The sequence below is a fragment of the Trichosurus vulpecula genome, chromosome 7, assembly GCF_011100635.1.
Source record: "Trichosurus vulpecula isolate mTriVul1 chromosome 7, mTriVul1.pri, whole genome shotgun sequence".
NCBI classification, from domain to species: domain Eukaryota; kingdom Metazoa; phylum Chordata; class Mammalia; order Diprotodontia; family Phalangeridae; genus Trichosurus; species Trichosurus vulpecula.
Window position 1 is genome coordinate 116,234,374 of NC_050579.1, and position 144,179 is coordinate 116,378,552.

The window sequence follows — 144,179 nt, forward strand, 5'->3', positions numbered from 1 at the left end:
AAAAATGTTTTGCATGACTTCATGTGTATAATCTACATCCAATTGCTTGCCTTCTCAAGAAGGGATGAAGAGAAGAATGAATCCAGAACTCAAAATTTAAAAAAATGAATGCTAAATTTTTTTACATGTAATTGAGAAATATAAAATAAAAGGAAAAATAACTAGCATTTAAAAATAAACATCAAATTAGGGAAATAAGTAATTAATGCACAGAAGATAACTGGAGGAAGGCCTGAACAAAAAAGATGGCTTTGAAACTTACATATTGAATTTATTATATACTTAAAAGGAAAAGCAAGCTGTATATAATAGAGATTGACAGTTTCACGTACAAACTTCTTTTTCTGTTCTACTTTGTATATGGAAGTGATCATTTTGTTTGGTGTTTATTGAGTTCAGAATAAAAAAAAATACAAAATTAAAAAAAAGAATTTGCCTTGCTGGAAAACAAAACAAAACAACGCGCTGATTTTTTTATGTATTTGTGTGTTACTGTTGAAGGTTATGGCTTGATCTGGTCACGCTAAAAGGTTCACAAAATCAAACTACTATGAAGGGGGCTGTGTGTGCAGAAATCATCCTAGCTCTTGCTTTTCTATAGCCCTGCCAGTTAAGAATGGTTTTTACATTTTAAAATAAAGTTTTATTACATTTTTAAATTAAAAAATAAAGCCTGCTTGGCTTCCTGTCCATACAAAAACAGTCCACCAGCTTCTGCTTGAAGTGGAATGAGGTGAAGAACTTGCTTGAAACTTGAGTTAAGGAAAAATGCCTTCTGGAACAGTGAAAAGATCAGTGAAATTTTACCACCATGGTGAAGTCCTAGCTCTACCACTAATTACCTTGAACAATCACTTACACTCTGAATCACAGTTTCCTCAATTAAAAAGCAGGGTTTTTTTTGGGGGGGGGATCTACACATATGACTTATTTTGGGTCCTATGATCTAATAAGTGTAAGAAGTTCCCTGTTAGGAAATTCTCCCTACCAGTGAGGATCAGTCAATCACTAAACATTTATTTTTGTGCCCATGATGTACCAGTCACTGTTCTAAGCATTAGGATACAAAGGAAGCCAGAAGACAGTCTCTGTTCTCAAGGAACTCACAGTCTAATGGGGAGATAACATGCAAACAATTACATACAATCAAACTATTGTCAGAATAAACTGGAAATAATCAACAGAATCCTAGAATTACGGGAGATTGGGAAAGGCTTCCTGTATGTGGAAGGTGGGATTTTAGCAGGGACATGAAGAAAGCCAGGAAAGTCAAAAGTCGGAGACAAGGTGGGAGAGCATTCTAGGCATGGGGGACAGCTAGTGAAAATGCCTAAAGTTGGGAGATGGAGTCTTGAGGAACAGTAAGGAAGCCTGTGTCAATGGATTGCAGAGTATGTGGAGGCCAATAACGTTTAGGGATACTATAAAGTTGTGTGGGCATGGGGCAACAGGAGTTAGTGGGAGGGGAACAGGTTATGAAGGGTTTTGAAAGCCAAACAAGGAAAATGATAGGGAACCACTAGAGTTTATTGAGTAGGGAGGGTGACATGATCAGACCTGTGCTTTAGGAAGATCACTTTGACAGTTGAGTGAAGGGAATGCTAGAATGAGGAGAGATTTGTGGCTGGCAGACGAACTGGAAGATTATTATGATAGTCTAGGCTGAGGGTTTGTGCCAGGGGATTGACAGGAACTGTTCCCCAATTTATAGTAGTATAGGATTGCCTGGGATGCTGAGAAGTTAAGTGATTTGCCCGCAGGATGGAATTTTGCTGATTCTTGAAGAAGGGTAATTGTTTATTTTTAAAAGCCTTGACATCTTAAAATAGGTAAAGCATATTCTTCTCATGTGGAAGAAATAGTTCCATAGCTAAGGTCTTTAAAAGAAGCAAGAAATAAGAGGCTGAGAGAAGTTTCTAATCAGGTACCTAGTGCAGCCATGCCTAGTAGCAGCCAACAAAAACTACATCCGAGGAGTACCACCCAGTGAACACAACACTTCCTCTTTGGTGAAGGTATCGCAGGTTGCAGACGCGTGGAGGCGGCAGACCCTGCCTCTCCTCCTCCTGACTCACCGCTGTTCGCTCTCACCGAGGAATAAGTCGGTCAGGAAGCCGCTCCATTGTCATGGCATTCAAAGACACCGGCAAGACCCTTGTGGAGCCCGAAGTGGCCATTCACCGGATCCGTATCACCCTCACCAGCCGCAATGTGAAATCACTCGAGAAAGTGTGTGCTGACCTAATTAGAGGAGCCAAAGAAAAGAACTTGAAAGTGAAGGGACCTGTTCGAATGCCCACCAAGACACTTCGGATCACAACTAGAAAAACTCCTTGCGGTGAAGGTTCAAAGACTTGGGATCGGTTCCAGATGAGAATCCACAAACGCCTTATTGATTTGCCCAGTCCTTCTGAAATTGTTAAACAGATCACATCTATCAGCATTGAACCAGGTGTAGAAGTTGAAGTCGCCATTGCAGATGCCTAACCAATCATCTCTTTTAATAAATTGATTGCAACTATTAAAAAAAAAAGGAGCAATTTCTCATGAAGACAAAGCATCCAGCAGGAATAGTGTGATGACATCATGGGAAGATATCAATGGTCCTGGGTCAGTGGAGTTCTACTTTACCCCTACACATTTGTGTGCCTCTCCATGAGTATTTCCAGTGGATGTCCACTCTTCTCATTGATGGTATGTATCCTAGGTTTGTGTGGGTGAGTGGGTGGGAGATATTTTATGTTTTGCTACTTTTCCTTCATGCTTTTTTCCTAAATGTTCTTGTTTTGAACAAACAATGTCCTCTGGCTGACTAATAAAGGTACATATACTTTGGTGGGAGCCTATGAGATGTGACTTTAAATGAATGAAACCCTTAAACTTTTATAGAGAAACCACTCTATGATTTAAGGAAGTGTTTCTAGGTGATTTTTTGTTTTTTAAAAATAGATGTAATTTTTCTTTTAAATGTGTACTTTAAAAAATTCTCTGTATTATTAAACGTGTTTATTTTTCATGTCTTGTAGCCAAAGCTTTCACAATCAGAGTGCATTGCTGAACTTATAAAAGAATGGAAATGCATTATTTGTTTGACAAATTCCAATTTTACAAAACTTTTTAGGAATTTGTTTAATATTATATATTATGTATAACACTGAAGTCAAGACTGGTTCATTAAGAAAGTCATCACGCGCAGGCAGATTTCAGAAAAACCGAAAGATTTATATGAACTGATGCTGAGTGAAGTTGAGCAGAACTAGGTGTACATTGTACACAGTAACAACAACATTGAGTGATGAGTAACTATGATTGACTTAGCTCTTCTCAGCAACACAATGATCCAAAACAATTTCAAAAGACTCATGATGGAAAATGCTATCAATATCCTGAGAAAGAACTATGGAATCTGAATGTAGATTGAAGCATACTCTTTTCACTTTTTTCATTTTTTTTCTTTCTCATGGTTTTCCCTTTTGTTCTGATTCTTCTTTCACAACATGACTAACGTGGAAATATGTTTAACATGATTGTGCATATATAGTTTATATCAGACTGCTTGCTGTCTTGGGGAGGAGGAAGGGAAGGAGAAAAAGTTGGAACTCAAAATCTTACAAAAAAATGTTGAAAAAATCTTTACATATAATTGGAAAAAAATAAAATACTATTAAATGTAAAAAAAGTCATCATATTTGCATTTTGCAGAGGCACCTTCTGTAGGGTACCAGAGCTACTGGCTAAATCCAATGAAAACAACCTGTATTTTCCTTCATTAGAAGTTCCAGTGCTAGGTAGATACAGCCTTAGTCTTTCTTTTATAGAGTGACTCCTTCCAAAATAATTCTGCTACTTAGCTATAAGATTTTATTTTTGCTGTTACTGGTAAATCAACCAACATTCACTTAAAAATAAACTAATTACACCAAGAGCCATTATTCAATAGATAAGTAGTCAAAGGAGTGAACAGTTTCAAAAAAGGAATTAGAAATTGTCAATGACCATATGAAAATCTATTCCAAAACTCTAATAGTAAGAGAAATGTATATTAAAACAACTCCATGCTCTCAATTGTGTCCCCAGGATAGGAAAATCACTCAGCAAAGACACAGGAATTTCTAAATTGAAAGGGGGCTACTGAGTAGCTCCAGTAATAGGATTGCCTTTTGGTTATCTCCATAGACAAGATTTCCAAAATCTGACCTGCTAGCATAGGTTTTGCCAGCATCTCAGGTAGAACAAATATTCCCTTCTACCCCAGCAGTTGGAATACCAGCAAGGGATGAAAACCACGACATGGGGAATAAAATATCCAGATTTGCTCTCCATTATTTCTTTGAGTTTTTTAGACTGTTCAGGTCTTTTGAGAAAGGGGTTGCTTTTCTAGCAAGCCCAAGTGGGTTTCTCTTGTGGGGATATTCAAACCCTTTGGGTAATACCATAAGGCTAGGTATCTGTAAGGTCTCTGGGGTTACATTGAAGACACTGATGAACTGGAGATTGTCCAGAGGAAGGCAACTAGAATTATGATTGGCTTTTAGTTCGTAACATATGATTAATCTATCAACATTATTAAGTATCTAGTCCGTGCCAGGCACTGTGCTAAAAAGAGGCAAAAGGCAGTCCCTGCATTCAAGGAATTTATAATCTAATAATTGGATGAAAGAACTAAAGATATTTAGCCAGGAGAAAAAAGCGAGTGGTAGCTATCTTCAAAGATTTCCAAGTCTGTCACATGGAAGAGGGTTTAAAAATGTTTTATTTGGCCCCAAAGGGGTAAATTAGGAACAATGTTTGGAAGCTGGGAAAAGGTACATTTAATTTTGCTGCGAAGAAAAACGTGCTAATCATTAGAGCCATTCTAAAGTGAAATAGTCTTTTTCCTAGAAGTAGTGGGTTTCCTCTCATAGGAAGTCTTCAGGCAAAGATTGGATATCCATTTGTTGGGTGTATTGTGGAGTGCATTATTTTTCAGGTACTGGTTGTACTAGATGGTTAACTTTAAAATGATTCTGGGAATATTTAACATTCAAGTGAAAATTTTAAAAATCAGTTTTATCTTAAATCTTTCTGCTTAAAATTCTGACACTGGGAGTCAAAGTTTTGTTCAACTTCATTTTGTGTTAAGTGGAACATGAATGACCATGAGACTTTAAAACATATGAAATGTAGGTCTGACTATCTTTTAAAACATGTTGAGATTCAGAAAATGTGGAAAGCAGATTTATCTACTAAATTAAACTGCACAGTGGAAAACTGGCAACACATGAGTTCTGGCATTGTATTTTGTCCCTGGTCCAGATATCATACTTTATTATACAATGTATATTCTAAAGCCTGGTAAAACTAACATGTCTGTATTTCATTACTCAATGGGACTGGTCCTATGAAAAACAATTGCATGGTTTAATGTACTTCTTTTCCAAATGCAAATTGGCTAGTTGTTTATAATTTTACAGTTTTTGGATTCAGGGTTTTGGCTTTCATCTTTGTGTGTTCGGCTGCACACATTTGATAGGCCTCTGGTGTGGGCAAAAAAATCAGGTGGATGTCTTGCTAACCAGCATGCTGTGGGCAGCATATGCCAACTTTTCTCATGGTCCGTGAAGATCTAATCAAGATTTCTTACTTCACACCTCTGGTAGTTCCTGAGAACAGATATATATTCTCTCACTTCTTCCTCCTTTGGGATTTTAAGGAAAGACAAATTTGTTTTCTCAATAACTCACCAAATAATAGACAAAAAACCCAACAATACAATAAGAAGAAATAGTTTTCGCAGGATGAGCTTTTTTAGCCTTCAAACCTCGCACACACACACACACACACACACACACACACACACACACACACCCCAGACACTCAATAAATGTGATATTTCCATTTAACAGTTAGGAAAACTGAGACACAAATTAAATGATTTAATCATGATCATAGACTTAGTTTTGGGATCCTGAGTGGATCCTGGGAACTATAAACTGTTTATGTATTACCTTACTACTGGGTCACTCCAACACCCAGCATGGGGAATTGCTCTCCCTCTTTGGCACTAATATCTTTATGGGACACACCTGCCTAGCTTTTTCCAATGGAATTCTTGCATATTGCCCTGGAATGATATTTGAAAATTGCACGATTCTGTTAGAAATTTATGAAATAATAACTTTGATTACAAGGATTAAAATCGCTCTTGCCTTGGCTCTTACACTCACATGAGTGGGGCTCTAAGTGTGAGCGCAATCCAAATGGGGAAGTAGCTTAAGCCAGAAAAAATAAGAATGACTGAAAAAGAAAGGGGAAAAAAAGAAAGAGAGAAAAGAACTGTCATTTGTATTCAGAAATATACTTGTGGTTGCTTTACTGGGAAATCTCCTGGAACATTTGGAATTAGTATGAAGAGAAAGCATTTCCATTTTCCAAAGCTCCGCTCCACATTAGCTAAGGTTGGTGTCTTTCTTACTGAATGAGTGTGATCAGATACTGGGCACTATTGGCTATTGGGCATTTAGGTGGTGCATTGGATAGAGCACTGAGCCTGGAATCAAGAAGACATGAGTTCAAATGTGTCCTCAGACACTTACTAGCTGTGTGACCCTGGGGCCAGTCACTTAACCCTGTTTGCCTCAATTTCCTCATTTGTAAAATGAGGAGGAAATGGCAAACCACTCTTGTATCTTTGCCAAGAAAACCCCAAATGCAATCACAAAGAGTCAGACATGATTGAAGTGACTGGACAACAATTGGATATTGGGAAGAGCCCTGGATTTGGAGTCAGAAAACCTGAGTTTGAGTCTTAAGTTTTTCACTTAAGCTTGTGCAACTTTCTGTGAGCCCCAATGTATTAAATGAGAGAATTGAACTTCATGATTTCCCAGGTTTATTCTAACCTGACATGCAATGAACATTGTAAAGTATGATGTGAACTGGGGTGCCAAGGATAGGAGAAATACCTTTCAGTCAGTCAGTCAATAAACATTCATTAAATGCCACTATGTGCCAGGGTAAAGTGTTCAGGACACAAAGAAAGGCAAAAGACGATCTCTGCCTTCAAGGAGATCTAATAGGGAAAACATTACTCCCAAAGAAGTTGAAGGAGGAAGGGGAAAGGTAAAGGGGGAATGATAAAGTCCAGGTGATGGGGTGCTTGGGTGCTTGTGCTTGGACCCCAATTCCAAGATCACATTTCTCCTCAAAACACTATCCCTGACAGTTTTCTCCCCAGCCCAAGGACACTATGCCTAGCAATAACTCATGAGTGGGCCCCAGTAAGACAAACTACCTCTCCCCTGCAATTACTCATAAGGCAGGTCCCCAGTAAAATAAACTGTCTTTCTCTATCACAAAAACAAGCTGTTATGATAGTCAGGGAAGGACTTTTTCACTGTTTTCTCTTTTGGAATGCTGAGGTAATCAAGTACCTTTGATGAGTTTTGCCTTTCAAATGTAATGGCAAGCAAAGCGTATTTTTTGTTGTCTTTGTTTTGCAGTGCTTCTCAGCACTAAGGAATCTTTGACTGAATCGGGGATCTTTGATGAACTGCTTATGTCAAGGGAAAGCCTAGTTCACATGGGTTTTAGTCACATGGTTGTGATGCCCTTTGACCCTGAAGAAGTGTATATAAACTCCGAGGTTAGCGTTTTGCCTTTGGGGGCGCATTCTTGAAAGAGTGTTGGTGATGAGTTTGGGTAGCTGTTGAAGCAGCCCCCATGGCTTTGAAAAACCCAGATGCTGGTGCTTCTTTGGCAACTATGTATTGTGATTTGCGCTGTTTATATTGTCTCTGTTTGTCATTTCTGTTTGTATTTGCTCTGAAGTTCAGGGTGCTAACTTTTCCCCCTGAACTAAGTGAATGATATATGTGTGTTTAATTAAACTGAGATTGTAAACCCCTTACAGTTGTTTTCCTTAGAAAAGAAGATCAAAGAACCTGTGCTGGCAGCCCTCCTGTGTCCTGGTGTTGTTGTTGGTCTTTCGACCCCACAACAGTTGCTAGCAACATTATTGTTACACAAGCTGACCTCTGAAGAAATTCTCTTGCCAAAACAAGACCATCTTGTAACCACAGAATTATCACATATTGATTTCCAAAGTTATCATATTCAATCCAGAGGTCAAGCTGTATATATAGATGTCAACTCTCAAGGCCATCTCAGTACAGATGTGACAGACCAAAAGTACACCATTGAGAAACCCCTTCCCCTGGTTTCCAATAGTGAATGATCTCAGTGACCAGGGTTGTAAGTTATCACCTAATTAGCATATCTACCAGATAATCCACTACTTTTTCCTCTATAAACTTGAGCATCATTCCTGTTAAGTTACAAGTTTGTTAGGAAATGCAAGTTTCCTAAGGAGTTCTACCAGCTATATTGGTGTTACAATAAACCTTTGCATTAAAGAATGCTTGAGTCCATGAATTCATTCCAGATGACCCTCTCCTATACTTCAGTCCTTGAGAGGTCCCTGAAACTTCCCTCAAACCTCGTCATAGGGGAGTGCAGGTAGGTGAGAAATGATGAGATGGATGCCATATGCACCCTTCTCAAATAGAGGATCTGGTAATAGCTCTCCATATCAACCCTATCCTGTCAGGGGGGCTCTGAAATGATGCCCCTAAAGCACTTAGGTCAATACCTTGTATATAGTAAGCAATTTATACACATGAAAAGAAATGTTGCTGTTCGGTTGTTTTTGTCATGTCTGACTCTTTGCGACCCTATTTGGGGTTTTCTTTGCAAAGATACTGGATTGGTTTGCCATTTCCTTCTCTAGCTCATTTTACAGATGAGGAAACTGAGACAAACAGGGTTAAATACTTACCCAGGGTTATACAATTAGTAAGTATCTGAGGTCACATTTGAACTTAAGAAGATGAATCTTCCTGACTGCAGGCCTGGCAGCTGTAATATCAATTATGTTGGGTGTCTTAGATTGAGTCTTATTAGGTGCTAAACCCCAGGCCCAAACCCCTATATACTAGGGGCTAAGCCTATGTGGGCATGAAGCCCTCAGGGTCCTAAGGGGAGTTGCTAAGACCAGAGTCAATAGTAGGAGCCTGAGTTCTGGTTGCTCAGATGATGTTTGCTGGTGCCTAAAGAGTGTATACAAAGGGAGAGCAGAGCTATTTGGGGAGGGCTCTCACTCTTGAAGGTGTGCTGATGTGGAGACTCTGGGCAGCTGTAGTTAAGAGCCCTCCAGCTTATAAAACTGGACATTTGGACTTTGTTAAACCCTGTTAACTATGCATTGAGATTTCAATCAGACAAGGTCTGTCTGTCGATGTTTGTAATTTGTTTGTATTTGCTCTGAAGTTCAGGGTGCTGGCTTTATCCCCTGAACTAAGTAAATGATATTTGTATGCTGGATTAAAGTAAGATTGTTAACCCCTTAACTGTTGCTTTCCTTAGTAAAGCAGATCAAAAGAACCTGGGCTTGCAGCGTTCTGTGTGTTAGTTGTTGGTGGGTCTCACACTCCTTTAGCAGCCGCTAGCAGATTGTTGCAACAGCAGTCTATCCACTGTACCACCTAGCTGCCCATGAGAAGCAACACGATGCTGTGAATAGATCAATCTGTAAACAGAGGCCCTGGGTTAAAATCAGCGCTCTTAGGATTTGGTGCCTGTGTGATTTTGGGCAACAATACAAGCTAACATTGATATAGCACTTTTGTCCTTAGAACAACCCTATGACTCAGGTACTGCAGCTAAAGAAACAGGCCTACATGGTAAGTGGCGGTCCCACAACTAGGAATGCTGGAATCAAGATTCAAACTCAGGTCTCTCCTGATTCCAAAACTAGTATACTTTCGATATATTCTGCTTCCTCTCAGTGATGGGGTGTGAAGGGAGGTGGGGATTCAGGGACTGCTCCCCCCCCAAAGACTGGAGTACAGGAGAGGGTCATCTGGAATGAATTCATGGACTCAAGCATTCTTCAAGTCAAGGTGGCAAAGATTTATTGTAATGCCAATATAGCTGGTAGAGCTCCTTAGGAAACTTGCATTCCTTAAAAAATTCGCAACTTAATAGGAATGATGCTAAAGCTTATATAGGAAAAGTAGTGGATTATCAGGCAGGTATGCTAATTAGGTGATAACTTGCACCTGTGGTTATAGGAGTCATTCACTACTGGAAACCAGGGGAAGGGATTTCTCAGGGATGTACTTTTGGTCTGTTACATCTGTAGCAAAATAGCTTTGAGAGTTGACATCTATATATAGCTTGTCCTCTAGATTGATAACTTTGGAAATCAATGCATGATAATTCTGTGCTTACAAGATAGTCTTGTTTTTGCAAGAGAATTTCTTGAGAGGTCAGCTTGTTCTTGTGTTGAGGAAAGATAGTTTATTTTACTGGGGACCTGCCTTATGAGTAATTGTGGGGGAAGTGTAGTTTGTCTTACTGGGGCCCACTCATGAGTTATTGCTAGGCATAGTGTCCTTGGGCTGGGGAGAAAACTGTCAGGGATAGTGTTTTGAGGAGAAATGTGATTTTTAAATTGGGGTCCAAGCACAAGCACCCAAGTGCCCCATCATCACTAATATTATCTTGTTCAACCTGTATCATGTGAATTGTGATTTTAAAAGCTTCAGTAGAGCTGGTGAAACTGGTATGGATTAGAAACATTATTGAAATTTAGGGGTACTCAGACCCCAAAATAGTGACATGTGGGTCCTGCCCAAATGAATTCAACCCAAGCCTTCTTTCAGTTAAAGATAAGGTTTATTAGAACACCATTTTAGGAGGGCATGATTCTAAAAATCCACCATATTGTTCAGGCTTAAGGAATCTGAGCATTGGTGACCCTTGTATTGACAAGCAGGCTAGATTGAATCTGAGCACTTTAAACGAGGCCAGGATGGATTTTATATACAGAAAGACTGTTGGAGGGATCTAGGAGAGGCCAAGTAGTTTGGAGTGACTGGGAGGTAACAGAGAAGGGCAGGGAACAGGGGGAACCTGGAACATGTGGCCAAGGGGGGCTGCAATCTAGATAGGATCAAGGGTGGGAAGTAGCCAGGGGTGATGGAGGTAACAGAGAATGGAGAACTGGGAACAGAGAACAGGAAGATTGAGTATAGACCACAATGAAAGGCCAGTTGAGAGGATTACTGGAATGGGTAGATACCTCATGCTAATGCCAGAGACTTGACTACATGGGAAAGTTCAAGGAGAGTTGGGTGTGGGGTTCCAGAACTTGTACCTTATCATCCCCACCTCAAACAAATGGGAACCAAATTCTTTTAGGGTAAAGGGCAAAGGTCTTAGCTTGGGCTCATACCCCATCAACATGGCTACCATTTCAGTACACTATAGACACTACAATGAAGTGTAATAGGAGTTGGAGAACTGAGAAAGTATTCTGGGTTTTGTAGTTCAGAGGGACAAGCATTCAGTCAGTAAATCAGTCAGCGTGCACTGTGCTAAAAATGGGGACATGAGGGAAGGCGAAAACAACCCATTTCCTTGTATTCCTGAGAGTTATTTGGATTATTGAGATGTTTGAGCCAGAAAGAAAAATTTGAGTCATGCACAATAGTTTTAAAAGTGATACACACAGACTTCAAGGGAGGAAGGCTGTTTCAGGAACAAGATACTTCATCTCTCTTTTCTGAACATTTTCTCTGGCTGCTCCCCATTCATGGAAGGCTGTCCCTCCTCAACTCTGCCTACTGACTCACTGGCCTTCTTTAGATCCCAACTAAAATCTCATCTTTTACAGGAAGGCTTTCTCAACTCCTTGTTAATCCTAGCACCTTCCCTTTGTTAATCATTTCCTAGTTATCCTGTATGTAGTTTAATTATATTTATTTGTTTGACTGTCATCTCCTCTATTAGATTGTGAGTTCCTTGAAGGCAGAGACTGTCTCTTGCTTCTTTTTGTATCTCCAGCACTTAGCATAGTGCCTGGTACATAGAAGACGCTTAATAGATTTTTATTGATGGCTTGAAATGTGCCGGAAAAAAGTGAGCGAAACCCGGATATAAATTTAGATGTGGATTTATTGAAGTACGCGATTGTTCGGAGTAATTACTCAAATCCAACAGCCCCGAGCTGGGGAAGAGAAAGAGTATTTAAAGGGAAAGAACAAAATTAGATTTCCGTGGAGATGGGGACACAAACAGTGGGACAAGCTGAGGCAGGATTATTTCCTTGGAGAAGGGAACACAAACAGCAGGGTCCGTGGAGATGGGAGTACAAACAGTGGGGTGAGCTGGGGCAAGAAGGAGAAACTGGAGCGGGGTGGGGGGGGGCAGGGCAGAACAAAATAAATGAGTGATTTGCATATAGTTATAAAACTGGTATCAGATGGAAGATTAGAATCCAAATCTCTCCTGTTTTCAATTTGAGTTCTCTTTCTGGACAACACTGCAAACTTTAGGAGAGGCTGGAGTACCAGGGGATCTTTCCAAGTAGCATAGCGGTCCCAAGGCAGTAGGGAAAAGATAGAATTGATAAATAGTTTTGGTATGTATATTCAAATAGCTGGAGAGAATGCAGGTAGAAGTGTTTGTATTTTTTGTGGGTTGGGAGGTGGCAATTCATTAAAAGAAAGTCACCTTGTTTTTTCAGCTTGCAAACTTTACACATGCAGAGAATTATTCGAACCTAATGTTTGGAGAGTAAGACTGAGTTTTGCCAGGTTATGATGTAATATAGTAGGATTTTGGTATTTGCAAGGCATCATTTATTACAAATTCAGTATTTGTTCTATCACATTGCATGAACAGTATAGAGTGTGAAGGAAAATCCAAACAGTAATCCAACAGTCATTGTTCAACACTGTCTGATGACTTGTGACACCATTCGTGAAACCCATTTGGGATTTTCTTGGCAAAGATAATGGAGTGGTTTGCCCTTTCCTTCTCCACCTCATTTTGAAGATGAAGAAACTGAGGCAGAGTTAAGTGACTTGCCCAGGGTTAGATAGCTAATAAGTGTCTGAGACAAGATTTGAACTCAGAAAGGTGAGCCTTTCTGATTCCAGGCCCAACATTCTATTCACCGTGCCACCCACCTGCCCCAAATTAAAAATAGATCTAGAATAAATATAGCAGATGAGACTAGGTCAAATGTTTTAAGGTATTTGGAATAAAAACAGTGTTTTAAGGCTGATAAATCATATTTCAGATTTTGTATTCCTGAGTTATGGGAAGAGCTTTCAAATAATTTTTCCCTTAATAGACGCAAGATGATTACCAACAATCTATCAGCATGCATTTATTGAGCACTTTGTATGTGTCGGGGATCATGGAAGATGCATAGAAGTGGGATATACTTGAAGACCATATAATCCCCAGAATGCAGGTAGGATGTAAGAGCTAGAAAGGACATTAGTGATCATATCAGGTTTTTGACTTTATGTTCCAGAACCTACAATATTACCTGGCATATAAGAGATGCTTTAAAAATGCTTCTTTGATTGATCAAGCTTTTGCAACACCTTTATTTTATAGAAATTCCAGAGATATGGTCACTTGCTCATAGTTAAAGAGTCAGTTTGTGGCAGACTTGGATCTACCCAGTTTCCCTGACTTATCCAATACTCTTCCAACCTTAGCAGTGAACTCCAAATTCCAAAACTCCAGAGCAATGAAAAGACCGTGTCAACGTATGATGGATTCATAAGAAGTATGAGGAAAAGGCTGATTTACTCAACTTCCTCCTTCAGAGTTAAGCTGATGTAAGGGCAGGCAAAGTGGGAATTTTTGCTGTTTTTTCTTTTGGAGTTAAGTTTCTGTAACACATTAAGTACTTAATGTAAGATTAATTTAATTAATTAACCATTAATCCAATTAAGTGATGGCCTCCAAGCTTCCAGCACTAAGCCAATCAACTGCCTTTGATTGAGTCTTGCCTTTGATTGAACCAAGAGTCTTTGATTGGAAACACTGATTGAACCAAGAGTCTTTGATTGGAAGCAGTATATATTGGATTGCTTGGAGGGAGAGTGGGATGAAGAGAGAAGCAGACCTGAGAGAGAGAAGCAAGGCTGAGTGGGCTAGGGGAACTTGAAAGAATGTTTGTGATGCTGGCACTCTGTCTATTGGTCTGTTTTAATTTCTCAGACATAAGTCCTGTCTTAGTCTGTGTTAATTTCTCAGACAGAAGACCTGTCTTTTGGTCTTTATGAGTGAATTGAGATAATGGTGCTGGTAATGTGTGTAAATATTGTTGTAGCCTTTGTTCTCCTAGAAACAGAAGCTGCGGGCAAGAGCCCCTGGAACCTGCTGTCAGGCAAGAGAAAGAAAAGCTTGGAGTGGAGCAGTGTCCCTGAGCTGCAGGAGCAGAAAGCTGCCTGCCTGTGAACCCAGGCAAGAGCTGGGAGTGGTTGGCCCATGGAGGAAGAGCCATGGGACTTGGAAGGCAAGCTTGGGTCAAGATGAAAGAGAACCTTACTTGGACACTCTGTATTTATTGAGGAGATTGTAACTTATTATGACCTAGGGGTGGGTGGTGTTTGTATTTTCTGCTACCCCTAAGGATGATATGTTGTGCTAGTGAAGACCCTGGCCTGGGACCTCCTGCTTGTGTAAACAGGTATTTTGGGAATGCAATGATATACACCGTGTGAATATTCTGATATTTGTTTAAGATACACTGAATGATATGTTTTGTTTATGACTATATGGCTGCCTTAGTATTAAGTTGTTATGTTACGTTGACGTGAATGTCCTGCTTCAGTTTCCTGAATAAGGTTTTGTTCTGAATAAATAGAGAGCTCATTATACTATGCGATTAGACCCTTAAAGCTATTCACAGCAGCAGCTCTCAGGTATGCTGCCATGATTTGCATTATAGCTGAATAATCATGACAAGAAAAACCAAGAAATCTAAGAATTTTCTTCAGGTAGAGTCCTAAGGTCTGATTTTTAAATGACATAATGAAAATATGCTTTGATTTCTGCTTGATTCCTCCCCACTAACAATCCTCACAGTGCCAAGGAAACAGATTCCTGGCTTGGTAGACAGAAGCTAGTTTGCTGGCAGGTTCTTAATCTCCTGTTTGTTTCAAGAAATTTACTTAATGTTTAGCGTATTGATAAAAAAAATTTGAGGATATTTGTTCATTAAACAGGATGAATGACAGGATTAAGCTGTGAAAGCTTAGAGTGAAGTGTCTGGCTCTGAAGGAGAAATTCAAAAACTTTGTGCTTACTTTTACAAACAATCCACAAGGTGTAGAAGGAACTCTGATTATGGCAACCTTTGTAAGGCTAATATTCCTTCTCATGGAGCATATTGGTAGAATATAAAATACTCAAACTGAAAACAATATACAGTATTCCTTTACAGAAGGAGATAGAAGTTTATTTTGGTAAAATTTCTTTTAAAAAAATTGTGTTGCAAAGGAAGCTCAGATTTAAAGTGATGAACTTCTTGAAAGTGTTACTTTGCTAATAATTATTTCAGGCAGAAATACCTGTAAGGTGAACTGGCTTATGATTCTTAAGTTACAATTTTATACACTATCTGATAAAACTGAGGTCCATTTGTAGTAGAACAATGATATGATTATGCTAGTGAAGATTAAAAACTTGTGGTCCTCAAATTAAGCACTTTCCCCCCAAATGTGGAGAGGTAAAGGATTTGAAGAAACAGCACAGAATGTCTAGTCACGAAATTATAGAGGAAATAGCACCAAACTGTCCTGGTTAAATATACACTTTGTCCTATGGTACTTAGTGCACCTCGGGGTCCAATTCTATTGGTTAATCTCCACCTTTTTACAGATAAGGAAATGGGTTTAGGGCGTTGAACTGAGTTACCCAAGGTCATTTAGCATCTCATGGCAGAAATCCAGGTCTCCTGTCTGCAGTCCAGGGCTTAATTGTTTACATAGCACTGCCTCTCATCTTGTAGTGCCACATTTTTTCAGTCCTGATCCTAGTATTTGTGCGGAAGAGAACCAAACACTTTAGAGGCAGCCAGTGGTGAAGTGAATAGAAGGCTACGCCTCTAGTCAGGAAGACCTGAGTTCAAGTCAGTAATCTCAAAGTTGTTACTTTTCCACTTCAGGAGGGAAAAAAAAAGTTATCGTAGTCACACCTTTCTGAACACATTATAGAAATTGATTTCAGCTTCCATTTTGATCTAAGAAGCTGCTCCCCACCCTCCCTCCATTTCTTTCCAATAGTGGCTGGCTTGGGGGAATTCTGAGGTTGTTTATAAACATTTGAAGGTTCTGTTAGAGAAAGGTGACTTTATTTAAAACATCCAAATGGATCTGTGAGCTCATTGACTTGAGAGTTCCCTCCAATGATGCAGAGGGTCATCCACCCATGCTTACTCATCTTTGGAAATTCTTGTTGACGTTCTCCTATAAGTTTGCCACAGAGAAGTTGACTCAATGGCTAGAGGCCTTCCTTGCTTTCCCCTGACATTGCAAGGGTACAAGTGGAGCATTCTGCCTGTCTCCCTTTCACCTCTTGTCCTTGTCCCAAGATCAGCCTCTCTTCTCTGCTCTCTCTATCAAATAATACCTTTATGAAATTTTTTACTTTTGCTCTTAGAATTTTCTCATTGGTTCTATGTTGCAGCTTGCTCATACCCACCATTGCCCTCTGTGGCATATTCACTTTTATTTAGTAGCTGCTGCTTTCTATATCTTGCTGTCATCTAGCAATACCCACAGGGTGTTACTGAAAACATGGGACTTCATTTTCATGGAAAGTTTGGAATTGGTGAAGGAGCTTTGCATTTTCCACAAAACAATCCAGCTCCTCCCGTTTAACTCTGGACAACTCACTATCCCTCTGTATTGCCTATCACAGCGCACACACGCTCTATATAGATATATAACAAATACACACATATGCATATACATATACACTATTTAGCGTGCGTGTGTGTATGTCTATAGGGTGCCCATCCAAATACATGTTAAACACTTTTACCGTGGGACTGGAGCAAGAGGCATTCCTCATCCAACTATTTTCTTAGAAAGAAACCAGCAGTTCTTATATGTTATTAAGACATGGGTGTTCATTGCCCACTCTATGGACTTCAATAAATAACCGTGTATTCTGTCTACTAAGTCAAGCAAGAAATATTTATTGAGCACCTATGTGGCTATTACAGTCTTTGCAGAAGTCAGAAAAGGCCTTAGTTACCCAGTGTCTAAGAACTCAGTTACCAACCATGATTGTGCAGTGGTCTCTGGGCAATTTTAACACCTGCACTTTCATTTCAACGCTTTTGAGTGGAAACATTTCTGAAATCACTACAACTTCCTGTGAATAAGTAGAGCGTACAAACACAATTAACTCTTATTTGATAACCCAGGATCATCAGTGTGAATTACTGTAATGTGCTAAAGATATAGATGGCGTACACCACAGGGTGTTCACTTCACAAAATGATAGAACTTGAGAGTTGGGTCCAATCCATGCCTGAAAGATATCCCTATTACATAACATATAATTACCCACACATTAAGGGCCTATTGCATTTAGAACACTATATTGGGCACTGGATGAAAATAAACTCTTTACACACAAATGAAAAAAATTTTTAAATGATTAAATTCAGTTTTGAATAATGGTTGATTGAAGCTGCCCCCTAAGTTTTCTTGCCCTACATAAAGTGGAGTGGTTGGGCTGATTTAGGGGGTTATTTTACAAGGAAAAACATGTATAAAACATTTAGCTTATTGGATAAAGCCTAACGGGAAGTTAAAATGTGATTGGATTAAAGTGAACTGAAGAGCAAAGCTCTGTGCCTGCCGGGGGGAAAGAGTATCACCTCTGAGAATGTTCAGTCCTCAATTGTAATAAAGTGATTGTGCTATCTTTTCAAGGTTGGGAGGAAAGTACATTGTAACCTGTGAAGCAATATATGAATATGAGCCATCTTTGACTGACTTATTTATTACTCAAATATCTCAATGGATTTGTGACTTGATAAATTTGGAAATTCCTTCTAACAGTGTAGCTAGTAACCTATCCATGCCAGCACATCCTGTGTCATTCCTGTCCAAATCTTTCTGTAAGTTTCCCACAGGGGCCCCCCCCCCCAATATGCTGGAGACCTTCCTTATTTATTCCTTGATATTAATTTAATTAACAGGTATCTCAGTATGTAGGGGTTTGGCAGTATTCCTATAAGTTGTGCTCTGAAAATTCCTAAGTTGCCTTCAGTTTATTTGGTATATTTTGTATATACATATGCATAGTCACCTTTGATGGGCTCTGGCATGACGTAGGCCGGGCTAGCTTTTCCTGAGGCCTATGTAGGTTAAGCTATTTATTTTCTATAAGGGGTAATAAAACTTTCTTTGTGACTTGATTAGGAAGACTGGCTAAAGTTGTTGACACAGCTTCCTGTTCACCTGAGTATAAAAAGCCATGAGGAGCTCCAGCTCTCTAAGGCTTCTGAATGACAAACAGTATGGCCAATGCTGGAAAGGTACATGTGGCTGAATTAATAAGGAGTCCTCGTTGATTATCCTTCCTTTGGTTTGGTTATCCTAACCAAACTTTTGTTAATTGTTTAGATAGAAGTGTCTCATTTTATTCTAAAATCAGATGTAAATATGGGGGGATCATTCTGAATCAGGTCTGGCCACCATGTCAAAGCAGCACCATCCTTTTAGTTACCCAGGTTCACAACACCGGGAAGCAACAGATCTGAGTTCAAATCCCAGGACTGCCACTTAACTGTGTGACCATGACCACTTTACTTTTGTTTCCTCATCTGTAAAATGAGCAGGGTTGGCCTGGATGATTATCTAAGTTCTTTTCCGACTTAAAATCTATGACTATGGAGTGATCTTCAACTTTTTCCATATTCTCTATAGCTGATCAAAATAGCTCTCAAATTAATTCGATTCTTTCATTCATAGGTTTACCAGGATAGTTCAGGTCCTCATTATCTGTCTACTTGTCTTGAGTCTCTCCTCTAGCCAATCTATCTTCCACACAGTTTCAGAGAGTCTATCCTATGGCATAGGCAAGTTTGACCATGTCACTGCTCACTCAATCTGCTCTGGTGACTTCCTTTTGCCCCTAATGTCAGATGCAAAATGCTGTTTGGCATTTAAAGCCCTTGAAAGTCTGGCTCCATTTTACCTTTTCAGAGTTATTATAGGTTATTATGCATTATTCCCCTCTAAGGATTCTATGACCTTGCCAAATTGGTCTCTTTGCTATTTCTTATATATAACACTCCCATCTCTCATCTCTGTGCCTTTGATTAGGTGAGCTAACAGGTCTGGCACCTCGCTCAGCTCCACTTAGAATCCTTAGCTTTCTTATAAGCTTAGCTCAGGAACTGCCTCCTCACAAAGCCTTTGATTCCTTCCCTAATTTGACATACGTGTGTGTATAAACATACACACACATATACATATACATATTTTTGTTATATGTATCTGTTGTTCCCTCCAAAAGAACATTAGCTCCTTGAGGGTAAGGACTGCTATTTTTGCCTTAGTATTTTAAATATTTTAAACATAGCAGCTATTTAATAAATGTTTGATTGATGTACTACTTCTAACAATGCAGTTAGCAACTCATCCATGTTTGCCTATCTGATGTGACTCTTGTGCATGCCCTCCTATAAATCCATGACAGGAGTGTTGGAGCCTTTTTTTAAAATTCTGTACACATTGCACGGATACCAGTGGGCCATGTAAGCTATCCATTGGTTTTCTCTTGTTCTGTGTGACCAATTCATCTTTTTTTTTTCTGGTCATATTTTTCATTGATGACACCCTTTATACTCCTGTGTAAGTCATTGCAATGTGTTACAGCCTAATGGCTATCATATGCCTCTACAGTGTCCTTTGAATGATCTTTAACTTCAATCATTTGTAGACTGTGTTCCATGACTTATAACCATGTAATAGTGACATTGAAAATATGGATCCTTGTTTCAGGGAGAAATGTGGTAATGCTAGAGAACTACAATTTCCTAAAGGCATTCTTGCCAGATAGTCTCCTCGTGTTCAGTTTCAGGCCCAGTTTATTGTCTATTTTCTATGTCTGTCCAAGACAAATGTACTGACAGAAGTGTTTTATGGGTTGTCTGTGTATACACTTATCAGTCTAGGCAATAGGCATTTTAAAAAATTCTTTGATATTTCAGGGTATTAAATAAAAATACACATGATCTTATTTAAGCCTGAAAAATCCAGTTGTCTTGAAACACAGATAGAGATGGGGAATACTGGGTGAAAATAACAAGTTTTCTATTACACCTCAGAACAGTTTACTCTTAAGGTACAAATATTGCTACACAGACAAACCCTCTTGGATTACAGAAAGCTACCCAAACAAAAATGGGTGTTAAGTTTAAAAAAAAAAAAGATTTACTCATAAAAAACTGTTTGGCAGAACTTGAAATCTGAATAGGACCTATTAAGTATACCAACTAACTTGGAGATACTGTTTAATAAATTTGTTTACTTTATAAACCAATCATATACCATGTTTGTCAACTAAAAATATGTTCTCTTAAACATGTCTATTGCAATATGTGGTATAAAACAGACATTGGGCTCATTTAATAAGTTATGATAGTTAAAAGAATCTTTTTTTTGTTTTTATTTCTTACATAATATGGATGCAGGTATAACACAGTGACACCATAATCCCCAAGAATAAAGCTTACACACTAAACAGTTCCAAACTCCAAGATCATAGTTATAAAATCTACAGGCTCCACTAGTAGTAGTTCAGTATCTTAATTCAAAGGGCCAAATTCTCAGACATTAGTACTAATGCCTTTTCATTCTGTGGAAAATATAAAATTAAATTGCTTATTGAAAGTAAATCAAACTAATATGCTCCAAAAATCAATGTATAAAACCAAGCAGTTTTGAAGCCCGCATTATTTAAACATTATTCACCGAGCACTTATTGTACTTGAGGCCTTACCTTCTTACTCTATTTCCTGTCAAGTAAATTTACTGTCTTTAATCTAGTAGAATTTAATGTGAACATAAACTGAGTTTTCAAAATGCTCTTTCCTTGATTATCACCAAGAAATTCATGAGGTGAAATTAAATATGATCTCTGATCCATAATGTTTTTTGGAATACTTTAAATTCAAATTCAGATTAATACAGTAAAACAGCATTATGGCTGCCTACAGTCTGTAGATGCTTTTCTTTTCCTTAATAATATATGTAAATTGAATTACTAAAGTTGTCCAATATAAACAGATTTTATTGAAATTTCTGTTTTCAACAGTTCCTTGTGCATTTTCAGTATCTTGCTAACATCAGCCCACTGGACCCAAACATGACTGGTTCCATGAAGTGGGAAATAAAGCTGGCTGAGGCTGCTGATGAAGGCTACAGCAGGAAACGGATACATAAACACAGGTTTTATTGTCATGTTCAATGGAACTGGAATCTTTCTTATTATTGTTTTCCTGGTGGGCTGAAGATGGAGTAATGGAGTGTTAGTTCTTTAGGCCAAAAATACATGAATGTTCTGGACAAAGGCTTCATTCTCTGCCTGTAGTTAGCAACTTGAGGGCTTTCTGTAGATTCTGCACAGCAGTGCTGACATCTTCATATTGCAAAGCACTGCCTGCATACTTGCAGTATTTCTGAGCTCTGGCAAAGTCCTCTGGTGTTAGACGGACATCCCCTGCAAGGAAAGAGCAATCAAAGAACTGAAAATCAATGAAAAGTGAATGTAAGCTACCCAGTTTGGTTAAATCAATGTTTACTTTGGGTATTTAATGGAGGTATTTAACTTTCAGGTTATTATATTTTCACTTCTATTTTAATGGAGTATGGCTTCTTTTGGGATACTTGACAGAAATTAAAAAAATAAAAGTGCATATGCTTTCATTGTATGATACAAATGCAGAATAAAATTTCCCTTTCAGAAACAAGAAAAAAACTTTTTATACTTCAAGCAAGTTAACTGCAAGAGTGTTACATCCTGGATGAAACCAGGACAGTGGCTTCTGTGTTTATGCTGGAATCAGTGAAGTCTTTTCATGGAATAATACACACAGACTAAAGCTTCAGCCCCCATTTGAACTAGAATACAATTTTATCACTCCAGACAAAAATAAAGGAATGTACTTCATATTAAAGTTTACACTTTTAAAAGAAGTGGCATTTTTCTCTATAAGAATTATGCCACTGCTTTTTTAGGGGCAGGGATTCTACATTTCATTTTCTTGAACTCTTTTGAAAAAACAAAGATTACCAAAGTTTACTCATATTTTTTTAAAATCAAAGAATGATCACCCTACATTTATTTTTATTAATCTGTACATTTTTTTAAATTACAAAGGTGGGAACTAATAGAGATCTATGAAGCATGAGCTCCTGCCATTTCCAAAGTCTTATCTAACTGTTGTAACTTATGTGGCTAAATTTTGTGCCACTCTGAAAAAAAAGATTACCTTCAGTGGAAAGTATGATGAGAAATGGGTTTTTCTTTTCATGTATTTAAGGTCTCTACATAACAACAGGGCAACAGATGTTCACAGCTCTAAAATCCCTATATATCAACACAACAGATGATAATCTGTTTAGGGGAGCCTTTTTCATTCCTTGGAAGAATTTGCTATAATTCAATTAGATTAAAAAAAATAGACCAGATTGGTAGGCTAAGGATAAAGCTAATTTTATAACTATATTAAATTGCAACCAAACAAGTTTTTTTTAAAAATAAAAGTAGTGGAATTTTATGACAAATTATAAGTCTTTCTGAAATTATTTAGTGCTAAGTAGAACTATATTTAATTTTTAAAAATTTAATTTTTAATTTAAATTTTAATTAATTTTCTTGATTAATACTGATATCAAAACGTGATGGGGAGAAAGGTTTGTTTAAATTGGACAAATGTTAAATTGAAATAATTCTGAGGTACTACCTTATGCCTATTAGATTGGCTAATAGGAAAGGAAAAGGAGAATGACAAATGCTGAAAGGGATGTGGGGAAAATGAAATATTAATGCACTGTTGGTGGAGTTGTGAACTGATTCCACCATTCCACAGAACAATTTGGAACTATGACCAAAAGGTGATAAAACTGTACATATCCTTTGACGTAGCAGTGCTACTACTAGGTCTGTATCCAAGGCAAGATAAAAAACAAAGTGAAAAGGACTTATACGTATGGAAATATTTATAGCAGCTCTTTCCTGGTAGCAGGGAGTTGGAAACTGGGAGGATGCCCATCAAATGGAGAGTGGCTGAACAAATTGTGCTATGTGATTGTGATGGAATACTATTGTGCAATAAGAAATGATAAGCAGGATGCTCTCAGAAAAACCTGGAAAGACTTACATGAGCTGATGCAAAGTGAAATGTACTGTGTATAAAGTAACAGAAATATTGGAAGATGATCAGCTATGGATGACTTAGCTATTCTCAGCAATACAATGATCCAAGACAACTCTGAAGGATTTATGATGAAAAATTCTATCCATCCCCAGACAAAGAACTGATTATATCTGAATACAGTTTGAAGTGTACTTTTTTAAACTTTATTTTTCTTGAGTTTTTTTTGGTTTATGCCTTCTTTCACAACCTGATATGGAAATATGTTTTGCATGATTACACACGTATAACCTATATCAAATTGCTTGCCTTCTCAATGAGGGGGTTGGGGAGGGAGGAAGGGAGAGAATTTAGAACTCAAAGTTTTAAAAATGAATGTTAAAAATTGTTTTTATATGTCACTGGGGGAAATAAAATATTAAATAAAATACAGATTTTAATTACTTTCAATTCTATTTATGAGAATTTCATATCTGCCTGGGAATTACTGTGGAATGAAATTTAAAAAAAACAAAACTGTCACTGATTAATTTACCCCTTCGAAACAGGTGATTAATGTTTATTTCCTTGAGGATTTATGAAAATACTAATAAGAACAAGGGATCAGAGGGCTGTTTGTTGAGTAAGTTAATGACTCTTGATTAATGGCATGACTCTACAGCCAAAAGAGATGCTGTGGCAATTATATGCTTCATATCAACCAAGTAGATAGCAAATCCAGATATTCAGAACTTAAATTAAGCAGATAATCATCCTAATTAAGATTTTCTAAATCTTCAACTAGGATATATTATTTAAAAGAAGTTAAGATACATCATTAGAATAAATTATCAATAAAAGGAAAAGATTTTAAAAAATATACTCAAATGTAGATGGTCTATATTCATCATTACTGATTTGACTTACAGTGAATATACAGAAAAAACAAAACATTTGAACATTGTTACTGTACTGCAAAAACAAACAGTCAAGCAACACAAATTAATAAATAATTATATGCTAAATGAAAGCATATTCTATACCTTCTGTTAATACATTAAAAATAGGTATTTTTTCCTCTATTAAACCTGAAAAAATTAGTACACTGAGCTCAGAAAAGCATGTTTCAGCCTGGGATTAAAAAAATAATACATTATCATAGAAAAAGAACATTATATGTATATACGTATATGTATCATACACACGTAAAGCACAAGAAAGAAGGAAAGAAGGAAGGAAGGATGGAAGGAAGGAAAGAGAGGGAGGAAAAAAAGGAATGAAGGAAGGAAAGAGGGAAGAAGTATAAAGGAAGAAATAAAGATAAAAAGAAAGGAAAAAAGAAAGAAATTAAGAAAGAAAACTCACTCAAATACAAAGCAGTTTCTATTAAAAAAAAAAAAAGGTCAGTGGCTCTGCAATCAGGAGACCTGGGTTCAAATTCCAACTCTGACACTGACTACTTGTATGACTTCAGGAAAGTCCTTCCCAACCCCAAGTTTCCTCAACTGCAAAATGAGGTGGTTGTACTAGATGGCTTCTGAAGTACCTTTCAGTTGTAAATCTATCACCTTAGAGGGTATAATGTTACCAAACTGGGTGAAAATAAAACCTAACCTAAATACTGCTTCATTTTGTGCTTAATATTTTTAATGCCAAGAGAAACTAGTAAGCTATTCTTTAGAAAATAGTCAAGGCATTTGTCCAGAATTTAGCTGATTTACTGGAAGGAGGCCTAAAGTGAAGAATCTAATCTTATTTTTACAGTACCAGCCTTAGTACTTTTTTCTAGCATTGTGCTATTTTTAATATTATGATATAAATATAGGAGCACAGTGGCAAAAACTCTTTTTACTCTTTTAGTTCATAAATTAAACATGTCTACTAATGACAAAACTGCTAACAAAGTGGGCTCTGCATTTTATCAGAAATGGTAAATTATAAAGACATCAACTACATAATAGTCATAGAAAAACTAAAATTATTATTCATGGAAGCTTAATAAATCCAGTTGGTAGCTTTAGTTTTACTCTACTAATTATAAAACTAAAGAAACAGAAAAACCATTAAGTAAAATAGTTACACTATCTTAATGTGGAAACCACTAGAAAAATAGTAAATCAAATTTAAATTTCTAATTCAATTTTTTCCGTTGCTCTTAAGTTGGCATTTAAGAATAAATTATAGAAAAGGTTAGTTTCTTGGAAAAAGTCCTCATATCTCAAATATATACAGAACTGAGTCAAATTTATAAAAATATGAGTTATTCCCCATTTGATAAATGGTCAAAGGATATGAATTGACAATTTTGGGAAGAAACCAAAACTATATATAGTCATATGAAAAAATGGTCTAAGTCATTTTGATTAGAAGAATGCAAATTACAAACTGAGGTACCATCTCATACCTATCAGATTGGCTAAAATGACAGAAGGGAAAAAAAATAACAAATATTGGAAGGGATGTGGAAAAATTGGGACATTAATACACTGTTAGTGCAATCGTAAACTGACCCAATTACTTTGGAGAAAAATCAGGTATTATGCCCGAAGAGCTGTGTATACCCTTTGACCCAGCAATACCATTGTTAGGTCTGTTTCCCACAGTGATCACGGGAAAAAGAAAAGAACCTCTACGTTCTAAAATATTCATGGTATCTCATGTAGAGGCAAAGAACTGGAAAGTTAGGAGATGCTCATCAACTGGGGAATGGCTGAACAACTTGTGGTATATGATTATGACAGAATAATACTGCCCAGTTAGAAATGACAAGGAGGTTGTTTTTAGAAAAACAAAGAAAGGGTCGCATGAAATAATGAAGAGTGAAACAAGCAGAAGCAAGAGAACGCTGTATACAGTAAGAGCAATGATGTTTGAAGAGTAACTGTGAATGAATAAGCTACTGAGTAATATGAATATTCAAATTAACTACAAAGGACTTATGAAGAAGATATTATCTACTTCCACAGAAAGAACTGGAAGTATGTATCGTATGGTTTTATATACATCTGTGTCAAATGTTTGCCTTGTCTAGTGCAGGGTTGGGAGGAAGAAAGGGAGATAATTTGGAACTCAAAAATGTAACAAAAAAATTAAAATAAATGTATTTTTAAAAGATGAACAATGAAAGAACCAAGCACAGGTTAAAAGGATCTTCAAATATGGCTGGCTACTGTAAAAGAAAAAAGAAAGATTTAGAAAATATTAATGAAAATGCTTTCATTAATAGAAAAGACACCTCCTCAGCTCCCCCCACCTCCCCTCTGACCTCCTACTTTACAGCTCCCTTTTGTGTATAATATTCCTCCATTAGAACGTAAGCTTCAGGAACTGTTTTTCTTTTTTTCTTAGCACAAAGTCTGGCACACAGTAAATGCTTTACACACACTTTTTTGCCTTGCCATATTAGATAGAATAAGACTAAATCCCCTTTCCACAGGACAGACCTTCAAAAAATTTCAACACAACTAATATGGCTCTTTGAAATCTTTGTATTTTAAGGCTAAATATCCTCATTTCTTTCAACAGATCCTCATATGGCAAGGACTCAAGGCCCTTCACTATCCTAGTCATTACTCTCTGGAAACTCTCCAGGTTATCCATGGCCTCCTTAAATTGTGGCACCTAGAACTGAACATAAGGCTTTGGGTGGGGTCTGACTAGTTTACAGGATCACAGATTTAGAGACAGAAGGGTCTTTGGAGGTCACAGATTGAAATGCCTTCATATTATAAGTGAGGAAATTGAGGCTCAGAGAGGTTGAAAGACTTTTGCAAGCTCATAAAGGCCAAGCCCAGGTCTTCAAGGTACAGTGGAGAGAGCACTGGCTCTGGAGTCTGATGACTTAGGATCCACAGCTAAATCTTGTTGTTTACTTCTATAAGACCTTGGGTAAGTCATTTACCTTCCCTCTTGCATAGATGCCCCCCTCTCTACTCAAACAGCCATCAAACAAGTTGAGGTCATCAATACTTCTTAAGTCTGGACTACTGAACAAATCTACCTCATCTGCCTACTTCACCTTGTCCTACTCTTTCGGCTGCCATACAAAGCATTGATCTGACCAGGTCATCCTCCACTAAATAAATTCCAAAGTCTCTCTATTTCCATTAGGATCAAAGCTGAGCTCCTGGGAGGCATTTACAATTTTCTTCCTACATCTCCAGCTTTACACGGGACTTCTCTCCATACACTCTACAGTCCAGCTACGCTGCCCTACTGTAATGACAATTTTGATCTGAAGATCTTTCCTACCCATTAATAGGCTATGTGACCTGCTTACATCACAGGAAGCCTAAGTCACATGTGGTGGGAGGAGCTTCCTGACAGGAAACAACTATCTGAAGAACATCACTTGGATGTCCTGTGATAACTTTAGACTCAATGTATCTAAAAAGGAATTCACAATTTTTAACACAACTAGGTGATGCTGCAGATAAAGCACTAGACTTTGAGTGAGTCAGACTTGAGTTCACATGTGGCTCAAGAGACTCAATAGCTGTGTGACATGGGGCAAGTCACTTAACCTCTGTGCCTCTTTCCTTATCTGCAAAAATGGGGATGATAATAGTACCTGTGCCAGAGTTCTTGTGAAGGTCAAATGAGATAATATTTGTAAAGCATGTAACAGTGCCTGGCACATAGTAGGCACTTAATGTTTGTTCCCTCCCAAAATTCCTTATTTTTGTCCTCAGTGCATGTTCTCTGACTACTTCATAAAAATTTTATTAAATTTCTTTGTTGAGTCTACCACCTTCTTTGTGTAGGCTGTCCCTTACACCTGTCAAGACTTTTTCCATACTGCCTGCTAAAATTTTCCTCCTTTAGACTGAACTTAGCTGTTACCTTCCACATTAAGCCTTTTCCAACATCCATAGCTCCAAGTAATCTCTACCACTTTAAATTTCTCACAACACTTGATTTCTTTTGCTCTTATTACAGTATGTCTTATACTACATAGGTGCAAATCTTTAGAATATCCAGAAGAAGATAATGATTGACAGTGTTAAATGCTGCAGAGAGGTTAAGGAGGAATAGAAATAAGAAAAAGCCATTAGATTTGGCAATTAAGAGGGAAGTAATAATTTTGGAGAAGGCAGTTTTCAGTTTAATGATAAGATTGGAAGCCAGATTGCAGAAGGTTTTAAAGTAATAGGAAAGGACGTGAAGGCACTGATAGCAGATGGTTTTCTCAAAGAGTTTAGCTGTGAAGGGAAGGGCATGTCATAGGATGATAACTAGTGAGGATTGTTGGATCAAGTGAAGATTCTTTACGGACAAGACAGATATTTGAACACTTGTAGTTAGTAGAGAAAGAACCAGTAGACAGTATGAAAGTAAAGTGAGTGGGAAAATAGAGCGGGCAATTTGCTAGAGAAGGTGAGAAGGGTTGGGATCAAAGGCACATGAGTTAAGGGTCTTATATAAGAAGGTGGGACCAGAGAGTGTTTAAGTAGAGAAAATAAAGATCTAGAGGATTTCCTGAGAAGGGAGGAGAGTGACTCAATCAGGGAGGAATAGAATGTTTGCCCGGCTGTAGTGAGGGCCCTGCTGAGATTATGTAACAAATTTATAATGAGTCTAGTCAGCATGGTTTTGTGATTTCCTCATGCTCCATTCAGCAACATGAGAAGAGAAGCCACAGAGGTGGACGGTGGGGGTAATGCAGGGGTGAAGTTTGGCAAGACATAATCAGAAGTAGGACAAGCGAACAAGAGAACTGAGGATGGAGGATAGTTTAGAGTTGAACTGGCTCACCAAGGGGTGAACATGACAAAGGGAGAAGAGTACAGACAATGCAAGGGTCTGGCAGTGAACTGAGGAATGCAGGAATCAAGGTCATGACAAGAATGAAGGAAAGGATTGGTCTGGAATCAGAAGGCATAAAGATGGAACAATAAAAGATTATGATTAGGTATGGCGTTTTGGAGTCCATGGACATGGTAATGATACAGCTGTGGATGATCATTTATTGTACGCCATGCGTTTGACGACATTATCTCATTTTATCCTGACAACAACCTTAGGAGGTAGGTCCTATTATTATTATTACTCCCATTTTATAACTGAAGAAACTGAGGGAGACAGAGGTTAAGTGACGTGCTCAAGGTCACACAGCTAGCAGATGTTTGAGGCCAGATCTGAAGTCAGGTAATCTTGACTCTAGGCCCAGTGTTCTATCCACTGTGCCACCTGCTGGCATGGTCAAGGGAATGATCATCTCTGTACAGAAGAATGGAGCAATAAGTTATTAGAACTAAATACACTGAGGATCTTAGAAGCAGCAGTATTTGATGGAGTATTAAAATGTATGTTGAGGTCTAATATGTAAGCAGGAGCTAGAGAAGAAAGAAAGTCCATGAGCCAGGCACTGATTTCATTGATGAAAGAAGGCGGTATGGGAGCTCTTTCAGGTGTCTAGGGTTTCAAGACTGTCTTGTGTAAGGCTGTGTGAGGTGGAAAATGGGAAAGGTCTTGTCCCACAGGGCAGCCCTGAGCTAGAGATGCTCTTGGTGCAGGGCCCTACTTGGGTGGGAAGCAGAGAAAGTCTGGAAAGCAGCTCTGGCTCAGGGTTCTAAATAGTTTTTCACTTTGTCTCTCTGGCATCTTGCACAAGGATAGGACTTAGTCAATATTTATCGATTTGTAGTGAATAAACAGATGCTGCCTGGGAAAATACAAGATTATTATAGTTTTTCTAAGGTGACATCATGGTTTAGAGGTATCACTTATGCAGGAGAAATTAATCCTTATTCCCTTCATTCAGGCCTATATTTGGCCCCACTTCTGTAGCCCTCACCCAAGAAAAAAACAAAGGAAAAAACCAAAAAAACCCTGTGATGTGACATGGCAACTAACTGCTTCTGCAGCTCTTGCTTCCCCAGAAGTTATAGCTAATGAAGATGTTGAAAAGAAGGTTCTTGCCACCAAAGTCTTGACTTTGTCAAATGGTTCAATATTAGGAATGTATATGGGTTTTATCAGTGGAAATGAAATTAAAGAAGACACATTCCTCTGCTTTACTGCTGAACTGTAAGAATGATGGAACCTTTCCATCTGCCTTGCAGCTAAAACTTCTTATATGTGTTGCCCTCACTATTAGAATGTGAGCCTCTTGAAAGCACAGACTGTCACTGCTTTTCAATTTGTATTCCCAGTGCTTAACACACAGTAAGCCCTTAATAAATGCTTTTTTTAAATTAATTGATATACTTAGGTCTAAAAAACAAAATAAATTCCCCTGATGAGCAAAACATATAGTGGTTTTAATGCAGTATAATCTTAGTTTAATAGTGTGATGTGGGAACTGAAGGTTATTTGATAATAGAGTACAATGATATAAGTCTAATGTCTGGTGTGAGAAAAATAAAAGTTCTATTGTACTTTTCCTTGGTTAGACTACATTTGTAATAACATGGCTAGTCTTAGCAGTCACTTCACAGAACAGATAATGACAATCTGGAAAACGTCAATAGCAATGTCAATGGTAAGGCAGTGGTTTTCAAGCTTTTTAGTCTCAGGAACCCTTTATACTCTTAAAAATTATTAAGGACCCTCAAAGAGTTTTTATTTATAAGCCTAATGCCAAATGCACACTTATCCAAAAGACTATTTTGCAGAGAACTTGAACACAAATTCAGCTTTCATAGGGTGGTCAGAAGAAGTGGTATAAGGACACTCTCAAGGTATCTCTGAAGAATTTTAGTATTGACTGTGAGACATGGGAAATGCTGGCATAGGACTGCTCAGCATGGGCACATTTGCCCTTATCAAAGAAGGTATTATATTCCATGAGCAAAGCAGAATCACAGAAGCACAAAGGAAAGGTGAACTGCAGAAATTCAGAGCCACCTCCATCCTAAATATCCTAAAAGACCACTTGTGCCTGATCTGTGGAGCACCTTCCAATCTCATACTGGACTGATCAGCCATAGCCAAACACATTGTTTCCTGACCCCAACACTGTGATGTAATTACTCTTCTTTGAAAATGAAGGAACAAACAACAACAATATGGGTTATATCTAACACTATTTATCACATTAGAAATTAAAACATCTTTGTATTATTATGAAAACAGTTTTGACTTTGAGGATTCTCTGAAAGGGTCTCAGTGGTCTATAGTGTAAAGCACACTATGAGAACCCCTGTGATAAGGGGTCTATAAACCATTTCATATGAAGATTAGCTGAAGAAATGGGATAGTTAAGTCTAGAGTAAACTACTGGGATAGCATACTAGACATCTCGAATATTTAACAGTGTGCCACAAGTATGACTTGTTCTGAAGGGCAGACCTAGAATCAATAATGGTGTGGAAATTACAGGGATGTATATTTTAAATCAATATAATGAAAGTCTTCTTAGTAATTCTTTTATTGTTGCAGTTTTTCAATTGTTTCAGTTATGCCCTACTCTTCATGAACCCATTTGGAGTCTGCTTGGCAAAGATACTGGAGTGATTCGCCATTTCTTTCTCCAGCTCATTCTATAGATGAGAAAATTGAAACAAGCAGGGGTAAGTGACTTGCCCAGGGTCACATAGCTATTAAGTGTTTGAGGTAAAGTTTGAACTCAGGCCTTCCTGACTCCAGGCCTGGCACTCTATCCACTGTGCCAACCTAGTTGCCCCAAATATATTCATTACAACTATCTAAGGATGGAATTCATTTCTTGGGGGGTGAGCAGTGTTTTCTTCAAGAAGGAGCTGAATAATAATTTGATTGCTGGGATACTGTTCAGGAGGTTCATGCTTTTGGACAGAGGTCACATCATATGATCTCTAAGGTCCTTTCCAACTCTTACATTTTATGACTTTTATAACTACAGAAGGGGATCAAGTGAACTAGGCCTAACAGTAGTATGGAAACAAAAAGTCCCTAAACAGACCAATGTAATGAAGACATACTTTCTTCCCTAACCTGTCTTAATTCCTGTGCCTTCCCTCTGTTAATTATTTCCAATTTATCCTACATACAGTTTGCTTTGCATATATTTGTTTGCATGTAGTCTCCCCCATTAAGCTGTAAGGTCCTCAAGGGCAAGGACTATCTTTTGTTTCTTTTTGTAACCCTGTGCTTTGCACAGTGCCTGGTATATAATAGGTCCTTGTGAAATGTTTACTGATTAATTAATGTTTTCTCATACAACCTTAGGCTACTTGTCAATACCCAGTTTTCTCTTTTTTTTTTCTTCCCCTCCCCTACCCCTTTCAGGTTCAATTGCCACTCAACTCTCAGTTTTTTGCTTCCTTCCCTTCTCAGATTCTGATAAAACCTGGAAAGCCAGAATAAACACACTGGAACTGTAGCGCACATCAGCTAACATTATGGTTGCTACCAGGAATCTACATTGCCAGGAGGACTTTATCTCTTATCAGGAACAAAGAATGCATAGTGCTATCTATACTCTGGGGATTAAGTAACGGAATCAATTCTAAATAAACCTGTCCAGATGTCACAACGAACCAAGTGAATGAGTTCCCACAGACTTAATGAGAATGTATAGGGTGTGTGTGTGTGTGTGTGTATGATGGTTTGGATAGTTTTAAGTAACCACATATTGATGTGAGATGGCATTAAGTAGAATGTAAGAATAAAGTCATAGTTATTATTTGTTACCTTTTAAAAAGATCATAAAGAAGCACTAAAGATCCTTCTTAATTTAGGTTCCACCTAAGAGGTGAAGAAAATTATTTAAGCTACACATGGATATGCCTGTAATTCTTGCTACTGGGGAGACTGAGGCTGGTGGATGACCCAAGCTCAGGGGTTCTGACCAGCAATGTGCTAATAAGTTAACTGGGTGTTTTCTCTAAGTCTAGTACCAATATGGTAAGTCTAACAACGATACGGCAAGCCCTGGAGAGTGAGGGCCACCAGGCTACCAAACGAGGAGCAAACAAGCCCAGGTTGCAACTTTCACACTCCCATGATCATCAGTGAGATCAGAGTGGCCAATGTATTTCTAGCATGGATTAGATATGGAGACTCAGTATCAAAAATAAATGAATAAACTTCATCTGGCAAAGTAAGTGATGACCAATATTTTGCTAAGTTCTTTACAAAACACTTTTTGATACTAAAGAAAATATACTTGAAAAAAATCAACTGATAATCTTCACATAACTTTGTAACTTTCAAGAAAAATTATTGTGAATAACAATGAATGTGTCCAAAGTTCATTCTTTTCAATTAACTCTGTGAATCTAATTTAGTTCGTAATAGGAAAAAGTTGTTTCCCCGTCTTGGATTTCTGCCAAATAGGCTGAATTGACTAGACAATTTCACTGTATTTCCTGTGTGAATGGGGAAAAAATGTAAGTAACAGACATGGTCATTATCCAATTAAATAGTTTAATGTAAACAAAGAGCTTCTTAGTTAATTTCTATATCTAGATGATATAATAATGTCTACTATATATAACATTCCTGGACTTTATCAGAGTCTCATCATTTTGCAAGGTCACATCAACCCTGAAACTCACCCCTTCTCAGTATCTTTCACCCCTTTGTTCCTTCCTCTTGGATCCTCCAGTTAAGGAGGGTCCTCAGGGCAGCCAATGCATTATTTCTTATCCAGCAGTACTGCTTTCCTCCCCTCCCCTTTTCATCTTTTTAGGTGTTGTCTTCCCCATCAGACTGTGAGCTATTTAAAGACAGGGACTGTCTTTTGCCTTTCTTTGTATCCCCAGCACTCAGCATAGTGCCTACAACATAGTAAAGGATTAATAAAAGCTTACTGATTATTGATTAATAACTTCACAATTTCAATTTCACTTGAAACAATATTTTAAAATACAGAATGCTGGTTGACCAGGAATATAAACTTCCATAACAGTTAAAGTTATCTACATATACTCTATTATTGCCTTGTTTTATACAAATAAGAACCATAGAATTTGAGGAAAATTAGTCACTGTGGATTTTCCCAATTTATAAATGACATATATACTTATATATTAATAATATGGCTGGAGCTCTTACTGTCACTGCAACCAATATGAAAAAAAAATCTGGATGATATATAGGACCTAGAACATTAGAATCTATAGAATCTGGAGAATTTTTTCACTTATTTTATTGCCTGAGACTCTACCAAGTGAGATTCATCTTAGTAAGCAATCTTGTTCTTGACATTTTTTTTGTATCATGGACAACCTTTGGCACTTTGGCCTATGAAACCCTTTTCGGGATAATGACTTGTCTACATTCACAATGAAAGGAAATGCTAAATTTCAGTGAGAGGTCATAATAAAGAGGCCATACACCCCCACCCAAGTTCACAGACCCCTTAACATCTATGCCTAGACACTTAATTAAGAACACTTGCGCTAGAAGAATCTGCAGACTAAAAACTGGTTCAGCTCGTTTTCTCTCACTAACACTTTTATACTAATAGAATAGGAATTTTGACTGGAGGAGAAAGAAAATAATTTTTGGAGTATTCAATACTTTGGGGACTAGGGTAGGCCTCATTAGACATTAGGAACCTGGAAAGAAGGTTGAGAAGTACAGAAAAAGATACAGAAAGCCATCCAAGACAGTTATCTATTAAAAAAGAATGCCTTGTCCAAGAACAGGAAAGAAACTGTCTACTTCTCTTCAGTATTTCCTGCTTTCAGAATCTACAACTCAAGATAATACTATTAGTGCTATAATTCAGGGCCTTAATGAGTTAAGCAAGGTTTTATGGGATAGCTTGGAAACCTAAACACAATATATAATGTTTCTATATGGAAATGATTTGGGAGTTTCTAACTTATAGGCATACTTTAGGGACACAATGTATTTTGTAAATTTGTAACTGTCTATACAATTTATTCCAATCTTCATTGCTTACTTATATTATTTCTATAACACAGCTTATATATAAAAATGTATTATATATTATATAATATATAATTACATAATATGTATATGTAATATATACAAATATGTAATATATATATATATATATACACACACACACTCACACTACATATATGTTATATGAAATGATGATCTAGAGATTTAGATCAAAAGGGAAGGAACTCTGATTATCACTGATTTCCATGTTACAATCAGGAAGTTATTATAGCCCAGTGTTCCACTGTTCTTTTCCATGAAAAATGAAACATTTAAGTGTTAATGACTCCTTTAATTGCTAAAGCTTACTTAAACTCAAAAATTAATTAGCTATTTATCAACTGAAGCTTAATTATGCTTAAGTAGACATTAGCCTGGTTACCATTTGTACTGAATAAATGAAGAACACACGATACTGTCTTCTTTGGGCTTTCATTTCCCTACCTAGTCACAAGACTCAGTGAAACAAAATTCCTATTAAAGCAACCTTTTATCCCATTGTTCTCCATTTGTTATATTACAGAATCTCAGAGAGAGAAGGCATGCATCCCTGACATCCACTTCTGCATGGAAACCTTCCAAAAGGAACCTATTAGAAGGCTGGGGAGAGGAGGGAGGAGAAGGAAGAGCTGAGATCTTGAGAGTTGAGAGGCGGAAATGGCTGTGATTTTAAAACAAAACGGTATGAATAATAAACTTTTTCTCCCCTAAGAACTCACCATTACTGGACACAGTCCATTCTACCCTTGGACAGTTTTTATTATTTTAAAGTAATCCCCTAGTTAGTAGCTTCTTTGCAAGTTCCTGCTCCTTACTCTGCCCACTGAGACTAAATAGAGCAAGTTAATTCTCTATTCCACATGGCATCACTTAAAATATTTGAAGACAGCCATCACGTACCACCTGAGTCTTCTTTTCTTCAAGTTAAACACACACTGTCTTCTCTACCTACAGTATGATTCTTATCATCCTGGTTCTTCTCCTTTCATTAGTATTAAGCAAGGTATAAAACAAGATGTAAGCTTGCCAAAGGTGTTTGCTACTGTCATGGAGGATGTCTTGTGGAATAGAGGAGATGACTGTCTGTAGATGGTAGTGTCCTCCAAATTCTTCTCCTTTTAAATGATATTTTCTTTTTCTGGATTTAGGTCCATAAATTCAATTTCAATTACAATTCAACTAGCTGCATTCCTTGGATTTGATACCACCCCTGTCACACTCCCAGGAAAAGCTCATTGCCAGGCAACCTATCATCCTGGAGATTATAGCAGCTTTGGTACTCCTATTTCATCAGTAGTCTCTGTCCCTCTGACTGGAGAGCAAAGCAAAAAGCCTCCATTTAAAGAAGACCAACAGCCTGACCATTTCTCACCAACTGCACCCCTTGTATTCAACTCCACTGTTACCATGCCCCCTTTCCACCTCCTCCTTTTCTGATGCCTTCTGTATGTTGTAAGCTCCCTGAGTATAGGGACTGTCTTCCTTTTTTTTACTTGTATCCCCAGCACTTACCATAATGTCTAGCACATAGTAGACACTTAATAAATGTTTACTGAATTGATGATATTTTGGTTTTTGTAAATATTACAAGGCCTCCTTCATTGAGATCCCTAATTATTTTTTAAAAAAGATTAGCCTAACAGTTCATGTAGGAAAAACTAAATGGATGAAAATGCCCATTGGACAGAGTATGATAGGCAAGTGGTTGGCCATTGAAGTGGGCCTAGATTTGTATAAAAGGAAGACAGTGAGCTAGATGGCACCTGAGAAACTGTACAGTGTTTTAAAAAATCCAAAACTGCCCCCCAGTGCAAACTCCCATCTTTTTCATAGGTGCAAATCTTGGAATACCACAGTCTCTAAAGAATCAAAGTCACAGGTGACCCAAAGTACATTGGAAAGCTATATAAACATGCTGCATTTTAAAAATCAAAATTGTAAGAAAATGGCACAAAGGCTATCACTGAGGAAATATATGATCAGAAAAGAAGATGTATCTCCTGTGATGAGAATAAGATGATATTAGATGAACAGATCAAGTATATCATTGGTATTTACAAAATATAAAAAGGACCTAGAGTGGGGTCTCTAGCCCTTTGGGTGAATCTTGAGGGGAAGAACAGAAGACAAGAACAAAAATCCCAAAGAAAGATAAGTCATGTATGGGTTATAACATGCAATAATGGAGGCATTCTTCATTTATTATTATCTTTAAAAATAAAGTGGAAAACAATATAAAAACCTCATAAAACACACCCAAATCAAATAAATAAAGGCTTACCTATGGACATAGTACTGAAAAGGGCTGGATCAACAACAGGAATATTCTGCGTTGTGGGCTGTATGGTACTACCTGTTACACCTGCAAATCAGTAAAGTAGAAATAGGTATGAAAGCATCAAACCTTTAATTATAAACTCACAAAACATGCAAGGAATCATACAGAAGTTTTACTACATTACCTAACTATATTCACTGACTTTAACAGATTTTGATTTGCTATATCTGATCATGAAAAATAAATAAAAATAAAAAATAAAAAAATAAACTTTGAGAATTTATATGTATTTTTTGGTAGAAAGCTCCAGATTGTGTATTTTTTTTTTGGTCATACACATTTACTTATTTCAAACTGCTTTTGAATTATAACTGTTGACAGAGAAATGTAGATTAAAAAAAAGCCCTCTTAACTACCACTTTGCATTTTGTGAATAAGTTGTTGAGGAAGAGGGTGGGGAGAAACAACATAAGCAAAGTAAAGATAGTGGGACACCTATGTTGAAGTCTTGAAGCAAAAGAAGGGAGCAGAGGGAATAAGTCTGGATTGTTTAGGTGGGGTCAGAAGTTGGAGGGCAGAAGTTGCTGGGCAGAAGAGTTTGTGAGTTATGATATGATACGTGGATTCTTAAAGACAACAATAACAAACCTGATACAAGCTTTTAATCTATAAGAGGACAATAATAGTATCTGTAATTAAAAAAGACAGCACTAATTACAGAAAAGTCATCTCAGTTACTTGTATTTGAATTTATCACTAACATCTTCTATCATAAATAATTATAGGACTAGAAGCAATTTGTTTCAAAAGAGAAACAAAATGTCTTTTACATTTGTTATAGTTACTGCTTTGAGTGCAAAAGGAAAAAACTTCACTTGTTTAAATAGTCTATCTTTTCTCCTTGTCCCCCTCCCTCTTGCCACCCCCACCCCCACCGCCGTCAACTTTTGGTGGTGGAAGTAGAAACTGTATATTAGTACGTACTATTCTTTTCAGATATCTTAAGGATTTCCCTTTGATAAAAGTGCATCCTGAACTTTTATATGGAAGAAAGTAAATCATTCTTAAAATGAGAAAGAGGGGAAACATCTGTTACATTTATAAATTTAAAAAAGTTTCATATTTGTATCAAGCAATGACCAGTGGTTCTTTACTACCTTAAATATAACTGTGAAAAGTTGAAAGGTAAGAGACAAGATTAGAATCTGAACAGAATTTAAAATCATCAACTCTTTAGGGCAAAATTATATTTTCAAAATTGTAGGTTTAAATTTATAACAAAGTTTAGTCCTTAAGTTATCAAAAAGAGGGTTGGCGCAAGATTAAAGCTTTGCTCCCAAAATTTTAAAAGAAAGTACCGATATAACTTTTCTTTTCTGAATAACTGAGTATACAAAGAGGGGAAGAAAAGGTCCGTATCACTGAAAACTGTCTATGAGTACTCAAATGAACTGATTCCTAAGGATCAGTTCTTAGCATGTATTATATTTTTCTGAGACAAAGGCATTTTGATTAAGATACCTGCACTGACACTTCTGGGAATATTTAACTCCCACTCTCAAGTAATAGAATAAGTTACCACGGTAAGGAAAAGAAAAAATAAACAATAAAAACCCTACCCTAGGCACACTTTAAGTTTGCCCAATAATACCACTCTGAGATTTTTTTTTTGGCAACTTTTTCTTCTCTTAGGTTACTCAAAATATCAACCACATACTCAACTGAAACTGCTCTCCTCATGTCCTCGGTTGCCAAACTGAATGATCTTTTCTCAGTTCTAATTCTTGTTGACCTCTGCAGCATCTGACGTTGTTGATCACCTCTCCTTCTGGGTACTCTCACCTTTCGGGGCTTCTGAGATACTAATTCCCTTATATGTCTGACTGACCTTTAGTTTCCTTTCCTTGTTTTTCATCTATATCATGATCACTAACCATGGTGTCCTGTAAACGGGTCTATCTTGGGCTCTCTTCTTTTTTTGCTCTATACTATTTCATTTGGTGATCTCAAAAGCTCTTGTGGGTTCCATTATCATCTCTATGTAGATGATTCCCAGATTTATATTTCTACTGCGTGCCACACACTATGCTATTCCTGGGGATACAAAGAAAATAATGAACCAACTTCTGAACCCAAGGAGTTTACCTTCCATCAATCTAGAAAGGCCTTGAAAATTTTGCCAAGTACCTTATAATATATTACCCTATCTAATCCAGATGATCACACTCTGTGATTTCATTGGTATAGGGAGCTCCATGTGAATTCCCTCCATACCATAACTAGTGCTTTCTCTGTAATTTATAGTCAGAGTTGCTTAGGGTACTGACAGGTTAATTGATTTGTTGAGGGTTACAAAGCCAGTATTTGTCAGAGATGGGACCTGAACCCAGGTCTTCCTGATTCTGAGGCCAGCTCTCTAGCCACTATACTGCCTTTTAAAGAAAAAAAAAAAAAAGGGGACAGGATTTTGGGAAGATGGACGAATAGGTGAGAAAATTCCAAGCTCTCAAGATATTCCCCCACAAAAGAGATAAAATAGTGCCTCAGGGCATGAGCAGAAAAAAATAAAGAGTAGGGGCAGAACATGGGTCCTCCTGGGATAACTGGATAGGATCTCAAGAAAAATCCCAGGACAAAGTTTAGTCCCTGTGAAGAGTAAACACCTCTAGGGGCTAGGACCAACAAATGGCAAGCCCTGGGGTTAGCTGGTTTGGGAGGCTGCCTCAGCCCCAGCCACAGTAACTTTTACATTTCAGGACAGTGAGGGGAGTTGGGCATCTGAACTGGGGAAGACTGTAAACCTCTACTGACAAGAAACGCCAGACCCAGCTGCGCTGTGTAGATGTAGCCTGGGGCTAGGAGGAACCAGCACAAGCCTGGTGAGTGCAGAAGCAGTGGGGCACTGGCCATGGGCACTTACAGGACGCTGGAAGTCTTGGTTTCCATTTCTAGGCCAGAGGGAAGAACTGAAGGAGGATCTGAGGTCAGAGGCACCATTGCCCATACCCCAGTGCTAGAGGTGATTACAAAAACTAAGCTACTACAAATAAAAACACCACTACCACATAGGCAAAGGAGAAAGCAGTCAACCATAGTTACTATGGCAATAAAAAAGCCAAGGGTTTGTCTTCAGAGGAGGATACTGAAGCAAAGAATCCCTCTTCTACCCCAAAGAGTAACATCAAATGGTCACCTGCCCAAAAAGAATTCATAGAAGAACTTTAAAAATCAAATGAGAAAGACTGAGGAAACTGAAAAAAAAACAGTCCAAGAAAAATGAGAAGATTATGAAAAGAAAGTCAACCAATTAGAAAAGGAGATCCAGAATCTTGAGGAAGAAAACAACTCCCTAAAAATCAGAACTGGGCAAGGAGAAGCCAGAGAAGTTACAAGAGATCAAGAAATAATTAAAGAAAAATGAAAAGAATGAAAAAATAGAAGAGAATTTTGTTGGGAAAGTTATTCTTGACTTTAACCCTGTGGAATATCACACTCCAAACTCTATGTTCTTTTATGATGGTGGCTTCTAAATCATGTGTGATTCTGACTGTTGCTCTTTGGTACTTGAATTCTTTCCTTCTGGCTGCCTGCAGTATTTTTTTTTTTCATTGATTACAAAGTTCTGGGTTTTGGCCATGATGATCCTGGGAGTATTCATTTTGGGGTTTCTTTCAGGAGCATATTTTTCATTTTTTTGATACACATTTTGCCCTCTGGTTCTAAGAGATCCGGACAGTTTTATTTTATGATTAATTGAAATGTGATTTTGAACCTTTTTTATTTTTTTTGGTCATAGTGTTCAGGTAGCCTTATCATTATTAAATTTCTTTCTCTTCAATCTGCTTCTCTGGCTAGTTATTTTTGCTACAAGATCCCTTATGTTTTTATTTTTTTCCCCATCTTTCAATTATATTTCTTGTTTTTTTCAGAGTGACTGGCCTCTATTTGCAGGGAGTTTGTTGCCTGGGCAAGGTTTTGTACCTCTTGTGCCAAGATGATAATTCCTTTTCCAATTCTTTCTTTCACAGCTCTGATTTCTTTTCAATTTTTTTCCTCTAGAGCTCTCACTTCATTTATTAAAAAAAAATTTTTTTAACTCTTACTTTATTTATTCTAGGAATACTAGTTGAGTTTGTACCTAAGCTGGATTTTTCCTTGAGGATTTGCTTGTAAATGTTTTGACCTCATTCTCTTCTCCTGGGTTGTGTCTTGAAAGTCTCTGTCACTAGGGGAAGGTAGGAGGCTCAGTGGATAGAGCACCAGCTTGGGAATCAGGAGGATGTGAGTTCAAATCTGGCCTTAGACACCTGACACTCACCAGCTGTGCAATCACTTAACCCTGACTGCCTCAGGGGAAGAAAGTAAATCTCTGTTACCACAATAGTTTTTATGATGGGAGTCTTTCTTTTCTTTCTTTCCTTTTTTTTTTTTGCTCATTCTTCCAACATACTTCCTGACTCCAGGCTCAAATTAGGGCCAGGCTCTGTGTACTTTTGGAGGTAACATCTGGGCTGGTCCTGCCATTGCTTTCTTGAGGTATTGAGTATTGTATTATCCCCAGATGTCAGGAATAGGGAACGAGCAAGCTTTCAGTGCTCCAATGTGGTCTTATCCAAGACAAAGTCTGATTGCTACCCTCCTTTTCTGAGCTCTAAAGTTCCTGACCTGGGTTTGGGTCTGAGCAACACTCGACTGTTACTAAATTCATCTTCTCTTGGGTAGCTGGAAAGCTCTACTGGTTCAGAGGGACAGAACTGTAAGTTTCTCTTTGGTTTGTCCTGGTTATTCATCTGCAGGTTTCAGACTTGGCTAGAATAGGCACTGAGAATATACTCCTTGGCTCCTGGGATCTGAGCCAGCCTGTGCTGCACGCTGCTGACATCACTCTTCTCTCAGTACACTGTCTAGTGCTTGCAATTGCTCCTCGCCCTGGCATGCCACTCCTGGGTGCAGGTCCCTTCCTCAGTCTGCCTTAGAACTGTGACACTGGATGGGGCAGTAGATAACAAAGTGTCTGGATGGCATTTCCTTTTGCCCTGATGCACAGCCTGATGCTGACCAACGCTAGAAAAATGGCTCACTGTGTTTTTTTCCCTTGGATTTCCTAGACAGATTTCAGTTTGGCACATTTTCTTTTTTATTTTTAAAAATTAATTAATTAATTAATTAATTATTATTTTTTAAAATATATTTAGTTTTCAGCATTGATTTTCACAAGAGTTTGAATTACAAATTTTCTCCCCATTTCTACCCACCCCCCCCACTCCAAGATGGCGTATATTCTGGTTGCCATGTTCCCCAGTCAGCCCTCCCTTCTGTCACCCCACTACCCTCCCATCCCCTTTTCCCTTCCTTTCTTGTAGGGCAAGATAAATTTCTATGCCCCTTTGCATGTGTATCTTATTTTCTAGTTGCATGCAAAAACTTTTTTTGTTCCTTTTTGTTTTTGAACTTCTGTTTTTAAAACTTTGAGTTCCAAATTCTCTGCCCTCTTCCCTTCCCACCCAACCTCCCTAAGAAGTCAAGCAATTCAACACAGGCCACATGTGTATCATTATGTATAACCCTTCCACAATACTCATGTTGTGAAAGACTCACTATATTTTGCTCCTTCCTAACCTATCCCCCTTTATTGAATTTTGTCCCTTGACCCTGTCCCCTTTTGAAAGTGTTTGTTTTTGATTACCTCCATCCCCATCTGCCCTCCCTTCTATCATCCCCTCTTTTTTTTTCTTCTTCCTCCTTTTTTCCTGTGGGGTAAGATACCCAATTGAGTATGTATGGTATTCCCTCCTCAGGTCAAATCTGATGAGAGCAAGATTTTCAACTCACCCAGTGCCCTCTTTCTCTCTCTCTCTCTATATATATGCATACATATATACATACATACACACTCACATATACATATATATAAACATATATATATATATATACATAAACATACACACACACACACACACACACACACACATATATATATACATGTATATGCCTATTTCCTTCAGGTACCCTAATACTGAGGTCTCACGAATCATACACATCAACTTTCCATGTAGGAATGTAAACAAAACAGTTCAACTTTAGTAAGTCCCTTGCAATTTCTTTTTCTTGTTCTTTTTCTTGATTAGCTTTTCATTCTTCTCTTGATTCTTGTGTTTGAAAGTCAATTTTTCTATTCAGCTCTGGTCTTTTCACTGAGAAAACTTGAAAGTCCTCTATTTTATTGAAAATCCATATTTTTCCTTGGAGGATGATACTCAGTTTTGCTGGGTAGGTGATTCTTGGTTCTAATCCTAGCTCCATTGACCTCCAGAATATCGTATTCCAAGCCCTTCGATCTCTTAATGTAGAAGCTGCTAGATCTTGGGCTGTTCTGATTGTGTTTCCACAATACTCAAATTGTTTCTTTCTGGATGCTTGTAGTATTTTCTCCTTGATCTGGGAGCTCTGGAATTTGGCGACAATATTCCTAGGAGATTTCTTTTTGGGATCTATTTGAGGAGGCGATTGGTGGATTCTTTTAATTTCTATTTTGGCCTGTGGCTCTAGAATATCAGGGCAGTTCTCCTTGATAATTTCTTGAAAGATGAGATCGAGGCTCTTTTTTTGAGCATGGCTTTCAGGTAGTCCAATAATTTTTAAATTATCTCTCCTGGATCTATTTTCCAGGTCAGTGGTTTTTCCAATGAGATATTTTACATTGTCTTCCATCTTTTCATTCCTTTGGTTCTGTTTGATAATATCTGGATTTCTCATAAAGTCACTAGCTTCTACTTGCTCCAATCTAATTTTTGCTTTTGACTGCCGCTTTCCTCAGTTAACCCTCCCTCTTTATTCCCCTCCCTTATCTTACCGTTACCCACTTGCTACTTCTCCTCTTCCTTCTGCCCTCCCCCCTCCCTTTTTCCCCCCTTTCCCTCCCACTTCCCGTAGGACAAGTTAGATTTCTAAACTTATCAGAGTATGTTATTCCCTTCTTGAACTAGATCAGATGACAGTAAAGCTCAAATACTGCTCTTCTCCCTCCCTTCTTTCCCTCTACTATAATATGTTTTTTTGCCACTTCCTTTGGTGTTATTTACCCTTTTCTACAACCTTCTTACCACTTCCCTCATAGCCCTCCCTTTATATCTCTTATTTATATTTTATATCTTTACATCAGTTAATTTATACAGGCATTCACAACCTATGTATATCCCTTTCATTTGTCACAATAGTTGTACCATTCACAAGAATGACTTATATATGTATATGTATATATATATACATAAAAAACATACATAAGATGATATAATCCCACATAAAGATGTAAACAACCTAAGCTTATTGGTTAATGAAGTTTGTGGGGTTTTTCCCCCGGTTACCTTTTTATGTCTCTCTTGAGGTTTGTATTTGGAGATCAAATTTCCCATTGAGTTCTGGCCTTTTCATCAGGAAGGTCTGGAATTCCCTTATTTCATTGAATGTCCATCGCCTTGCCTGGAAAATTATGCTTAGTTTTGCTGGGTAGTTGATCCTTGGTTGTAGTCCCAGCTCCTTTGCCCTTCGGAATATCATATTCCAATTTCTCCTGTCTTTTAATGTGGAAGCTGAGAGATCCTGCGTGATCCTGACTGTAGTTCCACGATATTTGAATTGCTTCTTTTTGGCTGCTTGCGGTATTTTCTCCTTAAGTTTATAGCTCTGAAATTTGGCTATAATATTTCTTGGTGTTTTCAGTTTGGGATCTCTTTCAGGGGGTGATCGGTGAATTCTTTCAATGACTATTTTGCCCTCTGGTTCTAGGACCTCTGGGCAGTTGTCTTTGATAATTTCTTCGAAGATACTGTCAAGGCTCCTTTTTTCATCGTGGATTTCCGGTAGACCAATAACTCTCAAATTGTCTCTCCTGGATCTATTTTCCAGGTCAGTTGTTTTGCCAATCAGATATTTCACATTTTTTTCTATTTTTTCATTCTTTACATTTTGTTTTATTACTTCTTGATGCCTCATAGATTCATTAGCTTCCACTTGCTCAAGTCTAATTTTAAATGAGTTAGTGTTTACATTTTGCTTTTGAGCCTCCATTTTCAATTGGTTGATTTCACCTCTCAGGGTGTCCTTTTCTCTCTCTAGATTCTGAATCTCCATAGCCATTTCGCCAATCTTATTCTTTAGGGACTTGATTTCGTCAGTGGATTTTTTCTCCCTTTTTTCCATTTTTTCCATATTTTCTTTTAGCTCCCTAATTTGGTTTTTAAAATCCTCTTTTAGCTCTTCCAGCAGTGCTTTTTGGGCTGGAGACCAGATCATATTAGCTTTTGAGGTATCTGATGTATCTACCGTGTCATTGCTATCTTCTTCTACCTCGATATTTTGATCCTGCCTGTCTCCATAAAAAGAATCTATTGTCCTCGGTTTTTTTGTGTTCTTCTTCATGTTGGATTGCCTTTTGCTGGCGTTAGAACGAATTTCTATCTGTGAGTCTCAGGGCTTTCTGTCCCAGCTTTCTTATTCTGGGGGTTGTGAGTCTAAAATTATAACCTTCAGTTTCCTGAGGTGTGGGGGAGGGGTCTGGCTCCCTGGCGTCTCACTCCCTGTGGGTGCTCTCCAGCCCTTGCTTTTCAGCAATGGTCTCAGCTGATTGTTGTTTGAGCTAATGACTGGCGCTTCCCCTGGGGGAGCAAGGTTACGTCTGGGCTCCTGGCTTGGCCCCCTGCCGACTCTTCCCCTCTGGGACTAATGAGCTTCTAGTATTTGTCCTGTGAAGCCCCACTACTCTCTCCTCTGTTTCAGTTCTCTTTTTTTTTTTTCCCGAGGAATTCTCTGGGTGAGGGGGGGAGGGGTTAGAGCCGCTTACCTAGCCATTGAGTCTTCCGGAAGTTCAAGAGGCCGAGATCCTGAGTTTTGCAAGCGTCAGGAGTGGGTGTTTTCGCGGCTGGTGGCGTTGCGCTGCCTCTCGTCGCTCCCAGAGACTGCCGTCCTGTGTTGGGAGGCCTGGGGATCTCCCGGGCGCCCAGCTTTCTCCCAGCCCGTCTCCCACGTGGATTTCCCGGCCGGCCGCTTCCGCCTTGGTCTGGAGCAGCCCCGCACCGAGCACTCTCCGCGCCTGCAGGTTCGTTCCTCTGGCCTTTTCAGACTCTCCCGGCTCGGAAATTTGCCCCACGCAGACTGCTCGCGGTTTCTGACTCTCTCAAATCTGCTCAAATTCACTTTTTTATGGGAATCTGACAGACCTTGTGAGAGAGCTCCGGTAAGAGGCTGCCTTCATGCAGCCATCTTGGCTCCGCCCCCTCCAATCTAATTTTTAAGGCAGTATTTCCTTCAGTGGTCTTTTGGACCTCCTTTTCCATTTGGGTAATTCTGCCTTTCAAGGCATTCTTCTCCTCATTGGCTTTTTGGAGCTCTTTTGCCATTTGAGGTAGTCTATTTTTTAAGGCGTTGTTTTCTTCAGTGTATTTTTCAGTATTTTTTTGGTTCTCCTTTAGCAAGTCATTGACTTGTTTTTCATGGTTTTCTCGCATCCTTCTCATTTCTCTTCCCAATTTTTCCTCTACTTCTCTAACTTGCTTTTCCAAATCCTTTTTGAGCTCTTCCATGGCTTGAGACTAGTTCATGTTTTTCTTGGAGGCTTTTGTTGTAGGTTCTTTGACTCTGTTGACTTCTTCTGGCTGTATGTTTTGGTCTTCTTTGTCACCAAACAAAGATTCCAGAGTCTGAGACTGAATCTGGGTACGTTTTCGTTGCCTGGCCATGTTCCCAGCCAACTAACTTGACCCTTGAGTTTTTCAGTGGGGTATGACTGCTTGTAGAGTTAAGAGAACTATGTTCCAAGCTTGGGCGGATGTGCCAGCTCTGCCACACAGCACTCCTCCTTTCCCAAGAACCCCCAACCCGGACTGGACTTAGATCTTTAGCAGGCTGTTCACTCCTGCTCAGATCCGCCACTTAACTCCTCCCACCAGGTGGGCCTGGGGCCAGAAGCAACTGCAGCTGTAGTTCTGTAGCTGTCCCACCTCTCCAGCCCCTGGGGCAGTAGCCAAACCTCGAACTCCTTCCACTCCGGCAGCTTTTCCCACTAACCTTCTTGTTGTCTTTGGTGTTTGTGGGTTGAGAAGTCTGGTAACTGCTGCAGCTCACTGATTCAGGGTGCTAGGGCACGCTCCGCTTGGCTCCTGGTCTGGTTGGTCCACGCCGCCCATGCTGGGCTCTGCTCCGCTCCCAGCTCCGTGCGGGATAAACCTTACCCAGAGACCATCCAGGCTGTCCTGGGCTAGCGCCCTGCTTCCCTCTGCTATTTTGTGGGTTCTGCAGTTCTAGAATTGGTTCAGAGCCATTTTTTATAGGTTTTTGGAGGGACTCGGTGGGGAGCTCACGCTAGTCCCTGCTTTACAGCTGCCATCTTGGCCTTGGCACATTTTCTAGATTTCTTTGAAGGAGTTTTTATTGGGGAAAAGGGAGGGAAATCAAAGAGATGGAGGATGGAGCTCACTATATTTCATCCTAATCCTCCACTAGCTCACACAAGTATAAGTACTTACTATGTCTTAGGCATGGTGTTCAGAACAGGGAATACAAACATAAACTGAAATAAAGACAGTGGGGTGTGGGTGAGGGAGGGGAAGTGCCAGGGACTAGGAACTGGGAGTGCAGTCTGGAGAGAAATGAAAACGTGGATGGCTTGGGTCTCTTTCTTAAAATTAAAGTTTTGAGAAGAACTTGTCAAATAATGGGAGAAGCCACAGGATGTGGCTGAAGCCCAAGTCCAGAGGTACAGTGAACTTCTAGGATGAATGAGTTTCTGGAGCATTGCAGAGAAAGATCATGAGAGTCAGGAGCATAGCCTAGAGATGATTTTCTGCAGACAATAAATTCCAGCAAACTCAATAAATGCCAGCAAATTTATTACATTTCCCCCCAAACTCTATCCTCTTCCACATATCCTGCTACTGTGCAAAGCTCTTACATTCGCAACCTCTGTGTCTCTCCCAATTCCTCAATTGCACTCATCTCAAGAAGTGCATTGCTACAGTGTGGGCTCAGTTGAGATTATTTAACATAAACTTGTAGTGGACCTAATCTGCACAGTATTGTGATTTTCTCTGGCTTCTTTAAGCAGCCCATAACTAGTAGTACTTACAGGCAGCAGACAGTGGGAGTAATATGAAACTGGAGGTTGTTAGGGCAAGATCAGTGACAGGATAAAGGGGCAAGGAACTCTTGAGAACAATGTAGAGTTGAACAGATTCACCAAGGGAACAAGATGAGGATGGGAGGACAGTGTAGCTGGTGCAGGGGTGATGGCTTGGGAAAGAACTGAAGGGTCAAGGGATTAGAAGTCACAGTAAAAACAAAGAACAGGGTTTAAGGGTTATGAGGCAGAGGGACAGGGGAGAGGTGTTATACCAATAGATTGTGACGAAATAAAGGAATTTCTGAGTTCATGAAGATGAAAGCAGTGTTTTTGTAGGTGATCTATCTATTGCTGCTACTGACTCCCACTTCTCTCTTCAACTACCAAATTCTAAGAAAACTTTATCAGTCACCACACCATTAAACATCTGCCTTTTTTTTTTTTTGACAAAGATTAGAAAGGAAACTACTGTGTAGCCAAGTCTTTAACGATGCAGCTGTATAACAAATTTTTGGTAGGTATAAGTAAGGGGTAAAATAAAAAACAAAATTGTTTTAAGACTGAGTTCATTCCCCATCCTTCTATCTCTAACTATACTTCCTGTCTGAAGCTCCTGATCTTCATTTAATCAAGAAGTCCTCAAATTGTATTTAATATTGAGCAACTTCACTTGAGACTAATTTTACTTGTACTGCTTTTTTTTAGTCTATCAATGTCTCTAATAACTCTTAAATTTTTTGTGATTTATGGGTATTTTATAATTAGGACACATGTGGACTCCTGTTTTTATAAGAATCTAATATTATTTAATTTATAAATATCCTTAGTACCATTTTTAATAACCCTATTTTCAACTTATTCTGAATTAATATAGTCTTTTAATCTCATTAGTAAACCAAAAATTTTATTATAAATTTTCCTCAGGCTTACTCTCTAACTTGTTTCTCTAAAACATTCTGGATCACCAAAGAGCCATATAGTCTGTTTCTATTAAATACATTTGCTATAAATCCAAATCCAGCACCAAGAAAGGTAAAATATGTATCCAAGCATAATAAGAGAAGAAATTATTACATTAAATGTGTTTATATTTTTTCTTAATGTTATATTACATTATTATTAAAATATACAAAGAAAACTCATGAAATAAAATGACTAATATTATGAAGGAAAACTAAACCCACTAAGGGAATAGTAAATTTATATACTGAAAGAAAATGAAAAACTTAGACTATCAAAAGTCTCCAAAACAAAATCTAACAACGAAAGCTGGCACTCAGACATGTATACATATTTGTTACTCAAACACATACAAATTAGAGTGAATATGTGCTAAATGATAATCAATGTGCAAAAAGACAAATTAGATGTAACAGAAGTAAGTAAAGAGCAGAAATTGTGACATCTTTAATGGGAGAATAAAAAAATCCCTATATGCCTTCATCTATCCTTTGCTTTCATTTTTGAAGAAGTGGTTTTTCTCCTTCCCAAACCTAAATTTCCAACTTGTTCTCCTGATCCCATCCACAGCTAATTTCTCTTATTGTCAATTTTTTCCTTTCTACTACTAGCTTGTTCCTAGCTGCCTAAAGTCCTTTTTCAATATCTATCATTGGGTGGTCCTATCAGACACCTCTCATTCTTTATAGCCAAGTGTCCCTCAAAACTTCATCTCCACCCTCTTCTTTCTCTGAAATAATCTCTCTTGATGATTTTATCAGCCTCTACAGGTTCAATTTCCACCCCTATGCAGATGACACACAAATCTATACATCTATTCACAATTTCTCTCCTAAATTCTAGTCCTGCATAAATGCACATGTTAAATGTCACCACCTTGATGATCTAATGGTATTGCAAACTCAACAGGTCTATAACAGAATATACCACTCTTTCCGCCTAAACTAATCCAACCTGCAAATTTCCTTATTTCTTCTGAGGACACTAACATACTTCTAGTCACTTTAGCATGAAATTTCAATGTCATTAATGATTTTTCCTATTCCCTTGTGTAAGGGCAAGCAAAGTGGAACTTTTTACTGTTTTTTTCTTTTGGAGTGCTTCTCAGCACTAAGGCAATCAAGTGCCTTTGATTGAGTCTTGCCTTTGTTTGTAGGAAGGCCCATAGCCTTTTGCTAATTAGGTCATGAGAGGTATGAAGCCTTGAGGCCCTGAAAAAGGGTATATATACCCAGAGGATAGCCAATCAACTCAGATTCGAGAATTGAGAACTCTCAGAACTGCTAGAGGAGAGGTTTTGCTTTGGTGGCTCACTCATGGGAAGAGTGTTCATGTGGCAACTCTGGGTAGCCATTAAGGAGCCTCCCAGATGTTGGTGCGTCTCTCTCTGGTAACTATGTATGTATAGCTTTGGTCAGACAGCTAGAAGCCTGTCTGTTGATTTGTGTTATTTGCTCTGTTTATATTTCCTCTGTTTGTAATTTCTGTTTGTATTTGCTCTGAAGTTGAGGGTGCTGACTTTTTCCCCTGAATTAAGTGAATGACATATGTATGTTTAATTAAAGTGAAACTGTATATCCTTTAAAGTTGCTTTCCTTAGAAAAGCAGATCAAACAACCTGTGCTAGTAGCCCTCCTGTGTGCTGGTATTATTGGCCTTACATAGCCACAGCAGCAGCAAGTAGCACTGTTATTACACCTTGTTCCTCATGTCTTATCAGTTTGCCAAATCTTGTTGATTGTGACTTTATAATATATCTTTCATCCATTTCCCTCTTTCCATTCACACATCCTTTATCACCTCTTTGGATTACTGTAACTGTCTCCTAATTGGTTTTCATGCTTCTGGTTTTTTCCTTCTTCAATCCACTCTCCACACAGCTGCCAAAATAATCTTTGTAAGGCACAGACTTGACCCTGTTGTCTCCTTCCCCTAACCCCTGAACAAAAAGAAATTGTAGTGACTCTTCATTGTCTCTATTAGGATAAATGATAAAATCTAGCTTCTATCAACCAGTTATTTCTTGAATCCAAATCCAGTGTTTTTCTACTCATTTTAGCATATTGCTTCTCTATAGGAAGGACTGGAGATGACAACACTGGGGCTCAGAAGGAATTGAGCACCTTGAAGTATGACAGAAGAACAGATCAGGGCTTATCCCTCTCCTCCTTCTCTCCCAGTAACAAATCCTCTATCCTAGGGCAAGGAAAAGATCTAATGGTGGTAGTGTGATAGCTCCAGGTAACAAATGGTAGAGGGGAATAAATAAGGTCAAGAGGGAAATTGATTACTATGATCAAGGATCTATAAAAATTCAGAATACCTAACAGTACATTCATCATACTGAAACTATAATGAACACAATTCAATCTTTCAGATGGTAATTTAGGATCTTCCTGTTCCTTGTGATCATTACTATTTTCAATGATAACTGTATTCTTATAAAATTAGGAATGCTAGGTATCAGAGTTCATGATAAATATTTTCAGAAATTTAAATTTCATACCTGTGCTATGAGGAACTTCTGCTGGTGTATTAGCTGGAGCATGAGCACCTGGAGGAATGTGTATTCCTGTATAGCTGCTTGATGGCATGTTGCTTGGGTCATAGGCTGAAGATGACCGCTGGGGTGGGTGAGTCGGTAGAGGAGAAGTCCCAGCTTCTTCATCTTCTTCTGTTACAAAATATATAGGTAAACAGGGTGAAATTTTAAAGATAGTAATAAAAAAGCACACTTTACTACATAAGTCAATTGCTTACTTACAATCTATAAATAGTTATATTTAATGATGCCAGTATGGTGCATCAGCTACAAACTCCTCCATGCAGTAAAGAGCTGCATAAAGAGACTGTTAGAATCTTGAGGAAACCTGAAATGCAGATAAGACAGGCCAGGTGTCCAGCACGGCACAAAGTAGCCCTGGGGCTACGGCAGAAAGGTTCTGAGAAGAGTCCAGTGAGGAACTCCTAGAACCCCACAGGGAGAAACACTGTAGGTAAATGGAGGAGGTAGTAGATAAATGCTTTGGGAATAGTGGGGGAAGCAGGGAAAAATAGTCTAAGAACCCCATGGCAAGAGAAAGGGAAGAAGACTGGTACGGGAATAAGTTAAACTTAAAAAGAGGGGATGGGGAGAAATAAGGAGGAGGAATGGGGTTAAAGAAGTAGGGCAGGATAGGTAAAGGAGAAGTCTTAAGCAAAACAAACTCCAATGTTTGTGGGTATAATTAAAGGGTGAACTAAAAGGAAGAAAGAGGTAAAACACAGATAGGGAAAGAAAAAAGAAAAGGGAGAAAGGGAGAAACAGGTTGTTTCATTTACAGATTACAAGTGTTAGTGTAGGCATGCTCCCTATCTTTTACCGTTGTCTTTTTATTTATAAAAGTAGGGGGTGGAAAGGCTGAGCAAAAGGAGGAGAAAGTATAGAGGGAAATTAGCAATTAACAATCAAAACTGTGAACCTGATGAATGGGATGATTTTACCCATAAAAAGAAAGAAGATAGAAGAATGAATTACAAAGGAGAATGCATTATTGTTTACAAGATACACACTTTAAACAGTCTTTGCATGAAGTTTATCTAATACAAGTCTCAAATACAAGATATATAATGCAGTGATTCAAATTTATTAGACTAATAGCCATTCCCCAGTAGAGAAAAAAGGTAAAAGGATATGAACAGCAATTTTCAAAGCAAGGAATCAAAGTTATCAACAATTACATGAAAAAATGCCACAAATGACTAATAATCAGAGAAAAGAGAATTAAGGCAACTCTGAGGCTCTACCTCACATTAATCAGAATGGCACTGGCAAAGATGACAAAAGAAGAAAATGACAAAAGGTTAGAGGGGTTGTGGGAAAACAAGTACCTTAGTGTGTGCAGTTGGTGGAACTGTGATGTGGTATAGTCATTCTGGAAAGCAATTCAGAATTACGTCCCCAAATTTACTAAAATGTGCATACTCTCTGACCCAGTGATAGGAAGGCCTGAGTTCAAATCTGCCCTCAGATACTAGATATGTGGCTATGTGACCCTAGGCAAGTCACCTCCCTTGATTTACTATTCTATTGCATCTAATAATAATCAGATACAATTTATTTCCTTCATATTATTATGTAGGTTAAAATGAGTTTGCAAACAGATTTTTCTAATAGGGTTCATCTAGTTATTTTTAATAGGATAGAAGTCTATGAAGTCCACCAACATCTATTTTAGCACCAACCTGATTTTCTACACTGAGTTACATCCCCCTCGCTCTCCTCAACCTCTGTCCCTACCATGTACTCTTGATTTCTGCTATATAAATATCAGGTATTTATTATTGCTATTATTATTACTATTATTGCTATTACCTGGTGTTCCTAGCACACAACAGGATTTTGCATAGGCTTTCACTCATAGCAGAAGTCCCCAGTTACCTTCAATTTTTGGCTCAAGAGCTATTTTCTCACTAATCTTTTCCTGATACCCTTAGTTGTTGTTGGTGTTCTCTTTCCCACGCCAAAATTACCTTGTCCCGACTTTGTTATATATTTTGTATTTACCTAGCTATGTAAACGTAAATATTTACCCCGAGAAAGCTCCATAAAGGTAAGGGTAGTTAATTTCATTTTTGTCTTTGCTTCTCCAGTACTTGGCATATAAATATATGCTTCATAAATGTTAGCTGAATTGAGTTGAACTGGACTATCAACTCTACATTGGTATTTATTTAGGTGACTTGTGGTGAGGAGTATTTGGCCAGCAGCACTTTGGATAAACGTGCAATTAGACACTAATAATTTTCTGAATGGCAGAATAAATTCAGGTAGTAACATTTAGATTTTTCTCAGAACATTTCCTTATACCAACCAAATAAACAAGCTTCCAAAAAGTCTATTATTCTTAAGAAATACACTATACCACCTTTTGTTCTTAAAAACAGATGAACTGTATATGGCATTCTATTTTCTACACAATGTATCAAATATCCAAGTCCGGAACAATATGTTATTAGAATGTGATTTAACATAAAACAATTCCTAATCCTCAGTAATGAACACAAATACAATGATAGTGGGTAGGTTATTCATTATGTTATTACTAGCTTTAAAATGTTAAACTATGGAAAAGGATTACTTTTTTTATTTGCTCAGTTCACCTGTTACTATATCAGAAAAACAAATCAAATGGTGATATGGAAACACATTTTCCAACAAGTTGCTAGTCTAGAGATCATTTTTGAACACTCAGTCATTTCAGCAGAGATATTTAAAACTTAAATCTTGTTAAAACTCAAATCATGAGTACTTCTTAGGGATAGGTTATGGACGAAAATACTTTAATCCTTTAATACATGATCACTCTCTGACTCACATTTCAAGTACAATGAAACCTTAATCTCAGGACCTAGAAATCTAGCATTTAGTAAGGTGAGAAGTCCTGGAGAGGTATTCTATAACTTAGATTCTTAGAAAGTTGCTGAGAGGTTAATTACCTCTCCAGGGTTACAAAGCCATTAGATAGATACCTTAAGGAGGCCTTAAAACTAGCCAGAGGCTTGAAGGTTAGACTCTCTACCCACTTACATTATGAGGCTTCTTAAAGAGTTATTTATGCCTGCAAGTTACAAAATCTTAACCTGATCTGAATGAAGTTACAGTGGTAATAAATGCGCTAAAGGTTCAGACACTGGCAATTTATCTATGAAGGACAACGTGGTGATCAAAACATAAGTATTTTCTACTAGAAAACAGTTCTAGCGCCTAAAACAAAGGATGTGCTTAGCTGTTAAAACTTTCGTTGAATTGAAAACAAATTTAAAACAAGTCAATTAAAAAAAAGGCACTTGTCTTTCAAAAATGTTTTGAATGCAGTTCACACCTCTTGCAATATGCTAATTTTTGTAATACAAATTATAGAAGACTACTGAGTTGAAAATAAAAGTGAAAAAAAACCCAAATCAATTAATTTCGACTAAGAATACAACTACAAAATTTACAATATAGAAAAGCAATGTTATTAGTGATGAACATATTCTGAAGAATTCTATAGAGTCAAAACCTTAAATACTGTACTGTACCTGTGATAGTTGGAGAGATGTCTTTAATTAGGTATAACTAACTAGAGGGAGTAAAAAGAAATACTACTCTGATTATTACTATTTAAGGACTCTCTTAAATGTGACTATTAGACTAAAAAGGATAGGTCTAAGTATGATAAAAGGATAGCTGCTTATATTAATGGCTGTAGTTTGATGTGACCACAATGCCAATGTGAAAAACCACAAATTACAGATACAAATTTAAAAATCAAGCTAATTTCCTATGTTCACATCTTTTGGTAACTCAAACTAACTGGTATATAATTTCCAAAATATATATGTAGTATGTTTGGGTGATCTTCATAGTTTTAAAATCTATTTTAAGCACCAAAATGGAGCTATAAAAATAATTTTTTTTTAAAAAAATACCATATTTTTAAATTTTTTTGAAAAACTAAGAACTAAATTTAGTATGTACACACACACACCCCCCCCCACACACACACACCCCCACACACCCACGCCCAATAACTGATATGTAAAGTTTGACTGTATGGTTCTAGGTAATGGTTATCAGATTAAAGGAATCAAACCTTTAAAACAGTCGCATATTTATACATTCTTAAGCATTAGGCAATTAATTTGCACTTCATTTACTGCCTTGAGAAACCACATTGTTCATGTCTTAAAAATCTAACAATATTTTTCTATTAGTATAATTCTAAGTTTGAATTATAAAATGTTAACCAAAGTTCTTTTATCAAATTGTACTAACATAATCTCACTAGATGAAGTATATCATTTTAGCATCCTGAAGATTTATAAGATCACAATGAGATTCATGGTGAGAACTACACCCTACTAAAATAATATCAGAGGTAGAACAAAATTTTGAAATGGAAGGGCATAAAGTGCTGGAAAACTTGTCAGTTTGTAATGTAACACAGGGCTAGTTTCATCCCATTTACAAATGGACTTTTCCCCCTTTGTTAGTGAAGGAATAAAATGAATAAGCAGAAAGGAATGGAGAAAAGCCCAGCAGTGTATTTTTAAACAATGTTTCCTTTCTTTCAAAGATGCAGAGTAGGAATAGTGATGAGTTCTTTTTCTAGAGTCTTCTGCAATCAAAGTATTTGAATATGACCTTTGGCTCCAAAAGACTCTAAAATGTTATGGCATGTATGCCACATCTGGCATGATGGTAGCAACCATTTACAGACAATATTTCATATTTTAACTGCTCAAATATAAAAAGTACTTTATACTTGTTAATAAAGTTGCATCTAAAAGAAAAAACTTAACTATATTGTGACAAATTGAGGCACTAATATTAGGTCTCATAAATTTAATTTATAAAACTTATTCTTTAATTCCTAGTAAATTATTTTAATAACAACTTGGGGAAAGTTCTTAATATTTTCCATGGATGGTAGACCAACATATGCTATCAAAGCTAAGAGTAGGATAGGGGCTAGATCTGTAATTCCACTGCTATGGAGAACTTCCTCTACTAATGCAGGTCTCTGTGACTATTTGTGTTAGGCAGCTGCCTAGAGGACTGAGGTCAAGTGACTTGTACAGGGTTACACTGCAAGCATATGTCAGAGCTGAGATTTAAACCCAGATCTTGCTAGCTTCAAGGCCAGCTCTCTTATCTACTAGCCTATGGTTACTTTATAAAATCCTAATGTCAACACATACTTTTCTATTTAGTTTAGCAATTTGCTGACTCAGGAAAGTTACATAAGGATATACTTTCACATCCTGTGCCCAATTAGCACTTCATCATTTTTCAAATACCATGCCAACCTAGCTATAAAGCACTACTGGAGACTACGTATTAAACAGCTGTTGTATAATGTTAATGCAAAGTTGTAATGTGGACTGGGAGAAAAACAAGTAGGCGGGTTATAGATTAAGAGATTTAACTGATCTATTTTAAAACAAACATTTATAAACGGAACAATTGATAACCAAAGTCTGGAGGGTGGCCATAGGCCTAGGCCAATCAGGGCCATGACAGCTGAGTAGTCCGAAGAGGCAGGAATGCAGTGAACTATACAATTCATACATGCAGCAGAAATCATCTGGTCTAACCTGACACTTGAATAAGAAACTTCTAGAACACACCTGACAAACGTCCATCTAGCTTTTGGCTCTAAGACCTCCACTGAGGGCTCCATTCCCACTACAGGTGGCTTATTTGTTTTACTCATGGATAGCACTAATTGAGAGGAACATTTTTCCTTACATAGAGGCTAAATTCATCTCTTTGCAACTTTTATCCATTACTTCTAAGTCTGCCCTCAGGGGCCAGTGGGTAATTGTACAGTGGAAAGAATATTGGATATGGAGTCAGGGGACTTCGGTTCACATCTCAGAACTGTCACTTTAGTACTGGTGTGACCCTGGGAAACCTATACGGGCCTCAGTTTCCTTGTTTGTAAAATAAGAAGGTTGTACTAGATGAGTTCTAAGGTCTCAACTTGAAATCTATAAACATCCCTTCTTTTATGTATTTGAAGATGACTTCTGTGCCAACCTGAAGCCTATTAATGCCCAGTTCTTTCAGCTAATCTTCATACAGCATAATCTCCAAGTCCTAAACCTAACCCTAGATGCACTCTAACCCTAAAAGGGCTTGCACCTGGGTGGTAGCAGTATCAGAAGAGAAAAGGGGGTATATGTGAGAGAGATTACAATGGCAAAATAGAGAGCGCTTGGCAACAGATTGGATGCAGGGGATAAGATAGAGTGGGGAGTTGAGGATGATGCCTAAGTTTTGATCCTGGGTGATGGGAGAATGGTGATACCCTCAGGTAAGAAGAGGGAGGTTAGGAAGAAGGCAGAGTTTAGGGGGAAAGATAATGAGTTCAGTTTTGGACATTTTGAGTTTTAGATGTCTACTGGAGATGTGAGAATGAAGGTCAGGGGAAACGTAAGAACTAGATAAGTAGATGTGAAAATCATCGACATAAAGATGATAATTAAAACCACAGGAACTGATAAGATCACCAACTGAAATAGTATAGTAAGAGAAGAGAGAGGGACCAGGACAGGGACACCTAAGATTAGAGTGCATGACCTAGAAGAAAATTTAGCAAAGGAAACTGAGGAGTGATCGATAGGTAGCAGGGGAACCAGGAGAGAGCAGTGTCACAAAATCCTGAAAAGAAGAGAATATCAAGAAGTGGGTGACTAACATTATCAAAGGCTGCAGAAAGGCCATTAAGGACGACGATTGAGAAAAGTGTATTAATTTGGCAATCAAGAGATCACTGTTAACTTTGGAGAGCCGTTTTGGTTAAATGATGAGGTGAGAAGTGTGTGTGTGGGGTGACGGGACAGGAGTGGAGCAGGGAAGAATCCCATATATTTATACTTTATACTATACATATATTTATACTCTAGTTTAAGAATACGGTAACTTAGTCTGATACTGGACTACCTGGTCTGTATTACAGGGCTGTTTTTTTTTAAACAAGTATAGGAATCAGGGACTGTACAAAACTAATAGATTATTTTAGACACAACAGTCAGAAAACAAAATCCTTACTATTTAATTAAAGTGTATATGACTATGCAAATTGATTTATATACGTAATGGTTTTGATAACCTTAAGTACTTTGATTCAGATAATCTTCTATAAAACTTGAGGTGTTTTAAATATTTTTGATTCTTATTATCTTCTACAGAACTTTAAAAATTATGCATTAGAAAATGAATTAATTTCCAAAGAAGTAAACAGTTATTTGGAATTATGCTAAGAAAATAACTTAAACATCCATGTTCTCTGACTTAGAGATCCCACTGCTAGGCTTATAACCTAAGGAAACTGAAGCAAGAAAGGCTCACTACATGCCAGAAAAGGCTTATGGCAATACTTAACAGTATCAATGGAAAGTACAACAAAACCAACCTGAATACTGTGTTATGATGCTTAATCTTGGCATCAAAAAAGTGATGAGAAAATGCATTTCATCCCTCTTTGCAGAGGTCAGAGACTATTGATGTAGAAATTGCTTATACTCTCAGACTCGGTTAATGTGTTAGTTCTTCATCTAAATGAAATCATGGGTCCAGTCCCCGATTCCTATATTTGCTTCTTAAGAAACAAAAGGAACAACCCTATAATCCTATAATAGATTGTTCGCTATTACTGACTTCCTTACACTATCCTTGACTACTCCCTTTTCCTTATCCCAAATATCCAGTTACTAAATTATACAGTTTCTACATCCACAACATCTCTCACATCTCTTTCCTTCTCACTAGCCAGTCACTGCATCAATTCAAGCCTTGCCCCATTATTCAGTCTCTGCCTCAAATTTTTACCCATTATAATTCCTCGTCCAAAGAGCTGCCCAAGTAATTTTCCTAAAGCACAGATATCATTCCCCTACTCAACAAAACTCCAGTGACTCCCTATTCTTTCATATAAACTTCTATTTGACTTCTAAAGCTCTTCATAACCTGGTCCCAACCTATATTTCTAGACTCATTAAACATTTCCTTTTCACATTTTATGGGCTAATCACACTACCCTCTCATTTTCCATACGGCACACTCTACTTTTTCACTAGCTATTCCCCTGTCTCCTATTTGCCTCACAGAATCTCTATCTTCAGGATGCAACTCAAGCACCAACTTCTACACAAAGACTTTGGGTAGCTAAGCCTCTCCCTTCCCTAACTAGCTTTTAATTATTTTGTATATACTTACATATGTACATGTTGTCACCCCAGGAGAATGTAAGCATCCTGAGAACAAGAATTGTTTCCTTTTTTTGTCTTTATTTTCTAAGTGCCTGCATAGTGACTGGCACTTAATAAATCCTTGTTGATTGATGTAGACTATATTTCTTTTCTCTTGAGTTATCAGTCTGATTTTATTTAGTCACAGCCTCTGTACTGTTTTGCTGTTGCTAAGGTTCCTTGTATCCTTGTCTCTTTCTCCAGAGGTTCATGATTTCTACCACCTATACCTTTCTGTTGTGCCTTCTGGCTCTTATGAAGGATGCAAAATTAGGCTGGACTCTCAAACTCTAAATAAAATAAAACTTGAATAATATGAATTTTGTCGAATCACTTTACTTAGAACAAATTAATACACACCATTACTTTCTTCATCCATTCCAACAGGTCCAGCTTGTGGAGTTTCCCCATTTTTTAGACAGTTATGAATATAGGTTGCCTTCCATCTGGCATATTTTCTGTGTTTCATGTTCTGAAAAAATATAAAATTTTGGGTTATCACTATATTTATTTTAACAATATAGTTAGGGAAGGAAATTAATTTGCTATGCTGAAAATATTTAACATCCCAATTAAGGTATTGTTGAGTCCAACAGAAGTTCCCCAAACAGAGAATGTATGGTTTTGAGTTGAAAGGGTATGATAAACGTTTCCAGATGAAGTAATTCTTCTACAGGGCTGAAGGACAAGTATGCCAATTCTGAAGGTTTTATATCATCCTCAACCTATATCCTCCCTATTATGACAGTTCCTTTCCTCAAGGTGAGTCTATTCCAGGAACATTCACATACCCAGTTGGGTACAAATGACATTCCCGGCAGAGGAAGAAGAGAACTGGGTTAAATGAATAACAAGGTCATAAGAATGGACTCAGAATCAATGGACTTAAATATTGTTTCATTCAAACAACTCCCACCCCAATACAGAAAAAAAAAAAAAAAACTTAGCTCTCTCTAAATCTCTCTAGATAATGGAAAGAAGCGAAAAGGGATTGCCTAGGCTTTGGACCTATTTTCAGGCAAACCTCTAGGCTCTACCACTAAGCTGAATGATACTGAGTAAGTCATTTCACTTCTCTGAGGCCTCAGTTTTCTCGTTTCTATGGGTTTCACTGTAGCTCTAAAAAGATACAACTACCAAATGAGAAATATATTTGTTTCCAATTATAAGAGGCCTAAAACCTCTCTTAGAACATGTGAGCTAGTTTTCATTTCAAATTTTTAGCTGAATTTGAGCACTAAATCTTTATTATCTGAAACAAGTCTCAAGGAGCTTTAAAATTAGCAATTCATACAAAGAACATAAGATCTTAAATTCATTGGCCATTTTCCCCTTCATCATAAAGTAAATCAGTATGAAAAATGCGTTTGTAGGCAAAAACCAAAGTAATTCCTTTACCATTTGCGGGAACATAATGTTTAAGGATACTGATCCAGATACAGGACGTCATATGAGATAGCATCCTTTCTCTTACGGGCTTCTGTCTTCTTTTTCTTTAAACTTTAATATTTTATTTTTTTCCCAATTACATGTAAAAACAAATTTAACATTCTTTTTTCAAATTTTGAGGTCCAAAGTAACTCTCTGCCTCTCCCCCTCCCATGAGAAGGCAATTTGACATAGGTTAGACACGTGTAGTCATGCAAAACACATTTTTATGTAAGTCATACTGTGAAAGAAAACACAGATAAAAAACAAACAAGAAAAATAAAGAAAGTAAAGAAAAAGTATCTTTGATCCACAGTCAGGCTCAACCAGTTCTTTCTCTGGAGGTGGACACCACCTTTCATCATAAGTCCTTCAGAACAGTCTTGGATCATTGTACTGTTGAGAACTGCTAAGTTGTTCACAGTAGATCAGAGTATGTTGCTGTTACTGTGTACAATGTTCTCCTGGTTCTGCTCATTTCACTTTGTATCAAATCATGTAAGTTTTCCCAGATATTTTGAGAGCATCCTGCTTGTCATTTCTTGTAATACAATAGTATTCCATCACAATCATAATCAAAACTTATTTAGCCATTCCCTAATTGATAGACATCCCCTCAATTTCCAATTTTTTGCCACAACAAAAAGGGTTGCTATAAATATTTTTGTACATATAGGTCCTTTTTTTAAAAAAATCTCTTTGGGATAAAGATCTAGTAGTGGCACCAACTGGTCAAAGGGTATGCATGGTTTTATAGCCTTTTGGGCATAGTTCCAAATTGCTCTCCAGAATGGTTGAATCTGTATACAACTTCACCAACAGTGCATCAGTGCTTTAATTTTCCCATATCCCCTACAAAGTATTTTCTTTTTCTGTTACATTAGCCAATCTGATAGGTGTGCGGCGGTAGCAAAGAGTTATTTTAATTTGCATTTCTCTAATCAAAAATGATTTAGAGGGGCTGCTAGGTGGTGCAGTGAACAGAGCACCAGTCCTGGAGTCAGAAGGACCTGAGTTCAAATCCAGCCGGAGACACTTGACACTTACTACCTGTATGACCTTGGGCAAGTCACTTACCCCCAATTGCCTTGCCTTCCCCCCATCCCCCAAAAAAGTGATTTAGAGCATTTTTTCATATGACTATAGATAGCTTTGATTAATTTGTCTGAAAACTGCCTTTTCATATCCTTTGACCATTTTATCAACTGAGGAATGGCTCTTATTTCTATAAATTTGACTTGTTTTCTATATATTTGTGAAATAAAGTCTTTATCAGAGAAATGCTGTAAATTTTTTTCATAGTAATGATTTCCAACTATGTATTTCCCTCCATTCTATTTTCCCTGTTTATTCTACTCTCTCCCTTCACCTTTTCCATTCTCTACAACATTTTGCTTCTGATTTGTACCTCCCCCAATTTGCCCTCACTTCTATAGGCCCCTTCCCTTCCCTTCCTACTTTCCTTTATGGTAAGATAGATTTCTACATCCAACTGAATGGGTATGTCATTCTTTCCTTGAGCCACTTCTGATGAGAGGAAAGGTTCATGCACTCCTCTCCTCCCTTTCCACTTCATCCCCTCTACTGTAAAATCTCTTTCAGACTTTTTATGTCATATAACTTACCCCATTCTACCTCTCCCTTTCCCCTTCCCCCAGTGCATTCTTCTTTCGCACCTCTAAATTTTATTTTTTTAGATAATCATGCCCTCATATTCAACTCACACATGTGCTTTCTACGTATACTCCTAACTGCCCTAATAATGAGAATGTTTTCCCATGTAGGAATGTATTGAATCCCTTATGATTTCTCTTTCCTGTTTACCTTTTTATGCTTCTTTTGAGTCTTGTATTTGAAAATCAAATTTTCTATTCAGCTCTGGTCTTTTCATCAGAAATGCTTGAAAGTCCTCTATTTTGTTAAATGTCCATTTTTCTCCCTGAAGGATTTTATTCTGTTTTGCTGGGTAGGTGATTCTTGGTTGTAATCTTAGCTCCTTTACCCTCCAGAATACCATAATCCAAGCCCTCTGATCCTTTAATATAAACACTGCTAAATCTTGTGTTAACCTAATTGTGGCTCTAACCTAACTGGGAGCTCTGGAATTTAGCTTTAATATTGCTGGGAATTTTCTCTTTGGCATCTCTTTCAAGAAGTGATTGGTGGAGTCTTTCAATTTCTATTTTACCCTTTGGTTCTAGAGTCAAGGCTGTTTTCCTTGAGAATTTCTCAAAAGTTGATATCTAGGCTTTATTTTTTTTTGATCGTGGTTTTCAGGTAGTTCAATAATTCTCAAATTATCTTCCTAGTTCTTTATTCCAGATCAGCTGTGTTTCCAATGAGATAGTTCACATTTTCCTCTATTTTTTCATTCTCTTGATTTTGTTTGTTTCTTGATGTTTCATTGTCATTAGCTTCTACTTGCCCAATTCTAATTTTTAGGGAGTCATTTTCTCTAGTGAGCTTTTATATCTCCTTTTCTTTTTGCCTACTCTTCTTTTTAAGTAGTTCTTCTCTTTGGTAGATTTTTGTACCTCTTTTTCCATTTGGCCAATTCTGATTTTTAAGGAGTTCTATTTGGTGAATTCTTATATACCTTGGTTCCATTTGGCCAATTCTGCTTTTCAAGGCATTGCTCTCTTCCTTGGATTTTTGTGCCTCTTTTACATTTGGCCTATTCTGTTTTTTAAAGTGCTGTTTTCTTCAGTATTTTTAGTGTGCTTCCTTTACCAAGGTGCTGACTCTTTTTCATGATTTTCTTGCATCACTCTCATTCTTGTCCCAATGATTCCTCTACCTCTCACTTGATGATTAAAATCCTATTTGAGCTCTTACATGGTCTGGGGCCAATTCATATTTTTTTGAGGCTTTGGATATAGGAGTGTCAAGTTATAATTAGGAGACACCCTGTTTTCAAGAGTTAAGGCCCAGTAAGTAAGCTATGCATTGAGCTTGGCATAACAACAATCGCGAGCTTGTACCTGCCAATAATCCCCCGTCTTTTTAACCACCAAGTAAACCAAACCAGGTGCCCTGCTGCTGCTCCTGGCCACACTAAACCTGGTTCTGTGCCCTACTGAACAACCACAAGGCTCAACCACCCTAATGACTTTGAGACTGTTTATGCAAGACCCAAGAATGCCTGTGTTGTGGTCCAGCCATTTGTGGTTTTCATGCTTAAAAATCCTATCTTGGAAGGAGGACTTTGCTTACAAGCTGTTTCCATCACCTTGAAATCAAACTTCTGTTTGATTCCTAACTCTCCTGTTTGTAGCCTGTTCTGTTTGGTTCTGGCCATGCACAGATCAGAGGCCGGTTCAGTCTGGTTGACATAGTCTTCTGAGTTTGTATTACTGATCTTCCCTGTCACCACAATAACTTTCTATAGTCTTTTTCTGCTGTTTGTTAACTTTCTAGCCTCTTTCTTGATTTTTAATTCTGCTAAAGTGGGGCTCTGCTTTCAGAGTGCAGGGGGCAACTGTCCCAAGCTTCAAGCTTCTGGTTTTTTGTGGCAGCTGTTTTCAGAGGTAAGTCTGGGCACCTCTAAGTTTTTGGTTCTTCCAAGGTGATAGTGATCTAGGGAGAGGTGTTTATTACTCTCTTGTAATGTGCACTGGTTTCTGAGCAACCACAAGGATTCTTTTCCACCCTGGGACTGTGATCAGGGTACCCACTTCCCTGTGGCTACAAGTTCTGGTGTGTTAGAACTCCTCCTTGCACTGGGACTGAGACCCAGGACTGTGACCCCAATCCAAGTATGGGCAATGCAATAGAGTCCTGCCCCCAGTGCCAGGAAACAGACCCATGTAATTGCCTTCTGACCAGTTGTCCTATCCCTTTACTGTGTCTGGGCTAAGAGGTCTGAAAGTAGCCACTGATGCTGCTGATTCAGTCACTCCCAAGCCCTACTCTTGGTTTGCTGCGGCCCAGTCTGTGCTTTTTCCTGCCTTTTTCCCCTAGACTTTTCCTGCTGACTTTCTAAGTTGCCTTGGGCTGGAAAATTGTTTCAATTTGTCCTTTTATGCGTCCTGCTGCTCTAGAATTTGTCCTGAGGGATTATTTAAAGCTATTTGCAGGGAGAGCTCAGGAGAATCCTTGTCTTTTCTCTGCCATCTTAGGTCCCCATGATGGACTTATTTCTTGGCCTGACACTTTCAACACAGCTTGGTTTCCTTGCTCTTCAAAATATTGTGACAAAATTTATAAAATTCTTAATCAGTTTTCTGCAAAAAGCATTTATTTGATTCTTACTCTGTGTAAGACACTATGCCAGCCATAAAAAATACAGAAACAAAAATGAAATAATCCTGCCCCTGAGGACCTTACATTCCACTGGAGAAGGTAGTAGAGATACAAGAGAACCTATTTAATAAGTGCTATACAATAAAAAAAAAACTTTAATAAAGGAGTACTAACAAGTGGAAGGATGAAGCAAGACTTCACAAGATGAGGTGGCACTTGCACAGTCTTGAAAGAAGTCAAGGATTCTCCAAAGCAGAGATGAGCAGAATGTCTTCCAGGCATGGGGGAGAACAGTGCAAAGGCACATAAATGGAATGTCCAGGCTGGAAAACTGTAGGAAGTAGTCAAGTCTAGTTGAATTATTCAGTATGTAAATGGGAATAATAGGAAATAAAACACCTGAAAGACAGGTAGGAGTCTTTCATCTTGTGAGTAGCAGAATCACTTTAGTTCCCTGAGCAAGGGAGTAAGGCATGGCCAGTTTGGGGTGTTAGGAGTTTTGTTTTGGTAGCTGTGTGGCAGATGGATTGAGAGGAGGCAGACCAGAAACAAGAAGACCTAAAAGACGGTTATAAAAATAGTTTATTTGAGTGAGAGGGGACAAAGGCTTGAACTAGGGTGGCAACTGTGCAAGTAGAGAGAAAGGGAAGTGGGAGATGTGGAGGGAGACTAAACAAAGCTTGGGGATAAAGTGTGTGAGGGAGAAGGATGAGTCAAGGACAATAAAGATTACAAACCTAAATGACTTGGAGGACGATGGTGCCCTCAAAGTAAATAGAGAAGTTTAAATAAGGGAAAGGTTAGGGGAGGTATTTGGTTGTTTTAGAAATGTTGAGTTTAAAGTGCCTTTGAGAAAACTTATCTAAGATAAGAGGTCCAGGAAGCAGTTGATCTGGGTCTTGAATTCAGGAGATATTGAGAGTTACACACACACACATACACACACACACGCATTTTATTTTAGTATCCCAGGAGAAATTTTCAATTAAGAAAAAAGGGATGGAAAGGTAAGGACAAGCAGAAGTAATAATCCTCAAATACTGGTTTCTATGTTTGAACACTGAATTTGAGCGTGTCTTAAAAACAAATAGTAATTTAAAATTCTAATTACTGATAAATTGTATTTTATATGGAAAATGGCTTACAAGCATTAAAAATGTCAAGCCCCAGAGAGGGAAAACAGAACTACTCCTTGTCCTTTACTTTTTACATAAAAGACTACCTTTTGGAAAAGAAAACAACCAGGACAGAGTTTCTCTTGGAATTCTGATTCAATAAACCAAATATTTATATAATACCCATTATGTGAGACACTGTAGGGGATATAATAGTAAATATAAAACATGGTCCATGTCCTCAAACAACTTAAATAGTTTTGTGGTGAAAAAACTTAAAACACAAAGATTGCTCTGCCCATTGCTTGACTGATAAAGAAAACCATTTAATACACTGGTGCAGTGGAAATGCTGGATTTAGAATCAAAAGACATGAATTCTAATCTTTGTTCTGCCATTTGCTACCTGAGTAACCTTGGTTAAATCACCTAACCTCTAAATCTATGATACTGATAATCTAATGGTGATAACAAAAGTGTTAAATGCCGGCCAAGAGGGTGGCTGGAAAGCAGAACTGGCATGAGCTCCCCACCAGGTCACTCCAAAAACCTATAAAAAATGGCTCTGAAGAAATTCTAGAAATGCAGAACCCACAAAATGCCAGAGGGAAGCAGGGATCCAGCCCAGGACAGCCTGGATGGTCACTGGGGGAGGTCTATCATACACAGAGCTGGGAGCGGAGGGGAACAGAGCCCAGTGTGGGCAGTGGCAGGACCAACGAGACCAGGAGCCAGGCAGAGCAAGCCCTAGTGCCCTGAATCAGTGAGCTGTGGCAGTTACCAGACTTCTCAACCCACAAACAGCAAAGACAACAGAGAAGGTTAGTGGGAAAAGCTGCGGGGGAACAGAGTGAAATGAGTTCACAGTCCGGCCACCGCCCTGGGGGCAGCAGGGGAGGGTGGAGGGATAGGGGGGTAGTGCAGCTACAGAACTACAGTTGCAGTTGCTTCCTGCCCCAGGCACACCTAGTGGGGGGAATTAAGTGGCGGATCAGAGCAGGAGTGAAGAGCCTGCTTAAGATCTGAGTCCAGTCCAGGTTGGTGGTTTTTAGGGAGGAGGAGTGCTGGTGTGGCAGAGGTGGCTGTACAGAAATAGCTCTGAAAACAACAGCACATCCCCTCAAGTTTGGAACAAAGTACTTTCTACAAGCAGTCATACCCCGACAAAAATCTCAAGGGTCAAGTAAGTTGGCTGGGAACATGGCCAGGCAGTGAAAACGCACTCAGATTCAGTCTCAGACTTTGGAATGTTTCTTTGGTGACAAAGAAGACCAAAACATACAGCCAGAAGAAGTCAACAGAGTCAAAGAACCTACAACAAAAGCCTCCAAGAAAAACAGGAACTGGTCCCAGGCCATGGAAGAGATCAAAAAGGATTTGGAAAAACAATTTAGAGAAGTAGAGGAAAAATTGGGAAGAGAAATGAGAGTGATGTGAGAAAACCATGAAAAACAAGTCAATGACTTGCTAAAGGAGACCCAAAAAAATACTGAAGAAAACAACACCTTAAAAAATAGACTAACTCAAATGGCAAAAGAGCTCCCCAAAGCCAATGAGGAGAAGAATGCCTTGAAAGGCAGTATTACCCAAATGGAAAAGGAGGTCCAAAAGACCACTGAAGAAAATATTATCTTAAAAATTAGATTGGAGCAAGTGGAAGCTAGTGACTTGATGAGAAATCAAGATATTATAAAACAGAACCAAAGGAATGAAAAAATGGAAGACAATGTGAAATATCTCACTGGAAAAACCACTGACCTGGAGAAGTGATCCAGGAGAAATAATTTAAAAATGATTGGACTACTTGAATACCACGATCAAAAAAAGAGCCTAGATATCATCTTTCAAGAAATTATCAAGGAGAACTGCCCTGATATTCTAGAGCCAGAGGGCAAAATGGAAATTGAAAGAATCCACCGATTGCCTCCTCAAAAAGATCCCCAAAAGAAAACTCCTAGGAATGTTGTTGCCAAATTCCAGAGCTCCCAGATCAAAGAGAAAATATTGCAAGCAGCCAAAAAGAAACAATTTGAGTACTGTAGAAACACAAGCAGAATAACACAAGATCTACCAGCTTCTACATTAAGGGATCAAAAGGCTTGGAATATGATATTCCAGAAATCAATGGAGCTAGGATTAGAACCAAGAATCACCTACCCAGAAAAACTGAGTATCATGCTCCAAGGCAAAATATGGACTTTCAATAAAATAGAGGACTTTCAAGCTTTCTCAGTGAAAAGATCAGAGCTGAATAGAAAATGTGACTTTCAAACACAAGAATCAAGAGAAGCATGAAAACGTAAACAAGAAAGAGAAATCACAAGGGACTTACTGAAGTTGAACTGTTTTAACATTCCTACATGGAAAGATGATGTGTTATTAGGATAGCTGAAAGGAATATATATATGTATGTATATATGTATATATATACATATATGTGTGTGTGTGTATACATATACATATATATATATAGAGAGAGACAGACAGAGGGCACAGGGTGAGTTGAATATAAAGGGATGATATCTAAAAAAATAAAATCAAATTAAGGGATGAGAGAGGAATATATTGAGAGAGGGAGAAAGGGAGAGATAGAATGGGGTAAACTATCTTGCATAAAAGTGGCAAGAAAAAAGCAGTTCTGTTGGAAGGGAAGAGGGGGCAAGTGAGGGTGAATTAGTGAATCTTGCTCTTATTGGAATTGACCTGAGGAAGGAATACCATACACACTCAATTGGGTATCTTACCCCACAGGAAAGGAGGAGGAAGAAGATAAAAAAGGGGGGACGAGAAAAGGGAGGGCAGATAGGGGGAGGAGGTAATCAAAAACACTTTCAAAAAGGGACAGGGTCAAGGGAGAAAATTCAATAAAGGGGGATAGGTTAGGAAGGAGCAAAATATAGTTAATCTTTCACAACTTGAGTATTGTGGAAGGGTTTTACATAATGATACGCATGTGGCCTATGTTGAATTGCTTGCCTTCTTAGGAAGGGTGGATGGAGAGGGAAGAGGGGAGAGAATTTGGAACTCCAAGCTTTAAAAACAGATGTTCAAAAACAACAACAAAAAAGTTTTTGCATGCAACTAGGAAATAAGATACATAGGCAATGGGGCATAAAAATCTATCTTGCCCTACAAGAAAGGAAAGAAAAAGGGGATGGGAGGGCAGCGGGATGACAGAAGGGAGGGATGACTGCGGAATGGGGCAACCAGAATATATGCCATCTTGGAGTAGGCAGGAGGGTAGAAATGGGGAGAAAATTTGTAATTCAAACTCTTGTGAAAATCAATGCTGAAAACTAAATATATTAAATAAATTAAATAAATAAATTTTTAAAAAAGTGTTAAATGCCAAAGGGGTCCAAAAAGATACCAGTTTTGCTGGGGAAGGCTTTATAGAAGATGTAACTATAAGAATCAGTTGAAGGTAGTGGGGGAAAAGAAAAATTCAAGAGTGGAGGGGATAATGATAATTGTCTTCAAGCATTTAAAAGACTACCTTATGGAAGAGGGGTTAAACTTGTTCTGCTTGGCCTCATAGTAATGATGAGTGGAAACTAGAGATCAATTTTTCAGTCAGATACAATGAAATAGTTCCTGTCCAAACTGGAATGACGCTACCTTAGTAGAAAAGTGAGTTGTCCAATGCTAGAGGTCTTCAAGTAGAGGCTGAATGATCCCTGTTGGGGATGCTGTAGAGGGTACTTTTCCTTAAGAATGGGTGAAAGCACATGATCTCTTAAATTCCCCCAAATTACATGTGCTAGTTCACTTAATTTCTGGGTCTATTAGCAACATTCTGAGAAAGATCCTCTTAATTAGTTAATAGAAAAATCACTAACTCTTCTTGGTTTTCTACAGTTCAGGGGACACTGGGAAGTAAAGAAACTATTTACAATTCTACTATCTACAAATAAAGAAGTATCAAGACATCTTCTGTGATGAAGGAGTAAAAGATAACTAAAGAAATGTTAAGGTTAGCAGAATTAAGATTAGGAGCGTTCATCATGCAAATATTTGGCTCTAGTCACTAAGTGACAGATCTTATGATTTAGAGCAAGAAGAGATCCTAGAGATCTTCTAGTCTGGTAGTTCTCAAGGTTTTTAGTTTCAGACTCCTTTACCCCAACTCTTAAAAATTATTGAGGATCCCAAGAGCTTAGGTTTTGGGGGAGGTAAATCTATTGAAATTTATCATATTAGGAATTAAAAATCTTAGTATTAATATGAAAATAGTTTTGACCTCAAAGACTCCCCACTAAGAGAATCTTGGATTGCCTGGAACATACTTGGAGAACTGCTATTCTAGTCCAATCCCTTAATTTTTATGAATCCAAAAACTAGTCTGAGAGAGATTAAATAATATGGCCAAAGTAGCATGGAGTATAACTACCTCGAAGGGCTTCAAACCTCAATCTCTGACTCCACATCTAGAGCTCATTTCATTTTAGTACACCATGATGACTCATACTATTTCTTAACGTGGTAGTGACTACTTTACACAACATACAATGTGCATGCAATCTATCTTTACAACCCTAATTCCCAAGCCAAACTAGACTAATAGGCATTTGTTAAATAAATACTGCATTTTCCCATTTCTATATCTGTCTACAGCTTTTCTTATACTTTAATGCCGTACTCTCCATCTTTATCCACTAAAATTTTATCTTAATGTATCTTTTAAGACCAGATACAAATGTCACCTCTTCCATGAAACATTTCCTACTTTTTCCTATAAAGCTTAACATGATTCCTCCTTTGTCAGACCCCTCTAAAGGGAATTTAACTGAATTTTGCTCTGTATTATAGCTACAAGGCAGATATAGTTTCTCCTTTGCTTGAGGGCAGAAATTGTGTTATTCATTTTTGCATTTTTCACAGTACTTTGGTGCTTCAGACAGTGGGAACACTCTAGATATTTGTTAAATGAATAAATGGACAACTTCTGGATGGCTTAAATTTAAAAAAAAAAAGGAATTTTGGATAAAGAATAATTTCTTGAGGATTACACAATATAATTAGAGTTACTGAGAGAACATACCATTTTTTTCTCTTAAAACATCTGAAAACAGATTTTCCTGCTTGGGATAATCCTATCTCTAGGCTGAAGAGGAAGAATAGAAACAATGACTTCTTAAAGTTCCTTCCAATTTTATGATTCTATGCTGCCCCCTCTAGGGATGAATTTACAAATAAAAGTATTTTTAGTTACTTCATAAAAATAAGTAGTTAATAAGAACTATAATGTTTTAACACTAAATTTGCTACAATTTTATTAAATATACTTTGACATTTTAAAAAATGGGATCAGTTAAAATATTAATAATTTTCTTAACTTTAAAATTATAATCCTATTATCCCTCAGGCAATTCTAATTCCTGCCAGGAATCTACTGCTTTGCTATCTAATTCTATCTCCAAAGTAAAAAGATGTGAAATATGAGAAAAAGTGGTAAGTGGAAATTTTCAAGACATCAATATTTTTGAAACCCTTACCTTCCTTTGGATGATTTGACATCCTTTCTGGGAAACAGGAACTACAAAAATTGCTTCAATTCTTACTCATGGCCTTTAAGTTCCTGTTTTCACAGAAATGATTATTGGATAATTGAAAATAACTGACATTTGTTCCTGAAAAGCATGGCTACTAAAAGTCATCAGTGAAAATTAAGAAGCTATAAGTAGTTCTCCCCCACACCCACTGTCAAAAAAGCTTTTTTGCTGCCCATAAAGGAAAAGTATTACTGCAGCAATAAGTCAGAGAATAAGATTTTTTGCTAAAGAATATGGGTTACTAATAAACCTGGGAAGCAGTATAATCTAGTGCAAAGAGGACTAGGCTTGACGCCAGGACACTTAGGCCTTAGTTTCTGCTCTATCATTATTAATAAACTATGACCTACAGCAAATAATTGAAAACTCCAGGTTGCTCAGTGTTGCTATGTGTAAAATGAGAATTAATAATATATGAACTATCTACATCACAGATATGAGTTGAAATAATATAATAATTGAACAGAATCCTGAAAAAGTAATCCTCAATCAATCAAGAATTTCTAGTGCTTACATGTGCTAAGCATTGTTCCAAGAAAAAGAAAAACCAAAAACAGTTCCTGCCCTCAAGTTTACATTCTAATTTACATTACTATATAAATGACGTATTACTATACTGAAGATTCGGAAACTGAAGTGCTTGTTTATTAATCAGCATTTTAATAAATTATTTAGGGTACTTATAGTAGTCAAAATTTAGGTAGTTTTCAGGTCTTGTTTTCCTATCTAAAAAGAGCCCTATTTTACCACAGCTTATTTTTGGAAGAGAGAATCAAAGAACAACAGCCTAAGATTAGGAGCAAATCACTTCAGTTTTCTTGATTTCAGTTTCTATGTCTTTAAAATAAGAGTATTAGATTACATTATCTCTTCCAGCTCTAACAGTCAATGAGTGAATTCTAAGAACTCTGTAAAACATGCTATTCTTTTCTCAGTTTTAGGAATGATTAGTACTTAACTGGTGCCTATAAAAGTTAAGAAAAAATGAAGAAAGGTTAAACATGAAAGAGAATTTGTGGTAACTCAGGGTTCAAACAATTTTTGATCTCTATGGAAGGAAGGCAGGATATTCCTGGCTCAACTTAATCTCACATAGGCCGTGGGGCAAGTCCCAAGACGTGATCTGGATACCTAAGGTATACAATATTGCTTCTAAGACTGTTCTGTGCCAACAAACTAAAAGGCTTTGTGGAAATATGGAAGTTACTATATTAAAGTCTACGTCTCTGTGTACTTTAATAGTTGTGTCACTGTTCATATACTCTTCCCTCTTCTGTCTGTGAGACTGTCACACAGCTAGGTAGCACATTGGACAGAATCCTGGGCCTGGAGCTGGGAAGACCTGAGTTCAAATTTGGCCTCAAAAGCTATCAACTATGTGATTCCAGCTTGCTTAACTCATTTGCCTCAGTTTCTCCATCTGTAAAATGTGGATGATAAGAGCACCTATTTTCCAGGGTTGTTGTGAAGATGAAATGAGATAATACTTGTAAAATGTTTTGCAAACCCTAAAGTGCTACAGTGTTAGCTATTATCACTATTATTAAGAGTGTTATTGTCACATACCTGACAACATGACTCTAAATGTCAATTATCATCATTACTACAACCACATAGTTAGTGCTTTGGTCAACCTAGGCTACTTCTCCAAACTTGGCACTCCACTTTCCTTTTTCTGTGCCCTTTTACAGTTCATGCCCAGGATTCTCTACCTTCCCCTACCTAACTTTTAAAATCCCTGTCTTCTTTCAAGCTTTCATTCAAGTACCACTACCTGCACAAAGTCTTTTTTTATTTCTGCCCCCTAATCATGGGGTCAGTGCTTTCATCCTTCTCATATTACTCTTAGTCAATCCAAGTAATCAATCAACAAGCACGAATTAAGAATTTACTATATGTCGGGTATTGTGCCAATGGCTAGGGATATAAAGATAAAACAAACAAAAAAACAGTTTTGGCCCCTAAGGAACTTCCACTCTATTTTAGGGGAACAATAGATGTACCTAAGTCTTTACAAAATGTATAAACATATACAAGGTAAATATAGGGTACTTTGGGGAGGGAGTAGACACCAGCAGCTGGGGGGAGGAGATCAGGAAAAATCTGATCGTTTGAGGTGAGCTTTGAAGGAAGCTAGGGATTCTAAGGGGTACAGATGAGGAGAGAGTACACTCCAGCATGGAAATGAAGACTGGAACTGGACTGTTTTGTGTGAAGCAAAGAAGATGACCAATTTAGCTGGAAAGTAAAGTATGGGAAGGGGAATAATATATAATAAGGCTGGAAAGGTTGGTGGGAACCAAGTTGTTTAGGGCTTTAAATGCCCCAGGTATTTAGTGAATAGGAGTGAGATGAAGCCAGAGGTATACTTAAGGAAAAACATTTGGCAGTGAAGGACAACCAATTAGGAAGTACTGCAGTAGCCTAAGCAAGAACAGATGAGGTCCTGGACTAGGGTTGTGGCTATATGAAGAAAGAGGAGGAGTCAGATGTGAGAGATTTTGTGGAGGAAGACTCTACAAGACTTGATAAGTAATATTTTGGGTGCTCTCCTAGTATAAGGAATATATGGTATTTTTTCTTTGAACAGGCTAAGGTTACATGGCAAATATCAACATCTCTTACAGATTTAGTAGAATATAATCAAGAACCATTAAGATGAGCAATAATAAAGCCAAGATGGTTGCCCAAAGTGGAGGCAATCTATTTCCCATATACCTACTCCAACAAAACCTTTAGAGTCTCACCGCACAGAATAAAAGTGAAGAAATAACATTAAGAGCCTTATACTACCCCCAGAACTGTACGCAGACCAGTCAGCAGCCTGAGGGCAATAGAAAAGGGGGATGGCAGCAAAGTCAGTGCCAGTGAAGGGTAGTCTCCCAGAACAGCCAGAGGCAAGCTAGAGAAACTTGCAGCCTGCAAGGATTCGTGTATCAAAGCAAGAGTGGAAGACTTCCCCAAAAATACTTTAGGGTGGACAGAAAGCTTCAGGGTGGGGATCCTGAAAGCCCAAAGGAGAGGTAATAGTGCAGATAAGAGACCAATGTAGTTGGGCAGCATTCAGACAGGACACCCTAGGTTCATGGGCAGAAGTCCCTAATACTATCCTGAGATGCCGGAGCTACTAACATCTGAAGATCTAAATCCCAGGAGGAACTAACCTCATAAGTGTGAGGTCCTTGAGTAAGATCAAGCAGGGCAGACCATCCCCCACCCAAAAAAAAATAGCCGGGGGCAAAGCCTGCCTCTGGAACAAAGTCCCATTTCAGGAACTAAAGCTATGCAGAGATGAGTAAAAGAAAACACTAACAAGTATAAAAAATTATTGTAGATCATACAGTGATCCAAGACAATTTTGAAGGATTTATGATGAAAAACACTATCTACTTCCAGAAAAAGGACTGATGGAGCCAGAACGCAGATCAAAGCAATTTTTTTTTTACTTTTTTTTTGTTTTGTTTCGCAACATGACTAATATGTAAATGTGTTTTGCATGACTCCACATATATAACTTATATAAAATTGCTTACCTTCTCAATGAGGGGAGGAAAAGGAGAAGAAAAAGAGACAATTTGGAACTCGAAATTTAAAAAAAAGAATGCTAAAAATTGTTTTTAAATGTAATTGGGAAAAAAAGAAAATATTTTAACAATTATTGTAAATCTAGATACCTGAAAAAAAGGGAGAGTAATTCTGTAACAACTACAAACAGATACTTAAAAGGGAAAAAAAACTGTAGGTTTCTCAAAAGGATTACCTGAATACTTAGAAAAAATTAAGCAAGACATTAAAAAAAATTAATAAAAACATCAGAGGAAGGAATGGAAAGAGAATAATAAAGAGATCAAAAGAGAAAGTAGCAAACTTTATCCAAGTAAGGCACTCTCTGAAAACCAGAAGGGACCAAACAGAAATCTATGACACATAGATGTGACAGCAAAAAATATCAGAACAAAATCAAAAGAACGAAAAATAAAATAGAAAAAATATGATATGTAAAAAACTCACAGGTCAAGGAGGGTTAATTTAAGAAACTTTAAAACTCTATGAATACTAAGATTTTTAAAAGCCTGGATACTATACTTCGAGAAGTTATAAATAACTGTTAGAACCAGAGGGAAAAGTAAACATAAAAAAAATTCACAATCACCTTCTAGAATAAACTCCAAAAAGGAAATATCCCAGAAAATACACTGCCAAAATCCTAAGTTCCCAAGTCAAAGGAAAAAAATATACCTCAACCATCCAAAAAGAGGGCAGTTTCAGTACCAAGGAACTATAGCCAGGATTACACCAGATTTGGTAGCTTCTACCATAAATAAGAGGAAATCTTGGAATACAATTTAAAAAAAAATTATTTGTTGTTGTTTTTTTTTTAATTTGGAATACAATGTTTCAAAAGACATAGGCTTATGACCAAGACTAGCTTACCCTGGAAAATGATTACCTTCTTATGGTAAAGAAGGGACTTAATTGAAGAGTACTTTCATGAATTTCTGGTGAAAAAAAAAATCAGGGCTGAAACAATGTTTAAAAACAAACACAGGAGTCTAGAGAAACCCAGAAAGGTATATTTATTTGATCTCTGATGATATAGTCTTAACATTCTAAATGGAGAGAAGAAACAAGTGACCCTTCAGAACCTTAAAAACATTAAGGGAATTAAATAAGAAAAACAAAGGTCTAGGGGCCCAATTGATTCTTTTCTGAGGGTTTGAAGTAGGAAAAGAAAAGAGGGGTAAAAGGAATGCTGCAGCATAGAAAGGAGGAAAAATAGGGGTAGAACTTGTTTCTCATAACTGGTGTACTTGAGAAGAATAAACAAAAATGGAGGGAAAGGAAAAAGGCATCAGATAAACCTCACTATTATTTGAAATGGACAAAAGAGAGTTGAATACACATAGACACAACCAGTTTGGTGTAGAAATACATCAAACTTAGGGAAATGTGAAGGGGATGATGATGATGGATAACATATAGGACAGAACAGTTATAGGCAGAACAAACTTCTTGATCCTGGAGGAGGGATCAAAGGCAAAAAAGAAAAAAAAAAACACTGGAATCTAAGAAGGTGCCTTAAATTGCCTCACAGACAACTGGGGAATAGTTAAACAAATTTCGGCATATGAATGAAAAAGAACTGTACAATAAGAAATGATGAAAAATATGATTTCAAAGAATACTGGGTAGTAGGAATTAATGGAGAATTAAGCAAACAGAACCAGGAGAATAATTTACAAAAAGGATAGGAACAATGTAAGGAAAAACAACCCTGAAAGACTTAATATATTTAATGGCCAATCATTTCTCCGAAGAATCTGTGATGTAGAATATTACATGTGTTACTAAGATTTCTTTCCTTCCTTCCTTTCCTCCCTTCCCCCTCCTAAATAGTAGAGGAGGTGGTAGACCAGCAATAGCGATCCCTCTACTTGCCAAGTGTAATTGGAACAATTTTTTAAAATGCACAAAAGAGAACAAAAATAAATTCAAAAGGAAGCACAGAAAGGATAGAAAGTTCTGAAAGTCACATGTAGAATTTGTTATACATTTTTTAAGAAGAAAGGTTCATTAGGAGCTCTGAGAACTAATATAATTAAGTTAGAGGGTCAGTGCCAATGTTTAAAGCAGGAGCTAGAGAGTTGGGGAATATCAAAAAAGGTCTGGCCTGCTAAGTACTCTAAAACAACTGAAGAGTAAGAAAAGATAGGTATTATTTAATTTGGTACATCTATGAGTAATAAGATGAAACTGAAGCAGAAAATTCAGGCAATTTACCAAACCAAACTTTCTGAGTAAATGCAATCTATAAAACTGCAGAAGTTATGAAAGAAGTTCTGTTTAAACTACCTTGGACATCTTCACCATCTACAGAAAGGTGAAAAGCTAAAAATTTCTGAAATATCAATCAACAGTTTTTGAGCACTTATACACTCAACTTTGTGCTAGGGGTTTATGAATACAGAGAAGCAGTATCAAGTATTATCACTGCCCTCAAGGAGTTAGTGGTATGACTCAATGGCTCATTATAATCTAGATCCCCAAACACAAACAATTAAGAACTTTGCAAGCCCACAGAGATTTAGTGTTAGACTTTATGGATAGGTCCCCAAGTACATAGGAATCCAAGGATGGGAAATGTTATTACAGGCTGGAAGACTCACCAGAGGTGGTAGGACTTGAGATGAGTATTGAAGAAAGACTTGTATTTATAAAGTCTTGAAGAAGGGAGTACATACTTTAGGGGAAAGCAAAAGCAAAGACATGTTGATGGGAAGGAACGCAGCATGTATATGGATCAGAAAAGACCACCTAAAAGAAGTATATGGTAGGCATTTATGGTGAAGGAAATCAGAAGAAATAAGGCTGGATAAACAGGGAATCCTGAGATAAAGGTGCTAGTGGTATCGAGGATGGAAAGCAGGGATAAAACTGAGATATTTCAAAAGAAACAAACGAAAAGGTTTGGTGACAGACTGCATAAAAAGAACAGAAGAATGAGAAATGTCAAAGATTTTTGAAGTTTCTTTCCTGGGAGACTAGAAGAATGCCTGTATAACTGATAGAACTAGAGAAATCAGAAAGGAGAGGCAACTGAAGGGGATTGGGAGCAAAAAGGGAAAGATAATAAAGTCAGCTTTTAACATTTAATTTTAGGTGATATCCTGTAGGCAACCAAAAACTGGGATTTAAGAAGTTTCTGTTGAAAACAGAATGGGACATTTTTAGTATAGAGGTAATATAATCCATTACAGAAGATAGATTCTCATTCTGGTAAAAGTTTGATTTTATTAACTTGGACCAATTCCTGCATGAAATTGTTAATAACATATTCTCTAAGACTTTAGGTCAATATACAACACAAATTACAGGAATTCTGGAGCTCACGATCTTTAGCATGCCATATATGCTTTCATCTAGATAATATAAACATTCAACAACATGGGACTAAGGTTGAAGCCAAGCCAAGGTAGGAAATATTTTCAAGAATGCCTTTCATTGGAAAGGTGAAAAGTGTGGGTGTTAAATATTGCATATGTTTTTAGATGAAATTGATATGTGGGTTTTGCTTAATGTTTTTTCCCCTTTGGTGCAAAGGAAGGCTCACTGAGGAGAGAAGAAGAAAGGAGTAGTTTTATAACAATCATATACACTGATTAATAATAATTCAGATAGTGGGAATAAGTAGATCTTCAGAACTTGGGTTATATGATGAGAGAGGGGGAAGGGGACAGAGGTTCAGGAAATGACTATGACAGAAATGAATTCAGGACTTCTGTCTTTTCATGGGAGTGATTATGTTAGCCTAATGTATGAGGTATGGATCAAAGTATATACAATATTAAGTAAAACTTATGCTGCCCATAGATAGTTAAAAAAAAAAAGCATCTCTACTTCTTGACTTTTGCTGCTGTTAATGTTAAAAATTTTTTTTTGTTAATTTCCAGATTCCTAAGTCATTCTGCCCAGCTGATGGTGCTAGATATCGACTACCACATAATCAAGGCACCATATTCCAAAAGACTATCATGAGCTAATCAATAAATTTTAGGTAATAACTATAGCATAAGGGAAAAAATTCATATCTGAAAAAGTCTTACATTTAATAGTAAAAATGTTAAATTTTAAAATTAGCATAAGTGATGAGAAACATGAATCATCTATAATGATTTTTTTCTCAGATTTAGGATACTATTTTAGCATTGTTCTTATACACAGAAACAGGAACATGAATAGCATTAATAACTTTTAAAAGAAGTTTCAGTCCTAAGAAACAGAGACACAAAGAGCTATGGTGTAGCCAGGATGCAAAAGATGAAGAAAACAGTGCCCTGGCACTCTCTCTCAATGACCCAATACGGAGCACTGCAACTGGTCTGGAACTACAAATACAGAAGAGTATGGAAAATCTGCATACCTGAAATCTCTTTTCCAAGCATTCCCACTCCTGTCTCTGCCCCTGCTAGTAGTTCCAAAGTACAGGATGGGGCTGGATTAGAAATGGGAAGGGAGAGGAGGGAATGAGTCAATCTAGTCTTTTCAATGCTCTGAAGTGATCAGATTTTATCCATGGATTTCAAAGTACTTAATTCTTTTGACAGCCTTGTGAGACAGGATGTCATTTGTTTGTTTGTAACACATCCTGTAGTTATAGCATAGCATTCCTAGCAAATCAAAACTTCAAGCTATTTCTGTATTAGTGTCACTGAAAACAAGGAAACCTTAATCCTCCTGTGGAAGGGGCAGATGCCAGCTGATGCTTAACTTTCTGGTTTATGTGTCTATATCAATATCGATATATATCTATATATACATATACATGTATATGTAAAAGCTGTAAAAATAAACAAAGTGCAGATTTCTGACACACTGATCTGCCTTCTAGCTGGCTCAATTTGATTACAGAAAAATTCATAGAACCCTAGAGGTAAAAAGGATATTGGAAATCATTTAATTCAACTCACTCATACGACAAAAAAGGAGACTGCGTCTCAGAGAGGTTAAATAACTCGGCTAAGGTCATGTGGATAGCTAAAATGGCAGAGCCTGGACAGGAATCTAGGCTGCCCAACTTCCAGTCCTGTGTTCTTTCCATTATACAACAATGGTCCACTAGAGCTATTCAGATTTTGTTCTATTATTTTTGACAACCCAGATATGTCAGTAATATCTATGCTTTTTCTACAAACTATATATGAATAACTGAATGAATAAGGCATTTATTCAGCTCTTATTACGTGAAAAGTGCTATGCTAAGCATTGTTGTGTATATGTATATGTGTACATATTTCTAAAGCCCAGACCAGTACTTTCATCAGTGATCCTATGATCAAAACATGATTATCCATTGCTTGATGTAAAATGACATGTTACCTATAACTTAGGAGTCACAGAATTGTCTAGGGCATTGTCTTGTCCATGGCTGCACAGTTCTCCCTGGTTGCAAGGCTGGCCCTCTATGCACTATACAATACTGCCCCTCAGAACTCAAGAGATCGAATATAAAAACATCTTGGAAATGATGGAATACACACCAAGCCCCACAAACAAAATGTATGCAAAAAAAAAAAAATCATCCTAATTTGTCTGAAAAACAACTTTTATAACACACAGGCAGTAACATCAGTGTTTCCTATTACTTGCTGAGTGCTTCAGCTGTGTAAATAAAGCAATAAATTAAAACAACTATACTTTATGGCTCCAACTGCATTGCATTAGTAGTTAAAAATGAATGGATGGAAATTAAATGTATAAGGAAGAAGGCCAGAAAAAAACAGTAATTCACATATCAAATTGTGATACTGATCACACAGATCAAGTAAGGTACTTCTAAAATGAATTCAGTGGGAATTTATGTTTTATTAATATTATTATGACAGTCATCTTTGAAAAGTGGCAGAAGCAGGAGAGTTAATAGTGTTATAGGGACAGAATTCTGCTCTGGGAGTCAAGAAGCCTGAGTTCTAGTACTAGCTAGCTGTGTGAACTTAAGGAAATCACTTCACTTCTTGGGGTCTCAACATTCTCTTCAGTTCGATGAAAGGGCTGCATTAGACAAGAAGATTTCTTCTAGTTCTAACATGCTGTATTCTCAAACATCTACTTACAGACAGACCATGACCCTTTTACACCCAACTATGGGTACTTCCAGAATTACAAAAACTGAGTTAAAAGGGATCTCAAGAGGTCATTAACTGTAACACATACTTGAAAAAGAATCCCCTCTACAATATATCCAACCTGTGAGTGAATGGCTGCAAGGACCCTCCTGAACATCCCACTGCTTGGGACCAAGTCACTCCTTCTCTTGCCTTGCTGTAGGTGCTGTCTTGAACACTTGTTTAGTCCCAACATGAGTCCTGCTTCTCACCTTTCCAGGGTCACTGTGGAGAGTAGTGTATGTCTGTCTGTGATAACAGGTTGAACAGCAGAGATGTGGATGTGGAAGAGAAAAAGGGGAAGGGGAAGCTTCGAGATAGCTGCTTCTTCCACCTAATTACTGTGAATGTCTTGGCAGGGACCCCATTCTACTGTCTCTTCCCTTCACCTATATACAGAGCTTCTGTCTTTTGCCTCACTCTAGGGTCAAAACCTTAGCACCTGTAATAAAATGTCCAGAGTATTTTTCTTCTTCAACATGTAAAGTTATTTTAAAAAGTGTCTGGGTTAGATTGTGAAACGCAGATTTATATTTATATATGCAAAGGCCCACCAATGTTATTCCTTTTGCTTGTATTTTTCCCTACAAGTTATTAGTAGAAAAAAAGAGGGCATGGTAACTGGGATAACTAAATTCCTAATCATTTAAAATTTTCCAAGTTTCCTCTCAGTTATTATTTTTATCTTTTCTGATTCCATACTGTTAGCATGGAAACTTCAAAGAAGTCATATGCTTATTTCTGGGATAAAAGAGAAGGTGGGAAGCAGTTAGACCAAATCCTCTTCCAAAGTAGTCTAGTAAAAGAGAAAGTTGTTGGAGCTACCAAATGTTAGCAATTGAAAGGTAACATGAGGGTCAGTCCTGGGGGCCCTTAAAACATAAACAAACAGATCTCGGGTTTGTGGACCCAGGATGTAAAACTGTTACTGAGGTTTGGATAAGCGGGAGACACCAGCCTCACTTCTCTGTAGTCTTGAGCCCATATATCCTACCTTTAACAAAATGGCTCAACAAAAACAACACTGTTTGCTTGTTTGGGGGAAATCACAAAACGTGTCTAAACAACTGATTTACAAATGACCTTCTGGAATACAACCTATTCATAAGGTAGGTCCTGCCTACCTACTAATAGTTCTGTGTGTGTCTTTCTTTGGATTTATTTCTTCCTCCCTCTGCGGTGAATGCAAAAGCATGTACCTTATTGCAACGGCTGAAATAGAACATCTTAAAATAGCTGACTTAATACTTTCAGACATAAGCGAAAATTGGGACTAATGCACTTCAAGAAAGAAAGCCTTCCCCTCCAAAAAGCATACAACTTAAGAATATGGTAATTACTTAATGCTATGTAGTGAATGGTATCTATAGTTACTGTCAATTATCTAATTGTTTAACTATTCAATATAATGAAATATTAAACTACGAATAAAGTACAACATGAATAAATAAAAATAGATATGACTGATAAAAAAACCCACCACTGACAAACATCTAGTTTTTAAAAAGCATTCAAAAACAATGTACACTCACTTCATCAGTGAGTTCTCCAAATACTGTTAAGACATCTATCAGAAGACTTGCAGTATAGAAGGACTTGATCATGTTTCTGCAAGAGAAAAACATTTGTTCTGTTTTTAGCTGGGTATAGTAAATGCAGAGTTAAAAACATACATTAGGAAAGCAAAAATTAAAAAAAAAAATAAATCTAAGAAGCAATTCAAAATTACATATAATTATATTTTAGGGGTGAGGGAATCAATCTGGGGAATATATAGCAACTTTTTATAATCTGGGACTCAAGGGACAACATACTTTTATAGATAACCTTATTATAACAAACATTCTGTTAGTTATGTTTGTAGAATGCAACCTGCGGCAATAAGGTATCTCAGCAAAAAACATTTAATCATTTGGAATACTTTTCTGAGGGATTTTTCTAACATAATTCATCAACAATCTTTATAAAAGTAAAAAAAACCAGAGATTTTTATTATGGAAAAATTACTAATTACAGGATGATCTGTGAACAAAAGGCTATAGCGACATAGCCCCAACAAGAACCACCATTATATATTTTTTTCAGATGATTTTGTAGCTAGGTGGTACAGTGGATATAAAGCTAGACCTGGAGTCTAAAAGACCTGAGTTTAAATCCTGCTACAGATACTTACTAGCTATGTGACCCTTGGCAAGCCATTTAACTTCTGTCTGTCTCACTTACCCCATCTGTAAAACAGGAATAGAAGAGCACCTACCTCCCAGAGCTGATGTGAGGATAAAATGAGATAATATTTGTAAAGCACTTTGCAAACCACAAAGTACTATACAAGTGTTCTTACTTTAAGGTCCATATACAATTTGCTGCAAAAAATGTTAAATCTTAAAAATTAGGAAAATAGTTAGTTGGGAACTAAAAATAAAATTAATTAAATGTATGGGAGATATACTTGCCTTTAAAAAGTAAAAAATTAAGTCTCCAAATAAAATACAAACTAGTAAAACCATGTTTTCTTATTTTTTGCTTACTTGTGAAATCTCCCAGCACGATCTTCATTGTCCGCATAAAGGAACATTTTCAAAGCATAACTCTCCACATGGGCACAACCAACTATTTCTTGAGTAATAGCTTCGTTGTCACCCAATTGTTTTTTAAGCTGAAATGAAATCAGAAATATTTCTTTTTGGGGGTCCCTTAAAGTGACTGCTTTAGTGATTAGATCTAAAAATAAATATGGAAAGAAAAATATTTGCATATATAGCACCCAGCAGTTACTTTAAAACAGTACTGGATTATCAAACAATGTATTAAGTAGTGTCTAAAATAGATATATTATTTTTTCCAAGAATAACAAATTCATTTAAACATTTTAACTTTTTTCCCCTATAAAAAAGCTTTTAATTTTGGTGATAAAGTAAATAGAGGCATATCATTGATATACAAAAGAATTTTCATTAAATATTACTGGTATATAATACAAAAAGACTGTTTCTTAAATTAACCAGAAAAGAACAAAACTTAGAATCTTAAATAGACAACATTTTTAGTTTATGCAATATATACATTAAGTAACTGTAGTTTTGTGCATCTATTCATTTTCCCCATGTAAAGTACTTTGTGCGGTGCTTTATAAAAACATCAACAATTTAATGAAAAAGGTGCCCCTATTTTGACTATTTTAAAAAAGCAATCTAAAGATTTAAAAGCATAAATGATCTGAGTACTATGCTGATTTAAGGGCTTCTTTTCAAAGATGTTAAGAGTATAAAAAGCTTCAGGTTTCCTAATAAAGTCAGCAAAGCAAATGATACAGTTACGGTTAAACAGGTGGATTTATAGCTCCTAAATAGCGGGTTTGGATTTAAGGAAATCTAGGGTTTTTGGTAGAACAAAAACAAAAATAACCACAAGACACTAGCTTACAGTTTCTATACTGCCAAAAGATTTTTCAAGGAAGCTTTGAATTCTAGACTGCTGTTTTTTTAGAGGGAGTATGCAGTACTGTAAGCTAGTCATCTATATAACATAGAAAGCCTGGCAGAAACATAAGTACCCTGAATCTCATCAAGAATATAGCAAACTTAAAGTTTTAATATAATGTAAACAAGCATTATAACATAAATTGGCCTTTACTTTGTCAAAAGAATAAACTTTCCCTATTTGCTCATTATCTAGCTGTCTTTAAATTGACATTTCATTTTCTCTTCAGTTTTACAAATTAAAAAACAAAATTCTCTCCCCCCACCCCCTATGGACCTGTCAACAAACACAAAGATTCCAATGTAAAAAGAAAAACAAAATTGTAGAAGATATGGTGAACTTGTGAGAGACTTTAAAATATCTAATATGCAAATGTACAATTTAACAAAGTAGACAAAATTGCCCCATTTGTTTGTTTCCCCTGCTTCTGTAGTCCTTGTTTTCTTCTACCAATTAAAATAAATTTACAGTAGCAAGGCACTTTATCATGGAGAAAGGAGCTGGCAGGTGCCAGGCAGGTCAAATGACCAACATAGCCTCAACCAGCTTAGCACTTCCACTAAGACCTCAGTGGAGATACCCCAGGACCCTATACTCAAGAGCCCTAGAAACAGTATTATGTCCTAGACTACTCATCTGTTTCCAGTCTAGGCCCCACTGAGAGGAGACCTTGTGGAGAATGGGTCAGGATCTATGCTAAATGCTGGGGCCTGCAAAAATGAAAAATGACACAGCCCTTAACCTTTAAGTACTATTAATTACTTTATTTTGCATATTCTGGGTCTGTACAACCTGTTACACCATCAGCCAGTAACAACTAGATCAAAAATTTAAAACTGGAGAGAAAGTAATTTTTAAAACTATATTTCACCTTAATTTAGGATGATAAAAGTATAAGTTTTTCAAAACGGATCAAGTTATTCTAAAGTAATATCTTAGACTACCTTACATGTGTAAAAAAAAAACTTGAAAAAATGAGAACTTAATTTACAAAGAAAATACCATATGAGATAATCTACTTTCAAAAATATATAAAAGAGAACGCTTTCAAATATTCTAGAGCAAGGTAATGGACTGTATCATTTGTCATCTTTGTACTTCCTAGCACGTAGTATAGTGCCTGGTACAGAGAAATTACTCAACAAATGTCTGTTGATTCAATTTATTTTTTCAATACTTTAAAAGGTCCTGGTGGAGCCAAGATGGCGGCTGGAAAGCAGGGACTTCCAGGAGCTCCCTGCCAGGGCCCTCCAAAAACCTATAAAAAATGGCTCTGAACAAATTCTAGAACTACACAATCCACAAAATAGCAGAGGGAAGCAGGGATCCAGCCCAGGACAGCCTGGATGGTTGCTGGATGAGGTCTATCATACACAGAGCGGAAGAGGGTGGAGCTCAGCGTGGGCGGCAGCAGGACCAACCACACCAGGAGCCAGGCGGAAGAGGCCCTAGCGCCCTAAATCAGTGAGCTGTGGCAGTTACCAGACTTCTTAACCCACAAACACCAAAGACAACAGAGAAGGTTAGTGGGAAAAGCTGCAGGGGGCAGAGTTCCCGGTTTGGCCACTGCCCCAGGGGCAGCGGGGGTGGGGCAGCTACAGAACTACAGCTGCAGTTGCTTCTGGCCCCAGGCCCACCTGGTGGGAGGAATTAAGTGGCAGATCAGAGCAGGAGTACAGAGCCTGCTGAAGATTTGCATCAGGTCTGGGTTGGCTGTTCTTGGGGAAGGAGGAGTGCTGGTGTGGCAGAGCTGGCTATACAGAAATAGCTTTGAAATCAACGGTGCATCCCCTCAAGCTTGGAACAAAGCACTCTTTGCTCTACAAGTAGTCATACCCCAACAAAAAAAATTAAGGGTCAAGAAGTTGGCTGGGAACATGGCCAGGTAGTGAAAACGCACTCAGATTCAGTGTCAGACTTTGGAATGTTTCTTTGGTGACAAAGAAGATCAAAACATATAGCCAGAAGAAGTCAACAAATTTAAAGAGCCTACATCAAAAGACTCGAAGAAAAACATGAACTCAGACCATAGAAGAGCTCAAAAAGGAGTTGGAAAAGCAAGTTAGAGAAGTAGAGGAAAAATGGGGACAAGAAATGAGAAGGATGCGAGAAAACCATGAAAAACAAGTCAATGACTTGCTAAAGGAGATGCAAAAAAATACTGAAAAATACACTGAAGAAAACAACACCTTAATAGACTAACTCAAATGGCAAAAGAGCTCCAAAAAGCCAATGGGGAGAAGAATGTTTTGAAAGGCAGAATTACCCAAATGGAAAAGGAGGTCCAAAAGACCACTGAAGAAAATACTACCTGAAAAATGAGATTGGAGCAAGTGGAAGCTAGTGACTTTATGAGAAATCAAGATATTATAAAACAGAACCAAAAGAATGAAAAATGGAAGACAATGTGAAATATCTCATTGGAAAAACCAATGACCTGGAAAACAGATCAAGGAGAGATAAATTAAAAATTATTGGACTACCTGAAAGCCATGATCAAAAAAAAGAGCCTAGACATCATCTTTCAAGAAATTATCAAGGAGAACTGCCCTGATATTCTAGAGTCACAGGGCAAAATAGAAATTGAAAGAATCCACAGATCGCCTCCTCAAAAAGATCCCCAAAGAAAACTCCTAGGAATATTGTTGCCAAATTCCAAAGCTCCCAGATCAAGGAGAAAATACTGCAAGCAGCCAGAAAGAAACAAATTGAGTATAGTGGAAAAACAATCAGGATAACACAGGATCTATCAGCTTCCACATTAAGGGACCAAAGGGCTTGGAATACAATATTCCGGAGGTCAATGGAGCTAGGATTAAAACCAAGAATCACCTACCCAGCAAAACTGAGTATCATGCTCCAAGGCAAAATATGGACTTTCAATAAAATAGAGGACTTTCAAGCTTTCTCAGTGAAAAGACCAGAGTTGAATAGAAAATTTGACTTTTAAACACAAGAGTCAAGAGAAGCATGAAAAGGTAAACAAGAAAGAGAAATCATAAGGGACTTACTAAAGTTGAACTGTTTTGTTTACATTCATACATGGAAAGATGATGTGTGTGATTCATGAGACCTCAGTATCATAGTAGCTGAAAGGAATATGCATATATATGTGTATGCATATATATACGTATGTGTGTGTCTATGTATGTATATAGGTAAGTGTATGTGTTTGTGTATATGTGTGTGTGTGTGTGTGTGTGTGTGTGTGTGTGTATATAGAGACAGAGGGCCCAGGGTGAGTTGAATATGAAGGGATGATATCGAAAAAAGAAATCAAATTAAGGGATAAGAGAAGAATATATTGAGAGAGGGAGAAAGGGAGAGATAGAATGGGGTAAATTATCTCACATAAAAGTGGCAAGAAAAAGCAGTTCTTTTGGAAGGGAAGATGGGGCAGGTGAGGAGGAATGAGTGAATCTTGCTCTCATCGGACTGGACCTGAGGCAGGAATACCATATACACTCAATTGGGTATCTTACCCCACAGGAAAGAAGGAGGAAGAAGATAAAAAAGGGGGGATGAGAGAAGGGAGGGCAGGCAGAGGGGAGGAGGCAATAAAAAGCAAACACTTTTGAAAAGGGGCAGGGTCTAGGGAGAAAATTGGATAAAGGGGGATAGGTTAGGAAGGAGCAAAACATAGTTCATCTTTCACAACATGAGTATTGTGGAAGAGTTTTACATAATGATACACATGTGGCCTGTGTTGAATTGCTTGCCTTCTTTGGGAGGGTGGGTGGGGAGGGAAGAGGAGAGAGAATTTGGAACTCAAAGTTTTAAAAACAGACGTTCAAAAACAACAACAAAAAAAGTTTTTGCATGCAACTAGGAAATAAGATACACAGGCAATGGGGCATAAAAATCTATCTTGCCCTACAAGAGAAGGGAAAACAGGAGGGGAGTGGGTGACAGATGAGAGGGTTGACTGGGGAACGGGGCAACCAGAATATACACCATCTTGGAGTGGGGGGGAGGGTAGAAATGGGGAGAAAATTTGTAATTCAAACTCTTGTGAAAATCAATGCTGAAAACTAAATATATTAAATAAATTAAATTAAAAAAAAAAGATCCTGTTCATTGGCGTGGGTATGCTTAGAACGTGATGGATCGGGGCAATGATGTCTTGTTCCTATCTGGTTTTATACAACAGCATATTTTCCTAAGAGCGCAATATTTTAAAATGTATGCTTTTCCAATAATACTATTATGTACTGGAACTGTTGACTACAGTGAGGCAAATGAAACATGACAACTAACTAAAATTCCAAGATTTTATTCTAACATTTTGAAACATTAATTATGAAATGAATTACTAATTTGTTACTTACAGCTTCCAGCTGATCCATAAGCTTTGATAAAAATTTTCGGCATTCAGGAGTCTTACTGTCAATTTTCATTCCAGTTTGCATTGCATATAAACGACCTTTAAAGGAAAGTAAAAATAACATAAGCAATAGCTAAGCAAATCAAAACAACAGGGCAAAAATGTTCTAAATAATAGCTCAATTTATCTATTTCACTGAGTTTGAAATAAATTGCAAAAATTTTTGCATGATAATTCAAATTTGAATAGAATTAAGAACTAAAACCAATATTTTGATTCACTATGGATTTAAGTAGGAACTTATCAAGTAAGTCAAACAACAAACACTTATTAAGTACCTACTATGTACCAGAAGCTGAGGATACAAAGACAAAGAATGAAATAATTCCTATTAACAAGGAGCTTAAGTTCTAAATGGGGAGACAAGTATCTATATATATCTATACAGTTTAAGTAAATAAAAATATTACCCAAAGAACCTGTGAAAACCAACATATCATTAACAGAAACATGTTTTGCACATGTGCTATACATATGGCAGTATGCCAAATAATGAGACTACAAAGGGATAAAAGATACAGTCATTGCTGCCAAGGGATTTCGGTCTAGAAAGATATAGTAGTAAATACAGAAGGAAAATGGGTAAGAATACTGCAGTAAGTACTTCATGAGTTCAGGCAAGTCAAGGTTTGGGAGGAAGGGCAGGGCCATGTGATACAATTCAACTGAGCACACATTTGCTTAGTATCTTCTATGCAAAAGGCATTGTGGATACAAAGACAAAAATGAAAATGGCCCTTACTCTGAGGAACTTGTATTGTACTGAAAATTCAACATGTACAGAGATAAATAAATTCAAGGTTATTTCAGGAGGAACAGAGAACTATTAATAACTGGAGATAAGATGGGAGATTTCACATAGAAATGGCAAAGGTTTATAAGCAACAGCATTAGTCCATCTTGGCAGAAGCACAGGGAGTGGGTACACAGCAGGCAAAAAGGCTATACAAAACTGTGGAAGTAAATGTGAGGTCGAGGAATTTTCATTTATTCATTCAATATTAGGGAGCTACTGAAAATTTTTAAACAAAGGAATAAACAACAAAAACTATGTTTCAGGATGATTAATCTGTCAGAAGCACAAAGGATGGATCGGGAAAAATAAAGAGATTGGAGGTAGTGAAATAAGTTAGGAGGTGCTTGTGAGCTGTCAAGGGCCTGGAGAAGTCTCACAGATATAGAAACAGAAGGCTAAGTTTATAATGAACTTTTTTTTGAAAAGATCCAATGGAGATGTCTTTAGTAGCAATATTAGGAATAACAGTACTTTTGAATTTCAGGAAAGAAAAGTTATTCTAGTTAAGGAAAGTGTGAGCAAATGAGTTGCTGATATCTAACTTAACTGAGAAGCTCAAGCATCACTGGCACTTGGAAAAAGTCAGCTAAAAACTTGTATTTAAAACCATCTAATTACTTACGGTGAGTGATTAGATATTTTTATATCTACATGTATTTTATATTTACAGAATGCCTCAAGCAACTGCCAAAAGTTCAAGTCTACTACTGTGTCTCTCATAGGCAAAAACAAACAAACTAAACAAAAAACTGCTCCAGTTAGGTATCCTCAAGTTAAAACAGTATCTGAGAATCACTTATTGTGTGATTTTATATTTGCTATGGGTTTAAAGACCAATCAAGCAGGGGGAACTGCAACAAGGGCAGGAAAAGTTACATAGTGGCTATGGCCTTAACTCTATCAATCAGTATTAAAGATTTTAATACAGTAAAATCTGAGAATAACTGAGCAAATCACTGAAAAAATGGAACTATAGATTACTTCTAAAGAACTGATTTTTTTTTCCAAGTATATATGTGCCAAGAACTGATAGCTTATACTTACTTCCAAGAAGGGTCTTTCAGGATACCTTTTATGGACAGATCAGCATTTGTGAGAGTATATTTTTGTATGTATCAAATATACTGCTAAAAATATTTTAAGAGTGCCTGAAAACTTACTTTCTTAAATATTTCTTCTGAAACTTCAAAAACATTTTTAATTTCTTAAACTCCAACACCTAAATTCCAAACTAGCCCTGTTTAAATGATTACAAATTATGTCTGCAGGACCTGAATTAGGGAGGTTTTCCTGCAAGTCAGAATAACATGGAATCATCTAGTCTACCTGCAGCTCAAATGATCAAAGAACTGAGACTCAAACACATAAAGTGAATTATTCAAGGTCATAAAGTAATCATGTGAGTTAAATTTAGGTCTTTAAACTCATATTCAGAGTTTCTTCTTTTACAGAAAAAATCAACCACTAATTTATTAAGGTAAATATTACTGAAAAACTCATAAAAGGCATTTTGTTTTACAATAGTGTAAAAGGTTTATATAATTTGAAATATACACTGCTAAGACTTAAAAGAAGAAGCAATTTATATACAAAATTTCACGAGAAAGTTCATGCAGAAGTTAAGACAGACAACTGGTATCTGGACAAATTACACTGTCTACAATACCAACAATAATGACATAACTTGGCAAATATTTTTAAAAGTATCCAGAAATCAATATTATTTGTAATCCTAAACCAATTTTATTTTTATGAAAATTAATTGCTTCTATAATGCCATGAGATAACCTAACTTTAAGAAGGCATATTAGAGATCTGTTAGTTTAAACCTCTCAATATTTTTTTTGAGGATATATTTGAGATCTGGGTTAAAGTGAGGTACTCAGAGTCAGGTAACTAACTAGTTGCACTCAGTATTAGAACCAGTTCTGCTCCTGGATGTTTCCAATGCAATGGCAGAACTAGTACAGCTATTTACTTTCAACTTCCATTTATTTTAAATCTAAAATTCATTATTAGACAGTTAAATGTTACATTAAATAAGCACACTTATTTTTCTAACTCAATTATGGGAATATTAATATTACGAATGTTCAATTGTGCAAACCAATGTTTGATTACTGGAGTTGCTATACCTTTAAAACATGTATTTTATGTCCTTTGTAAACCTTTTGGAAATTGACAGAGATGACATTTTAAGATAAACAGATAATTTTAACTCACAAAAGTTTCATAACTTTTACTACTGTTTATAGAGTAACAGTGAGTGACTAGCCTGACAACATACTTTTGTTTTTGAAGACACTAAGTCCATAAAAGTAATGTTAAGATTTTAAACCAAGATGAAACACTGAGGGTATCTTCAGTAAGCTAAAAGGTATCTAAACCAACTCTTTCATTTTCCAGATGAGGCAGATAAAGCTCAGCTCAGGGAGGTTAAGTGATTTGTCCAAACACTGGGACAACAGAGTACAGGGATTTGAATACACATCTAATATGCATGGAAAATCATGTGTGATATAGATAGCTGGTGAAAGGAATTTTGTTCTATTTGAAGGAAATGCTTCTTAAAAAGTCAAACGGTGGGATCATGCATTCTCTGCACCTAGATTATTTTCCTAAAGGTGGCTGCAGAGATGGGGAACTAGCTATCTCTCATAACTCTGTTGGTGTGGTGTGCGTGTGTGTGCCACACACCTTAATCACAATGAGGGCAAGCATTTTGAAGGAATAGTCACAGCTGACAGAATAACCCTATGAGGTAGGTGTGGTAGTTATCTTTACGGTAGTTATCAAAATGTCTATTTAAGTTGTAATAACATCAAAAGTTTTAAAATTAAAAATATTTTAATTACAAACTTGAAAAAGATCAGTATTTCAAAACAACAAAAAAGGACTCACATTTAGAATACCAAAATCTAGGTTAATTTTTATTGGTCTAAAAATTTGGTGATTCTTTACATTCTCTGCCACCTTTTTTGGCCACTCTTCCACCAATAATTCACCACAGAAACAGAAGGGTAGTACTCTTCTCTGTTTCAAATAATACAGAAGAAAAAAAAAACTAAAAGAAGAATAGAGCAAATACTTGACCTTATCTAATAAAGAGCACATAATACATTATATAAGGAAAACTGAAAGAGGATAACTTGATCAAGAATCTTCAAAGGAAACCAAAAGTCATTTCCCTGCAATAAGTGGCCAAAGGATATTAAGAAGTACTCAAAAGAATAATAAATTATTAACAAACATGAAAGAAGTCTCCAAATCCCCAGGGCTAGAGGTGATTATAAAAATCAAGTTATTACCACAAAAAAAAATGCACAGGCAAAGGAGAAAGAATCCAACCATAGAAACCTATTACGGGAATAGAGATGACCGGAGTTCATCTTCAGAGGAGGATACTGCAGTAAAGGAAACCCCAAAGAGCAACATCAAAGGGTCACTTGCCCAAAAAGAATTTATAGAAGCTCTTAAAAAAGATTTTAAAAATCAAATGACAGAGATGGAGGAAAAACAAAAACAAAATCCAAGAAAAACAAGAAGGTTATGAAAGGAAAATCAACCAATTAGAAAAGGAGATCCAGAATCTCAAGGAGGAACATGACACCTTGAAAATTGGAATTGGGCAAAGTGAAGCCAGTGAAATTATAAGAGATCAAGAAATAATTAAACAAAACACGAATAATGAAAAAATAGAGAAAGTAAAATATCTTATAAGAAAAACACAACAGATTTGGAGAATAGATCAAGAAGAGAAAATAAAAAAATAATGGAGTAACTGAAAGTTATGATCAAAAAAAGAATCTTGATAAAATAATACAAGAAATAATTAAAGAAAATTGTCCTGAAGCATTAGAACAAGGCAGGGAAGTAGAAACAGAAAAAAATCCATCAAACACCACTTAAAAAAGATCCTTTAAATATGATGGTGCCACAATTAGAATTACACAAGATCTAGCAGCAGAGACATTAAAGGGCTGCAGGTCTTGGAACACAATATATCAAAGAGCAAAAGACCTGGGGCTTCAGCTGAAAATATCATACCCTTCAAATTTAAGTATTATCTTGAATGAAAAAAAAAAGGACATTTGACAAACCCTCAGACTTTCAAGACTTTTGTTAAAAAAACAAAAAAAACCTCACCTTAACGACACACAAAAAGCAAGAGAATCATAAGGTACATACCAAAGACGACTATAAGGGATTCATAAGGACAGACCATTTAACTTTTATATAACATAAAATGTAAAATGTATGTCTAAGATTTTTATTAATAATTGTCAAACACATAAGAGGGGGATAAACCTATGATATGAATATAAAAAGTAAAACCATTTAGAAACAGCTAAAAAGAGTAACTATTTTATATAAAAGAGGTGTAAGAGGAAGAAAGGATACAGAGGATTTAGATGGGGGAGGAGGGCTGGTAGTTCTGGTAACCTACTTTCATCAGGAATGGGTTTAAGAGGGAACAATACATACTCTAAATTTAGAAGAACTAAAATGGTAAGGGTATAGTGAGGTGGGAAAGGACAAGGGAGGGATTTTTTTTAGAGGGGAGAATGAGGGAATAGGTAAAAGGGAGTATAGAAGGGTGTTTAGATTTATGGGAATGGGAGGATAGGGGAAGGATCCTCGGAGTGGGGTAGGAAAGTAACAGGAGGGCAAGGTAAGTCAGGCAAGTAAAGCAGAGGAATCAGGAGGGACAGGAAACGAGATAAGCACAAATATAAAAACAAAGATTAGGAATAGAGGAGTAGAATGTGTTTGGGAAAGTATATGTTTATATACGTATGTATATATGGATATATCTGTAGTTATAGAGAAACATACCTAAACTTTATTGTAGTCTTAGGGTGTGAGGTGGGGGGAGGAGAAAAAAGAACAAAGTAAAAAAGTGCACAGCAGAGAACAAAAGAAAACTCACAAGGAAGCAAAGATGGACAATTCTCAAAACAACAAGTATTATTTATTATATAGGCTTTCCTGAAATGAAAATCTATTATTATATATTTTGAATCCTCTTACATTCTGCTATGCACATGACATGCTTTTTCTTTCTTTGTATTTAAGTTTCAATATTTACATTTATGATGTTTTGTTTCCTTTCTCTATTCTGTATTTGTGTTCTGGCCCTTGAGTCTAAAATAAAATTAAATTAAAAAAAAGAAGTCTCTAAATCACTAATAATAATGGAAAAGAAAATGAAGTATAATGAATACTAACTTAAAAATGATTGGACTACCTGAAAGCCATGATCAAAAAAAGGGCCTAGATATCATCTTTCAAGAAATTGTCAAGGAAAAGGGCCGTGATATTCTACAGCCAGGGGGTAAAATAGAAATTGAAAGAATCCACCAATCGCCTCCTCAAATAGAGCCCAAAAAGAAAACTCCTACGAATATTGTTGCCAAATTCCAGAGCTCCGAGATCAAGGAGAAAACACTGCCGCAGCCAGAAAGAAACAATCTGAGTATTGTGGAAACACAATCAGGATAACACAGGATCTAGCAGTTTCTACATTAAGGGAACAAAGGGCTTGGAATACGATATTCCGGAGGTCAATGGAGCTAGGATTAAAACCAAGAATCACCTACCCAGCAAAACTGAGTATCATGCTCCAAGGCAAAATATGGACTTCCAATAAAATAGAGGACTTTCAAGCCTTCTCAGTGAAAAGACCAGAGCTGAATAGAAAATTTGACTTTCAAACACAAGAATCAAGGAGAAGCGCGAAAAGGTAATCAAGAAAGAGAAATTATAAGGGACCTACTAAAGTTGAACTGTTTAGTCTATATTCCTACATGGAAAGACTATGTGTATAATTCAGGAGACCTCAGTATTAGGGTAGCTGAAGGGAATATATATACGTGTGTGTGTGTGTCTGTGTGTGTGTGTGTGTGTGTGTATAAAATGTGTATAGACAGAGGGCACAGTGTGAGTTGAATATGAAGGGATGATATCTAACAAAAATAAAATCAAATTAAGGGGTGAGAGAGGAATATATTGAGAAAGAGAGAAAGGGAGAGATAGAATGGAGTAAATTATCTTGCATAAAAGTGGCAACAAAAAGCAGTTTTGTTGGGAGGGAAGAGGGAGCAAGTGAGTGGGAATGAGTGAATCTTGCTCTTAATGGAATTCACCTGAGGAGGGAATAACATACACACTCAATTAGGTATCTTACCCCACAGGAAAGAAGGAGGAAGGAGATTAAAAAAGGGGGGGAGGATAGAAGGGAGGGCAGATAAGGGAAGGAGGTAATCAAAAGCAAACACTTTTGAAAAGGGACAGGGTCAAGGGAGAAAATTGGATAAAGTGGGATAGGACAGGAAGGAGCAAAATATAGTTAGTCTTTCACAACATGACTATTGTGGAAGGGTTTTGTATAATGTGATACACATGTGGTCTATGTTGAATTGCTTGCCTTCTTAAGGAGGGTGGGTGGGAGGGAAGAGGGGAGAGAATTTGAAACTCAGTTTTAAAAGCAGATGTTCCAAAAAAAAGTTTTTGCATGCAACTAGGTAGTAAGATATACAGGCAATGAGGCATAAAAATCTATCTTGCCCTACAACAAAGTAAGGGAAAAGGGGATGGGGGGGAGCGGGGTGATAGAAGGGAGGATTGACTAGGGAAAGGGACAATCAGAATACATGACATCTTGGAGGGGGGTGAGGGTAGAAACGGGGATAAATTTTGTAATTCGAACTCTTGTGAAAATTAATGCTGAAAACTAAAAATATTAAATAATGATTTTAAAAAAGAAATTGAAAGAATTAAGATTTTAAAAGGCTTATTTATGGATAGCTATGGCTTTACTATATTATATTTTATTTGAATATATTTACAACAGAAAGGATAAAACACTTTGGTATAATAGTATTAGTGCTCAGCAGTAGGGCTATTGTTTTATAACAAGTATCCTCTTTACAAAAAAAAAAAATTTCTTTGTATCCAAAGAGAGCAGAAAAATAGAAGGAATCTTCTCCAGGATAAGATTTTAAAATTTAAAAGTAGTTTTCATATTCCTTAACACCTTTAGTAGAGAGAAAAAAATTCATTTACCTTTTCCAACATATGTTACATAAAGCATAAGGAAACTTTTTATCTGCTCTAGAAACAATGTAAAATAACTGAAAAAAAATCCATCTACTATATTTCTATGCTAATTTAAAATTATGAAGCAAGAAGGAAACCTTTTTAGTACAGACCTGTGTTATAGAGAAGCAATTTATGTTAGCAAAAGAAACACAATTAAAATGAAGATCCAAAATGAACATTTAAGTACACAGTAAATTAATTACTAAAACAGGGTAAATATACTTGTGGCTAGATATCATTTAGGAAAACGTATTTTACTTACTGAATTTCACCAAGTAAAAGTGTTTGCTTTTATGAATAAATATTATTTGATGTTGAATTATGAAGCATATTTGAAAAGGGATTAAATACTTTCCTATTCAATTTCAATTAGATGTGAGGCTGTTGTTATAAAAACATTTAATAATCTGAAAAATATGTTCAATTTCAAGCACCATAAAACAAAGTTACCTTTATAATGAAGCAATAGTTTACTCACCATTATGAAAAATATTGAGGAATAAAATAATATCAAAATACCAAAAAGGCTGATTGAAGTATAGAGTCCAATAGGACCAAAAGTTATATTGAAACTAACCTAATAGATATCTTTCACTTGTGTCACAAAAAGAAAAAGTAGATTTCTAAAATCCAGATTTTTTAAATTTAAAAACTAGACTTTAAAAATATAGACTGGGGGGCGGAGCCAAGATGGCAACTGGAAGGCAGGGACTAGCATGAGCTCCCTGCCAAGTCCCTCCAAAAACCTATAAAAAATGGCTCTGGACCAATTCTAGAACTGCAGAATCCACAAAATAGCAGAGGGAAGCAGGGCTCCAGCCCAGGACATCCTGGATGGTTGCTGGGTGAGGCTTTTGTGCACAGACTGGGAGCAGAGCAGAGCGGACCCAGTGTGGGCCACGTGGACCAACCAGACCAGGAGCCGGGCAGAGCGGACCCTAGCGCCCTGAATCAGTGAGCTGTGGCAGTTGCCAGATTTCTCAACCCACAAACACCAAAGACAACAGAGAAGAATTGCAGAATCCACAAAATAGCAGAGGGAAGCAGGACTCCAGCCCAGGACAGCCTGGATGGTCTCTGGATAAGGTCTATCCCCCATGGAGCTGGGAGCTGAGCAGAGTGGAGCAGAGCCCAGAGTGGCCAGTGCAGACCAACCAGACCAGGAGCTGGGTGGAGCATGCCCTAGCGCCTTGCATCAGTGAGCTGCATCAGTTACCAGACTTCTCAACCCACAAACACCAAAGACAACAGAGAAGGTTAGTGGGAAAAGCTGCTGGGGACAGGGGGATAGAGTTTGCGGTTCAGTCACCACCCCGGAGGCAGCGGAGGTGGGGCAGCTACAGAACTAAAGCTGCAGTTGCTTCTGGCCCCAGGCCCACCTGGTGGGAGGAATTAGGTGGCAGATCAGAGCAGGAGTGCACAGCCTGTTGAAGATCTAAGTCCAGTCCGGGTTGGCTATTCTTGGGGAAGGAGGAGTGCTAGTGTGGCAGAGCTGGCTGTAATAGCTCTGAAATCAACAGCGCATCGGGCCAAGCTTGGAACATAGTACTCTTCACTCTATAAGCAGTCATACCCCGCTGAAAAACTCAAGGGTCAAGTTAGTTGGCTGGGAACATGACCAGGCAGCAAAAACGCACCCAGATTCAGTCTCAGGCTTTGGAATCTTTCTTTGGTGACAAAGAAGACCAAAACATACAGCCAGAAGAAGTCAACAAAGTCAAAGAGCCTACAACAAAAGCTTCCAAGAAAAACATGAACTGGTCTCAGGCCATGGAAGAGCTCCAAAAGGATTTGGAAAAGCAAGTTAGAGAAGTAGAGGAAAAATTGGGAAGAGAAATGAGAAGGATGAGAGAAAACCATGAAAAACAAGTCAATGACTTGCTAAAGGAGACCCAAAAAAATACTGAAAAATACAGTGAAGAAAACAACCCCTTAAAAAATAGACTAACTCAAATGGCAAAAGAGCTCCAAAAAGCCAATGAGGAGAAGAATGCCTTGAAAGGCAGAATTAGCCAAATGGAAAAGGAGGTCCAAAAGACCACTGAAGAAAATACTACCTGAAAAATGAGATTGGAGCAAGTGGAAGCTAGTGACTTTATGAGAAATCAAGATATTATCAAACAGAACCAAAGGAATGAAAAAAATGGCAGACAATGTGAAATATCTCATTGGAAAAACCACTGACCTAGAAAATAGATCCAGAAGAGATAATTTAAAAATTATTGGACTACCTGAAAGCCATGATCAAAAAAAGAGCCTAGACATCATCTTTCAAGAAATTATCAAGGAGAACTGCCCTGATATTCTAGAGTCACAGGGCAAAACAGAAATTGAAAGAATCCACCGATCGCCTCCTCAAATAGATCCCAAAAAGAAATCTCCTAGGAATATTGTCGCCAAATTCCAGAGCTCCCAGATCAAGGAGAAAATACTGCAAGCACCCAGAAAGAAACAATTTGAGTATTGTGGAAACTCAATCAGAATAACACAAGATCTAGCAGCTTCTACATTAAGAGATCGAAGGGCTTGGAATACGATATTCCGGAGGTCAATAGAGCTAGGATTAAAACCAAGAATCGCCTACCCAGCAAAACTGAGTATCATGCTCCAAGGCAAAATATGGACTTTCAATAAAATAGAGGACTTTCAAGCTTTCTCAGTGAAAAGACCAGAGTTGAATAGAAAATTTGACTTTCAAACACAAGAATCAAGAGAAGCATGAAAAGGTAATCAAGAAAAAGAACAAGAAGAAAAAATCACAAGGGACTTACTAAAGTTGAACTGTTTTGTCTACATTCCTATGTGGAAAGATGATGTGTTTGCTTCATGAGACCTCAGTATTAGGGTAGATGAAGGGAATATGCATATATACGTGTGTGTATATATATATATATATATATATATGTATATGTGTATGTACATATGTATATATGTATGTGTGTGTGTGTGTGTGTGTATATATATATATATATATATATATATATATTGAGAGAGAGAGAGAGAGAGAGAGAGAGAGAGAGAGAGAGAGAGAGAGAGAAAGAGGGCACAGGGTGAGTTGAAGATGAAGGGATGATATCTAAAAGAAATAAAATCAAATTAAGGGATGAGAGAGGAATATATTGAGAGAGCGAGAAAGGGAGAGATAGAATGGGGTAAATTATCTCACATAAAAGTGGCAAGAAAAAGAAGTTCTGTAGGAAGAGAAGAGAAGGCAGGTGAGGGGGGAATGAGTGAATTTTGCTCTCATCAGATTTGACCTGAGGAGAGAATACCATACACACTCAATTGGGTATCTTACCCCACAGGAAAGAAGGAGGAAGAAGATAAAGAAGGGGGGATGATAGAAGGGAGGGCAGATGGGGGAGGAGGTAATCAAAAACAAACACTTTCGAAACGGGACAGGGTCAAGGGAGAAAACTGGATAAAGCGGGATAGGTTAGGAAGGAGTAAAATATAGTTAGTTTTTCACAACATGAGTATTGTGGAAGGGTTATACATTGTGATACGCATGTGGCCTATGTTGAATTGCTTGCCTTCTTGGGCAGGGTGGGTGTGGAGGGAAGAGGGGAGAGAATTTGGAACTCAAAGTTTTAAAAACAGATGTTCAAAAACAAAAAAAAAGTTTTTGCATGCAACTAGAAAATAAGATACACAGGTAATGGGGCGCAGAAATTTATCTTGCACTACAAGAAAGGAAGGGGAATGGGGTGACAGAAGGGAGAGCTGACTGGGGAACAGGGCAACCAGAATATACGCCATCTTGGAGTGGGGGGGAGGGTAGAAATGGGGAGAAAATTTGTAATTCCAATTCTTGTGAAAATCAATGCTGAAAACTAAATATATTAAATAAATTAAATTTAATGGTTAAAAATTATATAGACTGGTTATTTTATATTTAAGCTATGTTAAAAGTAATGCTAACACCACCGAGTAGGAGTTATCATCAAAATATCTTTGAAATCATATACCAAGTAACCTTTTGAAAAAAGTGGAGATCAAAGCTCTCTGGGGTGAATTTTAACTTACAATAGTTATTTATCACTGTCTCCATACTCCTCTTGTTCTTTAACCTACCCCCAAAAGAAAGAATTGCTTTTTAGGACACCTTGCTGGCTTCCTATTCCAAAATTGTTCCTCTTCAGCAAGTTCAATGCTACCCATCCTAATGTCCCATTACAAACCTACCACGCCCTTTCACTTTGGCCCTCCCATTCTATCATATCATCATCATCATCATCAAACTTAACTTTGATTTTATCTCTTATGCTCCTTTCATCTTCTGGTACCAATACCTGGTTCCCACCAGAGGATGCTATATCTTGGTATTCCTTCCAGTATTGTTGTAGCTTCTCTCATATCCTTCATTCCCCTTCCCCTTGAATATGTTTTCCTTTGCTAATTCCAGAATTTCCTAGCTGTCATTCATCAACCTCTCCTTAATAGGGATTTATTATTCCATTTATTACCCAAATGAAGTCCTGGTGGCTGTTTTCTATTGACCTCCAGGACTTTCTCCCTGTTCTCAAGAGTTTAATGGCTGGTTCATGGTCTTTCCTCTAATACCTGCCTTTTATCTTAGGGGACATCAACATATGTTCCCTCAAACACTTTAACTTCCTATTTCCACAATCTTTACAACTCTTGTGACCTGGTCTTCCACTCTACCTCTGCTACACATAGGGACTGCCATAACTTTGATATTACTACTATCTCCAAATTTTTCACATAATCTCTTATTATTCTATTTTCCCCTAAGCCTATATATTTCAAAATCATGCCCACCATGAACTCCAATCCATCTACCCCTCAATACTTGGCTCTTTCTTTCATTATATTTGTCCAGACAGGAAAAAGGCCACCGTGGGTTTCACAACTATTATAGTTTTGCTTCCTATTTCTCTTCGCTGTTCAATTAGCTTTTCCTTTAAGTACTTAGATGCTATTCCATTCAGTGAGTGTGTGTGTGTGTGTGTGTGTGTGTGTGTGAGAGAGAGAGAGAGAGAGAGAGAGAAAGTGTGTGTGCGTGCGTGTATGTTCATTATTTCTGGTGCTTTTAAGCATAATAGTTAACCTTTTAAGCTCTTTTTACTATGTCTATTGTTACTGTCACTCTTCCTTCTATGAGTTATCAAAACCACAAATTCTCTTTTAGCCCTCCTTTTAACCTCATAAATCTTTGTTTCAAATGTGTAACTTATAAACAATATATTGTTATATTCTGCTTTCTATTCCATTCTACTTTGTGGGTGAGTTCATCCCATTTGCATTCAGAGTTATGACTGTTGACCATGTATTTCTCTTCATCATATCATCTTATATTTTTGCTTCTCTTTGTCTGGCCTCCTTCTTTACAAGAAGTTGGTGAAGAGAAGAAGGAATGTGATCAATATTAGTGATCAATAATTGAAGCAATCTGTTTCTTCCACATTGTCTCTCTCTGTTTCCAGTACTCAATCACATGTTCTTAACCAATCTTAATGTATATTACAATATTTAATATATGTAAATATATACTTTTTAATCAGCAAAAATTTACCTTCTTCCCCTTTAGCACTCAAATTTTCCCCATTGAGAACTAAAGAAAAACAAGTCAGTTACACATATGCATAGTCAATAAAAACAAATTTCCACATAGGCCATAGTCAGAAAATATTTGTCTCATTCTGTACTCTTGAGTCCTTCACTTCTCTATCAGGAGGTGGGTAGCATGGATCATTATCAGTCCTCTGGAATTGTGGCTGGTTAGTATGCTGACAAAAGTTTCTTATTCTTTCAAAATTGTTTGCCTTTATCATATTGCTGTCTTATGAATTGTTCTCCTGGTTCTGTTCATTTCTCTCTGCATCAGTTTAGATTCAAGTCTTTCAAAGTTTCTTTGAAATCATCCTCTTCATCATTTCTTCCAGCATAAAAGTATTCCATCACATTATTGTTCATGTATTCTCCAATTTATGGGCATTTCCTCGGATTATCATTCTTTACCACCTTACAAAAGCTATACTTATTTTTGTACAACTTTAGAATTTATTTTGTTTAGGACTAATCCTTCCCTTAATTTGCCCTCCTCTTCTACCCTTTGTCTCCTCTTTCCTTGTTGAATGAAATATATTTCTGTAACCAACTCCATATATGAATGTATGTGTGTATTCTTCTTTCCTTTAACCAGTTCAGATGAGAGTGAGGTTAAGTGTCAGCTACTCCTCTCTCTTTTTTTTCTATAAATGTCTATTGTATACTGTTAACTATATGAGATAATTTTCCTAACCTTCCTTTCTCTCTTCTCTCTTTCCATTCTAAGATCAATATATAACACAACCATTCCTATACCTTGTCTAATTAGACTTCCTCTATGAACCCTGATAATAGATCTCAAAGTAAACACGTATCAATACCCTAGTTGAATCTGTGTCCAAGTTGTGTTTTTTCTCTGAGGCATTACTTGTAAATGTTTTGGAGTCATCATTTTCTTCCACAACTGTATCTTATGCATCCCGGCCACCATAACAGCTCATTATGTTTTTTTTTCCCCCTTTGCCCATTCTTCCAGCCTACTTCCAGGCATCAGACTTAATGTTAGGGATGGGCTCTGCCACATTTTTGGTATGGAGGAGGGGGAGATCTGGGCTGGTCCTGCTGCTGCTTTCTTGGAGAAACTGAATGATGTATCTAAAGGATAGACTGGGAACTGCAAGCTTTTGGTGCTCCTAAAGTGTAGAAAAGTGTGGAAAAGAATCCAGGGAAAAGTATGATTGTTGTTTCCTTGGTATAAGCTCTCTCTGTAAGTTTGTGACTTTGGTTTTGGTCAGGGCAAGAAAAGAATGCTTCTGGACTCAGCACCCACCAACCAGCTAGTTAGTTCTGCTTATTTGGCATGACAGAACTGTAGGCTCCACTTTGGTCTGGGATTCTTGCCCTCTGAAGGATGGGATAGAAGCTAGAAAAGACATCTCATTCTGCACCAAACCACTTTCTGCTTGTTCATGGACTCCCTTTCTCAGCCTGGACAGGGCTTTACTACCTGGGAATGCCACCTTCCTGGTTACAGGTTCTCTTCTTAATCCAACCTGGATCTGTCACCCAGAACTTGGTAGTGGGTGCCAAACCTGCAGTTAGTTAGCACCTGTCTGCATTTCAGTGCCCTGAGATGGGTCTGGCTCTGGGATGTCTTCTTGCCCTGGTGCACAGGCCTTCTGAAGGCACTGGAGTACTCATGAGAAATGTGTTACTCTCCTGACCCAGTATCCCAGTATCAGCCAACCTGTCTCCTTATCCCAACCTGGGCCAAAGGACTCACTGTGACTTTTTCTGGATTTCCCTATTAGGACATGACTTGGTGAATTTTCTAGATTTGTTTAGAGGAGTTCTGTAGATGGGAACTCACCTCACTGCTTCCCTCTACTCTGTCATCTTGACTTTTTAAAAATCATTCATTCATAAATCAGCCTCTAAAGTGAAGTCTGTTCTACTTGTGATTCTACCCTCCCTCTTAAATTCTTTGTCCCTTCCCATTGTCCTTGTCTATTTCCCTGTTAGGTTTAATGTGTTTATACATTAAACAGTGCGTGTGTGTGTGTGTGTGTGTGTGTGTTCAACCTTTGTCTGGTTCAGGTAAGAATGAGGTCCAGATATTGCCTGCTCTTCTACTCCTTGCTTCATCTTTATTTACTCTTCTTCCCACAAATTATGAGAAATATTAAGTTCAATCCCCTTGTTCTTTTCTTCCCTGGTTTATTCCTTTTACTCTCTCATTTTTCTTTCTTAAGAACACCAAAACAGAACAAAACCAACTCTCCCTCCCATCAGTCTCTTATTTAATTCCCTGTAACCCTGGAAGATAATGAGATTATAAATGGAAATTTGTCTCTACTACCCCATTAGCATTCAAATATTTCATCATCATTTGGCCCCTTCCATTTGCTCACATTTATTGACCTCTCAAGGTTCCTCTTCATTCTTCAGTTTGCATTTTAAGTTTCTACTCATTTCTGATCTTACTGATCAATACTGCTAATATCCTCTATTTCATTAAATGTCAATCATAAGTTACAGTATTATTAACTGAAAACCCTCATCTGTTGCCTTTTCTCTCCTTTATATATGTTGCTGCCATGTTGTACATGAGCCTGACTCCATGATATTTGATTGATGATTCCTTCATATTTGAATTCTCTTTCTAGATGCTTGCAGTAGTTTTTCTTTTACCAACAAGCCCTGAAATTTGGCTAAAATATTTCTGGGGTTTTCATTCAGGAGGTGAAAAATAAAACAAGAAAAAAAGATGAGGAAAGAGATAGAGAGATCATGTGTCATAGAGCTAGTTAGTGATGACCATGTGCAAACTACAAAGCTTTTAAAGCCCTTTATGATCTGGTTCTAGCCTACCTTTCTAGGCTTACCAAAAACTCTTTCAAGCACTTAAAAGTACTCTCTCCAAAGTTCCTAAGGATCTCTTAGTTGTCAAATTCAATGGCCTTTGCTCAATCCTCATTCTCCTTAACCTCTCTGTGATTTCTGATCATTCTTATCTCCTTGATAATTAGTCTCTTCTCCCTAGGTTTTTGGGACACATCTCTCCTGGTTTTCTTCCTATCTATCTGACAGCTCCTCAGTATCCTTTGCTGTATCCTCAACTAGAATATGCCCTCTTATATTATGTGTCTCTTGGGTTTTCTTCTAGAACCTCTTCTCTTCTCCTTCTATACTGCCTCACTAGGTGATCTCATCACCTCCTGTGTATTTACCTATTCTCTACTGATGATTCTCAAATTTACCTTTCCTGCCCCAACCTCTCTGATTTCCAATCTTACATCTCCAACTGCTTTTCAGAGGTCTTAAACTGGATGTCCAGTTGACATCTTAAGCTCAATATATCCAAAATAGAACTCATTATCTTCCCCCTTAAGCCCTCCCCTGCTTCCTCCCTTCCTACTTATGGTAGAGGGTATCACTACCTCCTAGTCCCTAAGCCTCACAACAAAGGAGTCATCTTTGCTCACATTGTTCCCCATGTCTGAAATGTATTCAGAGCCTTGGCTCAGAATGTCCCCCATCCCTGGAACATACACAGTCCTCATATCTGCCCAGTATAATAGCTTAACTTTCTTTAAAGTTCAGTTTAAGTGTCACTTCCTATAGGAAATCTCTTCTCATCTCTCCCCTACCCCAGCTGCTCATGCTTGCCCCTGAAACACTTACATTGTAACATTTATACAGATAACTAAATATAAAATACCTATAAAATAATATTAGAAGGAAGACAGTACTAACAGTTAGGGAGGAGATCCAGAAAGGCCTCATGTGCTGCAGGTTTCACCTGAGCTACAAAATATAAGTGAGGCAAAGAAGCAACATCTGGAATGTTTCATAAAGCAGGATCAGGCAGTTTGACTGGAATATAGAGTTCTTGAATAGGATAATATGAAACAAGACTGGAAAGGTAACTGGGCTTTAAGTGCCTGGCTGAGAGTTTTGTAGAAATAAACCTAAGAGGGAGTTTAAAAAAAAATTATCTTCAGTTTTTCATCTCTCCATGATATAGCAAAAAAAAAAAATTCTGATTCCTTTCGTTAATTCCTTAGAATTCTTTGTGAATGGCTTTTTCAAATGTTTGTTGTTGTTCAGACATTTCATTTGTGCGACTCTTTGTGATCCTATTTGGGGTTTTCTTGGCAAAGACATTTATAAATGAGGAAACTGAGGCAGAGTTAAGTGACTTGCCCAGGGTCACATAACTATGTCAGTGTCTGAGTCCAGATGTGAACTCAGGAAGATGAATCTTCCTGACTGTAGGCCTGGCACTCTATCCACTGTATCACCCTTATGCTGTCTTTCTAAGTCGGAACAGTAGTTTCTTCTAGTTCAGCTTTCCTAATCTTCTGAATAATTGTGCCACCCCACTAAATGGGAGGTGTAATAGGACATATTGTCTCATCCATCAAAACCCTTAATCGGTTCTCCTGATCCTCTGACAGGATTCTTTGTAGAGGAAGATGGATCCTTGGCTATTTGCTCTCAGAGCACTATGTGAATCAGTTCTGCAGACAGAATACTGTAATAGTTTGTCAACTTACCAGACTGACTTGTTTTCCGACTGGGGAACACTACAGATTTTCCCTTAGACGTGCAATATATGGAATAAAGTTTTTATTAATTTAATTTGTCTGGTAACATAAAATCTATAATGACATCAACAAAATAAAAGGGTGAGATAAGTACAAAGAAAGCATCTGTACAGGTGAGTGTGGCTAGTGTTAACTAGGGAATGGACAGATTCAGGTTTATGTCCTTCCTTTTATCATGTTAGGAGATCATCAGGATATACTATACTCAACCACTCTCCAGGAACAATAATCTTATTGAGCACTTATCCACCATGTTACACAGCAGAGGAAAATTTGGCCTATTTTCCACCCCCTAACTGAAAACCCAATGGGAGAAGGCCACAAATCAAGTTGTAATATAGTTGAAAAGAATCTCAGAAGGTCATTTAGTCCAACCCATAACCAAAACATTAGTCTTCTCTTCAACATCCCTGACAAATAGTCAGCTGATCTCTCTCCTTTTAAAAAATGCTTTCTATTTTCATGCCAAGACTCATATAAATCAACAGGTAACACTACTCCCATCAATGTCTTTTCCTATGTAGCAGATGCAACTTCCTAGAGGGAGGGTTCTTAACCTGGGACCCAGGTTATAGATGTATTTCAATTTGTTTTATTTGTAATCCTATGCATTTCATTTCATAATTCTGAGGAGTCTGGAATGCCAAAGGAGTCCACGACACAAAAAAGGTTAAGAACCCCTGTTTGAGAGTCTACGACAGTCAATCAATCAATTGACATTTATTCAACACCTCTATGTGCCAGGCACTGTGCTAAACTGAGACTACAAAGAGACAAAAGACAGTCCCTGCCCTTAAGGAGCTCACAATCTAATGAGAGGAAACAGGCAAATATAGGTAAAATAAGCTATATACAAGGGCAGCTAGGGGGCACAATGTATAGAGTGCCAGGCCTGGAGTCAGGAAGACTCATCTTCCTGAGTTCAAATCTGGCTTTAGACAATTACTAGCTGTGTGACTTTGGGTATGTCACCTAACCCTGTTTACCTCAGTTTCCTCATCTGTAAAAAGAACTGGAAAAGGAAATGGTAAATCATTCTGGTATCTCTGCCAAGAAAACCCCAAATGGAAAGGCAAAGAGTCTACTGAACAACAACAAGCTATATACGAGACAAATAGAAAATAATTAACAGAGAAAGATCTAGAACAGTAATATAATTTATCATCATGGAATTGGAGATTGGAGAAATTTAAGATTTTTTTTCTTAATAGCAACAAAAAAGCCACCTAAAATTTTCATCTAATTTTAAAATTTCTGAAATTACGTTTAGTTACAAAAATTCTATTTTGTTACAAAAATATACTTGGAGATATATCCTACATATGTACAGCACTGCCAAACTGGATAACCTATGGTTAATCATTTGACAACTGTAAAAAAGTAAAATAGAGACTACCTTGTTAATTTGGATGTTTACACAAATGTCTTAAAACCAAAGTCCTTTGTTGTAACATTGCTGCCCCCTAGAGGATTTTTCCAAACAAAAAAAAAGTCAAGATTTTAAACTTGTATAAAGCAGTGATAATCTATAACAAAATTAAAAAGAATGTGAATCTCAGAAATACTTTTAAGTTTCTGGAGGATACCTGGCAGTGTTTTTTCTTTCTTTCTGACAAACAAAGGAAAAAACACCAACAACTACAACAAATCTATATTCAATTCTTTGATTCCAGCTCAGGACCCAGAGAAGCATCCTCTGTGAAAAAGTAGATAACCAACCCCACCAATTTTGAGACTCATCAGTTCCTACTTCTCTGATTCTCCAGGGAAGTTCCAAGTCATGTATGTTTGCTTTCAACTGACAGCATCTAGAACTACAACAAAGATTTAAACTAGTTCTATTTACTCATTTTACAGTTGAGGAAACTGAGAACCTGAGAGGTTGTTTTGTCCAAGTTACACAGATAGTAAGAAGCAGTGAAGTATTTGAAGTCAATCTCTTCAGATCCCCAAACTAGTATTGTTTCCATTAAACTGCTTTCACTTCAAACAGGATGTCAAATTGCAACATGAGATGAAAGTTTTACATCACACACACACAAGAGTAAATGTTGCAAAAGCACAGTGGTGGATTTGGATTGAGAATATTTAGGTTATAATCCTAGGTATGTCACTTACTATCAGTTCATCATGACCGGAAGATGGAAGGATGAAAAAAAATAGAAGGGACAGTAACAACAAAAGGAAACCCTACCTTACACTGTGGAATAGTGGAAAGACAATGGATTTGGAGCTAAAAGGCCATATTTGAATTCTAGTTCTGTATTTACTACCTGTGTGACCTTGGACAAGTCACCTTTCCTTCCTGGGCCTCAGTTTCCCTGTCTATAAAATAAAGGGGTTTGTATTAGATGATCTTTAATGTCCTTTCTAACTCTTAAATCATAGGATCATAAAATCTAAAATCATAGGATGTTCTCTCTCTCATACAGGTATGTAAATATGTGTACACACAATATATGCATGTTATGTATGAAAAAAGCTTACATATAAAACAGCTGAGTCACAACTTCTCTGGGCCTCAGTTTCTACAACTTTAAAAAGAGGGTGTCCTCTAAGGTCCCTTCTAGCCCTAAATCTACAATCTCATGCATATAGATAAAACATTAAGAATTTATTAAATTTGAGTTTTGAGGGAATAGAAGGGAATGATACATAAAAATAAATACAGTCTCTTATTTATTACCTAAACATGTAAATCAGGGCTCAGAAAAGCTCAGGTTTCAGGCTTAGGAACACTAGAAGAACTCCTAACTCATATTAATACAATTTCATCTACAGTATGGGTCAAAGGGACTTTTGTGTTACCTAGAAATATAAGCACTGTTTATAACATAATTTCTTTACCTTTGCTCAACGAGAAGGAAGGTAAGGACTATGTCTTCTCTTCAAGTGTTACAATGTCTTAAACATAACCTCAATAATATCTGTTCAATTGAAATAGCTGACTTACGAATTAATTTTAGAAATATAGCCAGCTTTTCAGCACTTAGCACAATCCCTGGCATATGAAAAGGGCTTAATAGATGCTTACTGATTTGACATCCGAAATATTTTCTGATGAAGCAACTCGATAAACTGTTCATCTAAATATATGTTATAACTTGCATATAAGCAGAAAAGCAGTTGGGCTGGGTATGCTGCAAGACCACAGCATTAGAGTCTCAGTGATACACTGGTATGCATATAATGTTAAAATACCTAAAGAAATATCTCTAGAACATTGGGGTCAATTCCCCTCTTTCCTTCTGCTGCCCTCCCTCCAAGGAGTTATGACATGACATGAACAAGAGTAGCATAAGATGACAAGGTATGAGAGAGAGATACCCACATTGAAGAGATCAAAGATTCATTAAAGCATACAAACAGAAATAACAAATATCAAAGCATCAAACAATAAGCATTTATATTACAAGCACTGTAAGCCCCTACAGATACAAAGACAAAAGTAAAACAGCTCTTGCTCTCAAGGAAGTTTAAATTCAATTAGGGTAACATGTATACATATAGGTATATACAATTATGTGTACAAAATAAATGCAAAATGATTTTTGTGGGATCACTAGCAGTTGGGGGTGGGGTAGCAAGAATGGCTTCATACAATGAAGGAAATTAGTTTTTCTAATTAGGTGGAGATAAGGGAGTGCATTTTGGGAACTGGAGGCAACCAGTACAAAGGCATTAAAATGGGAAATAAAGTTCACTGTGGGGAATGGGATGAAGTTGGATTTGACTAAATCATTTAAGGTGTGAAGGGGAGTACTACATAACAAAGTTGACAAGCTAGGTTGAGACCATGTTGTGAAGTACTCTAAATGTGATATTTGATATTTGCTCCCACGGGAGTGATAGGAAACCATTAGAGTTTAAGGAGTAGAGAAGTGATATTGTTAGACCTGAGCTTTAGATCATTTTGGGAGCAAAGTGGAGGATAGATTGGAGTAGAGAAGCTTGAAGTAAAATGACCAAATAAGCTATTGCAATAGTTTGGTATGAAGTAGGGTAGTGGCTTTGTGAATGGAGGGAAGGTAATGATGCAAGTGATGTTGTAGAAGTATAAATGACAAGATATAGCAACTAACAGGATAGATGAGGTGAGAGCTGAAGATAACACCTAGGTTGGGAGCCACAGTGCCTGGAAAGAGGTAGTGTCCTCAACAACAATAGGGGAGTTCAGAAAAGAAGTGGGTTTAGGTGGAAAAATAATGGTTTTTGTTTTAGACATGTTGAATTTGAGATGCCTATGTGATATTCAGCTTGAAAGAAAAAATAAGTAGTTGATAATGTGGTAATGAACAGGAGCTCTGGAGACACCATAAGGTTCACCATATACCCTAAGCTTCACCATATAAAACTGGGAGTCATCTGCATAGAAATGATCATTAAAACCTAAGGGAGCTGCTGATGACACCAAAAGACCTAGGAAAGAGCCTTGAAGTACACTAACAGTTAGAAGGCAAGATATGGATGATGAGGCAAAGAAAAATGAAAAAAAGCTATCACATATGTAGAAGGAGAACTGAGAATGTTATAAAACCTCAGAAATGAGCAAGTACCCAGGAGAAAATGATCAACAATGTTAAATAGATAAAGACTGAGAAAAGACAACTGGACTGGACAACTAAGAGATCACTTTTTTGAGAGTACAGTTTTATTTGAGTAAAGTTAGAAACCATATTATACATGGATTCGGAGAGCAGAATAGAAAAGAAGAAATTGTTTCTCCTAGGAGTCTGGCTGAGAGAAATAAGAGAAATTTAGGAGGCTAACCTGATAGGATGGTAGAGTTTAGTGAGGACTTTTTTTTTTTTAAGTGAGAGACTCAGCCATATGTTTTTGCAGCAGGGAAGAAATCAATATTTAGAGAGAGAGTAAAGAAAGCATCTGACAATAGCCTGAAACTTTGTAAATGGGGTGTCAGAAGAGTCTTCAGAATCACCTTGAGGAGGAGACTTCCAGGAGCCAAAATGGTGGAATAAGCAGTAAATGGCTGTAACTCTCCCATATTCACCTCCAAACAACCATAAAACAGCACCCCAAAACAAATACTGGAACAACAGAACCAACAAAAAGACGGGGTGAAACAATCTTTTAAGATTGGCAAGAAAGGTCTATCTCACTAGGATAAAAGGGCAGTACATTCCAGGACTGGAAGCCTCCAAGCAAGTTCCTCCTCAGCAAACCAGATCCTGAGCCCCAGTGTGGTGGAGCAGGCATCAAGACCCCACCATGTGCCTTAGCATAGCCAGGCAGGGACATGGCTTCCAAGGTTTCTTTCAACTCTAAGGCTGTGATCTTTATCCCATAGGCAACAATCAGTCAGCAAATAATACATTCCGTATTTACTATGAGCAAGATAGTAAGGGAAATAAAAAATAAAAGTCCTAAGTCCCTTTCCTTTACCAGCTTTCACTCCAGATGGAGAGATAAGATGCATATACACTAAAAGATAACTAACAATACAAAGTAGCTCATGAATGAGAAATGATATATTATTGTTACCCATAACTGCTATAGGAGTTCAGAGTAAGAAGAAACTTACTGTGGGATGAAGTGGTAAGGAAAAATCTTATGGCAGAGGCGAGACTTGAATATGACCCTGAAGAATGGAAGGGATGGAACGAGGAAGGGCATTTGCAAAAGGGAACATTATGAACAAAAATGCAGAAATGAGTAAACCAAGTCAACTAAACAAATAGGTGTTAAATGGAACCTGTGAGCAGAGTTGTGCTAGGCCCTAGGAAAGATCTAGTTTAGATAATATACTATTTCCATTCTCATTGAGTTTACAATTTATTAAGGGGATATGACATTTACACAGTTATAGAACACAAAATACCACATGATAAGAGAATCGGAGTTGCAAAACAAAATGCTTTTATAAGGCTTAAGGGAAGAAAGATCATTGCTGACTAGTGGGGAGGGTGGGGTTCAGGGAAGGCTTCATGGATGAGGTAACAGGATTTGGGCTCGAAAAGAATGGGTACAGGAAATTAATCAGTGGGGAAGAGAAGAGGAGTAGGAATTGTATAAAGGGCATTTCAATCGTAGTGAAGAGTGTCAGCAAGAAAAGTTAAAAGACAAAAAAAATGCAAGAAATGTTCAAGGGATAGAGAGCAGTCCAGGTTGACAGAAGTACAGAGTATATGAGAAACTTGGAAAGGTACCACAATGTCAGATTGCACAGGGCCATCAACCAGGCAGAGACATCTGCATTTCACTCACTAGGCAACAGGATTACACTAAAGATTTTTGAGCAGAGAAGATGCTCAGAAAAGGAAGGAAGGAAGGAATTTAGAAGGAAAATTAAACTGGTTATCGTAGCAGGACATTTTGGGTGGAGAGAGAGTATAGAGGCAAAAAAGACCTGTTAGGTAATTATTACAGTAGTCCAAGATGTAGTGATGAGAGCATGTATTGAGGTAGTAGCAAAATAAGAAGACTCAAAGGCAGCTGCAAGAGATATTGCGGAATTAGAGTCAAAAGACTTTAGGAACAGATTAGAAATGAAATGAGAGAAGGAAGAATGAAAAGTTAATACCATAGTTTCAAACACGGGAAACTGGACAGAAAAGGGAATAAGCATTTATTAAATGGCCACTCTGTGTCAGGCACTGTGCTAAGTACTTTACAAATATTATCTCATTTGATCCTCATAACCACCCTGGGAAGTAATATTTTGATTCTCCTTTACAGATGGGGAAACTGAGGCAGGCAGATTAAGTGACTTACTCAGGGTAACACAGTGTCTGGGGATGGATCTGAACTCAGGTCTTCTTGACTCTAGGCCCAGCACTCTATCTACTGTATCATCTAGCCTCCTCCAATGAATGAATGATACTCATTTTGATGAGTGAATGTTGGCACTACTGACAGAAACAATGTAGTCAAATAAAGAGTCAGATTTTAAGGAAAAGATGATAACTATAAGGTGTGGTAACATGTTAAACAGTTGGAGATGCTGGTCTTGAATGTGCAAGAAAAGTTAGGGGTAGAGACATACATCACTTTAGAATTGGAACTGGAAGGGACTTGAGAAGCCATCTATTCCAACCACTTTGTTTTACATGCAGGCAAACAGAGACCCAAGGAAGACTGAAATGACTTGTCTCAAGTCACACAAAAAGTAAATGTCAGAGGTGGGAATCTGAAACCAAGACACCTAGTCCAACCAACTCACTGTACATATAGGGAAAGTGAGGCCCAGGGATGCTAAATGACTTGACCAAGGTCACACAGGTAGTAACTATCAGTGAAACTGAAAGTCAGGTCCTGTGACTGCAGAGCTCCTTCCACTATACCACACTATTTTCTAGCTAGAGGATGCATAGGTAAAGCTATCTGAGTGAAACCAAATACCAAGGGAATATCTACCATAAAAGTAGATAAGTTGATAAGGAGCCCACAATGTAAAGAGAAAAGGACTAGTCACAGAGGTAGGATAACCAAGAAAGAGTGAAATCACTAACACCAAAGGAGTAGCTAGTGTCCAGAAGGAGAGCGTTATTAACTGTATTAAAAGTTGCGGAAATGCCAAGGAGAATGAAGAATGGCAAAAAATGGTTTTGATAAAGAGTGGGGGAGAAGTCTGATTACAAAGAACTATGTGAAAAATCACTTGGAAAATATAGACAAAAGATGTATTATATATTCCAAATGCTTAGTAGTAAAAAGAAGACAACTATAAGTTTGGCAAAGTGAAGGTGTTTACATTTTTTTGCCCTCAGAAGAGACTAATGCATTTTTATTGGAGGTAACACTACTAAGATCAGCACCTACTAGGTGCCAGACAAACAAACTAAATATAAGGTAAATAGGATATAATTAACAGAGGGAAGGCACTTAAATTAAGAGAGGTTAGGAAAGGCTTCTTGTAAAAGATATGATTTTAGCTGGGACTTCAAGAAAGCCAAGGAAACCAGGAGTATAAGGAGGGAGAGTACTGTAGGAATGAGGGACAGGCAGAAAGAAATGCCTGGAGCCAAGAGATGGGAAGGTTTTGCTTGTGGTACAACAAAGAGGCCAGAGTATGTGGCGGGGGTAGGCTGGAAAAGTAGGGAAGGTGAGGCAGGTTAGGAAGAGCTTTGAATGTCTGAGGATTTTGTATGCAATACTAGAGGTAATATAAAATTCACTGAACAGGACAGCGACATGGTCAGATCTACACTTGAAGAAAAGCTGGTGGCTGAATGGAGGATGGATTAGAGTGGGGAGAAATTTGAAGCACGCAGACCCATCAACAGGATACTGCCATAGTTCAGCTGTGAGGTGATGAGGGACTGCAGCAGGGTGATGGCAGTGTCAGAGAAGAGAAGTAGGTATATTCAAGAAATGTTGCCAAGATGAAATCAACAGGCCCTGGCAATCTAGGTGTCATCCTCAGCTCCTCACTATTTCTCATCCCTCCCATATCCAATGTGTTGCCTGAGGGACTGGGAAGATGGTAGCATAGGAAGTCTGGAGGGGCAGGCAAGGTTTGGCGGGGGGGGAATAATGAATTCTACTTTGGATATGTTGAATTTAAGATGTCTACCAGACATGAAGTTCAAGAGGTCTGAAAGGCAGTTGGAGATACCAGACCGCAGGTCAGCAGAGAAGCCAGGGAAGGATAGGTACCTTCGAAAATCATTAGCAGAGAGATGATAATTAAATCCATGGGAGTTGATGAGACCACCAAGTGAAGTAATAGAGGGAAGAGAGAAGAGGGCCCAAGACAGAGTGCTGCAGGACACCTAAGATTAGAGGGTATGACCTGGTCTAGGTTCAAGCAAAGGAGATGGAGAAGAGGTCTGACAGGCAGGAGGAGAATCAGAGGGAGAGCAGTGTCCCCAAAACCTAGAGAAAAAAGAACACCAGAAAGAGGAGGATGGAGGAGACACTGTTATGTTCGTAGTCAGTAGTGAAGGAACAAGTAGACAGAAAGAGATTGATGATAAAATTACCCCATCATCCCATCAACAGTATCAAAAGGCTGCAAAGAGGTGAAGAAGAAAGAGAAAATGGGAACAGGTCATTGGATTTGACAATTAAGAGATCATATGGTAACTTTAGAGAGTAATTTTGGTGGAATAATAAGGCCTTAATGTAAAGGGTAAAGAAGAGAGTGACAGAAGAAAGGGTAGAAGAGATATATGATGATAATGGGATGGAAGGATCAAGTGAGGGTTTTTGAGGATATGTTGGAGGAGACAGACTATATAACATGAATTTGAAGTGGACCCTGTCAGAACAGTGGAATGATTTTCTCCACCTTCACTTGGTATTACCTGTGTGAGATGGAAGGCGGTGGATATAGACGTTATCCAAGGCTGAGGCATGGCAGGGTGCAATTGGTGATATAAGGGGTCCAGGGATTTAAGAAGAAGATAGCACAAAGTTGAACTGGTGTGGGCAGGGCTATGCCAGGGAGAGAACTGAAGGAGGGGTCAAGAGATGAGAAGTCATGGTTTGGAGAGGTATAGAGTTTGGTGACGGAAGGAGAGAAAGAGGTGGAGAGCCCACAGATTATGGTCAGTTTAGAGGATTTTGGAATTACTGGATATGGATGGTTCACTTGTGGGTGATAGCAAGATCAAAGGTATGACCATTTGTGTATGTAACCGTGTTGGAGTGTAGGAGTAGGCCATGGAAAGTGAGTAAGTTGAAGAACTGAATGTAAAGGAGAAACCGAAGCATAAGAAGGAATAGTTGAAAGATTAATGTGCCGAAAGGGAAGAGATGAGACTCTATAAAACAAGCTGTCTCTTCGTCTGGAAGGGGGCAGGAATATACACAAAGAGAAATCATTTTGGATGACTTCCACAAGATTTCCTACTAAAAGTGAAAGGTGGGACTGGATTTGGGATTGAGGAAAATGAAGACCATTTGCAAGACCTGTGTGGAGAGTATGACAGTATGAATGTGTACTGAGTCAAATCGGTATGGTCTTGTAACTTTCTCTAGCAAAGCTAGTCTATTAACCAAAAGCAGGAACAGTAAAAAGTATACAATGAAGGAGTTGGATTTCATGTTAAAGAAGGTCAGAAGAATAACAAAGTCTGAAATTTTATTAAAGACAATGATGAAATGGTTGACCATTTAGAACCTGATAACTAGAATAAGGCTAAGGAATGGGGTAAAATGAGAGGGTTTAAGGACTAGAAGTGATTGTCAAGGAGGGCTAGCATTGAGAGAGAGGTTAGAAAGTGGTGGTTAGAGGTAAATCAGTGCCAAATGAGAGTGAGGTCCGGGTTATGGGTAGTTGACTAATACGGGGTAGAAGGAGTCGAGAACGAGGAATCTGACAGCTCTTTAACAAAGATGTTGAAATTAACAATTATCAGATGACAAGGAAGAGAGGAATACTGAGCGAGATCTGGAAGGCATCAAGAAAGGTGGAAGTAATAAACAGCAAGAAGAAAGTATAAGCTCATGATATGGATTTCAAACGAGAGGCCCATGAATCTAGTAGAAGACAAGGAATTTAGAAAGCACTTAAATAATTTTCTTGATAACTGCTACCTAGTGGTTGAAACTTTGTGAGGATACTATCTGGGCATAGAACATTAGCCATTTGGTATGCAGAGTCCACATGCTCCTTTTTTACTGTCCAAGAGTTAGGGAAAAGATAATAAATACAAGTTCCCTTCAAAGAACTTTAGGAAACTATAATAAACACAAGTACAATGCAATATGTCACCTAAGCAGGCTTAATCATACCTTTTTTATGGGGTACGGGGATGTAAGGGGGAGACAGTTGACAACTCTGGCTTTAAGTTGCTTTAGCTAAGGTTATTTAAACAGTGATGCACCTCTACTAATTGGACACTACTTGTATGTCACATGGCTCCATACTTTTTACCTCTTTAAAATTCCCTCTTTATCCAAGATTTACAGGCTTTTATATTCAGTCACTACATTAAATTGCAACTCTACTCCCTCCTGTTTCAGTTTTCTCCTGAATGGGATGTAATCAGGAAAATGTAAAAACTTAATAATTTTGTTAAATCCCTTGAGAAAATGAACATTTGAGTATCTATGATAGTTTCAGCAAGTCTTTTAAGCTCATCAGTGTTCTCTAGTTTGAGGAAACAATACACTTAACTTTATCACCTTTGTCAGAAAAAGCAAATAGTGCAGAATTCTTAATCATTGTCTGTAAAATGTCCCCTCCTTTTAATTTTATAGTGCAGACATGGTATAATATGTAATACAAAACGCTTTTGTAAAAATTATAGGAGTTATCTCATTCACTGCAAAAGTTCTAAGTTAATAAATTTAATTTTTATGTAAAGCTTCAATGATGTATATTGCAGAGATTAACGATATTTGGGACAATCAAGCAGAGACTGAGCAACATGAATAAACTCATTTGTTGCATGTGATTTATCCACAAGAAGATTATTTAAGTTGTGGACTGTCTGCTGTCAAATTTTAAAATGCTGGGGATAATCATGGGTTGAATATGTACGTGCACAGATGCATATACACACATACATACATATGAAGACATATGTACACATGCATATATGTGTATGCACATATGCATGTTTATATATACATATGAATATGTGCATATATACACAGACATTTGTATATATACACATATATGTACACACACACATACATAAACACATATCCATTTCTCTTTTGCAAAAATGTTCAAGGAGAGGACTAGGAGAATGGTACTGGTGCTCACAAACTAGTAACGTCTATGGAGGTATAAATAAGGAAGCGCTGGCCCAACTTGGAAGAGGTAGTAGTCAGGCAGGTAGGCCTTGCCATTGACCGGGGGCACAGAGTTTGGGCCAAGGTATCACTGGTTAGGTTTCTGGCCGGTGCCGGGGGCGGGGTGAGGGCAGGGGTGCTTGCACAGGGGCTGCCATTTATCGGGAACTCCCGGGGAGTCTAGAGAGGGGGAGGTGTGTCCAGGTACTGAGCAGTGTAACAGAGGCAAGGAGGTAACAGACGAGAGGGACTCACAGTAGTAGGCCACCACGGGGTCCCGCTTGTCATGCTCCTGCGCCGTCCTCAGATGATGCTGGAGGCTCTTAAACTGCGGGGGCAGTGGGGGTAATGGGGCCAAGGCGGCCATCTCTGCTCCCGGCAGCGCCGCTTCTTTACTCACACACAGCCACCTTAGTCACCGGGAACTTCCGCTTCCGCCTGAAAGGTCGCACGAGTGAGAGGGTTGGGAGACGTGCGCGCTCACGCGGGGGCACGCCCGCCGAAGACAAGGAAGCCCTGCTCCCCGAGTACTTTAATGAAAGATGAGAAAGAGGGAGCGAGGACGCGCACGGGCTCTGCGCGCGCACGCGCACTCATGCCTTGCAGAGCGCACCCAAAAGGAGGCGTGACCCTTTTGGGTGGACAGAAGCTGCTCCCTAGGGCGGGTTAGTTTAATTGTTGTGGAAGTTCGTGGGTCAAGGGTGAGGGTGAGAGGGAGAACATGTAGAAGTTGGAAGCATCACTCACTAATTGTTCTGACACCCGCAATCATGTATGCTTCCTACTCCCCAACCTTTTGGGTTTGTTTTGAATGTATTTTAAATTTATCTCTCTGTGTACGTGATCTGCCCACCTCCCAGTAAATCTGATGCCTTGAGGACAGAGACTGTTTTGTTTGTTTGCTTTCTTTGCATCCAGTGTTCTGCACAGTGCCTGGCACTTAGTAAACTATTTGATAGGTGAATAGATGATTTGGCCCAGCCACCCCACTCACATCCCCCAGCACCCCGTAATTTTTGACGATAATGATAGAAGGCTTCCTAAGATCTTTTGGAACTTTATATTCGGTTCCCACCCCAAATAAGAATATGTATTTAAAGTTCATTCTGTAAAAATGCCTTTCAGGGAGAGACTATTTTCCTCCCATCAACAAGCATTTTTATTAAGAACACCGTGCTAGGATTTCACACCTCGAAACTGAAAGTTTAGAACAAAAGTTTAGTTTTAATTTGTAAATGGTCTTAGTGCATTACTTCAGCGACACATTTCTTGGGTACCTTTTATGTTTGAGGCACTGGAGGGTTGAAGAGGTGACTAAATACCCTAGTAAGGAGGAAATAGACTATCTACACAAGTGATTGTAAAACAAAGCAGAATGTGTGACAAATATAAACTGCTGTGGGAAGTTAGAGGGGAAAAAAAAGAAAAATGTGAAGTGTTTGGGGACCCTTTTGGTCCTTTTCAGTCAGTGTCTTCCTGACCTCCTTTAGGGTTTTCTTGACAAAGATACTGGAGTGGTTTGCTACTGCCTTCTCTAGCTCATTTTACAAATGAGGAAACTGAGGCAAACAGGGTTAAGTGACTTCCCCAGGGTCACAGAGCTAGTAAGTGTCTGAGGCCACATTTGAACTCAGGAAGATGAGTCTTCCTCACTCCAGGTCTGGCACTCAATCCACTGGACCACCTAGTGCCCTCCCCTGGGGAATATAGAGGAGAGAAAATAAGTACTTACAAATTAAAAGTTCTAGGAAGATGATGTTAGATAGGAACCTTAAAGGATGGCTAAAACTTTGACTTAGAGATGGCAGGGAGGGCATTTCAGATGAAGGCTACACTTGACCAAAAAAAGTACCAAAACCAGAAAGCATGGGGCAGTTTGAGTAATAGCAAATAATCCACTTTAGTCTGGATGTGGGATTTGGGGATATAAGATTAGAAAGATAGATTGGGGGCAGATCCTCAAGAGCTTTGTGTACTAGGCAAAGGTATTTGGACGTCATCTGGTAAGTTTTTGAAGTTTCTTGAGATTGTCAGGTGACATTATGCCTGAGTTTTAGGGAGATTAATCTAGTGTATAGGATGGATTAGAGGGCAAAACAGTGAAAGCGGGAACACAATTTAGAAGATTATTGCAATTGTGGCTATTTATGTATATGTCATGTTTCAATGGAAGGAAACTCTTGAAATCCAGTGGTTATTATTTAAAGTAAAGTTTAGTCTAAATAGAAACTTAGAAAAGGAAACTTAGAAAACTCTAAAGGCTTAGAATGTTCCCCAGGGAGGTAACCTGGTTCAGTGGATAAAGTACTGGACTTGGGAGTGATGAGATCACAGATGTAGACCTAGAAAGGAATACAGAGGCCATCTAGTCCAACACTTTCCTTATTCCAGGACTTTATGCCTTCTTGAATGCCTTCTAAGAGTGAATTCATTTGACTGGCTGTTGAATCATGCTCCACTAAACCCCGTTATCTTTTTCAGTGGTCTAAATGCTTCCACCCCCCATCTTGGAATTATGAAGTTAATTTTTCTTAATCTAATCATAAGACTTCACATTTATCCCTATTAAATGTCATTTTACTTGATTAAGCTTAACATTCTAGCCCTCAGGAACTTTACAAATCTTGATGCAATTATCCAGTGTGTTAGGTATTCCAGCTTTGTGTCATCTGTGAAATTGATAAGTATATCTATACTTTTATCCAAGTTGTTAATAAAGTGATAAGTTGTCCAGGGCCAAGCATGAGGAGACCCAAGTATAACTCTTCCACTATTTCTAAATTCACCTAATGATACTATCAATTTGGCCTGCATCTTTCCATATTTTTCACAAGGTTAGCATGAGGTACTTAGTCAAACACTTTGGTAAAATCCATGAAAGCTCTGTGTAAAAGCAGTCTCCTATTCTATCAGTCTAGTGACTGTCAAAAAAGGAAATAATGTTGATCTTCCTTTATCTTTCTTGATGAAGTCATGCTAATTCTTTGCAATTATTACTTCATTTTCTAGACGTTCATTAACCATGCCTATAATAATATATTCTAGAATCTTGCCAGGAAAATAAGTCAAGCTCACTGACCTGTAATTGACAAACTCCATTATCTTATTGTTTTTTTCCAGAAATTTAGGACATCTTCACTAATTCTGTAGTATGTCTCTTGAAAGATCACTGACTGGCTTATCAATCACATCCATCAGTTCTATTAAAGCCTGAGAATGTAGTTAATCTAAGGCAGGTGACAAACTCATCCAGGACAACTAGATGCTCTCTTACTTGCTCCTCATTTATCTTGGGTGTTAACTCTTTACTAGGCATTTCTATTGTTTTTTACAATCCAAAGGCAATTTTCTTTAGCAGAGGTAACAGAAGCAAAATAATTGAACAAATCTTCCTTCTCTCTTTCCAACCATTTTCAACAGTAGACATCTCTTTTTCGGTCCTCCTCTTTTTTTTCCAGTATAGCTAAAAGCAACAACAAAACTCTTTGTCATTCTTATCTTTTCTTGTGAACTCCAGCTTTAGTATTTCCAATTTTTTCCTCGAAGGACCATTCCTTGTTTTTGTATTTATACTTTTTAACTTGACCTTGTTTCTGTATTCTGTACAAGTCTGCAGTGACATTGGTTTCTTTAGACTCCTCTCCTTTTCTCCCTCTAAGCAGTATTGTTTTTCTGCATGTCTTTAGAATTTTATTCTAATTTTTATAGAAACTTATTCTAAACTTCCGTCCTTGATCTCATCATGTTCTGACTCTTATGGCCTATTTCTCAAAACATATTTCTTCCTTATCCAGCATCATGTATCTTTTTCTCTTACTGTTGCCTTCTTTCTGTTTTCAAAACTGCACAGATGTCCCTAACCTTGAAAAAAAGCTTCACTTTTCTCTGTTTTCTCCAGACATGTTTTTTCGTCCTACTGCCAAACTTGAAAAAAGATTATTCTCTAACTTCTGCCTCCAGTTATTTACCATTCACTCACTCTTTAACTTCCCACAATCTGCCTTTTATTAAGTCTTTACTGACTCTATTGGGTCTTAAAGGTAATTAAAGATGACTGATTGTGAAATTCAAAAAATGGCTTTTTCTCTTTCCTTTGTGGCCTTGTTGCTTTCTGATGTTTAGATCAGCAGTTCCAAGAGTATGGTCTGTGGACCCCTGTGTGTCCCCAAGACCCCTTTCATGGGATCACAGAATCAGAACTATTTTCACAAAGTAACAATGCCATTATTTGCCTTTTTAAAAAATTCTTTTTCTCTCACAAATTTACAACTGAATTTTCCAGAGGCTACATGATCCGTGAATTAAATATTTAGCTACAAACATGAAGAATGGGTTAAAATCTTGTCTATAGAAATGAACTTTTGCCTTATAAATATGTGAATTGACAAGTGTGGCTGGCCTTCCTGTTTTGCTTAAATTCATTCAGTATCAGTGCAAACTGATCACTGAAGGTGCTAGGTTCATGTAAATCTAATATAGGTTTGGTCTAGAATGATCTATTAACAATTTATTCTAATAATTATTTGAAGCATTCAGTTAACAGATATGGAAAATACACACACACGCACACGCACGCACACACACACACACACACAGAGATATGTTTTGAAATCATGAACAACTTCCTACCCCCTTACATTTCACCACAATTTGAATAGCTCCTGAAATCCTACCTGCTTTGTAAAGCCTTTTTGGGTTAACCAAGCAAACATAGATTACTCCCTGCTTTGTACTTGAAGAGCTATAAGTTTTAGATATCACTTAGTCCAACCAACCCTACAAGATGGACAACTCAGAGAGAATAAGTAACTTGAACAAATTCATAGGTCTACTTAGCAATAGAACCAGACAGTACTAAAAGTCATTTCTAATCCTTAGCCCCCATTATTTTCAGTGTACTACACTGTGGCTACTTTTTATTATATAGAATTAGTCATGATGAAACATATGATTTCCATCAAAATGTAGTTAAAATCTGAAATATATAGAGAAAAACTATGAAGTAGATAATAGTTCTGTCTCTGAATACTAAAGTTAGGACTGAACAATTAATTGACCAGTGCATTTGAATCAAGAATTTGTTTTCTGCTAAAACACTGTGCCCTCCTCTGTCAAGGAGTTTACATTCTAATGGGGCACTGAGGGCTCTCCTTTACACATTAGGGCACTTATCCTTGGTGCTTATTAGAGTGTCAGACATATCGCAAACACTTGATAAATGCTTTATTATTCATTTATTTATTCATGATGGAATACATACAGGATCAAAATAAAGTAACCCTGTTTTAGGAGCCCTTCAACAGAAAGAGTTGATAAAAGCTTCAAATTTAGAAGCATACATATGTGTATATTACAATGTATTATATATCATATAATAACAATAATATATGGAGAAAGAGATTCATAGTTCTTAGAAGAATTTCATTGATTGGAAAGGAGCCTAGAAGAAATGAAGATTAAATGAGGAGCCAAGAGATGGCCATTAGAAAACAACTTGAGAAGTGAGTAAGTTTAGGAAGTGGTAGAGAAGCCAGCATTTTCATCTTCACACATGGGTTATGAATCTGGTGATATAATAAAATGACTTTGTCAACTCAACCTTAGCTAAATCCAAAGTAACAATGTTGGACTAATTCTATAGAACAGGCTGTACAAATTCCCAGTAGGACCACTTAGAAATTTCTCTTTCCTTTAAAGCATTTCCTTTAAAACTAGTGTACTCTGCAATCATCTATTGCCTTCCCCAGAAATGGTTATTGCTCCATTAGAAATAGTTCAACCAAATTTTCTGGGAGAGATGAAATTTTAGGAAGAAAGCTTCATAATTATAACTGATGATGCCGTAATGAAAATAAAGTAGCAATTAGTTTACGTATACTTCTAAATGAAGAATAGTAAAACTGACAAAATTATAATAAGAATTTTAATTTTTCTAATATATGTTGAACTCTATAGTCCTCTCCAGATACATTTTATAACTTTATATAAATAATATTAAACTATAACTTATCCTTCCCATGTTAGTAAACATTCCAGTTGTCTCCAATAGAATTAAAAATATTTTGTGTTTTTACAACTGAAATAAATAGGAAGGACATAACTCAAACAAGTTTTAAAAGAGTTGGATGAAGATTTTACATCTCAATGAATAATGTAAACCTTTTTATGAAGTTCTTTGTATTTGTCTTGAGCTGTATACTGTCCAACAGATTTCACAGCTATTATCTCATTTGAAATTTACAACAACCCTATGTGATAGGTGAGGGTATATATCATTATCCTCAATTTACAGATTGAGAAACAAATTCTAAAAAGTTAGGTGACTTGGAAGAGGTCACAAAGTGAGCCAAAAGCCAAATAAGAGGGGGAAGCTAGGTGGTGCAGTGAGTAGAGCACCAGCCCTGGAGTCAGGAGGACCTGAGTTCAAATCAGGCCTCAGACACATGTCACTTAACCCCAATTGCCCTGCCAAACCACCACCCCATCCCGCAAAAAACAAAAAAAAGCCAAACAAGATTTCAAATTCAGATAAAGAAATCATTTATATTGTCACTTTGAAACATGTGAAGTTATCAGATAAATGATCTAGCTAAATAGTGTTTGTCTAACAAAATTGCAATCTTTTCAAAATATAAAATGATTGACACCTTTAGAAAAATCAAAATAGTTATTTCAAAATATTTTAATCAGATAATCTTATTAACTGATCCATATGTTTTAGATTGAAGTGACATAAACAGAGTGGGGTGGAAACAAGTCTAAAAATCTTAGATGACTTGGAAAAAATCAGAAAATGTTCCAGAAGCAGATTTAGCTTCTGAATTCAGGTTAAGAAAGCAGATATTTTTTTGCTTTAAAGTATATGAAGTTGCCAAATAAATAATCAGAAACTATAGCATTTGGCTAACAAAATCACAATCTTTTAAAAATGTACGGAGATTAATTTGCTTGGAAAAAATCAAAATCATCACATAAGTATTTTAGCAAATATTCCTATTAATGAATTCAAATCTTCTACGTTGCTTAAAATTAAAAATTTGACTACTATTTTCTCACTTTTTCATCCAGAATCAAAATGGGAGTAATTTTAATTGAATTCAACAGAGATTTACTGTATATGTAATGTACATGGCAGATAATGTCAAATTTTTCATATTCTTTCAATTGCACCTAAAATTGGCTAATGCAGGATTTTATTATAGAGTGAAACCTAAACAAAAGTTGACATGTTACATTTTTTTACTCACAGAAGATTTATTATTTTGGTCATAACAAGAGTACATATTCTATCTTCGGCACTAGAAATTAAGGTTATATTCTCAGTACACTTTAACTTTATTATAAAAGACTAAGAACATGGAGATATGTTACCATTTTATATTTTTGTACAGATTTCTATTTTAAGAGCATTTTGTAGTAATATATGTTACCTATTTGTGGCCTCATGTCCTCTAAAACATTCATTTATATAAAAAATTCATGAAGGGATTTTGCTTAAATTCAAGATTTTGTCTTAATTCAAATTTAGACCATACTGGGCAATTTGGTCTAATAATTTACATCAAATTTGAGGTTTGCTATGGCTACGTTATGCATATTAGCAGATAATATTATATCATACTTAGCCACTGTTATATATCAACAAAGCAGTAGTTCCTGGGTATTGTCATTTACCAGTAACTTCTTTTAATTTGATTCGTGTTTAAAAATACTAAATCTTCAGGATAGAACTAAACAGTATAGACTAGTAAAAGTTTTGGTAATCAACGCTTTTATAGATTAATATAATTTTAGACTTGGTGGGGGCCTTAGAAATCAAATAGTTCAACTCCCTCATTATATAGATGAAGAAATTGAGACTAAGAGAAGTTAAGTGACTGATCAAGGTCCATAGGAAATCTAAGACTAGAATCTTTTGGTTTTTATCACACCTCACTTTTGAGTCTCTCTCTCCCTATCTCTCTCTGTCTCTCTGTCTCTGTTTCTCTCCCTCCTTCCCCTCCCTCCCCTCTCTCTCTCTTTCTATCACTTTCTCTCTCTCTTTCTCTCACTCTCTGAAATGTAGCCTACTTTTTCAGTCTTGTTTTACTTAGACAAAGCTTTAATCATGACTTTTTCTCAAATCCAGGAAATAATAAGGTGTTACAGAACGATAAATAGTTGTGTAAAGCTCAGAAACCTTATTCATGTAAGTATGCATCTGTCTTTCCCTCTTGATTCAGAACTTTTCCTTGCTCAATAAAATAATATTGAGAAATGAATACATCATCTAGACTAGCTGTAAGCCCTTTTTCACCCCATGGTGCTCCATTGCCTTGACTCCATCTTGAACATTAAGTCATCATGATGAGGGAATATCAGAACATCTTTGTGTTATGAATTCAGGTTTTTATTAAACTCCCCCCAAATAAACACCAATAGCCTGTCTGTATCTATCCATGAGGCCCATTCTTGATGACATTGACTGCCTGTTAACTGTTACCTGAGCTGATTCATAATTCCAGAAGAAGAAACCCTGAGATTTCCTGCCTCTGGATCCTGGCTATAAAGTTCTTTAGAGGGGGATCTTGTCTACAGCCAGGATTTGTATCATATTAATCATCATATTTTGAGAAAAATGCAGTTAAGCTGCAACTACAGTAGACAAACATGCATTAAAATCTTCCATTTGGTGGAAATCATCTCATAGGGGTATTAACTCCATCTAGTGATTAAGGTTCTCTATCTTTGTACTCATTAGATATCAGTGCAATGATAGCAATGAGTACATGCATCTAAACTAATAGCTTCCTTTCTTCAACTCTCTAATCAAACTGTAGAATATCCTATTTATTAATTGTTCCATGATTGACATGACTTAGAGAAGTTAACTTTTACCTGGATGCTATGGTATGGGCTACTATAGGAGATGATGAATTCACTTGAGGGGATAGAGTACAATGAATTAAGGGATATCCTTCTCAGATAAGGGTTGGGCTAGAAATCTGGTCAGACCCTAACATTCTCTGAAAGATATTTTTCAAAATAATAATTACATACCCAAATGGTCATGGAATAAAGGGCTGCATACAAAATTAAACTAAGTCTTTTGTTAGAGAAGCACTATATCACTGTTCTATAGTGTATTTTCCAATAGAACTATACCAACATTATCTTTTAAACAACGGGTGTCTAAAAAGAACTCCAGGGGAGGTGGCCTATGCTTTAAGAACAAATTAAGACAAAACTAAACTTTTTTGAATTTAAACTTTCATTGAATGCAATCAAGAATAAATGAAGTGGATGAATTCCCAGAATAGTAGATAAATCACAGCCACTATGCACTTAAAAAGCTTAACCTTCTACATAAAATCTCAAAAACTTCGGCAGCTCCTAATGCCACTGTGACTGCTGTAAATGTGTACATAGCAATGAGGAATATGGTCTTTTCAAAATGTTCTGGGACCAGGCATCTTATGATGCCCAATCTTTTTTCAAGTGAACTGGCATCACAATGATAAAGAGATTTTACTTGGAAACCAAAAAGATGACTTTGAAGCCAAAAGGCTATCACCTCGAGGATTATTCTCAGTAAGGCAGAGAGGATATAAAAGACAGTGTAGATGGGCCTCTGAAGTATGATTTCTTGATCAATGCTTTTACATGCAGCATAAAGATGGAAAACAGCTCCAGGAACCAGTACAGTCACTAGCTGTAATGCCCAGAATACCTAAAGAATGGCAGAAACATTAGTCAAATCATTTCATCCGTATGTCTGTTAAAAACAAACGAACAAACAAACCCAAACACACATGCATTGGGTTCTCTCAGGAGCTTAACTTTAGCTTTTGTTTCAAAACTTACACTGTCAACTGTAAAAATACTTTTATTGAAGGGAGCTGGACCTGGGATTGTGTTAGTGTATGGAACTCTCATTGAGGAAAGTTCTACTAATATAGATTTGGACTTATTCTGGAACATTTTAATATTTTAATTAAGTTTAATAGACCCTAATATATTTTCAATTCAGTCTAAAATAACAAAGTATTTAAAATTTGTTAAAATTAAATGATGTATTTACAGATTTTTTCCTCACTTAATTTATCCCAATTTACTAATAATTATGATTAGTGTTCTTTTAAGTAGCTATTTTATTTTCTCTTTATTAATACATCCCAGATGTCCAAAATAAAGTTGAAAAATGAGTATATTACCTAAAATTCAGCACTTCTTAAACTGTGGGTCACCACCCCACATGGGGTGGCAAAAAATTTGGCAACAGTAAACTGAACTCACAACAACCAAAATTTAATTCAAAATGAAACACATAATGAATCCAAGGTGTTTCTGGCAGTGCTTGCCCATGTTGCATCATGCCACTTCACTGCAGCCTTGGTTCTGAACACAAAGCATGTGCACTTTGCACTGTGCATGCCCTCAGACCATGTAACACCAGTGAATACTGCTGAAATACAGAAAGGGGTAGCAAGTGGAAAGTTTAAGAATCCCTAACCTAAATAATTGTTTTCCTGCCAACTCATATTTATCTGAAACATAAAGATCACAAGATCCAAAGAATGTAGAGTTAAAAGGCAACATGGATAGCCGACCCTCTCATTTTAGAGATAATTTAATACATTTTCTGGAATTATATAAGCAATACCATTATTTCTCTACTTTTTTTCATCACTGCATACTTCTGAATAAGATAAACTTTTCTTTCTTTAAAAAAATGTATTTACCTGTGGAGTTATTGGCCTGAACTGGTTGTAACAGAAGAGATTTATTTCCCTCTTATCTGGATCACAGCTAAAATGCAAGGCTTCATTCCCATAGACTGCAAAGCCCAACACTCCAAGGAAGAACATTCGAACTGAGCCAAAGAAAAGGGTGTGGAACTGACCGATCACTGTAGGAGGTCTGAGCTGTGACAGTTATAATGAAATGTCATTTGATAGGCGGAAAAGGAAAATGTATAATATTTCTACGAGTAAATTTGTTGGAAACTATTTCAAATCAATAAATCATGAACTTATAGAGCTAGAAATCACCTTAGAGTCTATCATTTAGTCCACCCCTCAAGATATATTGTTAAAAGATTTGTTCACTCTTTTCTTAATCTTTGAAATATTTATAGTAACAGTAACATGAGGAATACTTTCTAATATTGCAATTGAAAAATTATTTTAAAAGTTTTGATTTAAGATGATATTCACTAGCTTTATAGTCCTTTTTGTATGAATAGCTTAGTTCATCTAGAATATCTGAAAGTAATCAAATGAACCTATATTTGTTTTTTGAATCCTCATTAAACTCATGAGTATGTATGTTGCCATTTATAAATAAGTAATAATAATTGATATTTATATAGCACTTTAAGGCTTTCCTAACTAAATGGCCAAATAATGTGCAGCTGGTGTTACTTGAGACTAGCTGCTAATTTTGTACTTTTTATTTTTCATATTTTTTTCCAATTCCATGTAAAAAGTTTTAACATTTGTTTTTAAAATTTTTTGATTTCCAAATTCTCTTCCTCCCTCTCCCCCTCCCCCTCATTAAGAAGGCAAGCAATTCGATATAGGTTATACATGTGCAGTCATGCTAAACATATTTCCATATTAGCTATGTTTTGAAAGATACCACAGACAAAAAAACACACAAGAAAAATAAGGAAGGTTAAAAAAAGTATGCCTTGATCTACATTCAAACTGCATCAATTCTTCCTCCGGAAAAGGATAGCATTTTTCATAATGAGTCCATTGGAATTGTTTTGGATCATTATATTGCTGAGAATAGCTAAGTCATTCACAGTTGATCATCATAATTTTATACTTCTTAATAAGAGAATTGAGGCATTGGACTGTTTTATGGGCCAATAGCCAAACAGCTTCATGAGTTAATTTATTATAACTTTCAGTTAGGAGTTGTTATACTCATACTACAGTTTAAAAAGAAGGGTTGGGCGAATTTTCAGAGAGCAATCTGGCAGTATACAATTCACAAAAACAGTCTTATTTTGAGCCAAACATTTCATTATTGGGAATACATTCTCAGAACATCAGCATAAAGGGAAAAAATGAGATCCACAGCATTATTTATAATTCCAAAGAACTAGAAACAAAACTAAATGTCAGAGTTAGCAACTGGCTGAATAAAGTAGATATTAGTATAATGGAATACTACCATTAGATACAATAAATAGAATACTGTAAGATATCCAGAAAGACTTTTATGTATTCACACGAAGTGAAGAAAACAAAGCCTATATGACTATACACAAACACATGCATATATATGGATGCTTATCTACATCTACGTGTCTATGTCTATATACACACACAATAGAGATGATCAAACCCAAAGTAGAAGTAGATGCAGAAGAAATATTGTATGTAGGAACACACCTTTGTGTGTAAATAGTTTTAAGTATGTATTTATTTGGTTTTGTTGTTTAAAGTTAGGTACATAATAAATTAATTTTTAAAAGCATCATTGATACTTTATATTATTCCCAGAATATAACATCCGTTTTCATTCATGCAAATTAGGTAAAAACACATGAACATGTCCAATTCATTTGATTTCATTATTTGCTTAATACTCACACATCCTTCATAGAAGTTCTTGATGTAATTTAGAGACATATCTTGGTAGATGTTATCCTGGCACCACTATGGGGTATAATTTCCTGTCCTACATTGCCATCTTGTTCCCCCTCACCTCAAACTCAAATCGTTATATTCTCCCATGACTCTTACAAGCAGAAAACACTCATCACTGCACATTTGTCTCTCTTTATTTTCTCTATACCCTCACCTCCCCCTAACCCCACAGACCTCCTTTCATCTCTGGGGCCCCAGCCAACTTCCCTATCTCTGGACAAAAAACCATTAAAACAAAAGCAGAATGCATGTGGTTGATCTAATAATCCCTAAACAATCTCATTTCAGGCCGCCAAAGGTGCCAACACAGCAAGAGCCAATGGCATAAGAGGACAGCTTGTCATGAGCGGTGAGCTCTGAAAATATTTGTAATATTCTGAAACCAACTCACAAAGACACAAAAAAGTCCTTTTCATCTTTAAGTGTAAATCCTAGAGAGGCTTAGAAAGAAATGACTTTCTGTTTCTGTCCTTGAACTCAAGGAGGGTGGAAATCTTCCTTCCTTCCTAGAGCTTTCTGTGGAATGTATGTAACCTGGGTAAAGTAGACAGACAGCCTAGGCAGAAATAGGCAGAATTCTAAGTGATTTGCTACAAGTGCCAACCCTGGTGGACATTATCTTCCCCTTTGAGTACAATCTCATTAATTCAATAGCATGATCCTGTTCTTGCCCTTACCTTGTCTTTTCTTAAGACTGGAAAAACAGAGCCGACACTGATAAATTCCTACCATTGCCCCTGGAGAGTCAAGCTGGGCACAAAAAGACTGTTTTCCTCCTCTTTTTCCTGACATTATGGAGCTCACTTTCATGCCCTTAAATTTTACAAAACTACATAAAGAAATACCTACAAGTTCAAATGTAATGTTGAAATAAAGACCAAAACCATTTATTTCTTTGGCATACCCACCAGCTGTAGCTGTGGAGTTTGGTTTGGATATCCCATTCATTTAGCTTCTGGGTTGGACCTCTCTTGTGTGCTGTCTGCAGGAATTAGTCTGAGGGACCATTCAGAGAGGGAGAGAGAGAAACTATCAGTTTGTTACCCTCCCTTCGCCTACCCTGCCCCCAACATACTCAAACACAAAACTGTATTCCAGTAATCCTTTCCAAGTCAAAACAGTGGGCTTCCTCTTTTCCCCTGCCTTTTCTCTCCATTTTTATCTCTGACTGTAACTTATTTATGAAATGATCTTTGACTCAAAAAAAGCTTTTCCTTTAAAAATGTTATACAGCTTCCGCTCAGGTCCTATTCTAGTGCCTCATCTTGAGTAGGAGGATGAATCTGGACTCTATAAAATAGGATTAGATGAGCTCTAGTACCAACCTTCAAAGGCTCTGAATATTAATCTAATTTACAGATAGAGATGGGGACTTACTAGTGATTTCATTGGTTGGTATAGGGAACTACCTCTACCAAAGCAAGTCAACACCTTCTCTCCAATTATAGTCGTGGAGAGTTGGTTAGAGCACTGAAAGATGAAGCAACTTGTCTAGGGTCACATGTCAAGTATGTGTCAAAGGTAGAACTTGAACCCAGGGACTCCTGGCTTTTAGTTCTGCTCTCTATCAATGTTACCAAGCTGCCTCTCATGGTTTGGGGAAATTCATCAAAGTATTGGTCTCCTGGTGATTTTTCCCCCACAGAAACACATAATAAGGCATAGGGAAGTTATGATTTATGTTGGTGGAACACGTAACCAAATATGATTAAATCATGGACATATTAAAATATTGAAATATTCAACAAACATTAGGTGATAGAAATAAGAAAAAAACTGCAATTCATACTCTCAGGAACCATACAGTTTAATTGACTGAAGAAGTATTTTATATGTTAAGTGAATCACGAAAGTTGTGAAGTAGTATGTATTTTTAATCAGAGGACATTCAGTGGCTGTACATAGGTGTGTGTATGTGTGTGCATGCACATGTATATGTATGAATGTGCGTATTGTAAATGTATTTTTGCTTAATGGGAAGATCTTTCATGTCCATTAATAGACCCATGTGACCTGCTTAAGTCACATGGAAGCCTAATTACATGACCATGGGTCTCAAGGGTTGTGATGTCCTCTAACCCTGAAGAAGTGTATATATACTCTGAGGTTAGCATTTTGCTTTGGGGCTCACTCATGCGAAGAGTGTTTGTGTGATATAGCCAGTTGAGACTCTGGATAGCCATTAAGGTGCCCCTTGGCTTTGAAAACCCAGATGTTGATGCTTCTCTCTCTAGTTAGTAACTATGTAAGGATTGCTTTTGATCAGACAGTTGGAAGCCCTGTCTGTTGGTCTGTGCTGTTTGTATGTGCTCTTTTTATATAATTTCTGCTTGTAATTTCTGTTTGTATTTTCTTTGAAGTTCAGGGTGCTGACTTTTTGCCTGAACTAAGTGAAATATACACATATATATGTATATATATAAAATGTTTGATTAAAGTAAGATTGTTGAACCCTTTAAAATTGCTTTCCCTTAGAAAAGAAGATCAAAGAATCTGTGCTAGCAGCCCTTCTTTGTGCTAGTGTTGTTGGTCTTACACCCCACAGCAGCTGCAAGCAGCATTGTTGTTACAATGTGTTGTGATGTGTGCCCTGTTGAGAACTTGTTTCAAAAGAAGTGAGCTTCTTCTCTATGTTTCTTTCATTGCAAAGTGTTAGACCATTGGAGTAAGAGTTGGAGATCTGTGTTCTAAAATTTGCTGCTAGCCTGATGGATGACCTCAAGCAAGTCAACTGAGCCTCAGTTTCATCATTTGTAAAATGAGGGAACTAAACTAGATTATCTCTGAGGTCCTTCCCAATTTTTATATTCTATAATTCTGGAATGCATTACAGACACAGTTTGATGAAGAGTGCTGTATATGGAGTTAAAAGAATTCAAATCCCAACTCTGCTACTTGGTACCTCTGTAACCTTAGGAAAGTCACTAATCTCTCTAAGTCTCAGTTTCTTTACCTATAAAATAAGGCCATTGGACTAAATGCTCTCTAAAGTTCCTTGGCACTCTAAATCAATGATTCTAGGATCTAATGAAAATCACAGAATGTCAGAACCAGAAGGGACCTTAGAGATCATCTAGTCCAACACCTTCATTTAACAAATAGAGAAACTAAGCCCAGAATTATTTAGGATTCTGAATGCTATAGTAATAATTTATATTGTAAAGTACATTTGACTCCTAAGCAATGTGGAATGGAAGCTAATTTGAGTCCCATATGTCATATTACTGAGAATAATTAAAAGATAAACTTGTGCCTTTGGATTAAGGGAATCTAGATAGCTACCAGACTAAAATCACTTGTTTGTTAAATAAAATTAAGTTTCTCATAGGGTAAAGCCTTGAATCGGTTTTGTTAAAATTGCACCTAGTGTGAAATCCACTCAGCAATTCCATAAGATCTAGTAATTCACTAACAAAAAGACTCATTTCTTCCCTTTTACAAGATGTTGTTTTTTTTTTCTATATAAGATGATAGACTTCACAGGGATATCACAACTATTGCCCCTCCTCCTTTTCCAGTCCTAGAGACAAAATCTGTTCTGATCTACCCCCAATTGTGTAAGTCTGGGCTAGAGCAAATTTGAAAAAAACACTAGGTGAGACTGGCCCAGAGTACATTCTTGAGTTCTGGGCTTGGCTTGAACTATTAGACCCTTGACTGGTTAGGACAAAGAGTATACCTTTAGCTTGCATTAGGGAAGATTTTAGTCCCTTGGAACTCATCAGAAACAAGCTAATTTCCTTTAGACTGGACAGATATCAGGACTTAGCAAATATCCCTGGGAGTAAGTTATCTTTGTAGGGTTCAGCTAAACCAAAGCAGGCCATGATGGAGTATAGATAATTCATCCAGAGGTTCTTACAGCATCTTTCATCATTCTGATTCTTTTCCTCTTTCTGGTTCTTTTAGGGGCTACTACTGCATGTTATTGATTATATGTGTTCATGCCTTGTTACCAACCTACCTGTTTTCAAAATATACATAAAAGAAGCATCTCTAAGCTTCTCTTTTATAGATTCTCCAATTTTCTACTTACCCAACCTGATGTGAATATTAACTTTGCCAGTGATTTTATCTAACAAAAAATTCAACTGGGAATTAATCGAGGTATCAGCACAGACAAATTCTCTCTACTCCTACCCAAACATAGACATCTCAGCTGTATAGAAATTTGGTGTTTATTTTATATCCTGCAATTTTGCTAAATTAATCATTTTTCTTCTAGTTTTTAGTTGATTCTCTAGGGTTCTGTAAGTATATCATCATGTTATCTGCAAAGAAATGTAGTTTTATTTCCTCATTACCTATTAGTATTCCTTCAATTTCTTTTTTTTCTTATCTAGCCCTCATTCCAGTTCTCAGACTTATCTTCTCACTTCCAAAATTGTCTTGATCTTGTCCTGACCTTTGGTTGGCTCTTGAACTCCAGAATTTGATTTGAGGAATTGTTTTAAAGTTTCTTGGAGGGGAGTGTTGAGAGAACTGAACTGGAGTGCTTTTTCTGCTCCACCATCTTGGTTCTATCCCCTTATCATGCTATTTCAAGGCCTTTGCTTTGAATTAGTTATGGCATCTGACCTACAAAATTGGATAGGGCTTATGAGTTATCATTTTAAGTGGATGTGGACCCCCAAAATATCTTGAACTTTGGGCAATTTTGTTGGTAGAAACCTCTGTCTTGGGATTTCCCAGATGCTTTACATGACTTACTGTTATGTTATGGACAGTTGAAGTTGGTGGATAAGTGATTGTGATCTCTAGATAAATGAAGTGTTACTAAGACATGATATGAAATGTAAGAAATCATATTTTATAAAAGATGTAAAGATAAATTTTAATTCAAATTCAGCTTCTAGCTCACCTCTGATGCAGGAAAACGGTGATGTTTTTTGTCTATATGCCAACAGAAAATCATGCCAAAAAGTGAAAGCCCATAATGGAAACTCCACACCAGAATTCTTATGAATGTGGGGCAGATTTTCCCCCACAAGAAAGTTGCTGGATCTAATGAGCAACACAGAGGATCTTTAAGATGCCTTCTGGTTTTAAATCCCATGATCTTGTGGTATCCTATGTGTGGAAAGAAGGGCAATATTCAAGGTCAGCCAGCTAGTTCCCCTGTGATCTCATTAAAGAGCTCTAGGTACCTGATGTTTTAGTATTTGATGTGCTGGAAGATGGAATATTTCTTTCCCCAGAAATTCATGCAAGCTGCTTAAAAGCTTCCAGGCTTCCTGAAATTTTTATTAAGAATTCAGATATTCAAACAATAATTTTCAAGTACTAGCACTTCTACTAACAGTTAATTTTAAGTAAATCTGAAGGACATGTTAAGATAGCTCCTCAATTCAGAGGTTATGTCAACATGAGACAATTTGTACCATATAAACATGACCTTAGTATGCTCTTATCCGCAGCTATCATAGGCTATAATTAGCAAACCAGTAGCTCAAGGATTAGGCTTGACTACATGGACACGATAAATTCTTTTAGTTCCTTTCCCTTGGCAATCACTACAAATATGCATGTTAAAAACTGTAGTGTCTTTTAAAAATGTAGGCAGTTCTCCAGAATTGAATATTGATCACATTGTTTAAAACCCCAGAGACACAAGGGTTATGTTTAGCCTTGCCACAGTATAGCTGTATCTATTAAAATATTGGTCTGGATTATACCTGATTGGAAAAAAGTTTTATTTAATTTTATTCATAAAATCCTTAATGATATTTAGATATGTGCCTGACCTTCAGAGAACTTTTGAGGAGTAACAAATTGTGAGGCCAGGGTATCAGAAAGGTTAAGCTCAGTAATTCCCACATCTCCCCTATTCTCCTTTTCTTTTTATTCTAGCTATAATGAGAAGTCATGAGTAGTTTTGCTCCCATGCTTTTGTGCAGAAATGAAATGTTATTTCACATTGAGCAATGCAGCTTCAGGATACTTTAACTGCTTATGAAATCCAGGAGGTGCTGGGCTCTTTTCCACTAATTACAAAATAGATAGCCCATTACAGAAATACACAGCATTACCATGGTTCAGAAATGCTTGTAGAATTGGACTTCATTGCACATAACTGAACATATGCGCATAAACCCTAGATTACTGAATTCAAGCAGCATGCTAAATTGGTAGCCTTTCATTAGTACTTTCATTTCTTATTCCCTTTGAGATGCATGTTACCGGGGAAAATCCACTGCTTGGAATAGTAATGAACTTTAAACAAACTTAGTTTGTGAATGCTGATTAATGCTTTCCCTTGAAATGAATAACAGAAAGGCTAGTGTATACCTAATTTATTAACCGTGCCTTTGCTCTCTAATTTAAAGAAAATCTATTTAATGTCCTTCTTTTCTTCCATGAATTTAGATATTACTACTCTTTGCATTAGGATTTACTAATTTATCTTTTTTATATAAATATAGTTCTCAAGATGTAAATGTACTGTTGGCGAAAATATGAAACCATATGCTAGTTGATTACATCAATCTGCTCTACACTATAATTATCTGATATCTATGCAAGTCTTGAGAGTTAAAAACACACAATTCTCTAGTAAGGATAATACGACTATACATTTGCAGTTGTATCTATTTTTTTAGAGTGATATGCATATATATGTACATATTCATATGTGTATATATAATTATAATAAATGTTGAAAATAGTCCCCATGCATTTACAAACATGATAATATTTGCTTTATCAAGGTTACTACATGTATCAAGAGTCACATAATCAATTTACAGAATTATGTTGATAAAGCAAACATTATCGTGTTTGTAAATGCATAGGGATTACTTTCTACATTTATTATAACTTAGAGGCAGCAGTCTACCCTCTCCAGTTCGGGAAGATCTGGATTCAAGACCTGCTTCTGATGCATATTGGTCAGGTGATCTTGGGAAAGTCCTTTTACCTCTCAGACTTTGAGGCAATTCTATAAGACTGTAAGCTTCAGGGAGAGTATTGAGGAAATTCCTCTTTGGTGAGTTACCTCTATCAATGAAATTATCTATCAACTCCATATCCCTATGGTTACTATAACTCGAGTAAAGAGAAGTATGTTTATATGATTTATATGCATATGTTCTCTGACGATACTTTGTATCTGTGTTAAATGCCTGAGAGGACTTTTTGAATCATCTTGTAGATGTAAATAAGGGTTATAGATAAGGACTGAATGCCATTTTTTTTTATAGAATGGAAGAGCACTTGGAAAATTAAAGCATCATTGCCATCTGCCCCTTTCAATTTCTAACCCAGCACTGTAGCTCAAGATCTTCTAACTTCATGTTTAGACTATTTCAGTAGCTTTTTAAATGGTATCCCTGTACCTAGTCTTTCTACTTTCCAATTCGTTCTGCACACTAGTACCAGAGACACAATTCTGATTGAGTTGATTCCATCTTGAAAACATTTAATGGCTCCACATTGCCTATTGAATAAAACTCAAGCTCCTTTGGCGCAATATGTGCACTCTTTCCTGTCTTGTCTTCTACTGTTTGTAGTTATTATATTATCTTTTTTGGTAAATATAGTTTTATGTACATGTAGTTTATAGCATAAATGGTACCAAAATCCCAAGCTCATCATTTTCTCCATTGACTCCTGTTGAGCTTCTGTTCTACTGAAATCCATAGATTTCTGTTTCTCAGAAAACTTGCTGCACAGCCTATATCTCCCATCTTGTACTCAAGAAACTGATTTTTTTAACCCAAGTGTAAGATTTTATATTTCTCTGTATTAAATTCATACTTATTCAATTTGGTCAGTGTTTTATTGTGTCAAGTATGTCATTCAGTGTGTTAGCTATCCCTCCCAGATGTTTATCCATACCAATACCTTTCTCCAAAACAGTAATAAAAATGTTAAACAGCATAGGCCAAACATTGATAGCTGGATCCTTCCACTGGAGACCTCCTTCAAAGTTGACATCATACTATTAATGGGCCATCCTTTACGTCTGGCCATTGAAATAGTTTTGAACCCACCTAACTGCACTATTCTCTTACCCCTCTATTTTTATTCCCTGCATAAAACTAGACACTTTATCAAATACTGTGCTAAAATGCAGCTAAATTTTATCTATATCTCTCTAGTTACTCTGTTAAAAAAATGTAATGGGGTTAATCTGACATGACTGGTTCTTCATGAAGCCATGCTGACTTTTAATGTTCACTAACCATCCTTTTAATACACTTTACAGTTTTTCCCCCTGAAACACAAGTCAATTTAACTATAGTTTGGAGACTCTTCTTGTCCCTTTAAAAAAAATTGGAACATTTGCGCTTCTCCATTACTGAGTTTCTTTTTTCTTTCTTTTTTTTAAATTTATTCAATATATTTAACTTTCAGCATTGATTTTCACAAAAGTTTGAATTACAAATTTTTTCCCCATTTTTACCCCCCCCAACTCCAAGATGATGTATATTCTAGTTGCCCTGTTCCCCAGTCAGCGCTCCCATCTGTCACCCCACTCCCCTCCCATCCCCCTTTCCCTTCTTCTCTTGTAGGACAAGATAAATTTATACGCCCCATTGCCTGTGTATTTATTTCCTAGTTGCATGAAAAAACTTTTTTGTTGTTGTTGTTTTTGAACATCTGTTTTTAAAACTTTGAGTTCCAAATTCTCTCCCTTCTTCCCTCCCCACCCACCCTCCCTGAGAAAGCAAGCAATTCAACATAAGCCACATGCGTATCATAATGTATAACCCTTCCACAATACTCATGTTGTGAAAGATTAACTATGTTTTGCTCCTTCCTAACCTATCACCCTTTATTGAATTTTCTCCCTTGACCCTGTCCCTTTTTGAAAATGTTTGTTTTATATTACCTCCTCCCCTGTCCGCCCTCCCTTCTATCATCCCCCCTTTTTATCTTCTTCCTCCTTCTTTCCTGTGGATTAAGATACTCAAATGAGTGTGTATGGTATTCCCTTCTCAGGTCAAATCCAATGAGAGTAAGATTTACTCATTCCCCCTCACCTGCCTTCTCTTCTCTTCCTACAGAACCACTTTTTCTTGCCACTTTTATGTGAGATAATTTACCCCATTCTGTCTTTCCCTTTCTACCTCTCTCAATATATTCCTCTCTTATCCCTTAAATTGATTTTATTTTTTTAGATATCATCCCTTCATATTCAACTCAACCTGTGCCCTTTGTGTGTATATATATATAGATATAGATATACCTACATATATACATACATAGACACACACATGTATATATATGTATACACACACATATATATGCATATTCCTTTCAGCTACTATGATATTGAGGTCTCATGAATCATACACAACATCTTTCTATGTAGGAATGTAAACAAAACAGTTCAACTTTAGTAAGTCCCTTATGATTTCTCTTTCTTGTTTACCTTTTCATGCTTCTTTTGATTCTTGTGTTTGAAAGTCAAATTTTCTATTCAGCTCTGGTCTTTTCACTGAGAAAGCTTGAAAGTCCTCTATTTTATTGAAAATCCATATTTTGCCTTGGAGCATGATACTCAGTTTTGCTGGGTAGGTGATTCTTGGTTTTAATCCTAGCTCCACTGACTTCCAGAATATCATATTCCAAGCCCTTTGGTCCCTTAATGTAGAAGCTGCCAGATCCTGTGTTATCCTGATTGTTTTTCCATAATATTCAAATTGTTTCGTTTTGGCTGCTTGCAGTATTTTCTCCTTGATCTGGGAGCTCTGGAATTTGGCGACAATGTTCCTAGGAGTTTGCTTTTTGGGATCTATTTGAGGAGGTGATCTGGGGATTCTTTCAATTTCTATTTTACCCTGTGGCTCTAGAATATCAGGGCAATTCTCCTTGATAATTTCTTGAAAGATGATGTGTAGGCTCTTTTTTTTGATCATGGCTTTCAGGTAGTCCAATAATTTTTTACTTATCTCTTCTGGATCTATTTTCTAGGTCAGTGGTTTTTCCAATGAGATATTTCACATTGTCTTCCGTTTTTTCATTCCTTTGGTTCTGTTTTATAATATCTTGATTTCTCATCAAGTCACTAGCTTCCACTTGCTCCAATCTAATTTTTAAGGTAGTATTTTCTTCAGTGGTCCATTGGACCTCCTTTTCCATTTGGCTAATTCTGCCTTTCAAGGCATTCTTCTCCTCATTGGCTTTTTGGAGCTCTTTTGCCATTTGAGTTAGTCTATTTTTTAAGGTGTTGTTTTCTTCAATGTATTACTCAGTATTTATTTGGGTCTCCTTTAGCAAGTCATTGGCTTGTTTTTCATGGTTTTCTCTCATCCTTCTCATTTCTCTTCCCAATTTTTCCTCTACTTCTCTAACTTGCTTTTCCAAATCCTTTTTGAGTTCTTCCATGGCCTGAGACCAGTTCATGTTTTTCTTGGAGGCTTCTGTTGTAGGCTCTTTGACTTTGTTAACTTCTTCTGTCTCTATGTTTTGGTCTCCTGTGTCTCCAAAGACTGAATCTGGGTGTGTTTTCGCTGCCTGGCCATATTCCCAACCAACTAACTTGACCCTTGAGTTTTTCAGCGGGGTATGACTGCTTGTAGACTAAAGAGTTCTATGTTCCACGTCTGGGGGGGATGTGCCAGCTCTGCCACACCAGCACTCCTCCTTCCCCAAGAACTCCTAACCCAGACTGGGCTTAAATCTTAAGCAGGCTGTGCACTCCTGCTCTGATCCGCCACTTAATTCCTCCCACCAGTTGGGCCTGGGCCTGGAAGCAACTGCAGCTGTACTTCTGTAGCTGCCCCACCTCCGCTGTCTCGGGGCGGTGGCTGAACAGTGAACTCCTTCCAGTCTGGCAGCTTTTCCCACTAACCTTCTCCACTGTGTTTGGTGTTTGTGGGTTGAGAAGTCCGGTAACTGCCACAGCTCACTGATTCAGGGCACTAGGGCATGCTCTGTCCGGCTCCTGGTCTGGTTGGTCCATGCTGCTTATGCTGGGCTCTGCTCCGCTCCGCTCCCAGCTCCCAGCTCCCAGCTCCCAGCTCCCAGCTCTGTGTGGGATAGACCTCACCCAGAGACCATCCAGGCTGTCCTGGGCTGGAGTCCTGCTTCCCTCTGCTATTTTGTGGGTTCTGCAGTTCTAGAATTGGTTCAGAGCCATTTTTTATAGGTTTTTGGAGGGACTCGGCAGGGAGCTCACGCTAGTCCCTGCTTTCCAGCTGCCATCTTGGCTCTGCCCCCCATGATCAATTTTTATTAATGTTCTTTGTACACTGGAATTTTTTTGGACAAAGCAGAAATAAAAATTTATAATATTAAAGGAGAAAAACATGGAAATGACATTATATTTAAAGGAATCATAAAGAAGAAAGCTTCACCAATATTAAAACATGTACAGGAAACACACTGGAATTAAAAGCTAAATTATCTGATCCATTTAATTTTTTTCCACATATCTAACTTTTTTTTAGCATTCTATCCAATTCTCAAACTTATCTTATTTTTTTTTTTTACTCACTGTATCCAGAAAATGCTGTAAGAAAATATCTCATCAATATTTTTATTTGTATCCTTTGGACATTTAGTCAACTCTTCTTTGAAAAATTTAGTTTGTATTCCATTGGATTAATATATATTTAATAATTATATGCTTTCACTGTGAATGGACAGTTTAGTCAGGATATAGTTACTATCCTTATCTTTCTTAATGCTTCCTAACTTAAATTCAGCTTTGCTTATAATGATAATTAAATGTCCTAATTTTCCAGCATCAGATGACTCCCAATCAATCTTTATAACCCTTCATTTGAGTCAATGGCTCTTTTT

The 144,179-nt window shown here is 37.3% G+C and overlaps 3 protein-coding genes across 4 annotated transcripts; 1 reads left to right on the top strand and 2 right to left on the bottom strand.

The window, feature by feature from the left end:
- The first annotated feature begins 2,073 nt into the window (after positions 1 to 2,073).
- On the top strand, positions 2,074 to 2,487 carry LOC118857388 (40S ribosomal protein S20-like). Its single transcript, XM_036768077.1, has one exon. It carries the CDS (start codon positions 2,128 to 2,130, stop codon positions 2,485 to 2,487), a length of 360 nt encoding a protein of 119 aa, XP_036623972.1. The 5' UTR covers positions 2,074 to 2,127.
- Positions 2,488 to 20,504: 18,017 nt separating this feature from the next.
- On the bottom strand, positions 20,505 to 120,243 carry VTA1 (vesicle trafficking 1). 2 transcript variants are annotated; one of them, XM_036769250.1, is made up of 8 exons: positions 120,043 to 120,243; positions 90,008 to 90,102; positions 84,728 to 84,855; positions 83,732 to 83,807; positions 60,562 to 60,673; positions 51,929 to 52,096; positions 37,353 to 37,433; positions 20,505 to 21,594 (listed from the first exon to the last, which is right to left on the bottom strand). In XM_036769250.1, exons 1-8 carry the CDS (start codon positions 120,152 to 120,154, stop codon positions 21,449 to 21,451), a joined length of 918 nt encoding a protein of 305 aa, XP_036625145.1. In that variant the 5' UTR covers positions 120,155 to 120,243; the 3' UTR covers positions 20,505 to 21,448. The 2 variants fall into 2 exon arrangements, with proteins under 2 accessions (XP_036625145.1, XP_036625146.1); XM_036769251.1 differs by having other exon boundaries at positions 51,929 to 52,093; positions 120,043 to 120,207.
- Positions 120,244 to 129,103: 8,860 nt separating this feature from the next.
- On the bottom strand, positions 129,104 to 132,410 carry GJE1 (gap junction protein epsilon 1). Its single transcript, XM_036768227.1, has 3 exons — positions 132,372 to 132,410; positions 130,509 to 130,691; positions 129,104 to 129,496 (listed from the first exon to the last, which is right to left on the bottom strand). Exons 1-3 carry the CDS (start codon positions 132,408 to 132,410, stop codon positions 129,104 to 129,106), a joined length of 615 nt encoding a protein of 204 aa, XP_036624122.1.
- Between the last annotated feature and the right edge of the window lie 11,769 nt (positions 132,411 to 144,179).

Excerpts from the sequence above, each read along its gene's own strand:
- LOC118857388 (XM_036768077.1), top strand. The coding sequence starts at position 2,128 with ATGGCATTCAAAGACACCGGCAAGACCCTTGTGGAGCCCGAAGTGGCC.
- VTA1 (XM_036769250.1), bottom strand. The coding sequence starts at position 120,154 with ATGGCCGCCTTGGCCCCATTACCCCCACTGCCCCCGCAGTTTAAGAGC. Across the intron at positions 84,856-90,007 it reads TTATGGATCAGCTGGAAGCT|CTTAAAAAACAATTGGGTGA; the intron begins GTAAGTAACAAA and ends ATTTCATTTCAG. Across the intron at positions 37,434-51,928 it reads AGAAGTTCCTCATAGCACAG|GTGTAACAGGTAGTACCATA; the intron begins GTATGAAATTTA and ends ACTGATTTGCAG.
- GJE1 (XM_036768227.1), bottom strand. The coding sequence starts at position 132,410 with ATGTCTCTAAATTACATCAAGAACTTCTATGAAGGATGT. Across the intron at positions 130,692-132,371 it reads AGAACTTCTATGAAGGATGT|CTCAGACCTCCTACAGTGAT; the intron begins GTGAGTATTAAG and ends TAACTGTCACAG. Across the intron at positions 129,497-130,508 it reads TCAGGCCAATAACTCCACAG|GTATTCTGGGCATTACAGCT; the intron begins GTAAATACATTT and ends GCCATTCTTTAG.